General features: G+C 27.7%; 6 protein-coding genes across 15 annotated transcripts; 4 read left to right on the plus strand and 2 right to left on the minus strand.

Moving 5' to 3' along the window:
* The first annotated feature begins 14,927 nt into the window (after nucleotides 1–14,927).
* Nucleotides 14,928–33,814, plus strand: LOC112684374 (protein obstructor-E-like). Its single transcript, XM_025555876.1, has 7 exons — nucleotides 14,928–15,074; nucleotides 25,645–25,722; nucleotides 25,821–25,878; nucleotides 27,001–27,137; nucleotides 27,363–27,557; nucleotides 32,563–32,755; nucleotides 33,579–33,814. Exons 1-7 carry the CDS (start codon nucleotides 15,017–15,019, stop codon nucleotides 33,616–33,618), a joined length of 759 nt encoding a protein of 252 aa, XP_025411661.1. The 5' UTR covers nucleotides 14,928–15,016; the 3' UTR covers nucleotides 33,619–33,814.
* Nucleotides 33,815–39,205: 5,391 nt separating this feature from the next.
* LOC112684357 (probable cytochrome P450 6a14) lies at nucleotides 39,206–53,468 on the plus strand. 4 transcript variants are annotated; one of them, XM_025555840.1, is made up of 7 exons: nucleotides 39,206–39,378; nucleotides 45,323–45,546; nucleotides 46,311–46,605; nucleotides 47,640–48,056; nucleotides 48,596–48,788; nucleotides 50,055–50,303; nucleotides 51,744–51,907. In XM_025555840.1, the coding sequence occupies exons 2-7, from the start codon at nucleotides 45,350–45,352 to the stop codon at nucleotides 51,905–51,907; spliced, it is 1,515 nt and encodes a 504-aa protein (XP_025411625.1). In that variant the 5' UTR covers nucleotides 39,206–39,378; nucleotides 45,323–45,349. The 4 variants fall into 4 exon arrangements, 3 of the variants coding, with proteins under 3 accessions (XP_025411625.1, XP_025411627.1, XP_025411626.1); XR_003148689.1 differs by lacking the exon at nucleotides 39,206–39,378 and adding an exon at nucleotides 53,268–53,468 and having other exon boundaries at nucleotides 45,350–45,546; nucleotides 51,744–52,022; XM_025555842.1 differs by lacking the exon at nucleotides 39,206–39,378 and adding an exon at nucleotides 53,268–53,468 and having other exon boundaries at nucleotides 45,350–45,546; nucleotides 51,744–51,919.
* An 8,587-nt stretch (nucleotides 53,469–62,055) lies between these two features.
* On the minus strand, nucleotides 62,056–85,545 carry LOC112684316 (bromodomain-containing protein 3-like). Of its 5 annotated transcripts, none has more exons than XM_025555770.1 (24): nucleotides 84,256–84,362; nucleotides 81,987–82,041; nucleotides 81,273–81,506; nucleotides 79,577–79,771; nucleotides 79,330–79,503; nucleotides 78,681–78,995; nucleotides 78,534–78,617; nucleotides 78,363–78,464; nucleotides 78,149–78,294; nucleotides 77,926–78,079; nucleotides 74,162–74,675; nucleotides 73,929–74,099; nucleotides 73,587–73,694; nucleotides 73,353–73,478; nucleotides 68,864–68,916; nucleotides 68,685–68,787; nucleotides 67,342–67,482; nucleotides 66,946–67,254; nucleotides 66,651–66,802; nucleotides 65,987–66,127; nucleotides 63,684–63,851; nucleotides 63,040–63,167; nucleotides 62,824–62,974; nucleotides 62,056–62,553 (listed from the first exon to the last, which is right to left on the minus strand). In XM_025555770.1, the coding sequence occupies exons 2-24, from the start codon at nucleotides 82,029–82,031 to the stop codon at nucleotides 62,482–62,484; spliced, it is 3,786 nt and encodes a 1,261-aa protein (XP_025411555.1). In that variant the 5' UTR covers nucleotides 82,032–82,041; nucleotides 84,256–84,362; the 3' UTR covers nucleotides 62,056–62,481. The 5 variants fall into 5 exon arrangements, with proteins under 5 accessions (XP_025411555.1, XP_025411554.1, XP_025411552.1 ...); XM_025555767.1 differs by lacking the exon at nucleotides 84,256–84,362 and adding an exon at nucleotides 84,822–85,545 and having other exon boundaries at nucleotides 62,057–62,553; nucleotides 73,587–73,697; nucleotides 73,944–74,099; XM_025555766.1 differs by lacking the exon at nucleotides 84,256–84,362 and adding an exon at nucleotides 84,822–85,545 and having other exon boundaries at nucleotides 62,057–62,553.
* Nucleotides 85,546–99,491: 13,946 nt separating this feature from the next.
* LOC112684367 (3'-5' RNA helicase YTHDC2-like) lies at nucleotides 99,492–111,346 on the plus strand. 3 transcript variants are annotated; one of them, XM_025555863.1, is made up of 23 exons: nucleotides 99,493–99,625; nucleotides 99,884–99,966; nucleotides 100,977–101,067; nucleotides 101,424–101,614; nucleotides 101,929–102,125; nucleotides 102,218–102,384; nucleotides 102,464–102,747; nucleotides 102,808–102,862; nucleotides 102,922–103,042; nucleotides 103,124–103,267; nucleotides 104,107–104,455; nucleotides 104,512–104,636; nucleotides 104,714–104,848; nucleotides 104,936–105,124; nucleotides 106,660–106,934; nucleotides 107,006–107,120; nucleotides 109,075–109,343; nucleotides 109,413–109,621; nucleotides 109,690–109,880; nucleotides 109,955–110,069; nucleotides 110,195–110,272; nucleotides 110,340–110,396; nucleotides 111,001–111,345. In XM_025555863.1, coding segments are annotated over exons 1-23 (3,525 nt in total). In that variant the 5' UTR covers nucleotides 99,493–99,623; the 3' UTR covers nucleotides 111,084–111,345. The 3 variants fall into 3 exon arrangements, with proteins under 3 accessions (XP_025411649.1, XP_025411648.1, XP_025411647.1); XM_025555862.1 differs by having other exon boundaries at nucleotides 99,493–99,730; nucleotides 111,001–111,344; XM_025555864.1 differs by lacking the exon at nucleotides 110,340–110,396 and having other exon boundaries at nucleotides 99,492–99,730; nucleotides 111,001–111,346.
* A 1,070-nt stretch (nucleotides 111,347–112,416) lies between these two features.
* On the minus strand, nucleotides 112,417–120,535 carry LOC112684364. The gene is made up of 11 exons (XM_025555857.1): nucleotides 120,333–120,535; nucleotides 120,116–120,215; nucleotides 119,847–120,002; nucleotides 116,870–117,015; nucleotides 116,485–116,643; nucleotides 116,339–116,427; nucleotides 116,044–116,198; nucleotides 115,719–115,986; nucleotides 115,034–115,272; nucleotides 114,805–114,903; nucleotides 112,417–112,708 (listed from the first exon to the last, which is right to left on the minus strand). Exons 2-11 carry the CDS (start codon nucleotides 120,203–120,205, stop codon nucleotides 112,508–112,510), a joined length of 1,602 nt encoding a protein of 533 aa, XP_025411642.1. The 5' UTR covers nucleotides 120,206–120,215; nucleotides 120,333–120,535; the 3' UTR covers nucleotides 112,417–112,507.
* A 932-nt stretch (nucleotides 120,536–121,467) lies between these two features.
* LOC112684444 (craniofacial development protein 2-like) lies at nucleotides 121,468–121,944 on the plus strand. Its single transcript, XM_025555980.1, has one exon. It carries the CDS (start codon nucleotides 121,468–121,470, stop codon nucleotides 121,942–121,944), a length of 477 nt encoding a protein of 158 aa, XP_025411765.1.
* Nucleotides 121,945–124,585: the final 2,641 nt, after the last annotated feature.

Raw genomic sequence — 124,585 nt, forward strand, 5'->3', positions numbered from 1 at the left:
TTATTAGTTATATTTTGTTTGTCAAAAAGTTACATGTTAAGATTTAAATACAGTAAGATTTAACATTATGAAATTGCAATATGTTAAGTTAGTAATTATTATTATAATTGTAGTTATTATACGACTTTTTAGTTATGGTTTTATTACGTTGTTTTTCATTATACTCTCTAAACACTTTATGTATTTTTGCACTATTTTTACCCATGTTCAATTTTATCCAAACGTATTCGATACACGTATAAACGTTTGAACAAAAATGAGTATAGAATAGAAATGATAATATTATATTAAATTTGTAAGTGTTAACGAATATTTACATAATATAATAGTAATAATCGTACGAAAATAATTCGTACACAATTTTCTTGATATAAACTATATAACTATATAACAATATAACTTATCTATATAATTAAAACGCCAGGGTATTACAATGAACCATTTTAAAAACTAATCCTACAGGCCACGTTTTATTTGAATTCCTTAAGAAAACATGTAAAATGAAGGTTTTGGTGACCCTACGTGACGACAAAAACAAGTACTGCATGACGGGCTTCAAAATCCTACGAGGCACTATATTCAAAACTGAATTTTTTGTCTTGGCGTTTAACCTGTTAATGTTAATATTTAATTAGGTAAATTGAAACGTTTCATGTTCTTTGTATGACAAACATCATATGATATCATTATTCATTAATAATCCTTACATGTTTTTTTCCGAAAAAACATATTATTGATAGTTAAATATTTAAATATATAAGTAAACATAATTTTTTAAACATTATGAAGTTGGCAAATTTAATCAGTTGCCCCACCCTTTCAAAAGTTGTAATAACGCCCCAGTATAAAGATAGTTCCAGGTATATTTCTTACTTTTCGCTATATTGTAATGTTTTCGCTGTTAATATATTTCGCGATTTTAACTGGCATCCAGAATATGTACCTCTTAGCAGAGAAGTAAAAAAACTTGTATAAATTCTAAACATAATATTGTAAAAATTGTGCTTAAATTATGAAAATAAAATATTTATGTACAAAAAATAAAATAGTCTTTTATATTTTTTTTTAAATAAACTTTCCTAATTAACAATATAATTTTTTATTGGAACAATTTTGAAAGAAAAAAAAATGGACTTTGAACCTACAATTAGGACGTTGAAAAAATGGATTCAGAACTTACAAATATATATTACTATTGTAATTTGTGATTATATTAAATAATATTTACATACACATTCTATATACCATTCCTTTTATAATTTAAAATGCTATTATTTCTATGAATCAACCTATGCCATATTTGTACTCGGTGCTCAAATCGGCGAGAGAAGTTCCTCTGAATTACACTTCTTAAGTTTTAAGAGTGCCACTATTAAATATTTTAATTGGAACGAAGAAATTTAACATCGGTTTTGCAAAACATTATTTTAAGTTAATCATACATACATTATTTTACAGTGTATGTTTAATATAAAATTTTGTCGATTTTTAACTAAATAAAAGGTTATATTACATTATTGCCATAATTTATTTAATCAATGTTTTCGTGATAATTTTTATTTATCGTTTTAATTTTAATTTTAGAAATACTAGAAACTGAAGAAAAACAAATAAAAATAGATAGTAAAAATATTGTAATTAAAAATGATAGAATATTGAATAATAGTTAATTTTTACATACATCTCTAGAGTTTTCATTCGACCTAAAAAGTTAATTTAAAAATATAAATAAATATATAATTTTTATTGATAAGTGAAAAATATCGAATATCTCTAAAAAAATGAAATTTCCATTTGACTTCAATTTGTTTTCACTAAACGAGAACACACTGGTAGTTTTCACTAATTGTATTCGTATTCATTTTATTTTTTTCATAATAAAATCTGAAAACCTGAAAGTGTTTTATAAACTCATTCTTATTCTATCCTAAAAATTGTACGATTTCAAAAATCATTATTCGCATATTTTTGTTGATAAATGATGGTCTAAATACATTTTTTGTTTTATATCATGTAATTATAGTTCAAGTGTATATAATTTTTATACTACGATTCGAGGTGCAATTATTTAATAATAAATTATTCTCTGTGTATTAAATCGACCTTCTTCGAAAATAGTTTTTAAATTTTACGATGTAGGAGTATAATATTTCTTTTAAATATGTACAACTAATACGTCAAATACAGCCAAGTATTAGTCATAAGCATTCCCACACAAGGTTCGAATTATATATCTCACCCCTCCGTTTACCCTCACCACAAATATTCTGCCCAACAAACGAAGCGACGCAGTGCGCCATTCAACTTTCATATATCACACCGAATTGCGTATTTTACTAGTTACATGCAGTTAATATTGTGGTTATTTCGAAAAAAAAATCACTCATCACTCTGTACAATTTTTTTCCTTTTTATATTAATCGTCATATTTTCAAAAGCCATTCCACCAAAAAGTGACAAATAATTGAGTCGTAGTATATGAATAATAATTTAATCTCATTGAACAATAAATCATCAATATACTTTGATTTAAAGTAATATTCTTTTAAAGCGACAGTAGATATAGTTTAATTTTATAATCCAGTGTCATAGTACAATAGTAAGGCGTCAAAATATCAAATAAAATATAGTATATGGGTGATATTTGGGTATTATGCACCGTTTGCATTGTACGAGATACGATAAATTAACTGTCAGCTCATTTATCAAATTATTGGTGTATAAATAAAATTAAGTTAGTATATTTTAATAGAAATAATCTGAATATTCAAAAGGATAACCATATATTTCTAAGGGTGTAATCGTAAAAGAATGCTCAATTAATTGCGACAATCATTGAGGTCACGGAGATAAAAATTAATTTCAAAAAGCAAAAAAATATGAATATAGATGCAATATACAGCCTTTCCAGAAAAATACGTTTATTTTATGAGGCTTTAAAATAATAAAATGTTTGTTCTGTACCTTTTCATTACACAAATAAAAATATTTTTTTATGCGATTCTGTTTTCACTATACAAAAAATAATGTATTTACATTTCGTTTGATAGCATAATTTTTAAGTTTTTTCGCCAAAGTTTTATTTGAAAAAAAAAAATAATTAGATAATAATTATACAAAGAGGATTATTATTATAAGCTTTAAAATTATTATGTATTTATTGTAACTGAGAATTCAATAAGAAGTATATTTGAAATAAAATTAAAATTGAGATAAATTTTAACGATAATGCTTCTTATGGGTATAAATAATTGATTCAAGTCGTTTATATTCAACAATAATGAGTACCTCACTATTTATGTAGGTACCACTAATAGCCTTAAATATTAATTGATTTTTTCGAGATCATTCAAGGAGAATAATAATCAAATATAATAAGATTAAAGAATTTTTTCGTCAGTGACATAGTATAACCATTTATCGGTATTTTAATTAGGTATAAAAATATAATCCATCAATACCGACCACGAGAACCATCATTGGAAAATGTAAAGATAATATCTCTCCGTTGTGGATATCGTGTAATCCTTCTACAGCCTTTCAAACATTATTTATATTACTCATCATCAATTTATAACGTACTAGGTATGTCACTTTTCATATTAATTTGCTGATATACGCTGCTGTCACGATTCAAAAATTAATAATGTTAGAATCAAGTCGAACAACGGAAAAAAGTTAAAAACTCAATAACGCCTAAAAATCTATTAAAATTCATGTAATCCATAAACATCAATACATTCTGGTTTTTATTTTGTTAATTTATTTTATTTTTATATTTTTATTTATTATCTTATTTGTATACGCATGTTTTTTTCCGTTCTTCCACACGCTTAATTTATTTATGTTTTTGTTGCTTGAAAAAATTTTTCATTTTTTTTTCTTCCGTTTGTATTAACCTGTTAGCTATTGTACGATACGACTACGTCTATATGGAAAGATTTATATTGAATATCTGACAACCATCCAAGAACATTCCATTTTAAATAAGTTTCACGCATAGTGTGGCTTTCATATTATTTAATTAGAAGTAATCACCAAGTTATACTGGTTTGAATTAAATTATAGTTTAAAAATACATCAGTGGCTATACAATAATAATATTAATTTTTTTTTTTTTCAAGTTTTAGCCCCCACATGGTTTCTCGTCGTAACCTTGTAAGTCGAACATAGCAAAAATACTGTTTTCGACGCATTAGATTTTATGAATAATCGACTGAAACACTTCCGAGGTAATTATCACATACGCTTCATTATTCGATCAATGTTGAGAACATTAAATAATTAATGAACAACTGCACAACGCACAGGATCAACACAATTAGGAAGTATTCGAATAGACAGTAATAATATTATAATATTACCATCAACGTTATTATATGATACTTGAATCAATTTAAACTTTATTAATAACCAATACGGCGTTCGCTTTCAGACCTAACAAATTATTAATTATCATCCCGGTTGCGCTTTCGAACAATCGCGATGTCTCGTCTTCGCGCGTCATCATTGAAGTCGTTATTTATACTTTTCACACGTCAATTGCTCTCTTCTACTTTCCGTCCGGTATTATTGTTTACGCGCAGTGGTCTAACGAAATAATGACAGTTTATTGTAAAAAAATTTAAAAGAAAAAATTACTCCAACACGCTATGCACTGCGTATTATACGTAAGAACAGTACATATTAGACGCGTGCAGCATGCATATATTTATACGTACATGACCTTCGATGAACGCACTTAGCAAAGTGTGATCAATAATAATTGTTCAGTGAAAGTGAAGATCCTTGGTGTACACTACTTACAACAGTTATAAGGTAAATACCCATTTCTAGAATTATAATAATAATAGTAATTTATACATACAAACAGCGTTGATCCGTATTGCAGCTATATATACGTGTATCATATTGGTATATATTCCGGCATTTATCGAGTTTCTCATTGTAATATTATCGATCTATACAGTTCAAAAATCTTCGAAAATCACGAGTCATCTCTCATTCCGTCTCGTAGTGATGGACATGTAACGCCGCCGTGTATTAGTATTATAATATGTATGATGCATATATACCTATATACACTTCTGTTGGTTGATACGCTGTAGTAATATAATGTCGCGCTTTCTCGACACCTTTTGAATAATGTACAACCGCTTAATAAATCATCGCGTGGAGTCCAATTAAAATATATGTTACATTTGGCATAACTTCCCGGTAACACTCGTATACAGTATATACGCAGCAGCACTTAGCCGACAAACATCATACATGGTAACCGACACTGAAAATAAAAATTCGAATAACCTTAATCGTCAATACAGGCATTTACATCGTTATTATACAATTTTTTTATATTTCTAATAATTCCACAATAACCTCGGGATCGAGTAATAATTTTACATTGAAACGCACTCTTCGCAGATTTAACAAACTAGACTGTCGCGCGCGCGCGCAATCTCTCAAATTTAATCGTATTTATATATTATTCGTATAATATGACTCGATTGCAGTGCGTAATGGAATAACGAATAGCTTCGGTGAGTGGCACACGCTACGGGCGCAAATAATTCCCAAGGATCGCAATTTGAATAAGTAACTCGGTGTACCCGATTGAATGGATAACGCGTGTTTGATGCCTCTCTACTCCGTGTCTGTGAACGCATCTTCAAATAAAACACATTATTACGACTATTATGACTATTGTGTCATTTCCACGATTTAAAGAGGTAAACATCTAACCAACAGATGCCCTGCCGGCAGCAGTTTAATACACTAATCGATTTTACGACTGCCACGTGATTCCTGTACTGCTGCGGTTACATGTTAGGTACAATATAATAATAGTATAATTATTGTTATGTCCTACTGTGTAACTGTACACGCGCCGCGCTACTGCGGTTATTACCGAATGAAACGATTCCGGATAACACGCACCGCGTAAGCTGCAGCCATAATTATCGCACTTGGTGCTATCAAAAATTACAAAACATCTCGTAGCGACGATGAGTAAAATGCACGTACAAGATCTTGCCATCAGGCGAGAAGAAAATAAATAAAAACGTTGCACAAAAAAAATGTAGGACGGATCCATCCGATACACCTACAATGCGACCCACGTAACACCTATACACCGCGAACAACTGTGTAACGCAACGGTTACGGTGCTTTTGTTGACGATTTGTCATTTTTTTAAATATTTTACGTTCCTTTTGAATCCGACTCTTATGGTTATTTCCAACGATCGCAGTAACGATTTTATTGAGTTCTAACTCGTAATCACTAACCGAGCTACACTCGATGCAGAACTCCTACAACAACAATACGTCGTAGCTTGCAAAAGTACAGTATTGTTCAGCTCTTGTTGTTCGCTTTCCGCAGAACGTACGACACGTCTCATCAGCTTCTCAAACTCATAGTATTGCGCATTATTCGATTGTGACGACGATGATTGTGTAACGTATTTTTAAACGGTACATAATTATTAATCTTACCCAGAGATTTATTGGCTGTACGCTCCGAAAGTTGAATATAATTATCTTCATTTCGCCCAACGCCACAACAGATACGCGCGCGTCGACCGAAAACATTTAAACCGAAAGTATCAATAAATATCTACACTTTAATCGATAATTTGTTGTTATTTCTATGCAAACGAAATAGTACCTATACTATATTCACTGCGATCTCCAAGGTATGTGAAATTCACATAGAAAACAACCCACCAATTAACGACGGTTGAACATTGTATATCCGTGTTAAATTCCGTAATACTAATGATTAAAACACAATGTATGTTTTCAATGCAGTTCTTTATTCATTTTTAAAAAATAAATATAAAACAATCTAATAATAATTAAGCGGTCATGTTTCCAATGATGTTAGCTTTAACTGGTTTCAGTTGTTTTTCGTCGTTTGAACACTTATGATGTGTTTTAAATGAAAAATCGTTCATCATTTTTTATCCGTATTTGTTTATAATTAATTTTTTTAATATCTTTATCATTATTTTACTAATATTATTGTGTCAACTTCATAGTTCGGACATCATTTATCTCGTCAAAACCGACAATTAATTTACTAAAAACTCTGCAAATTGCAAACATCACAAAATTACGGTAAAAAAAAAAATTAAAAAATAATGCAAAGTAAGAGCTACGGTATCCCGCAAGGTCAGAAAAAATATCACAACGCGGTAATTTGATCGATTTCAGAAAAATAAAACGGCAGCTTGGAAGCGACAAAATACTGCAAAGTATTTCACCATAATCATCCGAAACAAATGTAAAACGCTTATGAAAGTGAGATTAAAATGGTGGATTGGGACTGAATTAGGTAATTCATAAATATTGAAGTTAATAAATAATTAAATTAAAACTTAATAACTGAACATCAAGTAAAAAATGCGTTTGATAAAGACATACAAGCGTCTTTAGAAAAACAAACGATCCCATGGTATTTTACTCAGCTTATGCTTCAGTTTAAGTGTATTATCATGGACAAATTTTAATTTTATACCTCAAGCTATTAATCCGTAAACCCCACATTCGAAAAAGTTTAGCTTTTGTTTCAGGCAATCATTGAATTTCTTATGAAGCTTTTCTCGGATTTCCATCTTCGAGTAGCCTAAAACAAGTTCCAGGATCTTTTGATTTTTCCTACTCACACTTTTGTGGTATTTGACTATTTTATCACAATGAAATTAACCCACATATGCAGTGTCCAGTGAGAGATTTGGAATCGATCGTACTCGAAGATACTGTTTTTGCCGTCCAACTTTGGACCACCGACGACCACGATTCTAACGTCACCACCAGTTGGAATCGAGTTTAAAATATATTTTTTTATCATTTTTATTTTTGTTTTTATTTTCTCCAAAATATAATCTTTCATTTAATAAATAGGATTATTTGCAACAGTGTTATTTTGAATTTATGATCTATACAAACCATGATTTTCATTAATAAAGTCACTGCTAGGTAGACACATTTAAATGACGTTTGGTTTAAACTGTAGTTTACAAAATGCTTAAACATCAGTACTTTTTACTACACATAAAATGTCTTAATAGAGCATCAGTCAATATACATTAATTGTACATTAATTATACATACACCCATTAAATAATTGAATATTACACTAATCCATCTTAAATATTTATAGAAATTATAATACAAATATGATCGGAACTTTTAAAATCGTTCAGCCAAACTTCTTCCTATATAATATTCAATATATCGAATATTGTCTGTGCACAGACAATGATCGAAATGCGTGCAGCTCGACGCCTATCGAAAAGCCGTCAAACGTTGTACTTGTAGTCGTGATGCGCGTATCCGCCACCACAGGACAGATTATAAGTGGTGCTGCAATTATGCCTAGGTAATCCATCTATTATTTGTGTGTGTGTGTGTGTGTGTGTGTGTGTGTGTGTGTGTGTGTGTGAGTGTGTGTAGTGAAAGTATTCCGCAAAACGTCGTTCGTTCAATTAGATGAACTGCTTGTGAACAGTGTACAATAAAAGACATATGAAAACAACCAAATGAAAAGAAGGGGTGAAAAGCCCCACGACTAAGGTGCATTTTATTGGTATTTTAACATTTAAATTTAACGTTAAAAATGAGTTTTCTATTAGGTATTTATATACTAAAATGTTGTATGAGTCTGTGATTATTTTATTTAATTTAAGAAATTTAATACAAATAGTCATACAAATATAATAATACAAATTTTTCTGATAAATTATCGACTTTCTAGGTCATGATTGCAATTTTTAACTCCATTTATTCATATTTATAGTGTATTAAGATATATTGCCTGTCATTTACATGATAAAATTATAATCAATACTTAACCAAAATTAATTTTTAGTTATGGGTTGCAATTTGACATTAAAAATTATTATTATTATTTTTTATTAATGATATTTTGCAGTAATCAAATTCGTTAAAAGTGATAGATAAAGATATGGTAGAAACATCTGGTACAACACGTATAATATAAAAGTGTCAGAATTTCCCGTTAAACCCTTTTTACATTTATACAAATACTGTGGTATTATACCTATGCAGCTATCACTAATATATTATGTGCATGCTCTACCGCTGTCGTGCACTACGACACGATATCAAAACTTAAGTTGTACTCGAGGCGATTCGACGGAAATTTATTATAATAATATTATGATAAATATGATATTCATACGTTCAGATACATGCCGTACACACACATACACACATGTACGGATAGAAAGAAATATATTGTGTACAAGTGTATTAGTATACATTATGTGTAAACATGCCGAGCACTTACATACGAAATGTAATACGGCCGATTTCCCGTACACTGGGCGGACGAACTCACGGAATCATGTCGAACGAATTGACGGAAAGACGATGCAATATAATACTGGTAAGTATATAATATTATAATATATGTATTATTTATGTATATGTATTCGATTGTTTCGCGCGGAGGAGGCAAACGTCGTTCGACGTTTTATAAGTTCACTTGGCGATAGCAAAAGAAATAATAAGAGAATAGCAAATTACACATGTTATGAAATACTTTTGTTTATCTTTGCTTATCATATTCGTTTTTTATTTTATTCTTTTTTTATTATCACCTAATGAGTTATCGATAAAAAAAAATCCAATCCATTTACGCATCCCGTATCTCTTGCCTCGTCACATTTTCAGCCAATAAAGTTATATTTGCCACCGAATGAATGTTTTTCAATTTAACATCATTTAAATAAATCTTATTTATAAGACCGGTACATATATATATATATAACTTTATAAATTGATAGAAGAATAAAATTGACGGTATTTTTTTTATCTATCTTCTTATCTGGTCATATTGATTCGTTTTAAACTCACTTGGATTAGCTATTATTTTAAATTTATTTAATTCAATTATTTCAAGATTTCATGTAGGTCTACATATTTAATATTCTAGTTTGACTTGTGTGGTAATAATATTAAAAAAAAAAAAATGACAACTTTTTTCAAATGTACGGGTACAAGTAATATTACAAGTAATTTATTTTATATAGCTATTACATATTACATAATTCGTAAGATTGGTACGTTTCAATAATATCGAAATGACAAAATGTTTAATTTGATCAGATATTTATTTTTTTCAAAGCAATATTTTTTATAACAGTTATTAATTTTTAACCAAAAACCATAGAAATCATATGATAAATATTTAGCAAATATTCGTTAGTCTTTCAATTGACCAATAACCTATTCGTACTTGAACAAAGTAACATCATTGCATTGGTTAGTTATAGTGACGTAAATGATCTTAGAAAGTATTAATGTAATGATATTTTATCATAGAATAATTACTTTTCTGATTATTTTAAAGAAAATTAGAATGAAACCATATTTTTTTTTGCTATCTACTGAATGTTATGGTTAAAATTCATTGGCCGAAAAAATATCAAATGCATCAAAATTAATAATTTTTTTTAAACTTTCAATATCTCACAAAGTAATGTAACTAACACTATTTTGAATACGTCTAGTGCACATTATTCATAATAATTATGAATAAAATATTTATTTTAATTCAAATGAAAAACAAAATATTGCATTATGATGAAATCTAAAAATAAAGTTTAATTTTATGAATTTTATAATTGTCCGTTTCATTGAAAGATACTTTTTCTTTTTATTAATATACAACTAGCAAAAAAATAAAAAAAATTGACTTGTGTTATTACAGTTCGATCAAGAAACATACAAGCCATACAATGAATATAATTCGTGTTTATCGCATGTTTACTTTTTCAAACAACGGAAATGTAATTCACAGTTTCACGTAGCCATCAAACATCGTATACACATCTAATAAATACTAGTAGAATCGTAGACAGTAGTTTTTGACATTTATGTATAATTTATTTTTTAGGTATATGCCATTTTATGTATAACTCTCGAGATAGGACCGCATCGAAGTACCTATGTACATTTATTTATGACGCAATATTTCCTTGTCAGGATACATTGTAAAATTACGTCAATTCACAAGTTTTATGTATAGAAATCAATTTTAATACATAATTTTACGAGTATAAAACGTGCTGTATTTGTAGTCGATGAACTACTATCTATGCTGTAAAGGTTATGTGTTGAATATGCGATAATGACGACAACCATATAATTTAAAGTTCAATTCATTTTCATAGAAATAAATAAAAACGCATTACTGTTTAGTCGAATTTTTACGGCTACAAAATATTGTTTGAACGCGGACGTTGAATATTAATTACGATAATAGCTGTATGTGCTATGGAAAATTAGAAGCAAAAAAAATTATAAGAAAACTGTATACTGAATTAAATCAATCAGAAATATAATTTAAATAGTATAAAATAAATATAGTAAATGATAAATTATGTGAAAACAATACATGATTTTTTCCAAAAATATTTTTGTGTCATTTTAAAATTATTAATTAGAAAAAATAATCACTCTATATAATTAAGTCAATATTCATTACTCCAAACTAAAAAATTATTTAATTTAAAATGATTAATGATTAATAAAAACTATATAGTTTATTGTTTATATAATAATAACCAATAAGTACCAAATATGCTACACATACTTTAAACCTAGCCGTTTAAACTTGAAACTTGCTAATATGAATAATAAGTTCTAAATACTCGTTAAAATCTTCTATTTCCAATAACATTTTTATTAAAACTCTAATGAAAATAACACACTATTTATTTTTTTTCGTAAACCATTAATCTTTATTTTAACACTTATTTTGATTTTCTCACCTCAAACCAATATTGAATTATTATTTTAAAAATGTAAAAAAATGACAAATTTTCAACTTCTTATGAACCTCTTATGAAAATAATTTTGATTTTTTATAATAAATATTATTTATAAAAAAACTTGTATAATCAAATTTTAAAAACTAAAATTTTTTTTTAAGATTGTTGAAATTCCACCAATAAAATATAAATCAATACATGAGCTACTCTTCATGAAATTATGTATAATAACCTCTTTCAAATGTAAAATTTGTGTAGAGGCTATGCGAAATTTATACAGTATACCTATCCGAATTTAAAATGTTATTTTTAAATAAATGATGTGTAGACCTTTGCCTATCATTATATATATGTATATATACGATAAATTCACATAAATAACGTATACAGTGTAGGTTTGCTTAAAAATAAAATAAAAATAAAATGAAGTAGAAAAAATAGGTTTTTAAGAAAATCTGAAAATGGTAAACTACATTTTTACAAATCAGACTCAATATTGTCGCCTTTATGTTAGTTTGTTCTTTTGTAGAAATTTAGCTGATATGTAATATATTAAAGCAGTAATATTTATTATAATAAAATCAATTTTTCATGTACAGTAGAACAACTTTGAGTTTTGAATTATTCAGCCATAGTGTTTATTTGTTATGTGGTTATGTAACTTAGTACATACTCTTAACACATATTATGTTTGTTGGTATTTTGAAATCACGTTAAACTTTGGAAATGCATTATTTCTCTAAAATTGGTGATCATATTGACAGTTGATATTTTATTAATATAAATTCGTTTGACTAAATGCAATGAGTAGTGAATTACGACATGATTTTTCAGCAAGTCGCCAAAACGTCCAAAACTATATCAGAAAAAAAAAATGAGTACAAGACGAATGGTAATGACAAGAGAACCAAAATAAAATAATCTTTAAAAAAAAAGAACCTAGTAATACGAACAAATTGCATGTATACATCGTGTGACGATTAATTAACACGTATCGATGACGGCATATACCAACTACACACGACATTGCCGTTTAAGATTAATAATTTAACGCGCGCACACGTCTCTGGACCGGAGCAGAAGAAGAGATCAGTCGACAATGACCTCGTGTCGAAACTTCCGAAGTGCGGCAGCAACTGGTTAGGAATTATAATCTCCCAATCACATTTTTGAAACAAAAAAAAATAAACACATTCGTTTTAAATAACGTATTGCATGCAACCTGTACACACGTTCTATAATTCCGCGATTGATTATATAAAATATAACTGGTATTTACAATGTGGTTTTTTACATTTTTACATTGTCGGTTGGTCTATGTGTTTTAAAATGCAACTACTTCGATTTTAATGTGTACAGCGAGTATTTTTCTACAGATTTCACGAGCAAATATTGATTATAAAACCAGTATCGTTTAATTAAATTTAATAAAACATATATACATATGCAGATTATTGCTCTTTTAAAATGTACAACTTGGCAGAAACTCCAATGATACTCCGTTTCTTATCCAATGAACTTTAAACAATATTAGTTCAACAGTCACTATTCGTGGAGTAAAATTCTTAGTGAAATATCCTGCTATACAGTTGATATGAAGTAAGAAAATGTATAACATTTAAAAATATACAAGTGAAAACACGTATTGGAGTAATCCGTTTAGCGCGTACATCAAACGTTTACGTAAAACATGAAAATGGTCTGAACAAGTTTTAAACTATCACCCTGTACATTATACTAATATTATGTATACTATAGTATTATGTTATGTGCCGCCGCGTCGTATAGCCGTGTCTACAGCCAACAAACGTGTGGTTGTCGTCGACCTTGCCTTGACGACAACGGGTCGTCGTCGACATCTTCCCGCAAACGACTGAATAACCGATACGATAGAAACCGATGTAAACGAAGCGGAAAAGATTACACTAAAACCGACGGAGAAAAAAACTGAAAAATCAAAAATCTCTGCCTCCAACGCAACGATAATAATTTTCGTACAATTGCTATAGAAAAAGATGGCTCTCCGATCCTCCTATGTCAGTGATGGCCAAACTTTTTTTACCTCGAGCCATAAAAAACAACTTTTTTTTACCATGGGCCATAAAAAAATGAATTTTCAATTTTTTTTTACGTAAATGCAAAATATTACAGTTATACAAATAAGTGCTGTAATATAGAAGACTTTCGCGGGCCAGATATTAAATTATGGCGGGCCGGAGTTGGCCCGCGGGCCGTAGTTTGGCCACCACTGTCCTATGTAAAAGTAATTTGCTTAGTATTTAGCCAAATTCAAGAGCATTTAAATATATGAACATATACCTTTAATTTAAATTATCGCGTCTTAAATCACTGAATAAGTTATCTGTTACTTGTGAATAGTAATATGTCTTCGACCCATATGTAATTAAATATTATTTTATTATTATCTCTACCTATACGTATTACTAATATTATTTTATTTTATTCAATGTGTACTGATGTTATAATGCATATTTGGTTATCTTATGCGTATGATTTAATGATTGAGGTGTAATAACTTTGTGTTGAGAGCTAAATGAAAAAAATAAAGCTATACATCTACGTGGATGCGCGATTCGCACGTGGATATCTAGAAGTAAGGAGTAACAAAATGAGTTGAAAATCACTCACCCGAACTACGGGGCAACAGAAAACCGACGTATTCCAAAAACCCACGCGCGTACCAGGGCGAATAATGATTATTCGAAACAAATGTTCAATAATATTCCGAGTATTTAACAAAATAAATGATCGATGCATTCGATTTGAACTGGTTTGGAAGGTTTTCGTATTTGAACCAAGGTAAGCATTCTACGTTTGGCATTAAACGTCTTGCACGACCGCTACGGATGACACTAGTATATGTACGCGTTGCAATATTAAATATTACTACCGCTAAACAATAACTACTACTGCTATTATTATTATTATTATTATTATGTTAGGCGGCGGCTGGATGGAAGAATGTTGTTCGGAACATCTCGCGTTATGCAACTTTCGATGTGTATAATGTTATGTTATGCGGCCGTAGCTGGTGGTATGGATCCCCCTCTCCTCTTGTTTCGCCACCTCGTCCGCGTCGCAGCTACGCGCGGCAACGTGGGCCCCAGACGATCGCAATAATAATCCCGAGGAGCGCAGCCGCAGTGCGTTTTTGTCGCCCGAACCGATATTTCGAATCACTCTGCGGCAGTTATTATGTTTCGCGTAATCGTCGCCATCACGGCGATTGCGGCCACTTCGGTCACATGTGCAGGTCAGTGGAAAAACATATATATTTTATTTACACGAAGTGTACGCCGCGAAACGGCTCCGTCGGAGATCGGCTTATTTTTTTTTTTTCGTTTTATACAATCTTTCTTTGTTCGCAAGGTTCGATAAAACTTATACGGCGGACCCGAAGTCTTCGCCAACGCCACCCCATTCCTGACTGGTCCGACCGTACGCGTTTAATATGTAGGGTGTTTCAGAAATAACACAGGATTTAAATTCTTTTTAAAAACATAACAATTATATCATTAACTATTGGAGAAAGATTGAGGTGGGTAGCTTTGACCACGCAACGAGATTAGTCCGTCCGGGAACTTCTCACGCAGCCGAGGGATTATTTCTCTTGAAGTTTAAAAAGTTGCGCCGTCTTATTGTAACCATACAAGAATACCTACTGAGCTCAGTAATTTTCTTTGACCTTATTTGGATCAAATGAACATCAAAAAATTGATTTCAAATTGTCACACTTCAAGAGAAACAATCATTCTGGTTGTTGAGAAGTTCCTAGACAAAAAAATCTGAAAAAGTCGAAATATCTTGGAACTTAAGCAAGAAATTCTTCGTATCCTCAAAGAACTTGATGGGGCAATGTGTGACAAGTGATGGTTAATTTTATTGAAAGAATGATCGCTTGTAGGGCTAGTAGGAAGGGTCATATGCCCGATATTATTTTTTACTATTGAACCTTACCTTCTCCTTAAGAGAATGACATATATTTTATTTTTTTTTTTAAATTAATTAATTTAATTCATAGCAGATTTAAATCCTTCGTTATTTTTGAGACACCCTATATAACACACGGCTATTGCTCACGCGCTCTCCGCAACTTGTACAGATAATAATACCGTAACGCACTCTTCCTCGTTCCTCGACTTACACGCACGTTCACGTTTCGTGCAGTTACATAGCCTACCATCGTTGCCTGTGCTGCAACAGTTAATCGACGACCGTTATGGGATCCGACCGTTACGCGTACATAGATAATATGCTCCCGATGATGTCATGACGACACGCTTTGGCGTCCTCTAAAAAAAGTTTTTTTTTTTCTTCCCCCTTCGGATTCTGTTTCGTATTTTTGCGATCTACTCACAACCACCGCTTATTGATCCGATTGTGCATTTGCAATAATTTGTTGTCCACACAGCGCCGCCGCCAACATTGTGCTCACCGTGAACTCGCGTTTTTCGATTAATAAAACTTTCACATCCAGCACGTTACATTGGGTTCATCTGCCGTGCACATCCATCAATTCTCGATCGCGGTGTTTGCATCCCGTCCGGGTGGCGCGCGCACTTGCACGTGGACTTAAATATTTTTATTTTATTCTATATGCAAATAACACGTTCGGACGTTGTTCGAACGAATGTTTGCAGCAGCAGCTACGCACTGACAGTAATCATCGCAATATTGTTTGACATTTCACAAAGAATCCGCGTACGATTATTCTCTACAGCCTCATATTATGATCACTGAGCATCAGATATATAAATATAAACATATGATGGTAGTTTCTTAATATTGCGTAGGAAGTTTATAATAGCACATTACATTTGAAATTGGACTTCTGAAACATCATGAACCGCATGATTAACACTTGGTGGTGTTTCGTGGGAGTCGCAAACAATACAAACTATCCATTATAGTTAACTGTGGTAATTTACTTCTTTCATATTATAAATTGCACTAGACACAGGCTAATATTTGTATTCATAAAAGTACTGAGGTTAATAACTTCATGATAAAACACGAGCTAACATTGTTTGGGTTCAAATTCCTTTCCCCACAAAAACAAAACGAATTACGAACTGTACCTGCAGTTGTTACAACATTTGTTGGCCTTTTTTCTATAAGTACATTAATTTCAAAAATAACATTCGTTATTTATCTAAAATATGGTTAACTATTTAAATAATAAGAAAAACAAAGACATATCAAATACTAAGAATAATACTTTTTTTTTAAATTAATTTCTAAATAAAATAAAACACGTTTTAACTGAATAGTCATAAGATATTGCTCGATAAAATGTTAAAATAGGAGCACTATCTCTGATATCACTAAATATTGTGAAACCTATGAAAATTATACCAACAAAATATTTCAAATACCTACACTAGATATCTTTGTAAGGAAATTGCTCAATATAGTAGAAGATTCATTTCCAATAAAATTAGATAAAATTAAATTTTATTATTGGTTTCATATTTATTTAAAAAAAATCAACGACTTGACTATTAAGTACTTTGAAATAATCAATAAAATTTATATTTTCTTATTTTAAAATAAAAGTGAATGGTTTCAACTTTAAATTGGAAATCAATAATAATATAATAATTAATTAAAATAAATATTATATAGGAACCTTGAAAATTGCAATATTTTGCAAAACATTGCTTTTAATTTATTCTAGAGTTTCTTTTGTACATGAAAGAATTTAAAAAATATTTTATACTTTAATTTGATATTTTTAATTTTTTTTTTTAACGATATTTTTTATATCAAGTATTTATTTTTTTATTTTTACGAGCATTCTTTAATAATATTATTTTATAATTAATAAACTTTGCTTGGAATTGAATAATTGAAATGAATCTTCAGAATTGATTGTCGTACTGTTAATTTATAATTTGTTATTTAATTGTATTTTAATGATCGAAAATTATTTAAAAATTATTGATTTTAATATTATTTCAAATTTTCAAAAATGAATTTTGTGGTCCAATTAGATTTTTAAACTTCATAGATACATTTAATAATTGTATTGTAATAAATGCATTTTTAGGACATTTAAGTCTCTGCTTTAATGTTAACTTGTATCCATGACTTTCGATCGCGAATTTAAATTTAAATGTAAATATTTTATTTTTAATAATATTTATTTAATTTAAAAATAAAAAGTACATAATAAAACGAATTTCAGTTTTATTATAAATCAACCTATCACTGTTATAAACATTAAAATTCAAAATTATGCAATGTACAATATTTTTCAATACAGACATTTTTTTTACAACAAAGAACATTTATAACAATGACATATATCACGAGATGTCAGTTATAAAATTATTTATGTGTTTGAGGTCGAATAATATAAAGGGCATATTGTAAGAAAAAAAATCCTATCGATAAAAAAGGAGCATTTTTTATCAAACAGCTAAATAAGCCCTTACATGGAAGTAAGAACACAATAATAATATAAACCAAGGTAGATGAAATTGAAGTACTGACTCGGGATTTGAAGAGAAATTTAAAGAAAACAATTTCACCGGATCAATATTATTTTATTATTCAACTTAAAAAAGCTCCAGGCATGGAATATATACAGTTATAATTAGACGAACGTGATTCTTCTCATTCGCAAGGACATTTTAGTATAGGATAATTCATATCATCCAAGGACGATGTCCTACGAGATAATCATCAAAAGACACTGGTTGTTTTTCCAAAAACACGACTAAATTGCTGTACTTGCTTTACTCGTATTGTATAATATATCGCGATTATGCTGCTATACTTATAAAATAAAATAAAAACCTTAACCTTTGACTTTTAAAATCGGTTATAATATTAAAAATATATTTTAACTTTTATACAACCACACGGATGATATACAGTACGTTTCGACTAAATTATAATCGTAAACATAACAACTATTCCGAATACATTATAAGTACATAATAGTACTTTCATTATAGAATGTTACAAATTTTTCCGCGACATCTCTCCGAATACACGCTGTCGCCATAAATCGCATCGCATTATTATCCGTTTTGGAATGAATGAACCGTGTAGTAATCATTAAGGCTTGTCAGCTACACGATAAGAAAAACGAAAGACATTATATACTGATCAGATTAAACAACTATAATTGAGTGTTATTTAGTGCATACGTACGTTCTTAATTACAAAAAAGTAAATGCTTCGTTCAGACGCACGTCTTATATCGAGTATTCGTTCAGCAATCGCACTCTACTTGTACATACGATCAGGAACGTATTCTAAGAGAGGTTATTGCGTAGGGAAACACATTTACATTCCTTGATAGACTTGACAAAAATATATAAACACACCGATTGAACGTAAGCTTAATATTTTTTAAACCAGTTTGAAAAAATTATTTCACCAATTTTATGTTTTATCCAAAACGTATAATTGAATCCGCAGTAAATCATTTACAAATTATATTAGTATAGAAACTATTAGCTTATTGACTTTTAGTTTTTCTAGAGCTTTTAGATAACGCATTAAACAACTTTTAAACAATAAAAACAAAACATTTCATGACGCGTATCTCTAATGCGACCTCGTTAAGTATAACGATTTAGTTGCTCAAGCGCTCGAACAATCGTAAAACACTTGAAATGCGAGATGTCCCTGCTTGATAGGAAAGTGGTTTTTTTTTTTCACGTAACCTTTGAAGAAGTATACTATATTTTTTTCCACGGCTAATGCTATCGTTAAAACGAAATATTATCGTCGGCCGGGGCGGAAGAGCAATCATTTGCGGTCGAGGTGTGAAAAAAAAAAGCCCGAATCGTAAAACGTTCAGGACTTTTCTATCCCTCGAATCGCCCGTCAAAACGAAACGAAAAGAAACTCGAATTCCGTACCGCGCTGTCCGTTCCGGAACTCGTCCATAGAGCTCGTCGTCGCAAGCGCAAACGACCACGAGAATGCATTGCGCACCACGTACGTACCGTGTGCAGGTAGATGCGTGTCGACGCTAAACCGCGGCGGACCCATCTCTGAGCAGACGCCGTCACCCAACGCGCGTGATCACCTCGGGCTCGACCCGATCAACCTCCGACACCGGAGCTCGTGCCGTCGTCGTCTCCCCGCGCGCGGCATCGCACAAACGACACATCGCCTTGCGATTACGCGCGTTACGCAACGGTTTGCCCAATCAGCTGATGCGGTACACAACGGTACGCGCGCGCACGTACGGTTGTGCCGCGCGATCAAAAAAAAAAAAAAACCCGAACGAAACGATAACGCGAAAAACGAGTGTCGCGCGACAACGTCGTCGAGAGCGTTCGGAAGAAAACGTCTGAAGACCACCCCGCAACTACACCGTTGAGTGCCGCGTCAAGCTATGTAGCCGCCCCGGGGAAAATTAAAATATGCCGCCCTTAAGAAAATTACAATTCAAAATTATGTACACCGCACTATTAATTACGGTCAGTAGCGTATTAACGGGTATAATAAAAGTGTACTATGCTAGAGCAATACATTCATAAATTACAAATATCTGTATCATGTATATTTTAAATAGCACGTTATTACTTATTTTCAAGTTTTATAATCATTAATTATGCCTTATACATATAAATTTAAAAAAGTACCAAATGTGACAAAATATAATCATTCGTTACTTTTTATACTACTTTTCTTTTATATTAATTTTTTCCTTGATTTGATGGTCGCAAGCTGGTGGATAATTTCTGACCAATCAGTCTGTTTTAAAAGATCATCTTCTATGTTTAATATTGAAAGCGATGACATACAGTCATACAAGAAAAATTATAATTACATATTTTCTATTTTATGTTGATCCTCAAAAATTTGCCGTCCCATCAAACATCATAACATTTTCCACCCCGAGGAAATTGCCCGCCCTTGCCCCCCCGTTAAACACGGCTCTGACACCGTTACGGTCGCACAGCGGAACAGCAGACGAGCGTCGAGCGACCCGTTCCCGTGGACGTGCGAGTGCGCGCGTCGTTGTTTTCGTCCGATCCGAAGCACGGAGTCCGCGGCCGACACGTTTTTTATTTCGTCCGCGCAAATTATACGCCAGTAAATAATAACTGCGCGTGCACGCGATCCCACGGTGTTCGCGCGTGCACTCCGTAAAACGTCAAAACCATCGGAGAATCGACCGCAGCGATGTGCCGGTCGATCTCGCGGCGCACGTTTCCCACGCGGGTCCGATCCTAACCGCGGCGGTTATTGGAACTCGCACGGCCCTTCGACTCGTCGCGTGCAGTTCGCGTACCCGCCATCATCGGTCTCCGAATCGTCCGTGAACGTTTTTTTTTTGCCATTCGACAATGATGTAACGCGATGGTTCACAAGCCAATCACGAATGATACGGCCGACGCGGTTGTGCCGTTCGTACGCGAATCGTACGGCACGCGAGGTGAACGCGCACCACTGCGCTTGTTCGTGTAAGGTCCGACGGTTTGCGAATATTCGTCGAAACATTCAATCCACTGCCTTTACGTGTTTTTCCTTTTTCCTGTACGTCAGCAAAAATATTTATATTAATGTTTCCCCACTTGTCACTCGGACACACTACTCAGCCATCCATAACACAAGAGCATAAAATTAAGTTAAAAAATGTTCTCACCCTGCTCGAAATACTGACATGTGTTATTGCGTTACATCGATATTCTCTGTGCGTGGATCGAGCTTGCGGTCACAGCGAAGATAGATAACAACGGCCATTATTTTCAAACAATATATTTCAAAGCAACTAGGAAAATATTAAAATACGGAGCGAGTCTTAAATATCTATGTAGGAAAGTGAATGATCGGAATACACAATCGAAAACCGGTCAGCCCATCCTGGAGAACATCTTTATCTACATTGCGAACATTTACTCTAGCTCTATTATACTCACCATAGTATACGCCATAGTATATTTAAATATATATATATATATAAATATACACTCAAATTCTTTATGATAATTGTCTCAAGTGTAATGATATTCAAACCAAAACAATGGCATCCAATTCTGTATAATATCTCACCATCTTACGTCCACCGTAAAATATCTGAAAATGAACAAAATAACCGACGGTTATCATTCGAAATCGAAACTGTTCAAACTGAAATCTAAAAATTCCACGTTTAACTGACGTAAATAATCTAATGTACTATGATATGTAGAATAGTATTATGATATGGCTAAACAATTGGCACAATGAAGGTCGAAATTTCAGAACCCCAATCCAAATAGCTAAGAAGTCACAAAATCACTCCAATATTTCAATACATGTACATTAACTAAAGCACAAAGATCGAGTCATGCTAAACCTAATTGATAATAGACATCAGATGCAGCTTAAATTGAAAACGAAACACAATTCAGTTTACGGTCATCCTTCAAATTTGAAAACATTTAGGGAGTGCCCCAATTGTGCCTTCAAAAGAATAATACTAAAAGTTTACAATGCTATGAAGCAGATTAATGGTTAAAGAAACTTGACGTGTAATTATAAATAAAAATCATACCATCACGACAGTAGATCCCGTTTCTAATTCGTTCATTAAATATAATTGTAAACTAACACATTACATTTTTTATTGATCCCATTTTAAATCACTGATGGTATAATGTTTGTCTATTTTAAATCATACATGATATTAACAATACATTTTTATTTATTATACAAAAGTCAGTAAAAAGTTAAAATTTCTTTGTGTTAGGTAATTAATTAATTAGTAAGTTTTGAACAACTTCAGTATTGCACATTTTAAAAGCTTAACCTCCAAAGGTTTTCTGTTTCTAAACTTACATGAACGAATTTGACATATTATTTTTCTTAAATTTAATTAATATTATACGATAATTATATTATATTATATTTAGGTTTCATCCGCTACAAGTACAGCTATACATATTTCATTATTTCAACCAGTATCCCTCGGCACTATAGTACCTCATCAAACGTATTTTTTACATTCCATTGTTAAACATTGATTTTGAATTGGTACATTTTATTAAATATAATTATTTTATTAAAGATAAACTAAGATTAGTAGAATACTTATAAAATATAGGTATTATACACATTTTTCACACAACTAAGATAACACACAATACTACTTATGTCCTAATATCATTAATTTAATCGTAAAAGTATTATGTGAAATACATATCTACAATATTACAATTACAATTACACCTACAAATTCTACAATAATCGTCACATTAAGGACATAAAAAATAATACTATGCAGTAACAAAATAATAAACGTACCATGGTAATGTAAAAAATTTTAATTAAATTTAGCAATTTTTGTACACTTGAATTTATACAAAAGAAACCCAACGGATGAACTGATAAAAAAACAAAAACTAACAAATTACATCTGAAAGTAAAATAATAAAGACAAGAGGTTTTTGGCAAAAATGCCTAAGTTTTATGTACACCATAAGATCAAATATGACACATTTATGTATTGTTGTCAAATTATTTAAGTTGTTGGTTTCAAATGTCAACATGACAAGAGCAACGGACGTTAAATTAAACACTAAAGATTATTTAATTATTTATTATTATTTAATCATCAAATCTAATAAAAATTTAGCATTATAATGTGATGATTTATAACCAAGAAAGTATTTATTTTTTTCTTTGTGTACCAACAATAACGAACTCACGTATATAATAATGATATTACTTCATGCGTAAAATAGAATAAGAGGACTTAAAATGTTTCTGCCAAAACGAAAAGGTTCAATTTTCATTTCTACCAATTCTATCAATATTAATCAAATCAATTCTATTTCTACATATCTATATAAATTTGAGTTTGAGAACCATTTAGTTACCCAGGAGCCACCACGAGAAGACGGTTCTTATTGCCCCCTGAAAAATAGTTTGACTCAATTTTCAGATAAAAGTTAAAAATTTTGAATTTGAATTAAATTTAGTTGGTTATAATTTATATTTACGTAGTCAAATATTTTTAACAGTTCATTAGATTACTTATTTTTTTTTTTTTTTTTTTAATTTATCTTTGAAGATAACTTATTATTTCGAATAATTGTTGCATTTTTTTTTAAAAAATGCCATTCTTGAAATTTTTTTTATTTTTGTATTCGTTTATTGCACTAGTTCTATAAATTTTTTATCGTTTTCTCTATTACATCTAACGTGGTTTTGCATACCTAAATTACAACTGTTAATTTGAATGTATACATTATTTTGAACATAAAATAAAAAATTTGAAAAATTAGATCGATTTATATTTATTTATAATGAGTAGATTATTTATAATTCTATAAAGTATGAAATCAATTATACTTTCAATTCCGAATTATTTTTCCTGAATCCTGAGATACGTCTATGATTTATAGCACTGCAGATAGACAGAGGTTCCCACACACCATCTCGATAATATAAGTATAAATAGATTTGACGGAAACGATGACCGCCCGAATAAAAACGTCACCGCGAAAGTTCAAACGTGTATTTGGCAATTTACTAAAAAAACACGGGTTCACAATGTAAATATTATAAACGTGTATAAATGTACAATCCGAAAAGTGCAAGTTACGAGTCTTACGAACGTCGGTATCAAGATGCGCGCTATGCGACCACGCAAAGAAAACAGTAATAATTCCGATATCCACGCATACCACCCATGATAATATAATATATTGGTTGATTATTTTCTCGACCGATTTTGTTCCGCATTCTTGCTGAATAATACGATAGCCCACTGTTATATAATGTTATAATATTCCGGACGTAGCAGTTCCTACGTATTATTGCGGTGTTCATATTATCAGCACAAGGTGTTCAAAACAAGTGCGGGTTTTCGTTCACGTCATAAATACACGGTCTCGCAGTCCATACAGTTAACGCCAAGCACTGCGTGTGTACAAATGACATCACGTGTACGATTAATAATTGTCTGCGTAAGAATGATCGTGCACTTGCTGGTTGTATAATTCGTTACGGTCACCGCCGTCCGACATTCCATCGTCTCGCGTATCCGTAGATACGTACATACATGTTATGCTAATAGATAGTATCGCATGACGTCCCGTAGACCGCGCGTGGGCGAATATTGACAGTTCGCACCCCATCCACCCTTCCATCTAGCCGGCACGCGAAATAGTCGTAAACGCGCGGCGGGCGACGACGAGAAAAATATAACGTGATATTAAACGTTGTAACAGGATAGTAGAATGAAAAATTGCACCCGGCTGAACCGCGCGTTTTGTGGTGTCGGACGATTAACAATCGCAGACGCATCATAATTAAGGATGGCAACGATACATCGATGTATGGTAACGTTTTACATCGATACAACGTTACCGGTATATCGTATCGATATTATAGCGTCTAACGATATTTTAATGTGATTAGTATTCAGGAAATCACCAATAAATATTATTATATACTATTATAAATTATTTGGAATGTTATATATAAATATTAATACCTATATTAACAATGTAAATAAAATTATTTTCATTATAATTTTCTAGGCGTGTACTGCAATATATAACAATTGCAATTTAAATTTATTAATATTGTTCTGGTTTTATTAAATATTTTATAATTTTATTAGATATACATGCTTTGATTAATCAATTTATTTGTCATTATTCTTGTAGTAAGTATCGATTACAAGTTACGGCTTATGGTTATAAATTGTATTCTAATAAATAGTATAACCTATTACCTATGTCCTACGTGCAAGTCTATAAACCTTTTTTAATATTGGAAAAATGTTCCGATGTATATCGATGGTTAATGATTTTTTGCCATCCCTAATCTTAATAGTGTTTTGATAACTGTATTGTTTGCAGGCGGCGTGACGCACCGGACGACGGTCAGGAGGCAGCGGCAGTTCTTGGCCGACGGATACGATCGGGAGGCGGCCACTAGTACGTAGGCATCGCGCTTACACGCATCTATTGAAATAATAATGATAATAATTTTTATAGTCTCGAGACATTTTTTAACTAATCTTTTACGTGTTCAGGTAGTAGCGTTTGTCCGGAAAGGAATGGACGGTACCCATTAGGCAACCAATGCGACAAGTGAGTTTGGACGCCTCGTCGGGTGAAAATCAAAACATAAATACTAACATGCCTACGCAATACTATAAAAATAATGAAAAGTGACCGAGTCTGAAATTGTATGTAGTACGACACAACAACTAGTGTAATAAATAGCGAAATGATAGGTGTGCTTTGTATAATTTGATATAAATTGATTGTATTAATTGATAAGTTTTTATTGGAATGTTATTTTTCGAGTTTATTAACGGTTATTCAAATAATTGTGAAAAACTGACTTAGAATCACGAAAAAAACAATATTTCTGAAAATGATAATTTTTTTCGTGCCATTTACAGGCAGTTGAAATTCTTAATTTCTGATCCCAATGCTTGAAAATGTTACTCTAAAGTCTTCATAAGTTAGTTTTATTTCAGTGTAAACATTTCGAAAATACACAACTTTTTTAGAGCATTATAATGTTCAAATCTTGAAAAAAACTCGAACCAAATTCTCAAATATCAGCATCAATATTATAGTTAAAAATGCATAAGACATAAATAGCCTATGATGTTTGATTTGACTTAAATAGTACAGTACAATTAAGTACATATTTTAGCCACTAGAACGTGGTTTATATATATATACAAAGTCATCAGCGTATATACACAATATAAACAAAAAATAACCAGTGATCCAATGTTATTATTGTTTTTGCGCCATAATGCGTTTGATTTAATCATATGGTGTCGAAATTCCATGTTGCGAGTGCTAATCATCACGTGAACCATAAACATATAAACCATTATACAAACAGCAATCGGTAGAATGAATACAATTCCCTCGTGGTTGTATGTGTGTAAACACGTTCGTGTTGATTATACGAATTACGAAATAACCAATAAGAGGATGTTATACATTTTATTCATAAATATTGTATATTTTAATTTAACGAAATCTGATCGATTTTTCACAATAGCAATTTTCAAGTAATGTAGTATAATAAATCAATTAAACTACGTAAGTGCGCCATTACGTCTAAACGTAACTAATACATTACATTTGTTCCATGACCCATTCGCTTATTTTTTACTTCACGCGTTTTTTTCAAATATAACGTAAACTCTATAACATGTAATTTATATACATGTATTATATTATCAGATATTTACAATGCGAAAACGGCGTACCAGCAGAAAAATTATGCCCAGACGGGCTATTCTTCAACTCAAAGTCATCGATATTTTCTTACCCGTGTCAATATCCTCCAGAAGTGGATTGCGAGGGAAGAACCCAACTACGTGAGTTATAAAAATTAGAATTTGTGTTGTATGAGATTTCTGCGGAAACGCATTGGTTCAAGTGTTCAAGTTCGTCTGTACATTATTGTAACACCTCGAGACTCGTGTAAATATGAAAATAACTATATGCATACTTGTATTATAATAATTTTTACAACCGTCTTTAGTATTTTAAATATTATAATTACGAATTGCCACTACTGATCCTTTGTTTAATCCTTACAGAACCACCACAGCCTACTAGTGACTGTCCGAGACAGTTCGGTTATTTTCGGCTCGGTGATGAGACCAAATGCGGCCAGTTCCTGAACTGCGTGAACGGCATTGGATACAAATTCGACTGCCCAGAAGGATTGGCGTTCAACGAGCTAACGTTTAGGTGCGATTGGGCCGACCAAGTAGACACGTGCGACGCGGAAGGTAAACATCCACATATGAAAACGCAACAATATATCTCTTGTTTATTATTATATTACTTGGACTACAACGGTCGTTAGTTTTTTTTTTTTTTTTATTATTATTAATAGATATAATGGTTAGTCGTTAAGATTGTATCGACACTCATGGTTTGTCTTATGAGAAAATGACTTCGTTACTATAAATTTCTGGAAGTTATAAAAATGTTGGACGAAAATCAACTGCAATGCCACATCCCTCTGAACGACTAATATAATATAATATAATAATAATATATAATCATGTCTAAATATGTAACGGGTAGAAATGAATCCATAATTATAGCTATTAAAATAATGCGATTATTAAAAACACTTGTCCATTGCATAGACGTTCATGTGATATTCGCAAAAGATCAAATAAAAACTACCATACGGTGCAATGCGTTTCACTACGATTCGGGTTGATAAAAATCCGATTCATGTGGGTGCTCGTTATTTTTGAAGTCTTAAAATTCGAGAAGTGCCACCTGGAAATATTTTTCTATGGTTCTAAAAATAAGATCTACACAACTTGAGCTTTATATAATATGATTAAAAAGGCGCGTTCTAAGCTTAAATTTATAGTTTTTTAGATAGTATCGTATGTTTTAGATTTTTCTAAAAAATTATAAGAAACTTTTTTGTAGAATTTGTTATTTACTAAAATAAGTACATAGTTCTTATATATTTTTTGTACAGTCAATATTTTTTTGTAAAAACTAAAAAAACTATATGAAAGTAACATTTTGTGAAAAAGGCTTATTTTTATGTTTTTTAAATTATCTCTCTAAATATTAAAGGTACGAAAAAATCGTAAATTACTAAAATTGATCCAATTTATTTTTACTAAAATATATGTAATTATACATTTTTACGTTTAACTAACTAACTTTGATTTAATTGAGAAAACATATAAAAATAATTAATTTTTCTCAAAAACAAATTTAATAATATTAAAAACTTATACTTATAGTTTTATTACCGGGATAAGTTCATTTATTTAAGTTAGTCAATATTCTATGAATGGTTTTATTTTGATTTTAATATGATAATAAAAATAAAAATAATATGCCTAGAAGTAAATGCTACTAAGTTTATTTTTAGATTAAAAAAACTTTTTACTATCGGCAATGTAATTGCGTTCATGATAGATATCATGTAGTGATATTTATAATAGTTTCGTTCTAACCTATCAACGATCAGTACGTTAATATTTGTTTTTTATATTATTATAAATATTATATAAGTTTTAAATCATTATTATTTATATTAAAGTATTTATAATGCCATCATCTCGACAAGAAATTTATCTCGTTGGGCATCATAAGCACCAAATAACAGGCAGTAAACTAGCATCAAATGGAGATTGTTTACGGGTTTTGTTTTATAACATGCAAATTGTTGGTTTTAACTTAACCACTAGTGCATATTTAGTCATTGAAGAGTGTAATATTTTTTTGGAAAAAAACTCGGATTCCAACACAAGAGTTCCATAAATGTAAGTTAAAATATTAGAAAGACTAGAATTTAATAGAAACTGTTCAAGCTTTTGGTTTTGACACAACAGCGTCAAACACTAGCAGATTGAAAGGAGCTTGTACTATACTAGAGCAGAAGTTAGAAAGAGATGTATTATATTTTGGATGTCGACATCACATGTTCGAAATTATACTGGTAGAAGTTTTTACAAAATGTAAATTTACCGTATCTGGACCAGACATTCCATTATTCAAGATTTCAGGCAAGTTGGTCCAAAATAAATATTCAAAATTCTATTCCGGGCATAAATAGTACGAAAATACAAGAGGTCTTTAAAGATAATTTTGATGACATTTTAATATCACTAAAAACGGTCATTTCAAAAAAAAACTACCCTGTAAAAATTACCGCGAGCTTTTGAATTTGTCAATCATTTATTTTGGTGATATGCCTCTAGGTGGAAAATATTTTAGGAAACCTGGAGCATATCACATGGCAAGGTGGATGGCAAAAGCTATATACACTTTAAAATTATATCTATTTCGAACAGAATTTAAATTATCAAAATTAGAAGAAAAGTCGTTATTTCAAATTACGTCATTTATTATAATATGTTATGTTATATATTAGATTTATGCTGTTGAGGTCATATCTGACCCATTAAACGACATCAAGTTTCTAAGAAAATTAAAAAAATACGAAGAAATAGACAAAAATGTATCTGAAGTAGACATTAGTAAAATTATTAACAACCTTTACTATTTAACCGATGAGTGTGCTGCATTTGCATTATTTAATGAAAGTATATATGTTAATACAAATTAATGATGGCAAAAAATATAAATGAGCAAATCAATATCAATGAGTCTGAAGTTCACACGAAAAAATTTAACTTAAATATTAGATATAATAACAACTTTTTTGAGCAAACCAAACAAAGAAATTTTAATACATTATGTCGAAAATCAACAAATATATATCAGCGTTTTAAAATTGAAAACTTTTTACACATTCATCCGTCTTAATAGTTAAACACAAGTGCTTACCAAAAAGAAAAAACTATCATTGAACAACTAAGAATTGTCAACGAATCAGCTGAAAGAGGCGTAAAACTTGTAGAAGGTTATAATAACAGTATTATGAGAAACGAAATTCAAAAACAATTTTTATTAAAAGTGAGTTATTTAAACATTGTAAAAATATTTTGTACTTCAAAATAAACCAAAGTTTTGCTTATACTATTTCAGGCGATCAAGAACTATACCGGTTAGGTTATATAGGATCTAGGTATCCTGAAATAACAAAAAGTGCTTTGTCCTCTCCTATGAATATTTAAATACAAGAAAAAAAAGTATTTTTATCACATTTGTTTTTAAGAAAAATTAATTATTTTTATATGTTTTTATTTATTCAATTAAATCAAAATTAGTTAGTTAAACGTAAAAATGTATTTTTATATGTATTTTAGTAAAAACAAATTGGTTCAATTTTAGTAATTTACGATTTTTTTGTATCTTTAATATTTAGAGAGATAATTTAAAAAATATAAAAACAAGCATTTTTCACAAAATGTTACTTTCATATAGTTTTTTTAGTTTTTATAAAAAAATTATTGACTTTAAGAAAAATATGTAAGAAATATTTATTTTAGTAAATAACAAATTCTACAAAAAAGTTTCTTATAACTTTTTAGAATAAACCAAAACTTGTGCGATAATAACTAAAAAACTATGAATTTTCACATTTTTTTTTTAACTTTGAGCTTAGAACGCGCCTTGTTAATCATTTTTTATAAAGCTCAAATTGTGTAGATCTTATGTTTAGAACCATAGAAAAATATTTCCAGGCGGCACTTTTCAAATTTTAAAGAAAAAAATCGTTCATATATAAATAACAGGCAATACTCGATTGAAGTAATTAATTTTTCAATGAGAATCTATTATCAAGTGCACTTATTGGCAGAGCCATGGAGAGAGAAACCCGAGCCCGGAGGGTATATCTTTAAGGTATATTTTAATTTTTTCATTAAATTCTTATCATTAATTGTGTTTAATTTTTAATAATTTTTAGTCCCTAATTTTTGGGCCCTCTCAAAAATTCCTAGCCCGGGGGGATCTTTCCTTACCCCCCTCCTTAAAGTTAGGTCTGCCTATTGTTAAACTTCAATGATATGCACACCAAGTAAATGGACATTACTGATTTGCGTGCACAATTTTCCTCACCGTGTAAATATGTAAAACAGTGAAACTAATCGGGAGTTTTTAATTACTTTAATAGAGTAAAAACCGATTAACAATACAGAATACATTAAATGTATTCTGTATTGTTAATCGGTATTTACTTAATTACTTTTTAAATTTTAAAAAGTTATTAAGTAAATACTCAAATAGATTTTTTTTCAAGTATTTAAGATACTACTCAAATACTTTAATTGTATTGTATTTCAAATACTACTCAAATACTTTAAAAAAATCTTTGGAATACTTTTCAAATAATTATTTAAAAAAATTTTTGGAGTAATTAGGCCATGGTAAACTAACATTTTGCAGAGAAATAGTCGAAAGAGATGCATTATGCAGTTCTGAATCACTTTCATCATCAGTATTATGGCTAGAATTACTCATATTAAAACTTAAAGTAATTGTGGTAGCGAGTAGGTTATAAACACAACTATACAAGTCTTTAAATTATTAAATAAAAATGGTGTAGGTTTGCAGCAATATAGTGATTTGTGAGAAAATCTATGTTATTCTCGTAATCTCATATAACTAGGCAGATATCGTATCTGATATTAACAGTTACCTATCTAATAATATAAAAGGAAATTTTATTATTGAATATCTATTTTTAGAAACCTGATATTCACAAACCTTCGGGCTTTGATTATAGTTGGCAATATTTTTCCAATCAAATATTTTTAATAAAAATAAAATGTTCTAAAAAAAACAAAGTATTCAATACAAATAAGTGTTCAATAGAAAAAAAAAGTATTTAAAATACCATTGAAAATACTTCGTTCTGAAAGTATTTAAAAAATTATTCAATACTTAAAAAAATATTTGAATACAAGTTCATTCAAGTACTTTTACTCAAATACTTTACAGTACTGCCTTCAATTTCCATTTCAATCACAACTTAAGATATCTTTTTCTGATAGATCACTTGTAGTATATCGTATTCCTATCAAAAAATGGTGGAGATGATAAGAAATTATGATAATGTTAATAATAATCTATTAAATTTCAAACTTAAAGTCGAAATCCAATATTACATAAAAAAAAAACGATATCTACGGCATATCTATAATCATCACAAGTATCTATCATTCCGATTCTATACATACTTTTTAAAATATAGTACAATTATAAACTGGGAAAATAACCATTTCAACCAATAAATACGTTTTAAAAATACACAAAGTTATTTTTCTTTATTAATATAAGTAAATTCTTATACAAAATAAAATGCAAAATAAATACTTAAGACTAATACGATTGCGTTTCTTACAGCATTTTTAGGGTTTAGGTGTCCTCCTGAAGATATCAATTCGTTGGATGGTCACAAACTCTATCCTAATGCTGTGGATTGCCAAAAATTTTATCTATGTGTTAGTGGTAGACCTAGGCTATACAACTGTGGAACTGGATTAGGATTCAACGAACTCATCGGTGCTTGTGACATCAGAGAAAATGTAACATCATGGTAAATATAAACTTTATTTTTACGGGAGAGTATTTTAAATTTAAATTATTCAAAAGAAATTCAAATTTCTTCTAACCTTTTTAGGAAATGTGCGAAATCATATTAATAAGATTATGATTCATGAACCGTATTACTACTTAATCGAATATAATAAATTCTTAATGTTTCTTGATGTAAGGTATTCATTACATAAGTAATATATAGTATTGAATTTTCAGTAGGCGTGAATTTAATTTGTATATTCCCAAATTATACGAATCATCAAACATCGGACTTCTCGTTTCGAAAAAAAAATATTTCTATAATATGAAATCGATCTTATTTTTAAAATTATATAATATATATTTGATATTTAAGTCTTTTTTTTAGAGGAATAAAATTCGAACCCTGCAGGTCATTATGAATAATTTTTTATACATATATTACTAGCTAAACCGCATTTATAACTGGTACCGACATATAAATACATAACACAAATAAACATATAACATAAAAATACATTTTATACCTAGATTATGGCATTTATTTATATTGAAAGATTCATATTTTGCCAATCCGTGAAATAGTTGCGTCTCTGCAGGTTCATCCCAGGCAGTGAGCATTTTTTTTTTTTTTTTTTGTTTTTGCAGTTATTTTATCTATATAACAATATTTGATAGAGATTTGTGTATTATTCATAAATCATATGAACAAATTACCAATTCTCAAATGAGATACTAACACTATATCTGGGATGTATAGTATATATTAATAATAACTCATATTAAATAGTATTTTTCAAATTCAGTGAAAAATTACAACTTGATTGCTTTTATTATTTTAGTTACTCAAGGACACCGGACAATTTCCTCCGACTTGGTTAATGAACGGTATTATAAAAGTGTGTATCGGCTACTATCAGTATTAATGGAAGTTACCTTTTATATTTCGACGTGTACACTGTATTATGGAACAAACGTGCACTTGGTATGGCCACCAAGAATGTGTAATAATCTGTAATGTTATTTATTCTTGATTACCATTTGTTTTACTTTTGTAATTACATTTTTATTATAAATATACGTGCCTATAATTATTCGTCAAAATATAAATTATTTTTAGTTTATTATTTCTTTAGAATATAATATAGAAAAAAATATTTAAATACGAAATATATTATAGTACTACATTTTTGTTATTATTTAATGTGTTTAATGTACTTAATGTATATTATGTTTAGTTACTAAATGTTTCTTATTATAAAATTAAAGGTAATTTTTTTTTTTTTTGACGATGAACTATAATGAAATAAATGAAAAATAAATAAATAAATGTTGTTCAACCCAAGAGCTATGAAGCGTGAGTTAAGTTTTATTAGGATATATGTTCACGTTATACTTTCATTATACTCAAATTATACGAATTAATTATTATTTACGAAATAATATACTTTAAATACATATAATTTATAATATTATTGTTTTTATTATCAATTTTGGTTAAAATAAGTAATAATAATTGACCAACAATGTAACTTTTATAGTTAACACACTGCAATGTTATAATAATGAAATAACTTAAGTACAAAATATAAAATAAAAATAACCTTGAAATATTTTTGAAATATATATTTATAAGCTTCAAAAATAAAAAACAAGTAGTCGAAAACTTTAAATGTGAATCAACAAAATATACATAAGTTATAAACCACAAACCAAATTATAACTGTAGAAAAATTATTATGAAAACAAAAATAGAAAAAAGGTGACGTGGAGACACGAGGGAATTGTTAGAAAATATTTCGAACAACTTTTAAAATGGTTGTAATCATAGTTTAACATCTTTGTTATTAATTTATTCAAGTTTTCATTGTATAAAAAAATATTGCAATTCATGAATTTAGTTGCGAATATAGATTCAAAAGTAATGTTGATAAAAAATATGCATTAATGTCAAATGTATAGTATAACAATATTTGTTGGATAAAATACATTTAAGAGTATCCTCAAGTGCCTTGTAATTCCCAACACAACGTCCAGGATACTGAAGTCAATAAAAATATAATGGTATAACAACAAAAACTTAATTGTGAAAAAAAATCCAAGTTCAAAAAAATCTCCCAAAAAAGTTAGTCTATTAAAGTAATGGTATCTGCATTGTAGCCAAGTGAGTTTATGCCTGTTTTTATGTCTGTTTTTATATACATGGCATTTTATTTAATATAATATAATTATAAAATTAAATTTACGCTCATGCTTGTTAGGGCCAAAATATATTTTCCTACAGAATCACACACATGTATATTTTAATAGATATAATATATTAAATAAAAAGAGGACACATTTTTTTCAAATATTTTGACTTTTAGAGTTGTAAAATAGTTCATCACTGATCTTTTGGAACAATTGTGCGCAAAATGAGGATCGTCAATAATTTAAAACCAAATGAAAAATTTTTACTCTACATATATTTCTTACATTACATAAACATTTTTTATACCGTAGATAAACATATAATCTTAATGCTGCACGATGCCACACTGACAACAGTCGTTAAATGAAAACCTACGTATAAGATTTCATGAAAACTCTTGTGATGAATTTTAAATTTCTGTAAAATACGAGTATCTTAAATTAACGATGTTTTGTTTACACAGTTATAAAAATGGGGAATACTATATAAACTTGTGTAATGTTGATAGGAAATCGCCGTCGGTCGCTTCATCGAAGTATAAATATATTTGGATTTCATGGATGGGAAAAATTTGCGCATCTATGATTTGATGCCCACACTACGATATATTAATTATATTTAAATGTACACAGTGGCGTGGTGAAAATAATTTTTTAAAGCCTGTGCCTCAACATAAATAGGCGGGATGCACTAATATAAAGCCATAAAAATAATAAGAGAATGACTTGTCATAATAGAGAGTTAAATATTTACAAATAACACACCGTTAGGAAGGTAGAGGACTTGAAAATTGTACTTATATATAAAATTCCATTCGAAAATATAACTAATACAGGATAAATTAAACTAATTGGGAGAGACATACTAATGCATGTGTATTAATAAATATCAATACTAGAAAGAAAGAAAATGTAAATGAAGTACAACTACAGTCAAACTCAGTTCATGATTTTTTTAATAAAAATATAAAAATCTAACTCAATAACGGTAAGTATTAATACTTCTTTATCTAATCACATTTACTTGTACTTGATATATCCTAAATGCAAAAACTTACAAGTTTAAAAAAGTTTTATGTAGGTAGATATTCAAAAAAGTTGAACAATTGGGTAAAATATAATTTTGTTTTTCTAGTAACTGATAATTCAAATTGATTAGATAAGAGTATGACAGATGAGAAAAATTAATTGAACATTGACTTGAAAAATCATTTAGTGACACCTCTTATCCTAGAAGGTACCATTTAAAATATTTACATTTTTGGCACAATTAAAAAATATTGTGATTTTTCTAGTAAATAATAATTCAAATTAATTTGTTTAGAGTATGATATATGATAAAAGTGAGTTGAACATGAACTTAAAAAGTATTTTAGTGACTTCTATTAATCCAGAAGGTATAGACATTTGAAATTTCAAACCATTACAAAAAAATCATACCTACATATTTCGGATTTTTAAAACTTGTCATTGTAAACGTATTACAGTCCTTATTTTACACTCAGAATCTAAAATTACATTAAAATTTTTTTATTGTAAGCTATTTTAATTGCATAAGCTATACCTACAACATTTTATTTAAATAGATAATATATTAAATATAAATTATGGTTTATTTTAATAAAACTTTTTGTTATTTATCGATAATGCTATAATTATTAACTACAGTTTTTTTTATTCAATGTTATGTTTATAGGATGTTGATTGGTGGAACTAAAAAATAGCCACATTTATTGAATGTTTTTATTAATAATAAGTATTTCCATACTCATGAAAAAAGTCATTCATTATCATAGTAATCAAATAAATTAAAAAAAAAATATTTTTACAGTAAAATATATTATTATTTAAAATGATTTAAGATTGAATTAGTGATCTCGATTTGTTACGTGTATTAATAGACATGGGTACACATAGTTCGTTTCTTAATTATTAAAATGTATTAACACCCGTCTATTTAATTAACCAGAAACCAGAAATTTTAATATGACAGTGAAATATATTCCTGTATATATATTATACAGTGAATACGTTATCGATTAGAGACAATACCATAGACTAAGATTAATAAGAAATCATAACGTTTTTAACAATTATTATTAGCAAATATTAAAATTAAAATAATTATGTATTATTACTTTTTAGTTTTATGTGTATATATATAATATACATATAATCATTCCGGTTTTTAGACCAAGGTTAAACAATTTGGATTCATGTTTCGACGCTTCTATATAGGATTGTCGCAATCATCTTTAAAATTGCTGTAAGCTTATTAAAACAAATTAACCCATTCTTATTCTTGTAAAATATAAAAAACACTTGATGACATTTTATAGAAGCACGTGTTTTTCTCATAGGAATATATCTATTGCTATTTATAATATGAAATATTATAACACTACAAGTTAGTTACCTAGTTTATTTTTTTTTCAAACTTCAACTTTCTTTCACTTGGTTTTTTCCTTACAAAAAACTGAATGTGAAAAAACTGCCTTAAAAAATCTTAACATTATACTATAATATTTTACAAATAAATGTGATTTTTGTTATTAAAATTGTTTTATTCATTTTCGAGTTTATAATAAATTATACGTATGATACAATATATATATATGCAATACGATGCTGCATATTAATTATTACATATTTATTTGATATATTTCAATATTATAATACTACTATACAGGCGCAGATCCAAGTAGAGCAAATAGGACGCACGTCCCCTTCAAAAACCCTAAAAATAGGTTTATGTTATGTATAATATAATATATTGGGTTTTTGATTATTTTTCGAAATTCATTACATTTACTAACTGGAGTATTAATTTTAAAATAAAATAATATAATTTCATATTTATTGTGTAGTGTGTTACTGCACCCCCTCAGTAAAACATTTCTGGATCCACCTCTGCTACCATAATAAGATTTGTATATTATTTTTTAAGTGTTCCTATATAATATACGATTTACACATTTTTTACCAAATAATTCGTAATGCATCAATAATGTTTAGAATTTCAGGTGTATACATTTTTATGTTAATAGTTTCATAATTATATAATAGTTTATAATAGTCGAAATATACTTACCTAACAATTAGGAAATATTTATTCATGATGGTGAACTCTTAAACTAATAACTTAATTCATACATTTGAAAAAAAAAATGTTATGATCACGAACAATTTTAATTGTATTATGAAACTATGTTGTAATTGTATCAAATTTCTCGGCCGGTGGTTCAACACACATTTTATTGCGGCTCCGTTTTACAAATCTTTAAATTAAAAATATAACATAAAACGATATAGTAAGATTGGTGAATGTTATTGTTTATTTAAAAAATGTAATTTTAGGTATAAATTTCATATATATATTTGTTACATTTTAGTCGAAGTAAAAGGTGATTTTTCACAAGCCTTTACTATAAACAGTAAACATGTAAATAAGCCAATCATTCTTGTTCCATTCTTTCACTGTTTATTTAATTAAGCACTTATATTTGGAAAACATAAAATGTTTTCAAAAAATCATTAGCAACTTGAACACAGTTTATGTGATTAATATTTCTGAGTAGCCGGTCATGTACAATACCACACTGGAGTGCGTTATCATAGATATTAATAGGTGAACGGCCACTTAGATTCTTAGTCGACTAGGCCGCTGGTGTTTAAATGATTAACCTAAATGACCAAATAGGACGTAATTGGCCAATGATTGACGTGACAACGGGGCTTCGTTTCACAACAAATCGAACGATGTTTCGAATCTTGTATGTAGTCTGCAAAAATATAAACCGCTTTATAAGACATTCGCACCTCAAAGAAAAATGAACATAATAAATTCTTACCTATCGGTTATCACAGACGTGATTAATGTATTTTTTTTTTTTTTTAAATGTCGGTTTTTTTGACGAAATGCTTATTAACAGATTCTCGGCGGGGGGATTGGCCAGGTGCTATTGCGCCAACGAACACTTTGCTTGGTAACGGATCGCTCTGCAGATACGTTCGAAAAACGGAGACGGTGCATACGAATTTCGATGATGGTTAAACGGCTGTAAGTGTACACAACGTTATGACGCGAGACGGTGAATATGTCTCGAAAATGAAAATAAATAGAGCACCACCGCAATGTTGCGTCCACGTGTTCGGCTGCGGCGCGACTGAGGCGAAGGACGACCGATAACCGAATTTCACACATTTTGTACAACAATAATTTATACTCACCTCGACCTGTTTTTGGTCACCGACCAGCGACCAGCCTCAATAACCGAGTTCGTTACGATCGTATTCCATCGTCGCGATGCACTGCGATGGTGTGACTCGCACGCATTAAACTGCACAACGACAATCGATCTCCGACGGTCGACACATCGCGTGTCGCGCACAACTTTGTCCGTCCCCAACGATCCCGTCGACCAGTGTTCCGTGTTTCGCACCATCGTATCGGTAAGTTATTGTAAAATACTAATATTCATTGTCGAGTGTGCGTGATTAAAAATTCTAAAACCGTTAATTAATTATTTTAAATATATGGTATGCGAAAACGACCTATGTATAAATACGAGTGTTTATATTATCGTGTAAAAACGTTAAATATCCATAGATCTAGGTCCTATAAAAATTAAGACATGATATTTATAATCCATGTGGATATTGGGCGAAGGATGATCATTTACGTTTTCCTTTAAATACCATACTTTGGCCACGTGCTCCCGTGAACAATTGATTCGTCACTTGAAATTAAAATCTATTGTTTTCCATTCTCTTGTTATAAACTAACAAAAGAAATTTTGCAAAGTTATTTCAAAATAGTTTAATCGCGTTAAATGTTTCTTTAACCTTATAATCTATGCGATATTACATCGTAAAAAAGAATAACACTCTAAATACAAATTAACGAATCAAAAATATTTACAATTAAAATCCCACGGTTTGATTCTGAAAAGTTATAATTATAAATGTAAATACTTAAGACTCCTCGTCGGACCATTAGATAATTAGTTGATTAATTATACCGCGAACAACGGCAACTGAGTACCAAAAGTTGTATAAACGGTGAAAATTGAATTGTTGATAAAACGGTTCATCGTGGTAATTTTTTTAAGACATTTTCTGATTCGTGTACTCAATATCCAATTAAATAGAAAAAAAAATTTTTTTTGTTCGTCATATTTTTGAGTTAAGTTACAGGTAAACATTAGGTTTACATTAAGCACAAATGAGTGATTAAATGATAATAACTATTGAAGAGGCCACCCTCATAAAGATGGTACTTCGGCGTGTGAATAATTAAACAATGAATATACTTATTTTTGCTAAATAAATAGGAGTTACTCATGACGGGGTTCAAAAAATTCAAATTAGTTGAAAAACCCCGATCTCAGTTAAAGCGCATTAAATAGTTAAAAAAAATCGATATAGGGTAAAAATAATATTACGAACTACGTAGGTACATCAATGCCCGAATACTAGTATGTAGTTTTAAAGTTTTTCGGAAAGAAAGTTTTTTTATACCTACGTACAATGGATTAAAATTCATAACAAACGGTATGTTTATGTTATTATAAAACAATATAAGTTTAATATATTTAATACCTAATTTTTGCGGATTAAAGTTTAAACGAGTCCGTCTTTTATCCGATTACGAGAAAAATATAATTTAATATGAATAATACTTAAACTATCATAATATAGTATAATATAGTAACTATACCATAACAACACAGAAGCTACATGGCAGTTAAATGCATTCAAAATATATCTATAGGTTAAATAAAAAACTGAAATGACATGAAATAATATGCGCTAATAACACCAAAATATTAACTATAGGCCAAATATGCCAATACATCCAAAACATACAAAAACATGCACTATTAAACTTTTAATTTGTACTACCTTTGTAATGAAATGGATTTGTATCTCACTTAACATGTTCTCCTATGTAGCAAAAAATACATGCAAATGGTGACGGTGCTAGAGTTTGCGAGGCCCTGGGCAAAATAAATCTTATAATTTATATTAATAAAATATTTGAAATTCAGTTATATCAGAATCACGGGGCCTTAATTATAATTTAAGACGCGAGGCCCTGGGTAACTGCCCCTATTGCCCACCCCCTCGCGCCTTCTCTGCATGCAAATGCATGAACTTACAAGCCCTGTTTATAACTATACGATTACACGTGTACGGACCACAGTAATTACGCTCGATTAGCACTCGTTTGACGATACGACTGTTACAGATAGAACATTGTTATAATTAAAAACCGGATATAATTGCATTAAAAATATCTTAATATTGCTCTAAAAAGATACCAAAATTGCAATGAAGATGTATCAAAATTGCAGTATAAATATGTTATAGTTGCAATGAAATACATTAAAATTACATAGTAAAATCATATCAAATATATAATCATTAATTACTTACTTTAAATAATATTTATATAATATTTACAAAATATATAATTTTTCTGAATAAAAATTTATAATTATATACATCTCTAAATTGTGTTCTTGAAAATTGTATTCTCTGTTACTTAAAATATGTTTATATAATGAAAAAGTACGTTCAACGTCGACACTTGCTATCGATGCATACTTAAAATAGTTTAAGAATTGGATGCTATATCTAAATAAACATTTTGATTTCCTGTTATAATCTCAGGGTAACTTTTAATAGTTTAATATCCTTCATTTTTTTCTAAGACATATTTTAATTTATCTTTAACTGTTTTTCCATTAGGACCGGGAATATTTATGGAAATATTTATAATAAATATTTTTATTTAGTTAGTATTTGTTTAGTATTTACTTATTTATTTATTTAGTATTTATACTAAGTATGTTTAAACTATTAAGTAATTGACTAATTGATTCTTCTAAGCTAGTGAATTTCGTGGATAACCCAGATAAATATAATTTTAAAAATCCTAAACTACATTTAACTACATGTAAAAATTTACGTCGTAGTTATATTTTTTTTGTAAAATCACTTAGGAAATAATAATTTGTATATTTTATCACATGAAGTATACAAAAATTACAATGATTGCAAAAAATTTAAAAATCGTTAAAAATTGCAAAAAATTGCATTATTAAATTAAATAGGAAGACTGTAATTAATCTGATCCGTATACATACATATTTTAATCAGATTTTATTTACTGGGTATCAATAAAAAGTTGCAATATCAATTAAATCTGGTCTCTAGTTATAATACATTGTGCGTTATAATCGTTTGTTTTGTCGCCTTTCAATTGTTTCATACCCGGGTTGGATATAGGTATCTAGTGGTCCCTTGGCGGAAAGTATTGTGGACGGTAATATACGATTGCGTACGATTGTCCCTTTTAGTAAAACGATTGCGTACGATTTCTCTACCTAGGCCTTAAAAACATTACGATTGTGTACGAAAATGAGTGCAACGTTGCCAACATGTACTATTAAATTAAATTAAATTAAAAATAATAATAATATAATTTAAAAAAATCATTATTATACTATTATAATCGATTAAAAACAATATAAGATATTTAAGTATAAAAAGTACAATAAAAATTAGATGGAATAGCTTTGGATATATTTTTTTGTATAGTGGATATTTTTATATTGATTTCAGCATGCATTTATTTCAATGCCTGAAGCACAAAGTATATTGGTGGATGTGCGTTATAGAATTGAACGTTAAAAGTTCTGTAGAAACTTTCTGGACCATTTGTTGTTCTAACATTAAAATACGTAAAAATTACAGAATTAATAATGATCTAAATATTTTATGTCACTTTATTTTTATGTATCAGAACATAATAAACTTTAAAGTTATATTGTACAAGAATACTTCCAAATTTTTCTTATAATTTATAAAACTATGGTACCTTTTATTTATTGATGATTCTTCAACCCATATATTAGTTGGAAATGTACAATTTGGTTGTATATAATTGTTATATAAAATATATAAATTATATTGTTTATATTGTATATATTGTTTATAAAAATTGTATAAAATATAAGCAATCGTTTCCTAAAATAAGTTATATTACAAATTTTTACGATTTTGAACAACGGCAACATTGCACTATGTATTGGTAGGTAGAATGTACGCAATCGTAATATTGAAAAAGGTCCATACAGAATCGTATCATACGCAATTGTAACGCACCCATTGTGGAGGTCCCTTATACATAAACAAAAAAATATATTTTTTACTCATTAAATAACATTTACTATCTATCATATTTAGTAGTAAATAAATACTTAATTAATAATAATAAATAATCATAAAAACCATCAAATCGGAATATAAGTCACGTCATCAAACGAAAAAGTGTTCACCGAAAAATAAAAAAATAACAGCAAATGTGTGTAAATGTATCTGAGTTGATAATAAATATTTCACGTCAAAACAATTCACCATTTGAGTACATACACATATTATAAATATGTATATTATTATATTATACATATTATAAAAATTATTACCAAATTTCTATCTTAAAATAAGGGTTCTCATAAAATGGATTAACCATACAACGTACTCTTATCTCTCGATAATCATTTTTTAACGATATCCATTGCAATGTTCGAATCTGTTTATATTATTACCACAGATTTGTCAATATACTATTAGAACGCAAATATTAAATATATTATCCATCCCAAAACTGATACAATTGCATTCATATAACAGCTCATTTTCAAGTATTAATTCGATGATGGTAAACTAGGGCTCTGCGGTTATTTTATATAATCGATAATTTTAATAGATTATTTTCCATATATTACAAATAATCGATATAACTGCAATTCGATTGTTTTCGATTATTCGATTAATCGATTATATAATCGAATAATCGAGATGGTACGATTATTTTCGATTAATGAAAAAAAATTATTAATTGACTTAAATAATAATTGAAAAACATAATAATCGAAAATTAATTATAATTAAGATTATACTTTATATATTATGTCATTAAAAATATTTTATGAATATAACATAAATATAAAATGTTTTCATTGTAGTTGTAGTCATGGTATTGTTATTGAAGTATTTATATTCATAACTTAAAATCCCTTTTACCATTACTAAAATAATATAAATATAAACGAGTTTAGTGTTTATTTTTAAAATTTGATAGAACTGTTATTGATACAAAATTATATTTATGAATAAGTTATTCAAGTTAAATAAGTTATTCCTTTCACAAGTGTTGAATTTGAATTTGTTACAAAAAGCATTATCAATTAATATAATTTTCATTCAATTATACCAATCACTATTATCTCAAATTTTAAATCTTGGTATTCACAAGTGAAAACTGTAATAGTTTTAATAACTTGTAAAACAAGTATTCGAAGATGTACATATTTAATATTCAGTAGTCACCCCTGAAAATCGTTGTTAGAAAAAAAATAGTTTTTATATGCTTCGTAAAAAACGTGCATAGCATACAAGTGTACTTAACTGTTATAATAAGTAGTAACTGTAAAATAGGCCTGAGCCTAATGCATTTGATTATAGTTCGTTTCCGTACGATATAAATATAACGAATAACCCAATAACCCATATAAATTTGACGTGTTAAAAATAAGAAACCCTACATACCTTCATTATTTTAATTTAAGAATACTCTGTTGAACAATTCAAAACCACAGTTAACTAAAAATCACCACATTTAACAAAATTTCTTGGATGAAAAACCAATAAACATAAATTAAAATATAAGACAATAATTTTCATTATACGAATAAACTAAATTAACTGTATAAATATTTTTTATCAACACTATCATGCTCTACAATTACATTATTATTAGATACATACATACTCGTATTGCGATGAACATTAATACCATTATACGTTACATAATATTATAAAAAGTAATAACTAATAACAAATAAAAATTAAAATAGTAATTTGCGAATTAATCGACGTAATGATACATAATTAATAAATATAATCGATTAAAAAATGTATTCCCAACGTATTATTAGAATATACTACTTCGAAAGTTTAAAATATACCAAGGTTATCCACTATGAAAAATGATTATAATATTTATAAATCGTGATTACGTATATATTTCGTACTTTTAGTTACAAAATATCTATTTATTTGAATACACAAATCTCATAATCCAATCCATAAGAAAACGATATCAACAATGATTTTTATGTTGTATAATAATTGCACATACATGAAAAAATGTATAGGGATCTATAAATGTGTATTGGTAAAATCTGTTAATCTATGAAATTGCTTATTGTATCTTATGCCATTTATCGGTGTTACAAACAAATTCACTCATTATACATACTTAATCATATGTTGTATAATAATCAAATCATGGCTAAAAGTCAAAAAATACTAACGTTTGTTTCAGATTTCAACGTGACATTATCACAATAGAATGTTTCCAGCAGTTGTAATAATCGTCACGTGCTGCACGGCAATTGTGTTGTTCCTTTATAAGTATACGACTTACTCGTACAAGTACTGGAAGAAAAAATCAGTGATATCCGCCACGCCCGTCCCGTTCTTCGGTAACATCAAAGATCATGTGATGTTAAAAATGACCCAGGGCGAGTGCTTGAAAAACATTTACAAGTAAATATCATATAATATTATTTATTGTTATATATATTCTTGTACAAAAAATCGCGTGGTAATTATGAGCATGCTCCTATACTCTCTAGGATAAATGGACATATAGGTGCTCAAACTGGGGTAGCCATTTCTGGATTTTCTTGGAAAAAATATATATTTAACCTAACATATAACCAGATTTGTGCCAAATTTATTCAAATTAAATATGTATTAAAATTAAAAATTATTTCTGAAAATGTTATTTTTCGATCAATCGCCGCGCGGTAAATAATTTACAATTATTGTAATTGCGATCAATAATTTGCGATAAATTGTTAATGACCAATTGTCATGTATCCATTTCAAGCGTATACATTTATAATTAAAATGCAAAATGTATGTATTATTCTAATACTACAACTAAAATAATATTCTTCAATACAGGCTATGCTAATAGAATGATTGCAAATCATTCCATTATTACATTTATATAACTATATTCTATTTGTATCATGTTTTTTAATTTTTTAAGTAAATACCTATTATTTTATTATTATTAATAATTATTATATAAATCTTCGAGCTATAATAGTTACCATGAATTAACTATGTATATATAGATCTTGCTAGTCCTTATTATAATTATAATTTTTTACTTCATTTTTATGATATTAATTTTATTTTATACTGTTTATCTACTTATAAATATTTATGTTTTGTTGACCTAACTTGTTACACGAAATATATATATATATATATTTACATGATTACCAAATATTTTCCAGTGACTTTCCTAATGAAAAATTCGTGGGCATATACCAACTGCAGAAGCCAACCTTGTTGCTTCGAGATCCAGAAATCATTCGACAGTTTCTAGTGAAAAGCTTTACACACTTTACCGACAGAGGTTTCTTGTATGACGGACATAGGGAACCATTAACCAAGCACCTAGTCAATTTAGAAGGTGACACGTGGAAGATGCTCCGACAGAAGCTTACGCCCACGTTTAGCTCCGGTAAAATCAAAAATATGCTGGGACTACTGCAAGGCTGTGGGGTACAACTTATTAATTACATGGAGGTAAATAAAATTATTTCATTCAAATAATATCAGAAGTTTTTGATTATTTTTTTTTTTTTTTTTGAAATCGAAAATAGTGAACAAATTAACCCAAAGAAATATATGAGTGATAAACTCCATGTAAATAAAAACACCTAAAACACCTTCAAATTTGTTATTTTACATTCAAATGCATATAAAATTTCAGTATTTCAATATTTATATTAGTACTTTTTATAGTAGTTTTTCTTAAAAAAAAAAATTTAATACGTAAATTACATTTTCTAAATATCCCTTTAATTAATGGTTCCGAAAACCCGAAAATTCCAAAATAATTTTACCAGTTTAACTCTTTGGTTTCTTTAAAAGTTACTCTTATGATTATTAGGTATCTCATTATTGACATAAATATATCAATATTTTTATAATAAACCGTGGTTGCCAATATTATTTTGCTTTATGAATTTTCGTTTATAAGGGGCAAAATAGGCAATTTAAGAGCAACCTTGAAAGCAAATAATATTAACTCTACACTTCCGCCGTACGCAAAGGTATAATAGGAAAAATAGTCACCCTGGAAGTCATTTTTAATATGCTGACTTTAAGTTTATCAATTGCCCTCTTTTTACTTCGTAAATACGAAACTGATCAGTGATTACAATATTATTTACTTGAACTAAACAAAAGGATGTTCATACCTTGACATTTGAGTTGTTGATATATCTACAGATTTATATTGTACATGTTTCTAATAATCTGATAATATAACGATAAATATATCCGTTGATTTTGTGCACGTTTATTTTCGGTTAAAGGTTCCATTGGTTTTCATTTCTTCATCTCTGAATTATAGAATTATGATGACACTTAATGTTCAAATAATTAAAAAATAATCAAAAACAACCTCTTACGAAAATAATCATCGGTTAAACTCGATGGAGATTTTATTCACGCGGTGCTTTTGACCGAAATATTAAATACAAAAAAAAACGACTAAGCGACTTATTGAATAACGCACAGAACAACTGTGGGTGTAAATATCTGGATACATTTAGGCAGCCATCGAGTCCGGAAAGTCGGAATTCGAAATGCGTGACTTGACGGCCAAATTCACGACGGATGTGATCGGCACGTGTGCGTTCGGTATCGAGTGCAACTCGTTGAGGGACACGCAGTCCGAGTTCAGACGGATGGGATGCGCGGTACTCAACTCGTCCGCGTCGTCGGCGCTGTCCAAAATCGTCCGGGTGTTCTTCCCGAAATTGTTCAAGGCGTTGAAACTGCGCACGTTCCCGTTTGAAGTGCAACAATTCTTCTTGGGCGTCGTCAAGCAGACCATCGACTTCCGGAAGACCAATCGAGTGCTCCGGAACGACTTCATACAGCTGTTGCTCGAGATCAAGGACCAGAAGCAGCCGAAAAACGCCGACGACACTGCCGTCGAACTGACCGAGGAACTGATCGCCGCTCAGGTAAGTCGTGTACAAAGAGTTTCCGAAATATCAGTATCGAGATGCGTGAATGATCGCCAACAGTATTATCCGTCAGAACTTGTGGGAGCGGAAAGACGACAAACATATTATAGTTCCTCGAGGAAAAATCACCAGATAAAAATATAAACTTTAATCGGTACAATTTGATTTTCAGTTTTGACCATTTGTATGTAGATGAACTTCTCATACTTCATAAAAAAAAGAAATCTCGTATAGTTTTCCATACGATGTACAATATACCGCGGGTTGGTCCCCTTGGTCAGCGCTCGAATCGGATGAAAACGCTGAGTAGCCCAATTATTTACAATTGTCAGCTACCCCTACGTGGTGAAGGGTGTGACTCCCCCCCCCCCTTTGAGAGTAAAACAATGTTACGAACGTTCATCGTTTTGCGTAATAACGTCTCGCTATAATTTTCCAATTCGAGCGCATTATCTCAAAACAACTGGTGTACGTCGTTTGAAACGGTAGACTGTGGCGAAAGTGCATTGGTGCCCATACTATACAGCATTATCTAGGTGTTCGTGTTCTTCTTGGCCGGTTTTGAAACCTCGTCAACGACGCTGAGTTTTTGCCTACACGAGATGGCAGTCAACCAGGAAATCCAGAGCCGGGTGTACAACGAGATCAACGAGACGGCCGACAAGTACGGGCTGCCGCTATCCTACGAAGCCATTTCGTCAATGGACTATTTGGAACAGTGTCTCAAAGGCAAGTATAGTGTTAGCACGTAGCCGCCGCAGTGTCGCGTACTTTCGAATTACGCGTTTTCAACAACTTCGTCTAAAACAGACAACATAATAATATCGATTTGCACAAAACCGTTACAGCATTACGTTCGTCCGATATCGTTTACCGGTAGAGACATTTCTCAACATTTGCAGTTGATGTATACAAGTAGGCAGATTTATTATCATGTATAATTACGCCCCACTTACGTAACCGATGGTGAACACTCGTACTCTATAAGGTTAATCCAAAATTAGGACGACAAATGATCAACACGTGCAACCCGTCATACTGTAGTTTCAGTTACCATACCAACTACACATTATATAGGTTAGATTAGAATGTAGATACGTCGTTTATGTGCGATTTACTTCATGTTGTGCGTATAAGCAAGCGCAGTAGCATTTTTATGCAATAGATGTACGTGCTTATTTATAGTTTGAAATGATAATGTTGTACGCCGATTTCGATTATTCTCGGTTTACACAAAGCACATCGAATAAAACTATGCAATTAATAATTACAAATTTTTTTAACAACATATATACATAAGTTACACCGATTCGGTTTAGCTTTAATTTTGATCTATAGAAAATACATTCGATAATTGCATCGGTCGTGTGCTGCAGAAGTCCTTATCGAACTCTTATCGAACTTTCTATTTGCGCCTATGCCGGCAAGTCTCAGAAAACTGAACTGAAATATACTGTGTAGCGTATTTTTAATTTTTACACACCTACATGCTCATACAATAGATGTCGACCGAAACACGTGAGTCGTTTAATCAAGACCCTTTAACATCTTCGGTCGGGTAAGATAATTTCGTAGACACTACACCGATCTGTATGCCACCAGATTGTCCACCCGCTATACCCCTAACGCAATAATCGCCCTTAACGCGCATACACATTGCGCGGAAAACATTACAATTGTTATTAATATTTTATTATGTTATCATAACAGTTACAGCGGTTCCCAAACTTTTTTCGTTCAAACCTCAGCAGTATGCTAAAAAAAAAAAAATATTTACTCAACAAATTTAAACGATCCAACACGAGTGACAATTTTCGCTCGAAAACTTTTACTGTTCAACCGTTCAAACGATCCAGTTTGTGCGACAAAACGGTCTCGCGATAAATATCAGTAATTTTCACTCCCCGCGCAGTTTGTGAACCGCTGCAGTGCAAGAGCTTTAGCGTGACTCTATCCGTTTTTATCGGTTTGCCCGCCCCGGAAAACACACCGCAGAAACGATGAGAAAGTATCCGCCGGTGCAAGCGCTGTCCCGGGTGTGCACCAAACCGTACCGGATGCCTGGCATGGATGTGGACGTGGACGTGGGCACGGCCGTACTGATACCGGTATACGCGATACACCACGATCCGCGGTACTACGCGGAACCGGACACGTTTGACCCCGAACGGTTCGCCAGGGACGGCAGCGCGAGGCCCGCTGGTACCTACCTGCCGTTCGGCGATGGCCCGCGCATTTGCATTGGTACGTACATGTAGTCACACGCGGGAGGGAGAGGGTGGATTGATATGATCGCAGGGTATTCGTGTGGGCCGCTTCGTTTGTAGTTTTTAAATACAGTTTTTGTGTGAATTAACGTTTTTCTCAAAAGAGAAAAGCGTGCCTTGTGGGCCACGTCGATTTTCCCGGGACGAAGAATATCATGAATCCACTCCCACTTATCCGACCCATATTTAAATAACATATATATATATATATATATATATATATATGAAGGGTACAGGAGAAAAACGGTAGTAGTCCATTTCTGTGAATTTTTCAAGAGAGCAAAAACAACCACATAGACTACAATCATTCTTCCATGAGCATATATAGACTTACTTCTAGGGGGAGGGGGGGCAACTCAAATTTTTTTTTAATTCAGGCTCAAAATTTACAAGTAAATATTTGATAGTATTTAAATCTGATGAATCCTTAATAATTGTCGTTTTTTTTTTTTTTTTAATCTAATGCCGGATCTACTTCGAATCGACTTTAGTGTAGTTATTTCTTAACACCTATCTGTGTTTTGAAAGTTACGCTTATGTTTTATTTGATTTGACCAAAAAGCCAATTCAGTATTCGCAGCCACGCATAATTTTATTTCGTTATAAAATGATCCACATTAAAAAAATTTGAAATGTGTATTTCACATATAATCGATTCCTTAAATACGAATTAAGAGGTGACGATCGTCTCTTCGCCCCCTCCCCCCCTAAAATACGCCACTGCATTTTTCACTAGTATACCTAATCTTTTTCCGTAAATATTAGCGAAATGAGATTTTTTTTACGGAATCAATTTCAACAATCAATACTACTTCCGATTTGTCAAGCCATAAATACATAACCGAAAAAAAAGAACTACTATATTTTTTATTCTGTACCCTTCATATATATATATATATATATATATATATCACAGGCGTGCACAGACTTTAAGTTTGGGACGTGCCAGGGAAAAATGAACTAATTAGGTAAATGGGGTGAGGCAATTCTTCCATTTTTCTTTTATCACCTTTCAATAACAGATAATACAAAATAATAATTCTATACACAGTCTTTAGATTAATCTTTACAGTATTTTAATTAAATTCATAATTATATATTAATTAATTAAATATGCACTCAAAAAAAGTGTAGGTAATCACTTTGTTGATAATTTTCTTAGGTACATCATTCTTGTTAGTAAAACTTTTACAACAGAATAAAATTAACAGAGAAAAACAATAACAATATAAATTTTATTATCGTTATATCGTATGTTATTATACACATCACATTTAAGTTAGCAGTAGTAACTATAGAATACAATTTTCGGGTAGTGCCCAAGCACATTCGGAACACCCTGTACGCCTATGATCTATATCCAAATCTTCGGATTTGCCTAGTGGAACTCATTCATTTTGACCATTATTCTCAACAGGAATGCGTTTTGCCATGGTCGAGATGAAATTGGCGCTGGCACAATTCCTTCACAGCTACTCGGTGTCATTGAGCGACAAATCCTGTGCGCGTATCGAATTCGAACCGGCATCGTTTTTGTCGTGTCCCAAAGGCGGTATATGGCTGAACGTCGCTAAAAGATGAACCATCCTGCACGTGAGCTAAACTTAAGAGCTCACAAACGGTGGCGTGACAAACTTTATGCACTAATGAGGCACAATAATTTTTATTGTCGAACCAATCATCGATTACAATAAAAGTTAACTGTTTTTGAAGAAAATATATTTATTAATTTATACGTTTCTTTTAACATATCTGATGATCAAGTCTAAATTGTGCTAATATCATTTTAAAATAAATTTCGAAATTCCTTTCATAGCTCAAAAACATAATAATTTCCAAGACCCGAAATACCCACCACTTTTTTAATTTAAGACACGTGCAACAAATAATGTCCCCATCACGCCACTATCATCAAACATTCGTGTCTAGTTTGTATAACAAACAACTAAAATATAGAACTGTTTCTCTACCTGGGGGGGGGGGGTCGTATCCATAAGAAATAATTTAACGCTGATGTAGAAAAACAAAATTTTAACTATATTAAAAATAAACAATACATACTCATTATTAGGGCTGGGATTTCGATGCACTTTGCATTTTTTTTTTCTGTACGATGCTTGTTTTGTTAGATTGTTTTAGGTATTTTAAATTAGAATAAAAAAATTTATTTTGCATTTTTTTCGCATTTTTTGACAATTTTCGATTTTAAGGTCATTTTTCTCATTTTTTAGGAAATTTTAGGTTTTTTTTAAATAATTTTTGGAGTTTTTGAATTTAAAACTATAGATTGTAAATTCTTTCTACCGACGGATTAGTATTATATAGGGTATGCAATGTAAAAGTTATTGTTGATAAAAGTTTTACAATACAACATAATATGTTATATATATATGATATATTATATCAAGAGACAAACATATAAATAGAGTACAATGAAGAGAACAAATTGAAGAACAAGAAAAAAATATATATATCAACAAAAACTTATTGGGTAACAACAGGAAACACACTCTCGTGATTTAGTGTAATAACAACAAATTAATTTTTTATTTATTAATATATGAGGTAAAATAAAATATTCATGTACATGTAATATAATTTTTTAATTTTAAAAAGATATTTTAAATACATTTTAAAGGCATATTTTGAGTTTTTTAAGCCATTTTTGTATTTTTTTAAGATCATTTTTTGAGATTTTTAAGGACATTAAAATCCTAGCCCTACTCATACTACATAATAAAAAAACGAATATGTTAGTTAGAGTATACACTATAAAATTATTTTCATTCAACTAGGAATTAAAAAACTCGTATTTTTGTTTCATCAATGGTTAACGATATAATATATTTTGTAATTGGTAAAAAAGATAAAAGCTTAAATTAGTTTTTATTATAAGGAGGGGGCTTGAGATGACTGATTTTATTTTTTATTTATTTTGGAGGTCGCGATTTTAATATGGTTGAAAAACGCTGGTACAGAGCATACCTATTGCGTCACGTGCGGTTTATGCATATATGGAAAATGACCTCAGCGACCACGTACTATAGCTGATTTCATACGACCATAACATTAGTATAAGCAGCTGATTTACTATAATTGTTTAATGTATTCCATCAATTTAAAAAATAATGCACTTTATTATGTAAATTATGTTACTATTATATAATAATTATAATTGCTTTTCAGTAAATACCTAATTTTATTCTTTATTTATTGTTTCTTATTTATATAAAATAAAAACATATTATTTTTATAACATCATAATTAATTTTATTGTGAAATTGTAAATTTGACACTAAGTACAAAATCATCCCCAAATGATAAATTGTCAGTACATCCTTGCAGTACCCTTACTATTACACAAATGGTATAATACTAGTTATGGGTTACTGCTTTTTATTTTTTCTCTCTTTTCCTAGTTCCTTCCCCTAACATCAACGTCAACGCATCATGACCGAACATTGATATCACCAAATTCTATACAGTCCAGACATATTAGGAAAAATATTGGAACTAATTCCTCAAAAGCTGAATTTTGGTACACAATCAATCTATAGTTTACTGATTGACATACTATAAGTCCCCAGACATGCCCCTAGTGCATAGCTCTTCATCCCTTAAAAAGGGGGTGCGTACCCTCTTTTCAATTTTACACTGTAACTTGTTTAATTTTGGACTTACAGCTAAAAAGTACAAAACAAAAATTAAAGGCCGTAAAATTGTCAATATAAGTATGTCATTTTGTATACTTAAATGATCATGGAATAGCGGTAAGTAAATTTTTTTTGAAAATAATTGAATTTTTTGAAATTTTTTTTTTTGTTTTTTTAAGCTTTAGCCAAAATTACTATTCATACGTCAAAATGAATTATTCGAAAAATTAAAGTCCTAATAATTTTACACAAGATTCCAATTTTTATATTTTTTTATATGTAATACCGTAGTCTCAAAAATGTTTGATATTTGTAGCAGTGAGCCATAGTTATTTGCGATACTAGAATATTTAACATTTTTGTAAAATAATATAGTCTAATAAGTTCAGCGTACGTTACCATTGAACATTACATTAGTCCTTAATACTAAACTATGAGCATAATTATTTATCCCTTATAAAAGGGCTGAGCATTTTGCTGGTTCGCACATTTTCGTACAGGTATAACTGATAACTGTCAGCAAAAATTCTAGTGCTGGAGGTTTTTTGGTGAAATTCGGTCTTATTGTATTTCCATATGTTTCCCACCCCCAATCTATTGGGTTTAATATATTGCCACGACAAAGTTGCACTTGCAAGTAAGCTCGAAAAATTTGTTGTTTTATAGAATTAATTGTTGGCGGAAGTCGACTTAATTGTACTTGTTTTTTGTTTGAAGCAACGGTTCTGTTGAAGACATATTATCTATACTGGTTCAACGATGTAATGAATTTTGGTGCATTAAATAGTTTCAAAAGAAATTCTTGTCCAACACTGAAAATATCATCAGCTGAAGATGACTCATTATTGAAAATAAATAATGAATCTTGAAGTTCTGAATATTTCTGAAATGTTTTGACGTATTTCAGTTTTCCTTGTTGAAATATTGATGACGCGGTATCGCATCCACTTATTGCGTGAATAAACATAAAATGCGGAATCATATTTTGAAATTGTTCTTTTAGAGTCTGTATCGAGTAAAACTTGGTCTTCATTTTTCCTCTTCCAGGTTTTAGAAACACGATTTGATCACTCTGTGAAATACTCTGTGTCAGTTTTCAAAAATTGATTAGGTGGAGGAAAATATTCAAGATTATATGGTACTGATCTGATACCTTCACGTATCGTAGTAGTATATGTTTCTACAATTCTTAATCGTTCTTCTTTCGTATCCCTTTTTTAGAATCATACCACGCATTCATCAATTATTTATACTCTGTGTTTTTGAAACTAACTACCGATTTTTTTCCACGAGCTGAAGTTATAAGTATGTCATCACCGTACTTCTCTTTTCATTTATTTCTTAAAGTTTTTCCTTCTCATAGCCCTTCCATCTTATCAAATAACATCTTCATACTAAATTGGCATTCATTTTCGTTTTCAATAAAATTGCACAAATTGGAAAAAGCATTTTCCAACCGTTCGTCATGCGGTCGCCTCCTTTTTCTATTTTCGATAGATGGGAATTGATTGTAAAATTTTCGTTCACATGCCTTATGGTATTTTGCCTCTTTAGCAACTAAACAAATAACACTATTTATCCGCCTAAGTGAAGTACTTAGCCCAATCGTCACCTCTTTTATTCACTACATCCTAAATTGATTGTTTGAAATAGAGTATAGAGACATTAACGACAATACCACGACGGTCTTTATTTAATTTAATTTCTAATTCTTTTGAACATGGATGATAACAAAATAAACAATTTTCTTTAAATTTACATAAATATTTAGAACTATAGTTATTCTATAGTTTCTATGAATACGATACCGAAATGATTCTGATAATGGAATTTGATAAAATCCTGACACAAAATCAATTACACTAAATAATTGACATTGTCTTAATTGAACTAATATTTTTGTTATGTTAGGTAATGGATGAAATTCATTTAAAGTGACTTCATTTAATGCTTTAAAATCTATAACTACTCTAAATTTTGGTTTACCACTTGCGTCTGATTTTTTCTTCACTAATAATAAAGGTTGCATTCCACTGACTCATATATTGTTCTATAATATCATCATCTACCATTTTCCGAATTTGTGAATTTATTTTATCTTGTTGCCAATAGGGTAATCTTCATGGTCGTTATAAATTGGTGTTTGATTATCTTTTAATTTAATATCATACTCCGGGACATTTGTAAAAGTTATGTGGTCTCCAGCTAAGTGAAATATTTCGGAATATTGTTCATAAATTTCAATTATTGATTGTTTTTCTTCTTTATTCATGTGTTCGGTACGTATTCAATTTTTTATTTTATTTATTCTACTTATTTTATTCGAATTATATTCAGCATTATTATTATTCATTTTTAACATTTTATTTAATTTAAATAATTTTATATTTAAATCTTCTTCAGATATATTTAGTAAAACTCTCATATTTAGGTACTTAAATCAAAATTGCATCTTTTGAAACTATCTATCTATCTAACTATCTATTTAATTTTTCGTTCAATTTGTTTTAAGTCCTTTATTATTCAATTATTGATAATAATTGACAAATAAATAAAAATTATTGACAACTTTGAAATTATGGTAGGCTAATAAAAAAAAATAGAAATAATTCCCATTTCCGTCGGTGAGTAGAAGTTTTGTAGTGGTCCTACCCAAAAACAATATCCTAGCTACGTCCCTGAATAACTGATAAGTAGGTATAGTCAAAATAATAATATTTAGATTTAAGATTTAGTTACTTTATTATTATAATCAAAAAATCATCTTGATATCTAATACATAAATTGTCCATTTTTAGATAACTCGTTTGTCGTCCTGTTTCTATAATGAACATCCTTTTTTTAGTGTTCACACATTTATATTTTAAAAAAATTTGAAATCTAACCTATGATTTCTATCAAATCTTCAGTAGCTATTTTTTTTTCAAATTCAAATCCTATACGTTTATAGTTATTAATAAAACAATAGTAATTAATGTAACTTATAATATTGTGACATCTTAACTATCTAAATTAATTTCAACTTCTGTAAACTTTTATTAAGAATATAACAAACTGACGAGGTACCTATAAGTTAATAAAAATAAAAAATGCTCTGAAATTTTGTTAAAGGATACCAATTGAAATTCTTGATATTGACCAGTTGTATTTTCCTTAATATTCTAATTCTTACATATACAATCAGATATTTCTATGTTATTATTCTTTACTCTTTAGTTTGTCTATTATAATTTTTATAATAGATCCGAGGTTCAGGAAAATATTACTATTTTTTTATATAATTACTTACATAGAACTGGCTATATTAAAAGTAAAGTACTTAAAGTATTATATTGGGAAAAATAACTTTTCATTGCTATGATGATTTCGCTTATTTACCATAAAATTAAACGCTGTTAATTGAATTCAAATCATCCAAATTGATCCAAGTCATCTATAAACTGAACGAAACAATTACAAAATTATTTCAAAATGTCCAATTATTTCGTTCGGCTTATAGGTGACTTGGATCAACTCGGATGACTTGAATTCAATTAACAGCAGCGTTTAACAATGCAGAATTGTATATAATTTTGTAGTTTTTCGGTCAAAAATATTATCAATGTCCTGATTTATCTGAGGAAACCAATGATAAAATCAATTGAAGACTATTCAAAACGTACATCGGTATTCAAATCCAATTTAATTTTACCACTAGCTCAATCGTATAAAAAAAAAAATATTTTTTAATAAGAACTACTAAAAACGTTAAGCCGTTAAGCGAGAAAAAAGCCATCAAAGTGGGCTCTAAGTTGCGGTCCAATGCCAATCTATTTGCTACTGGCATTGGTATATTAGTGTTCTGAAGTTAAGCATGCGGTCCAGAATGCGGAAAAATATATGAAAAAGAATGTATGTGAAAGCCACAAAAATTAAAAAATTAAATCAACATTTTAAAATCGTTATTGTTCATATACGAAGAACTAAAACGTCAAACTAATATCCTATTAGAGAAAGAATTAAGAAATACTACGGAAAATGAACACGTAATAAATAAACTTGGTGAAGAATTAAGGCGCCTCAATATTGAAATTGACGATTTAAAATCGAAATTAAAAATTTCAACACCGGGACCAAAGTAATATATAAATATTGAACGAATATTAAGAGGACGTCTCATAGAAACGTGTTGACATACAACGTTCGAGAGATACCGCTGTCGTGGCATGCCGAAACCACGCCTATTGTCTACGCTACAGGTCCGCACGTCCTAATCGCGGGAGAGGCACATTATTTAATCACAAACGACCGTTTAGAACATTTCGCATAAAACTAATGCGTGAATTGTCGCTCAACGCTGGACACTGGACTTGAATAATTCACATTAACGAAAAACTGCGATAAGATAAAATCAATTATACCGTTCAAAAGACTATAAATATCAGATACAATGTGCTCCTTTCCAGACATTCCAAATTTAAAACTATACCGTTAAAAAAAACTAATCGTATAGTACGCTAACGTATAATCTTAATTTATTGTCTAATATAAGTCTCTGGTTGGTGACGTATAAATTAATGAGTACCAAAATTTAGCTATCGCAGTATTTATTAGACTATATTATTTTACAAGTGTTAAATATTCTAGTATGGCAAATAACTATAGTATATAACTATATTGTAGCTTATCGCTACAAATATCAAACTTTTTTGAGATTACGGTAAGATATATAAAAAAAAATAAAAAACAGAATCTTATGTAAAACTATCAGGTCTTCGTTTTTTTTTAATAGATTATTTCGACGTACGAATAGTAGTTTTGGCTCAAACTTAAAAAAAACAAAAAAAATTCAAAACAATGTTTTTTTCAAAACAATTTTACTTACCGCTATTCCATGATCATTTAAGTACACAAAATATGACATATTTATATAAACAATTTTACGGCCTTTAATTTTTGTTTTGTACTTTTTAGCTGCAAGTCCAAAATTAAAAAAGTTATAATGTAAAATTGAAAAAAGGGACGCACCCTCTTTTTAAGGGATGGAGAGCTATGTACAAGAGGCATGTCTGGAGACTTTTAGTATGTCAATCAGTAAGCTATGGACTGATTGTGCACCAAAATTCAGCTTTCGAGGAATTAGTTCCAATCTTTGTAGGATTTTTGTCTAATTTGACTGAAATAATAGGGTGTCTCAAAAAGAATGCAGGATTTAAAACAGCTATAAATAAAATTAATTTCTTTAAAAAAAATAATAAAAATATATCATTCTCTTTAGAAGTTAAGGTTTAACAGTGAAAAACAATATTGGGCATATGACACTCCCTGCTAGCCCTACAGGCGATTATTATTTCCATACAATTTACCGTCACTCGATCGCACATTGCCCCATCAAGTTCGTTGAGGACGCGAAGAATTTCATACTTGAGTTCTAAGACATTTCACACTTTGTTCTGATAAACTCGTGGCTTAGTGTATCCCCATCAATCACACGGCGTCAAGTCGCAAGATCGAAATGGGTTGCTTTGATTTCCACGCTATGAAAGGAACTTCTTGCGCACCAGAGTGATTGTTTCTCTTGAAGCGTGACAAATTGAAACCCAACATTTTTTATGTTCATTTGGTCCAAACAAGACCAAAGAAAATTATTGAGTTCAGTAGGTATTCTTATATGGTTACAGCAAGACGGCGAAACTTGTTACACTTCAAGAGAAACAATCGTTCTGCTCCGTGAGAAGTTGCCGGACAGACAAATCTTGTTGCGTTGCCAAAGCTACTTCCAATGTTTATCATATTTAGTTGAGTTTATTATCTAATATTATTTATCTATTATAATTTTTTATAAATTTAGAAACTATTAACAATTATACTTCAGCAATATCCAACTTGGGCACGGCCACCCACTTGATGTATTTTTACATTTAAGACAGTCGTTTTATTCAAGGAAGCGCTAAGAGATTCTCATTAGATAAATTGTTTTTTGATAAAACCAATTATTATATACCCTCTAATTTGAAAAAAAAAGTGGTGTTAGTAATTAAGGGTTTTCCCTCAACCAATAGACCAGATTTTTATTAACAAAAAATCATTAACCTTCAGATATTCACAAATAACATAGGTAAGTATTTTTTTAGAAATTTTTTTGTAATAGAAAATTTAAAATTATATTCTAAGTAGATATTTACATTTTTAATTAAAAATTTTATTTATTTTTCAAAGATACAGGTATACTGCGATGAGATTTTTGAAAATCTGGAGTGCATTGAATGAAATAAGGTCGGGATAAAACTACAACACGTCTAAATAATATTTAATATGATTCATTATAACTTATTTACGGGTAGTAAATTGAGATATCATAAGTAATTAAAGTAATTAAATGAATCTTAAATTTTACCAGTTATTTACTACACAAATTTTTTTTGCAAACCAAAACGTGTATGGCTTGCTTAAGACAAGAAATAAATATAGAATTTTATAGTTAAAAATAATAGCTAACCTTGAGATACAATATTCCAAGCAGGTTTTCATTAACATTTGAAATTTAAATTATAGCATGTTATTAATTATTTTTAAGCACATTGATGACTCCATAGTTATTATTAAAATAATATAAGAAAAAAATGATTCACTTGTATCAGTTAAATTTAATCTTTGAGAGGCGAACACAATGACAAGTAAATTACAATGTGCAATATAGCAACAAGCACAATGTATATAATTTTCAAGATATTTCAATTTTAATATTAGTTCACCAAGAAAAGTAAAACACTTACAAAAAATTAGCATTTGGCGAATTTTGTGAATATTCTTGTCTATTTAACATTTTTACAAATATTGAAATGTTAAATGTAATTATATAGTTGCATATAATTAATATACAGAAATTTAAATTTTCAAAAATTTGTTTTTCAATAGTACACAATTACTATTATTTATTTATTATCATACTGCAATAACCTAAGAAAAAAGTTGTAATAAATAGTTATGTCCAAAGATTCAAATGTTGTTACATAGTAAATAAAAAAATACTAAATACAAAATGTATAACAAATAAAAAAAAAAATGTTCATAGTATTATATACACTAATATAAAAAGGAAAGAACTGTTGGATTTTATCAACTGGTTAAAGCATGTATTGTAGGAGCATGTCTTAAACTTTCAAGTGAGGACCCATCCAGGAACTAGTAAAACTAAATGCAGCTTAACCATAGTGCCAAAAGACTGTAATTATACCTAGACCACATCATGCCCCTAATAAATAATCAATAAATACCTTTGATAACATATGTTTAATGCTAAAAAGTAACATATGACTAAAATTGTGGACAATATTATCAACCACAAAATTATGCAGAATGTAAAACACCTGTATTATATAATTATTTTCATATATCATAACAAATTATAATTAAGTTTCAAATTATTATTAATATACTAAAAAATAAAAATAAAAATTGGCCAATTTGTATACACTAACAAAAGTTCAATTATGACCACTTGATATTTCTTGAAAATAATAAATACATTATTACAATAATTAAAAAAAAGATAAAAACAATCAGTGTTATAGATTATTTTGTTATTTAAACTATGTTTAACCACCTTAACACACAAAACTTTGCATAATTATAATATATTAAAACTAAATTATCTTTTATACGTTTATATATGCATATATAAATATAATGTGTACAAATACATAATTATTTTTATTTTATTATAAATTATGCAAAAGTAATATTTTGTGAACTAAATATAAGATAATACTGAATTCTAAAATGCTAAAGGGTAAAAGAAATATTAATGAAATAATAAAAATATAATTAGTTGATAATAAAATATTTTTCAAATTGTAATATTTTAATTTTATAATTATTACTATTTATTATTTTCTTTAACATACAACTATTTTAATTTTTTTACAAGGTTTTGTACAAAATTGTTGTTGATATATGTACAATTTGATTAGGTACTTTAAATATTATCTTATGTACATGAACGAAAAAATATAAATATAGTAATTTGGTAGCAAAATTATTAATCAATAGATCACTGCATTCAAAATACTTGTATCAAAACAAAAATAATAATATTATAATATGCAAAAATGTATCCCTAGTTTATAGTCTTAAATATTATTCTCAACACTAAATAGAAATTTTTTGAGCGTTTCGAACAAATAATAAAAGTCAAGTCAATTTAGACTATATACTTGCAAAGTCCATAATTTTTACTACATATTGGTTTGAACATAGAGAAAAAAAAATTACCAAATTGTTAAAGTCTAGAAAACAAAAATTGATTAGAGTAAAAAATCATCTACATTTCTTAACAAAAAAAAAATAAAAATTGACATTATTTCAATAATGAAATTCATTTTTACAATGAATTATTTACATGGAAGGCACACATTTTGCTTTATTTACACAAATATACATACTCTAAATACATAGGATGAACGGACAGAAGAATCTGAAGATTATTTTATTTTTTTTTGGCATAATTGGTCATCACATTCATTATGGAGCCAATGTTTGTTCGAATGCTGCCATCAGATCACTCTGGCGATTCATATCAATCTGGTTCACCATCTAAATTACAAAAATCCAGTTTCATTTATAATATTATGAAATTCAACTGAGAAATTATATATATATATCATGAATTAAGTGGTTATTATTGAAATTTATATTATTAATATTAATAAATTAATTTACAAATGTTAACAATATAGATCAATTATTTTTAATAAATAATATAGTAAATTATAATCTAACTAATTATTTCTTTAAACCACATAAACAATAAGATAATAATTTATGAAACTGGCAATTTATGATTTAAAATAAAATAAAGTTTACCGCTTCTCTGCGCCTTCTTTCTTGTTCTCGTAATCTTTGCCTTTCACGTCCCTCAGCAGCACGGTCTTGACTGGGACTTGAACTGTCATCTGTATTACTAGATGCTTTAACTTCATCTAAACGAGATGACTGTTGCTCAGCAACAATTTTTCTAAACATTACAGTAAATGGAGTTCAAGAATATTCTTAAATCATAAAAAAAATAACTTCATTTACCTAGCTTTTTCAAGGGCTTCTTCTTCTTCTTTTTCTCTTCTCTTTTCATTTTCAATACGGATTCTTTCTTTTTCTGCTTGTTCTTTTTGATGACGCCTTAATTCTTGTTGTTCAATCAAAGCACGTTGCTAATAAAATTATAATTAAAATATTTAGCTATCTAAAAATTACAGCATTAAATAGTAGAAACTGTTAGGAATTAATAAAGATTTGTTCTCAACAGTTAATTTCAAGCTCACACAAGTATCAAATTATCAATAGAACAAGATCTAATATAATGTACCAATTTATATAATAGTATTTTCATATTTTTTGATTTACAGAATAATTCAGATTTTATCATATCTTATTTGATGATATATGATTATATATATATATAGCATACAACAGATTTTTTGTCAATAAATCATTATAAATATTACTATGAAGCAAAATTAAAGTTTTTATTTTATATATTATTTTATTAGGAAAAAATTAAAATTCACTATTATCAATGTATAATGAAGAATATATGTAAGTAACATAGAAAAATAAAAATAATACAAGGATGATCAATATTATACCTAATAATAGCAAAGAAAAAACCAATATAATAAAACCGTCCTAAAGATACAAACTACTATTACTAAGAATGATTTACATATTTTTTTAGCATTTTCCTTTGCTTGCTTTTTAAATTGTTGAAAAGAATCAGCTGTGGATGGTTTTACTGAAGCTCCAGGTGCTGCAGAATTATTTGCATCTGTAGCAGCTTGTTGAGCTAATGAACTCCAAACACTTGTAGCAGCATTAACAACTCTTTGATCTGACAACTATTATATAAAAAAAAAAAAAAACTATATATTTAAACTCTTATAAATTAAATTTAAATACAGTTATACATAAAAATTATTTCAAATAATATAGGCTAAATAAAAAGCTAATTACTAAATAAAGACAATAGTATGTTATACTAATATATCTAATAATTATTTGAACCATATTAATAATTTAATAAATTATTAATATGGCTCAGCCAATACTATACATATTATATACTATTATTTTGAGCAGCCAATCACAATAATTGACTAACTTTTACTATTTTTTTATTTTATGAAATCCTAATAATTTTAACTTCGGTGAATGTTTAAATAATTACTAGAGATAGGATGTTGATGAATGTTCCATTTTTTTCTTTTGACCATATACAATGCTACCATAGCTAAAAATTTGTTCCAAGCTCATGTGATTCAGAATATACTAATTTTCCTTAATATTTTTTGATATTTTAGCTTTAAATGTAATTTTTTTTTTTGTTGTTTAACATTATTTATCATATTTTTATATCATTTTATCATATTATAAGTCATTTTTGATATTTTACTATTTCATGCAAATTTTTTTTCAAAAAATATATTTTAAAAAAAATTTAATAAAATAACTTTATTACTATTATTGAGTGTTTATGTTGAGATAAGATTTATAAGCATACTGATACAGATTTACTGTTCACTTTTAATATTTTCAGTGATTTTCATTGAGAGGTTATGCCAATCAACAAACAATAAATACCAAATAAAATATTTTAAATTATACTATTAATGTCTTTCTTATATAAATTTTTAATAACTGTAAACTAAACTAAAAATTAGAGTATTTTATTCATTTTTTATTTCATTACAACATTTAGATAATTTTCTGTATTTTTTTAGGCATTATAGAATATATTTTTTGGTCATTTTTAGTTCATCAACATCTTATTTTTAATAATTATATAAAACTTATTAATGAGTGATAAATTTATACAAAAAGAAAAAAAATTAAAAAACTACCAAAATATCTATAAATATATATCAATATATTCATAGTTACATAAATCTTAAAAAGCATAACATGCAATGCAGAAACTAAATTAACAAGCAACCTAACAAAATAATACATTTTAATTGATAATTTATTATTAAAAATACCACTTTAAAAAAATTAATAGCTAAACAAAAATCAAATATTTAAAAATAAATAATTAATACTTTACATCAAATACTGTATTTTTTTAAATTAATGTATTAATTAAAATTATATAACATGGATAATGCAAATGAGAACAAAAAAAAATTTAAGAGTGGAAAAAATGCAAAATGCAAAATTTGTTTAAAATTTATAATATATTCAGAGGTATATATATATATGTTTCTTACATATAGACCTGTGGAAAATTGACGCTCTAAATCAGAGTTTCCCAAACTCAAATTAATATTTTTTTCCCTTCGTGACCCACCAAAATATTATACATTTATCATTGTATAAAAAAGGCAAAATAAAACACATTTAAATGTCCACATAGCATTTTATAATAAAATTGAAGCGTTAATTTGTTATTATTATACTGTATAGATATATAGATACAACAAATGCCATACTATAAGGGTTTTTCATAAAGTCTAGTTGATAATCTAAATAATTATTATTTATATTGTAAATAATAGTTATTTGTATAATTGAATTTATTTTTACTAAAAAGTTCAAATTATCAAATGAAATAATAAATAAAAAATTTAATGTGAGAAATTTATTAAATTCTGCAACCCGGTAATATATTTTCATGACCCACTATTCGGGAAACGCTGCTCTAAATAACTAAAATAATATACCGCACTAATTGAATTATCATTTAATTTTTTACTATAAAAAATATATTAATTAGATAATTAACAAATTTTATTTAAATATTAAAACATAATTTCTAAAGGTTTAAACTATTTTTATTAATAATTAGTAATAAAATAAATTCTTCAAATTTACTGTTATAGACAAGTGCTTATAGTGCCTGCATATAAATACGCCACTAAATATATTAATAACAATTATTAAATGCATGCTTAATCACTACTGCAAAATGATTTCTACCGCAACATTTACGTATGCAAAAATAGTATGTTCATGTAGCTTAAATTGTGATAATTACATCTGCTGCATCATAAGAAGGCCCAATATTAGGATCCCATGGGACAGGAAAAGAGTGTAGATGGTGGTGGTGGTGCCGTATTGGTCCCATAAATGATGCTGGAACCTGAGGGGAGGAATCTAAATTGAACTGTGGAAATACCTGAACCCCAAAAGTGTTAAAGTTAATATTGTTAAGTTTTCATATATATTTAAGATATTTATGGTGAATTTTTACTGTCAATGAATAATTTTGAACTATTTATTAAACCAACACCTCCATTTCATAAAATAGCATAAAAATACATAAAGTAAAACGTGCTAATAAATTAAATACATTTAAATAAATAAATAATTTAAATTGCATTTGTGATTGTGAATTATGCATATATTTTCTTATCAGTAAAGAATCATAATATCTTAATTACATAAGTGCTACATATGGAATAGATACAAAATATTATGTAATCTTAAATTGTTAAGTTATATTAACAATATCAAGTATAATAAACAATTTTAATGTTTTTAGCGGACATTAATAATTTAAGCATGTTCATATAAAATATAAAAATGTAAAAAATATTAGTGTTTAATTAATGAGGTAAAATAACTTATATAATGTACACATTCATTAAGTGCATAAGTGATGTTATTTTTATTAATACATTATTAATCTTGAAATTTACCTGATTTGTATTTTGAATAACGGGTGTGATTGGAGATGGTCGAGGCTTGCTATCTATTGGTGGTTGGACCATTAATGGTGGCCCAGCTGAATGATGAACAGCAGCAACAGAATTCATGACTGGGGCAATATCAACATGCTGAACTGCAAGTCCTGAAAGAAAATAATTAAGTATTGCTGGTGAAAAAAATTGTATTTAATATTTTCTAGCCAAGAATAAATACAAATAACCGTATAAATTTAATAAATAAATTATAATTAAAAAAAAAAAAAAAAAATCAATCAATAAAATTTACCATCATTAACAAGAACATTATGTATGTTAGATGTAGGTACAACTGTATGTGCTGCCTGTTTGTCAGGGACACGTAATGAATTATTATTAGTAGGCTGACTACTAGGAGGTGTAAGAGGATCAAACACTGATGTCATTGTCGAGAGTACTGCATTATCATTATGCATGTTCCCTAAAGACACTGAATGTTGTGAGGTACTACTGCTCACTGGAAGTCCCGGTTCAGTTTTAACTTCTACCTTAGTTGGCTGTAATAAAACTCCATTAGAAGTAATATCTTGTGCCATTGATGAATTATTTGAATCTCCATCTAAAACATTAGGGTTAACTAAAATACCTTTAAAAATATATTTCAGTTACGAAAAAATGTAGAAAAACAATGTATAAAAATCATTACTGGATATATTTCCATTTGTTGTAGGAAGACTTGGAACAGTAGAAACAACTGGTGTGGGTTTAGATGTGATAGGAGGATTTGTTTTGGTGTTATTCAGAACCATTGGATTTGTTACTACTGGTGGTTTTTTTGGTGGAACATCTAAAAAACAAAACAAATTAAAAATTGATTTAAAAAAAAAAAAATTAAATTAATTTAAAATCAACTAATATATCATAAGGCTGAATTAATAATTAAAAGTAAAAGCAGCATTCAAAACAAAATTACTCATGCAAGATATTAAGCATAATATATTATTTCCACAATATCAGTTCCTACCTAGTGATTAAAAATATAATCAAATTAGAAGTCAATTAAGTAATTTAAAATTTAACTAAATGCTAATTATAAACAAGTAGAAAGTATATTACCTGGAAGTATATCAAATATATTACTAACAATTGAATAGTCATAAAGTTATTTTAAAACATAATTCAAAAATATTAATTAATTAATAAGCTAATATTTCCCAACCTATAATAGTATATCAATTATTGTATTTTTATGGCTAAAAAATATTATAAAATTTACATACACTTTGTAAGTACACTACAAAAGTTACCGAAGACATGCATTAAAAAATATTTAAAAGCAATAGGAATAGATATTAAAAATATTAAAATTCAGAACTCTTTAAATTTCTCTTCAAAAGATGATAATATATTATTGTTTTTGATTAGAAACTCTACCATTGAGTATTTTAAAATACAGTAAAACCTTGATAAGACAGAATTGCTTAGGACCTTGACATTTTTCCGTGTTAATGGGGTTTCCGTCTTGATGGGGTAAGTTAATTATATATAATTTGTAACTGAACTAAAAAAATGTTCTGTAATACCGGGGTTTCCATCTTACTGAAGTTCCGTCTTATAGAGGTTTAACTGTATATAAAATATAAACCAACCAACATGAACTTGGTCTAAAAAAGTTTAATGAAAGCTAAAGGTACCCTTAATTAATGACATTAATATAAATATTTTAAAATTAAATATCATAAAATATCATGTTATATTGATTATGTATTGTGCATAATTTAGTAAGAATAAGATATCACCAAAGTATGCTAAATTATCAAATGCAATTTATAAAAAAAATTAATAAAACCGAAGGATCATTAACAAGTACAATATCCACATGCAGTATTAAAAATGAACATCTATACATTATAACAAAAACTCAACATGCAAAAAAATAATAGAAAATTACAATTATGAGGTATAATGTGCAACCATAATCAAAAATGAACAGTAGAACCTCAAAAAATAAAAAATAATTTTTTATCATATAAAAATTTAAATACTGACTCGGTTGAGCGCTAACAACAGGTTTGTTGATAGAATTGACAGGTGCTGAGGTTGGACCCGTTTGTTTCAGAGCATTTGCCGATTTTTGGCCTTCAGTTGATTTCTATAACAGACCAAAAATCGACTATTGAAGAAACAAAATTAATGGTATACAAATAAGAGAAAAGAATGATACTCACGTTTATCGACACGTCGTCGGACAAACGTTTCTTCTTTTTTTGCTTGTTCCCACCTTAAAAAATTAAAATATTTGGTATTTTTCTTGCATTTCAAAAATTATGCTATTATAATTGAATAATAAGAAATGCAAATGAATTGTCGACCAATAAAAATCTAAATTCTTAGACTTTTTAATTTCAGGTAATAGAATACATTTTTACTTTAAAAACTTATATCATATGAAATGTAATCATTCTCTTGCCTTATCACATTTTTATTTAAAAATTGAAATACAATAAATGTGTAGTCAGAAACTCAAAACACAAAAATAAATTTCACTTGAAATAACTAAAAAGAGAAATTTTGAATTCAAAGTATAAAATATTTGTCCCAGTTACAAATTTAAATATGTAGTCATAAAATATAATGTACAGTAATCCATACCAAATTAACATAGCTAAGATCAAAATTTTTTTTTAATTATAGTATCATATTAAATTAAATTAAATGATTGATAACTTTTACTAAATATAAAATATAAACTTTGCTTTTTGTAACTTTCAATAACTAATTATTAATTAAATACAATCAAATTCAAAAATTCATGCTGAAATAACATATTTATTTAAATGTAAATCGCATTCATAAATTATTAAAAATAATAATACAGATTTCATTTAAATTAAGAAATAATTGTAGGTAACATTGTCAACAAAAATAATGCAGTCATAATTTTATATATAAAAATACATAACAATGTTTTTATTATAATAATGGCTGTATAAAATCTAGCAGACTGTGTTGAGTATAAAATTCAATTAATAAATAGATTTAATTAATAAAAATTTATAAAAATAAATTGTACGACTATAACTGTTATTTGACATGTGGTCAAATTCGCATATTAAATTTTTTAAACAATATTTATAATAATAAAATAACGTTGAAATTTTATGTTAAAGCAAATAAATCACTAAAAATTGATATTTATATTGAAACTCAAGAAAAAGAAAATTACCAATACAAACAATGATGCGTTTTATAAAATATATTTATATTTACTCATAAAGTATGAACCATTGTTTGTTAAAAAAGTATGCAATAAAAGACCGAAAAAAAGTCAAATTTTAAAACAATATATAAATATTATAATTACCCAAATTAAAACTTAAAAAAATATTTATTGCCCAATTTTGTTTATCATAAAAAGATAATAAACCAGAGTGCAAATGTGAGCAAAAATTATAAACTAACAAATAAATTAAAAATATATACATTTTATTATGTTTGTTTTGTATATTATGTAAGTATACAAAATTAATATTTTACAAGTTTACATAAAGATTTTTCATGTCAATTTTTTTATACAAAATAAAAAAGTTAAAAATGTAATGTCATTTTTGAACACATTTAGGTTGCATGGTGTAAGAAGAATAAGTAATGTGTTACTTAAAATTATTAATCTAATATGGCATCATAAATAGTAAATACAATAAAAAATAATTTAAAAAAAAAGTACAAAAGAAAACATATGGACGGGCTTTCATTAAATTCAACTTACAAAATAATTGTCTTGAATAAATAATAAAATATATAAAAATTGATCTGTTTTAATGAGTTCGGGGCGAAGGCTAAGAGTGCAAACAATAAAAATTACAATCGTCATGTAAATAATTAAAACCATTGAGAATGTGCATTGTTTGCAATCAATAAAGGGAACCACTAAAAAAACTGACATGGTACTTAAAATATGAATAAAAAGTATTTCACCATTATTAACTTAAAAACAAATGCTCACATGTTCTGCACTCTAGCCTAATCCCTGAAATATTTTTATTTAAAATAGATCTCCAGAAATCTAGCCTTCCGGTTTTTTCAACCCCTTATCGGTTATTGCATCACCTACAAGAGACAAACAAAAATTGTTGATTTTGAGAATTTAGTCTACTTAAAATTTTTTTAACACATCACTAAGGTTCATTTTCAGAACCATCACCAAATATATGTACATACATATATACATACATACATACATACATATACACACACACACACACACACACACATACATACATACATACATACATACATACATACATACATATATACAAACATACACTACACTGTACAAAAAAAGAACAATTATTTACTAAATGACAATTAATACTTTAATGATTAACACAACGTATTCGAGCAATGAACGATTATTTAAACGAGTGACATAAAATTTACATAAGTAAGAATTTATCATATTTCATTCTTAATACAAAAGCATACATTTTTACCCAGAATACAGACAAAAGCAAAATTTAAAAAATTATGTATACTACTAACATGATACCAGGCTGTACTAAAAATCCAGTTTTTTTTTTTAATAGAATTAAGACAGAATAGTAAGAAACACATTAAGTAATAAAAACCATTTTGAAAGAGATTTTATATCCACACAATTTTACAATGCATTTTCTTTAATTTAGGAATTAGACATAGACTATACAATAGAAAAATATTAAATTTAAAATATTTTAAATCCAGCTTTCAATTTAAATTGAGCTTTAAAGAAAAATATATATTTATTTGTTATAAAAGAAAAAATTACAGTACATAAAAATGATATAAAAAGCAAAACTGGTGGATATAAAATCTCCATATTGAATAATAATAATAATAATATAATGTATATAAAATTTATATATATATATATCTCAATTGTATCATAAAAATAATTATTAGATAAATAAAATATCACGAGATAATAATTAATAATTAATTTCTGATTTAATAAAAAAAAACTTCCAAATAATTGTTTTTAATTCTTAATTTATAATGGACAGATATATCACAAAATGTGGTTTATTTAATTCTTGATTTAGTTAGAACTCAACGCATCATTTAAAAAAAATTTATTGATGCAAAGATATATATTTATTGTTGATAAGTTTATCATTTGAAAATTAAATAAACAAAGATAAAAAAAAAAGGATTTATTTATGCATATTTTTGAGAATTGATTAAGCAGTGGTCGTCTCTCGATGTTTTATTTTAATAGCTGAATATAATAAAAGAAATTATTAATGATTTGATGTATACTTTAAATAAAACTACTAAATTACTACAACAGTTAACAGAAAAAGTGCAGAATTTTAGAAATTTTAATTATATAAATCAAATAATAGTTTTATATTTGAATTAAAAAAAAAAAATTGAATAAAAACAATTTCAACACAAAAAAAATGTATTAGGAGATACAAAGTTAAGATAGATGTAATAAAATAACAGCTTTCAGGGAAAAAAAATATTGTTAAAAATTATGAGATAATATACTTATTATCTTCACAAATATCTAAAAAAATTAATGTTTTACAAAATATATAAATACATAATTTAGAAAAAAAATATTCTAAAATATTTCTTATCACATAAGATATGAAAGAACTATGATTAAATAATATGTCAAGAACGACTGATATTTAATATACGCTGAATATAAATAATCCATAATATTGATAAGTCACAAAAATAAGCATTTCAAATTTCATTGATATCATCAATTTAAAACTAATTGTTAATGATAAAATATCCAGAATAAAGCATAAGGAAATGATAATTTGATGTTTATAAGTTGTATAGACTTTATTTCCTTATATTTTATAAAATAACTAAATCACTGCAACACAATATTTAAATTTAAAACCAGATATTTCAAATATAAATCTATAAATTATCATAAAAAGAAAACATAATAAAAATATAGTGTAGCCTTAGATCTAACCAAATTTAGAGTACAAATATTTTTTAATTAATTATTATTTTGAGTGATTGATATTAATATTCATTGATTGGTATATTTATAAACAAAAAATTACAAATTATTCATCATTAAATGATAAACCTAGAAAACCAAATTTAGTACAGTAATAAAATAACGAAGATTTACATTTGATTTAACAATATATGAGAAAACAATAACTAATTAAGTATAATATAACTATAAATCTACCAAAAATTAAAATTAATACATAAAAATCAACAAAAAAGTTAAAATTAAATTCATATACATTGAAGAAGTATATATTTGTGTTAAAGTAAAACTTTAATTAAATTTAAGTGTATTAATATGGAAAATGCCGTAAGAACCAAATATAATGTCACATAAATAAAATAAGAAAATTATAAATATACCATCATTATATTCATGAACTTCTATAAAAATTAAAATGAGTCACATTTAAGACAAATTCTAATATCATATATCAAATGTTCATATAATAAAAATATGATAATAAGATTTGTTATCAAGACAAATCACTTAACTGTGTTCAATACTAAAAGCTATCAAATACTGAAGTAAATTTAAGCAAAGGAGTATAGCATCACTCTAGATATTAACCAACCCTATAATCAACATTCTGACTTAAACATATATTTAAAATTATATTAAATCTTTCACTCGCAAATGTTCATCACTTAATTTAAAATTCTTATATATTTAAATTTAAATGCACTTACCATGTTCAGAATCGCTTGAATCACTAGAAGATGTGGAATAGCTGGAAGAACTTGAATCAGAATCTGAACTACTAGAACTAGATGCAGATAACCGTGATGGACCACTAATTTCTGTAGCTTTAGCATCTGTGAACATAAAATTGTTTCAAAATACTGATCTAATAATATGATAGATAAAACCAATACATAAATAATTAATCTAAATTAACAAAATAGTTTAAATATTTTTATTACCTTTCTTGCCCTTTTTAGTTGATAATTGTCCACCAACATCTAATCGTTTATCTATCTCATGTTTCTTTTCTACAACTTCTTCTTTAGTTTTTCCAGAAACCTTTTTATGTGTAAATTGAAAGTATATATAGCTAATATACTATGTATAATACAATGTTTAGTTAAGACTATATTTATCACCAGAATTATAAATTATAGCATAGAAAATAATTTAATTTATCATAATTTGTACTTTAGTAGCAAATAAATAAAAATAAAAATATTCAGTGAAACAATAATGAAGGAAAATCATTTTAACAAGTAAAGACAAAAAAGAAGAACCAGGCCAAAACCCAAACTTACTGTTAATCTTACGTGGTTTTTTCCTCAAACATGAAGCCACATAAGATTCAAGTTCTCTCAATGTGGATGGTTTAAGGGTTTCAAAATCAATTTCTATTTCATCTGGATTAGAATCCCTAAGTGATGGTTCACGAGACTGGATAATATGTACTACTCGACCAAGTTTATCTCCTAAAAATAGTTATAGTTATAATTATATAAAATTAAAATACAAGAAAAATAAACATAAATACCTGGTAATTTATTTATATCTAAACTCAACTGACGTTTTTCATCATAAGACATTGGTTTTGCATTATCTTCATCTTCAGAATCAAAAGCTGGAGCACTAACTGAATTCTTCTTTTTCGGATTATTTGCTCTAGAATTTACCCTTGGACGCTTAGGTTGTGCTGTAGCTTTAGCTGGACCTCTAGTACCGGCACCTTTGCCTTTAGCTCCTTTGGTAGTTTGACCAGCAGAAACATTTGACATAGGTGGACGCACTTGTTGTGCTGCTGTTTTAACATTCATGGATGGCTCCATTGGTTGCATTTTAATATCATTAGCTATTGTTGAATTAGCCATAATATTCATTGGTGTATTATTAATAGAAACAGCTAATGGAGGTTTAGATGTAGATGTAGTCAATTTGTCATTAGAAGAATGTTTCTTCTTTTTGGAGTTATTCATATTATTTTTCTTTTGTCGTTTCTTTCTAGCACTTTCTTCGATCAACTTTTTCATTTGATCTTGTAAAGCATCCAACTAAAATAATAATGAAAAATTAATATATACTAATATTTTGTTTAACAAATTTAATATGCATATACATATGTTACGGGCAAAGTATACAATTTGAGCATTTTATACAATGCCCAGGCATTTTATACATTGTCCGGACATTATATAAAACGCCCTTCGTATATTTGGCAATATAGATAACGGATGATATGATTTAATGAAATATGATAAATCGTAAAACATAGTTAAAATAAAGTCAAATTATTATCTAAAAATTATTATCTGTAACTAATTTGTTTGTTTTTATCGTATTTTTACAATGGGGATGTCCGCTTGTCCACATATTATACACGTGTACGTGACATAATATATTATTACTATATTTACCGATTTATAAGTTTTATTATATGAAGTTGTAGGGATTATCGTAAAGTCGGCCTTTTACCTATTCTCAAAAATGAACTATTTATTAGTAACCGTGAATCGTTTGTATAGTGCAGGTTAATTCATTCAGTGCGTACCTAACTACTTATTCGAATATGGGAAAGTTTAATGAGATTTAAACAATTTTTTTTTTTTTTTTTAAAAAAGGTTCAAATACTTCATTTTTTACCAAGTTAAAATTTGATCAATTACTTTTACATAAAAATCAATTAAAAAACAATTCAAAGAAAAAGGAACCGAATGATTATAAACTTTTAAAAAAATATGACTTGTTAAAAGCTTCTGATGTTAATAAGTTAATTGTACCAGTATCTGAAAACAACAAAATGAAATATTATGTACATAATAAAGAGTTATTTGATGTTATATATAAAGTTCATTTATCAATTGAACATGGTGGATGAAACAGGATGAAACACGAGGTAAATATAAAATATAAAAATATCACCAGAGATATGATTATGCTATACTTAAATAGTTGCGAATCATGTAAAAGAAAAGGAAGCACAGTCAAGAAAGAATTGATGGTGCAATCAATTATATCTACTCAGATGAATTGATCAATAATATAAATAAATGTCATTATTCATTGATTTATCATATTTCATTAAATCATATCATCTCTTATCTATATTGCCCAATATACGAAGGGCATTTTATATACTGTCCGGACAATGTATAAAATGCCCAAATTGTATACTTTGCCCATAACATATATATTTCTACAAATAACTCAATGGTAAAAAAGTTGTATGAAATTCAGAATCTTTACAATTATCATTTTGAATAACCAAAAATTAGTTTATTATGCACAAAACATGCATAATAAACATAACCATGGAATCAAATGACGCACATGAATTAATGTTTCATCATATTTAAATATACAAACCATGCAAATATTAGAACCAACTACCTAAGACATAAATTAAATAATAACTAATAAATAATGAACCAACAAATTAAGCAAGTAACTCAAACAGCAATATTAAACAAACTTAACTGGGACTAATTATATTATCTAACAAATCATTAACGAGGAAAAAAATTAAATAGAAAATAATAGCTAAAAATAATATAGTAATATATAATAATTACAATTCATTATATTATAAATATAATAAATGATAAATAAAAATATTATTAATTAAATTAATAAATATATTTAATACATAAAAATATATTCCAATTTCACAATTTATTATTCATATAAAAATAAATTACCATGAGTAAGTTTAAAAAACATAGAAGATATATTGTTGAGCCATTCAATAATAAATCAAATGACGCACATAATTATTATCAATTATTTTTAGTTAATAAGAACATATAAAAACAATTCATTTTTAAAATCAGATTTATAATTATATCATTTTGTCAACCAAAAATTTATTCAACTTCCATAAAACATGGTTAGATAGATGAATAAATAAATAGTAAATCAAATGACGCACATGAAAATAATATCATCACTAATGTTAAATAATACATTTTATATAAAAAAAAACTAAAGAATTCAAATTCAATGTTAATATTTTTCATTTCAAAATATTGAGTATTTAATTAAAACTTAATAAGCTTACATAGATTAATATTGAGTTAAAACCTTGATCTCAAAACCAAACTAAAAATAAGTACAGAATAAATGATAAAAAGCACTCAACTTCATAACCGATATGATGTCTTTAAAAAAAGTATTCAATTTAATGTAATCATAACTACAACATAATTTAATGATTTATTTTAAGATTATTTTCTTTAAATTAGAACATACTTAAGAGATTTTCAGGAAACCATTGTTTTTTTTTAACTTCTAATAAAATAAATTATTTACAAGGTTAAACTTAAGGTCACTTAAAAATTTAAAAAATTACCTATTCGTTCAAAGTTCCACTTCAAAAAATTGAAATATTAAAAAAATTAATAATTTAAAAACAAGAAACTCTAAAATACAAAAAAAAACTATTTTTATTATTTTTATTTAAAAAACCTCATAATAATTAACCCTAAGAAACATAATATAAAACCTATAATAGAATGATGGAACTTATCAAATTAATATCATTCATCATCAAAGATGTAATACAATAAACTAACTGTATTAATACTAGGGGATTAATTTAACAATATAAATACTAGGATTAGATCACCTTAAAACAATTTAACCGATTGTACAACATTATATCTTCAAAACTTCATAGGTGGATTTAATACTTAATATATTAATAAATATAATTAAATATATATAAAAAAACCTTACGAAAGTGTTACTTTTGTGGGAACAGTAGAAGTTAAAAATTCTCATTACTCTATACAAAAAGTCTACACATATTATTTTCATGAATAAATCTTTTTTTTCTTTTGTTAAATAAAATACCAAATTGTCTCATATTTAATATATAAAATATAAATAAAAAAAATAAAATTTGTTCTGGCATTATATTAGTAGTATTAACTAAGAAAAATCATTCTGTATTTACAAAATTATAAATTCAAATTCAAACTTAGAAACAAATTCATACTTAAAAGTTATGTAACAAAATTAGATGAACTTAATAGGAAACAACCTTATACCAACTGAAAATTCTATAATTTTGTCTTAATAGTTTTTCAAAAAATATATTCTATGAGACTTCTAAATTACTTGGAATAATAAATACTTATATAGTTGTTAAATCAACTAATTTTCAGAGCCACTTAAAATATTAAACAATTAAGAATATCATGTTCTTGAATATAATATTTATAAAACTAATTCAAGTCAATTTTATGAACTATTTAGAGGTAGTAAAAGAACCTATATATGTATGGTTAATATATTATTACTTACTTTTTCTTGGAATTCTTGAATTTTTCTAGAATTTTCTAGATCTTCAGAATCATCTGAATCACTAAATGAACCAGAACTTCCTTCAGAACTGCTTTCATCTTCAGGTTCCATCTTTAACTCTACTGCAGGTGGGTCTGGTGGTACTTTTGACATTCTTTTAAAATAAATCCAATTTTAATCAAACCATAATATTTTATAATATTAGTATATTAATAAGATATACCTAGCTTCAAATACAGCTTGAAGTTTTTTTGCCATAGCAACTACATCATGATCTTTAGGATTATACTTATAACAGTTGGAAAATATTAAATTGACATCAGCAGCAAATTCTTTAGAGTTTTTATATTCTCTATTGTCTAATTTGGTCTAAAAACATGAAATAAATTAATAATAAAGTAAAATTAATATTTACCTGAATGATTTTAAGTTATTACCTTAACTGTTCCCAAATCCATAGGCTTCTTAATAATATCATGATAATCATGCAAGCCCAACCAAGCAGCATCAACTGGCTTGTAGAACGGCCATGCATAAGCCTAAAACCAGATTAGATATCAATCAGGTATTCTTTAAAATTCCCTTTGTAACAAGCCTTATGGTATTACCGCATGTTTTTTGGTAAACAATTCTTTAAGCACTTCAGTACAACCCTTCAATGCCTCAGTCAATTTTTCTTTGGTTTTTCCGTCCTAAGATAATTAATAATACGATTTTAGTTTAAATTTTCAGAATTTCAAGAATAAAGATATTACTGATATTGAGCCAGATCCAGGTGGTAAAACTGTATTTTGAGAGTAGAGAATTCCTTCATCAGGAACTCTAGGCTTTTTTATTTGTCGACCAGATTCTCTACGAATTGATGTTTGTAAAGGCTGTACAGGGGTAGATGTTGCCATAGGGCCAGGATACACAGTTGAGGAGGCAGTGTCTATAGAATTTATGGGACTAGGATCTGCTTTTCTTTTGACTCCTTTTTTAAGTTTACCACCAGCTAATAGTGAATTAGATGCTCCAATTGGTGTATTCGCTGGTTGTGCTACATAATCACCCGTTGTTGGAGCTAAAATCTTAAAATAAAAGTTTAAAAAAAAATTTACTAACACCATTATAGCTTAATAATTTAGTTTTATTAACTATATCATGTAGTTAAATTTGCTAATTTCATACATATCCGTAGTAAAATTTTATTTCTAACTGTTCTATTATACATAGGATAGCATTATTACTAGTAAAAGTACTTAAATTAATTATATTAGTACTGTACAAATATTTATTATTTAGTATTATATATCAAAGTAAATGATAATAATATAAAAAAATTACTTAATCCATATCAATTCATTTTTTTATTCTAAGTAAATTATTTATTTTAATGGTTAAATTGTTATTAAGTTAACTTACTTGAGGTGGTAGAGAATTATGTTGGGAATGAGGAGTGGTACCCATAGCAGTTGAACCTGGAGCCACAGCTATTGGCTGGTTTTGACTGGGAGGAGGCTTCTGAATGATTGAATGGTTTTTCACAGCCGGTTTATGTTGGGGTAATACAGTTTCTTCTTTTACCATTTGACCCATCTATAAAAAATTTATTTTCATTTATATACGATTTTTTGAACTTATTAAATAAATAGGCTAAACAAATCTTTACCTTAGCAAGAAACAATTTTTCTAATGTTTGGGCCATGACTACTACATCTTCACCAGGTTTATTGTAAGCGTAACAATTGGAAAACATTGCACTAAAATCTTGTATACATTCATCAGCACACCAATAGTAATTATTTTCTAAACGCTTTTTTATAGTACCCAAGTCCATGGGCGTTTTGATTACTTTATGGTAGTCCTAAAATAATAAATATTAAAATTATAGATATTTAACCAAAATATACATTGTGTTGATATCTAATAAATAGTTCATATATAAATAAATAAATAAATAGCTAGGATTATTATTATATTTGTCAAATCTAATAATGAATTTTTGGCAATGGCCCGTAAAAGTAAAAAAAAAATAAAAAATGATTAAGCTAAAATCGGCCATACATTAAAAATATAATACTCCAAAGCTAAGCATTTAATTTAATTCTGCATATAAACTATTTATTTCAAAATTATTTTACTAATTTTTATTTTATATTTTATTATTATTTTTTTTTATTTTATTAAAAATAAATAAGTTTTTTTTGTATATCAAACATATTTTTGATACAATAAAAAATTTAAATGCAGACACCACAATCCTAATACTCAAACTATGAATGTACGAGTTTAGATAGAGCTAGTCACATAGAAAAAAGAAACTGTATAACTAAAATAATTCTAATTATTTGTTGTATTACAATATTTATATAATTTTTTTAAATTTATACCTGATGATTAAATTGTTAAGTAATAAATAAAATAAATCAATATTGAAATTTTTAAAAAATAAGAGGTAGAGAAACTTTAATTTTCTAATTATATACTTAGAACAATGGAAATCCATCTATTCAATTTTTCTCATTGTAAACTGAAATTTAATATAATTTCAAACAGTACTAATAATAATTAACTTTTGATTAATGTAATTTTAATTAAATGTTACAATACAAGTTGTTAATAGTAACATTTATAAGTAACAAATAAATTATTAAAATCTTATTAAACTGATCAATACAATCAAAAAATGTCACTAAATTACATAACTTTGATACATAAAAATAATCACTGTTTTATTTATAATAACTTCAATTTTAATCTTTTAACATCATGGAAGTTAAAATGTACACATAAGTTCAGGAGGATATCAACAATTTCTATAAATCTATAATATAGTTTACGTATTGTTTAATAAATTAATATAATTTATCATTTTTAACCTATGTACAATTTACTACTTACATGTCTATTTTTTTACTTTGGATATATAACAAATTTGAAATAATGAGCATGGTAAATCATCAACACACATAATCAAGATTCTAGTATACTAAAAATAACTTCTATTTAATAATGTCTATTGGTTTTACTATATTAAAATGTAATACATTTAAATAAGTAAATCATTCTCCTAATAAAGTAACTACAAAAAAAATCTAATATTTTTATTTTTATAGTTATTTGTTAACATTAGATGATTAGAGTAATGGCAAAGTATACCCTAAACAATTTAGTTATATTACCCAACTTACCTTATCTCTATAAACTACTAGTTCAAATTTTAATGATATGTATTAAAAATGTATACTAATGATAAAATGCTGTGTTTACTTTTAACAACTTAATAAATATTTTTTCAAACCTAATGAATCACCAATGAACAAAAAATTATCCTATATATTAATAATATAACTAATAATAATTACAGGTAAATTGAGGTTGATGGCATCGACTGGCTGATGAAATGGCCATGCATGATGATGTTTCCAAATAGCCTTCATGACTGTTTTTTGAAGAAAATGAAGTTTGTTTGTGAGTCGACCTGGTCGATTTGGAGGAGGTACAACTGGTGGTTGAACAATTCCATTCACCGGCTCAATATATGGCTCAATTCGTGGTGGCGGAATATCTCCACCATCAGGCTTGGAATTTGCAGAATCCTATTATTCAAAAAAAATGTAGATTAAAATAAATAATACTCTTCCAAATACAATATACATGTTTCATGTAACATAAATTATATTCGTTAAATAAATTATTATGAATTATATTTAAATATAGAAACCTTACAGTGACAAGTAGACATTGGCAACGAAGGCAGAATTTTAAGAGAATATCCAATATCAAAAGATACAATGAAAATTATTAAGCAATGTAATAAGAATATATTTTAATAATTCAAAGAAATTAATAAATTTAAAAAACGAATAAAAATAAAAAAAAATAAGACAAAGTTTTTAAAAATGTATATACTTAACATTTAACTATAATGCATTACTAACAAGTAACTTTTATATATTAAAATGTATGCTCAAATTAATATTAAATAAGGTCTAAACATTTATTATACAATATTTACCATTATATTGTGTTATTTTTTCATTCATGAATCAGTAATAAAATAAAATAAATATACTCACTGGCGGCACACCACTATTTTGAGTTGAAACTGGCACCTGCTGCATATTGAACCCACTAAAATAAAAAATGATCAATTTAATTAATAGTTCGTAGAAATTATAACTAGTGTAATAAAATATAACATAAATTCAAAATAATATAACAGTTAGATTAAAATAATATACATATTTAATTTATCCGTACTTTTGAATAGTACCAAATAATTTATATCCAACAAAAAAATACATATAAACTATAAATTATTTAGTGTAAGAAACCAAGATAAATACATTTAATTTTGAGTTTCTTAATATAAGTTGTTATATATATACAATATGAAAGAAGTATTTAATGCATTTTCAAATCATGTTAATATATATTATACCAATATAATTATACACATATAAACATTTTAATTACTATAATTTTAAGTATAAAATTTATTTTGCAAAGGTCATTAGAATATTAATGTGACAAACTCTATTCAATAAAAGTATTTGTATAAGATTCAATTAATTGTTTTTTTAATAGGTATATTAGTTGGCTACATTGTAACAATCAAGTCACCTAAGATCCAACTCTGAACTGTTATCAAAATTTTATATTATAATTTATAAATGTATAGAATATTTAATATTCATTCAAATGTTTATTATATCTACAACTTTTACGAAGATATTTATTACAATATAAATCAGTATTTCCCAACTCTTTAACCCACAGAATCTTTGCACAAACCTAGACATTTTTGCAGAAACCCTTTTTAATAAATAAGATTAATAAATGCTAGATATTGAATATCTAGGGTGACAACCATAACAATTATTATACAACAAATATTTTATAAGATACAGTGACATCCCAAAGAGAAAAAGAGTATCTAACATTCATAATTCAAATCTCTGATCAAATCGAAAATGTTATTCATTCCCAAATTTCTAATGGAACCTTAGGGTTAAGCAAAACACTAATATAAATAATTGTAAATAATAATGCTAATAAAACATTATAATTTCTACTGAATATTTAAGGTAATTCATTGAGGGTAATAAAAACTAATAAAAAAATTCAGGAAAACAAGTACTAATTAACATCAACTATATAAAGAAAAAACAATAACATAAAACATGTATCTTCTTATTCATAAGTTGAGTTACCACCATTATTGCGAACACCTATTACATTATTCTTTTGGTCAATTAAAAATAATACTGAAGCAATTATTTTATTATTAAAACTATCAACCTACCAAGTGTTTAAGAATATAATTAATTCTTATTTTTGATAATAGTATTTTTGTAAAATTAAAATCCAAAAGTAAGAGATTATTTTTATCATTGTATATTACATGTTTAAAATTCAAAAGTATTATAACTGGAAATTATATGTAAGTGTTATATTACCTAGAACTTATAAATACTATAGAATAATGCAGAAATTGTTTAAATACTACATCATACGGAACTCTTAAAATAGTTAAAACTTTTATAGCATCTAAATTTAATTTTAATTTAAACCCAATATCAAATTTTAATTAAAAATATTCAATTGGATAATGCAAGAAAAAAAGATTTATACATATTTTAATATGTATTATCTCTAGTATTAAATTAAATCAGAGATAACTTGAATAAAATTAACTATATCAACTTAACTATTAAACAATTTATATTAATGCAAAAAGCTAATTATTTTATGTCTAATAAGCAAATAGAAAATGTCTGTATGCAGGCCACACTAATATAAGAATATCATAAATGGTAAATATATGTGTCAAAAACTACCTATGGTACCTAACAAATAAAAAAAATAAATATTTTACTTAACAACACCAAGTGGTGGACAGGTATTATAAAATAAGCACATTATGAAATCAATGAATATATTTTACATATATTTTGATAAAAAAATACCTAAATAAACCCAAAATATTTCAAGAACTATAGCAAAGAAAATATCAGATACTAGATAGGTTATAACGTACAATGCACTGATGATGAGATATATATTACCATTATATACAATGTACAATGTATTGTACCATGTACAATGAAACCTTATGGATTAGGTAGCATCAAAGGTATGCGAACACAGCCCACGAGGGTATAATAGAGGTAATTGGCTAACAACCTGCCTAAGTTCACATTGTAGTGCTATATCAATTACAAGACAACGGTTTTTAGTGTGTTTAGATTTATACAAAACCAAAAACCAAAATAACGGGCAAATGGAAAAGACGGACATAAGCCAGCATACATGGGCGGACAAGAATTTCGAGAGGGCTGCTACCTGTTTGATGTAGCAAACACAGAAGCGACGACAACGTTGATGATTCTACGGCTGCTCGATGGTGACGCTGATGCTGCTTCTACTACGGCTAGAACCGCGGTGGCGGCGATTCAAAGCCGTCCACTGATGCGGCTAGGCGCGGGCATTGGCACGCGCGCCAAACTTGGACGGAAACAACGGGACGCAGAGGAAGAAGTCGTTCCTCTGTGCGCAATGAACACAGTTTTAACCGTTGAGACATGAACACAAGACGTTTGAATCAATATACGCGAACGCGTGTGTATGCGTATGTTTAAGTGCACGCGCGTGTTTGCTGTAGGTACGCCGCCAATACCGTTAGCGTTTTTGGCGCTCAATGATCAACATGGCGCGAGTCGTCCCCGAACGGGGGGAACCCGGGGACATTTGTAAATAAAAACACACATTGCCGAACGATGCTGTGCACAAAGCGCGCGACGGCAATCAAGAGTCAAGATATCACGACGGTCATAACCGTACTCATGTCGCCTGGACGCCCGTGCGCGCGCGCGCGCGCGCGTATATAGCAGCTAACGGAAAACACGTACCTGTCGACTGTGGTTGAAACATACATAAACGGTACGCTTGGCTCTAATAACGTGAACAGCAACTGTGACTACGAGACGTAGTAGCGTTGCGCGCTGCGACCAACGTATTCCCAAAGTCCAGGGAACCCGACGGCGCATCCATTATTATTATTATTATTATGACTACTAAACAACCGCGACAACTACTACGGCGGCGGCGGCGGCTGCAGTGGCGGTAACGCGCCGCGTACTTATAGGTCGCACGACGACGGCGGCAGCGTATGTGCCGCGATTTCGGTAGCACACGCGCGCACGGCGAAAACACCTATTCCCACGAACTCGGCACTACGCGGTCATTTTTCGAGTGCCCACAGCGATTCCGGCGCATCGGCGATGAATTAGTTTCCGTACCAAAAACAGAGAAACTCGCATAAACGTCCATTAATGCCCGAAAACTATCGACTGGCGGACGGGACGGGGTGGTGTATTAGGATGCAACGTCCCCATTGGCCGAGCCGGGTCACGTGATGCACATCATTACGATTCCCATCGATTTTCCGAGCTAAATCTCTTCGATTCAACCGATCTTGATTGCGTCAGGACGCGCGCGACGTCTCTTAGACCGGACCCGACGCGATTTCCTGTGGCCAAATTGTGTCCATGTTTTTTGATGGCAACCGTTCGGCTGCGATGGGAACACGAAGACCGAAAAAATTATGGGGAGAAAGGGCACACCGACGCTGTTATTGGAACGCGCGTGCCCGTGCGTGCGAGGCAACGGACCGTAATTCATGGAGGAAATGTTCCGCGTATACAGTGTCTCCTTGTTTTGACGCGTCCAGTGCCGACAACGGCGCGGCACCGGAATTTAACGTATTTCTCCTATCATCATCGTCACCGTCACCGCCGTCATCAATGCTAATTGTCAGCACGCCGGTCTTACAACACATTAATACTTTATACCACCAGGCTATTGCTATTAGATGCTAACGAAATCCAGTTTTGCTTGTCGTTACCTGTTTACGCGCGAAATCCAAGTTTGGTTGTTTCATATCTACAGACATTATAACCTCATTTTTTCTCATTGAATATCAATAAATTATTATTATTATTATTGTTATTATATAACCTCACGAGCACGATTTAAGATATACATAGGTATATCTTTAATCGTGCTCACGAATGACGCAGGTTATCTTTCTAACGCTACATAGAACACAATGACGTTTTGAAATCACTTACTTTTGGTCAATTTCACTTATATAAGTTATTTCTAGATTATATTAGGGTTACATATCGTACCATACGTTTTGTATTACTACATCATATCCCGTTTTCCCATTATTTCCTTTACTGTTAACGAATTACTACTCAATAATATCTCTACATTGGTATTTTTATTGTTTTAGTCATTTTATTGGGTACATTAATTCATTATAAAATTATTGTTGTATATAAGTATTTCATTAGGACTTAAAAACTAAATATTTCTCTTATTTTATTATATTTGATGAAAAAAAAAAATTTAGAAAGGTGCGTTTTGTATTTTTTTTTTTTTTTTAATGGTTACCCTAGAATCTAGGATCAAGATTATGTATTATATTATTCGATAAAATGTATAATGATAATCTGTCAAAATATACATTTATATTTTTCATTAAGATATAAAATTCCTTATTCAGAAATGTATATACCGAATGGTAAACATGAAAAAGAAGAGATAGTGGTTGCATAATTCAATTAACTTTTGAAGTTAAATAAATACTTTACCATAAGGTCTAAATCTGTTATATCCTAGCCTTCTTAGATTCACATGTTGATGTTTAAAAAAAAAAAACTACACTGAATCCATCAATGTCGTAGTCACTAAAGTTTTAATCTTAAACCTTAGAATAATTTTTGTCAGAGGAAAAATGTTGACACACGGTAATTTTTTTTTAACTCCATACTACAAATTTTTACTACATAAAAAAAGATATTAAGATACCTGATACTTCAGTTTTAAATTGTTCGAAAATTTTTTATTTTAATTTATTAATTAATAAAATTATTGATCTCAACAATTTTCTCAAATAAAACCTCGAGTAACAAACAAAATATTTTAGTAGTTCATAGGTAGCTAAGACTAAAAATAATATTATATGTATAGCATCGCTATTATAGAAAAGCGTCATTCTAAACAACACTATTCATTTCCAACACCAGTTGAATATAGTTCAAGAATTGTCGAATAGAATAATTCACCTACAATTTGTGGGTACCTACTTATATAAAAACGAACAATGTTATAGTTTGTGAAATTGTGTTGTAGTGTTTTTTAATCAGGTTAGATATTCTTCTAATTTCTAATTAAAATAACTATCCATACTAAGATTTTTTTCTAGATTTTACTAACATAATTTGTACATAGGATGTACACAATGTTTTTAGTAAAACAATTAAAAACCCGAATAAAATTATATTTAGTTTTTACTGAATACAAGTAGTAAAAGCTAACTTTACTTATTTAGTGATAGGATTTTTACGGTAACATAAATATAGTGGCGGAACTAGGGTGAAAAATTCCACTAATACCCTTAAGATGGAGATTCATCCTTGGGCGTAACATTTTAATGGGTGTAATTTTTGTAGTATATAGGGAATATATTATTAGCTACTAATTTGTACCTATTTTCGCCTCTGATGATAGCATACTTATGATAGTATCTTATAATAGAATTTAGGTGCCTAAACGTTTTAAATAGTAATTATTAATTGGGCAGTATTTTAATTTTTAGTTAGTTGGATTAATTCACTTATTACTTGAATACTAAATCCCCACGTTATTACCCACCACCTTTAAAAATATGGTCTAGTCATGACCATATTTGAATCTTGAGTTCTGCGTCGCTGCCTTACAATTTTTATTCATACAGGGAATTTTTGAAATGATTAAGGAAACTACTTTCAACGTACTGTTTAGAACGGTCAGATGAAGATTCTTTTAACAATTTTTTTCAACTTCAACAATTGGGTTTTATCTAATTATATTTAGAACATTATCTTAAATCAAAAAATTAATACTTGTAAGAGATTTCTAGCAAATTTTTCATGTGAATCGATATGTGTCATCGATTATGGGTTTGTCACACGTTTTTAATGCCTGAGTTATCAGAATAAAATAATGTAGTGTGCCAATCGGTTTGTACGAAAATTCTGCAAGATAAACGATGGTGACGTTTATTTGTTGCTAATTAAAATTAATCCAATTAACTATAAATTGTAATACTGCTCATTTAATAATTACTACCTAAAACGTTTAAGCGCCTAAATGCTATCATAAATGCTAAAATATGTTAAACATTTTTGAGAGAGGGTGAACTCTTAACCTCTTAAATTATGTCTTTCGGCGGGGTAGGTTGTAAATTATGAATTGGATGGCTATCGACCAAACAATTCAAAATTTTGTTTGACGCTATTGTTGTAAGGTGCATTTCTTCTTTGCTCGGGTTGTATGCAATATAATATAGAATTAGATTTATATTAATAAGCGTTCTATGACTAGGTACGTCTGTTGTCATAAACATTTTTCAAATTAAAAATGTATTATAATAATGAGACATTTACATTAAAAAACAAGCAGTTTAAAGGTTTGGCCTATTATTGAATATAAAACATTGATTATTGGAAGAATGACTGAAGATCAGTGGCATATCCAAATTGCATGTTAAAAACCAATATATTAAAAATTAAAAAATTGATTTACATTTAATGACCATTTACTACTATGGGTAACCAAAAGAAATATGAACATACTATAAGATATATATAACATGCATATTATGTGAAATTAAAATGGCGGCGCTACACCTATGAATCAACTATTCAACTACAATCTATTTTAATTTCTTACTGCGATATTCGATGATTTTACTATACCTTTGTTTTAAATTTACAAAATGAGAAAAACCACATGTAAATCGAGCCAATAGTTCATTGATGTAACTTGGGAGGGACTAAGTCTCCCAACTTTAATTTTAGCTCCTCTGTCATAAATCTTAGTCCCACCAATAGTGCCTACATTTTTAAGTTAAAATTATACCTTTATTTTTTATTAACAACATATTGAACATTTTTTTTTTTTTTTTTAATTATCATGCCGTAATGTATTTATAAAGTAAAAATAAATATAAAAATATTCGTGAATCAGAAAAATTAATGTATAGATTTGATTTTTGTAACAGTTATGTATTAAATAATGTTAATGACTAACAAATATTAAGTGTAGTGATCGTTGTGCAGGACACTATGATCGGTACCACATTAATTATTTAACCACGTAGTATGTTTGATATTATCTTGAGACGTAATGGTGAGAGAGATAGGTAATTTGAATAATTAAACACTTGTATGTTAACACTTATAAAACTTACTTTTTTCATTAATTTACCACAGTAAAAATAACAAACAGTTTAAACAAAAAAAATAAAAAACCGTTTATTCTGAATCAAGAATTATGTCCTCGCGGCGATGTAGCTGTAACAATATCCACGACGAGTAATAATTTATTAAAAAGGGAAAATGACCAGTCTAACACTGTCTATCAGAACTACCTATCTACTTCTAATTAATGTCAAATGCTCAACCCGTATCTATGCAAGCTCCAATAACGTAAAAGTGGCGTAGTTCCAATATTATTCCCCTCCTATGTCGACTTAGCACCATTATGCTAAGAGGTGAAAACCACTTGTTGTTTTCTCCATTGCTCCGGATTTCTTGCACGTAGGCATATTTATTAATATTATTACTAAATTATATTGATTATTAAATTATGCTTGGCCTTGGGCTTACTACATCCCTCCCCTCTAAGCTGAAAGTCTCTGACTTTCCCCAAAACAAAAAACAACAAAAAAATAAAATAAAATAAATGATAAAATAAGATAACTAATTAAAATAATGCCTAGCTAACCCCTTATGGTTAAGTAAAAAGTTTTAATTTGGGATACATAAATGAGGTTTCCTCACTCTCTTCCTTTGGAGTTAATGCTAGATCTTCCAAATTTGGTACTGTGGCTTCCATGGACTATTCTTTTATGTTGACTTGAGTCCATTTATCTTCCATGTGAACTGAATATGTTGGAGGTTTTGTATTGGCATCTTTGGTTGTTTTCTGTTTGGTATACCAAATAATACAAATAATATTTATTATGATAACCAATAATAACGCTATTCTTCCACTTACGAAATATATATATATATATATTTTCATTTCAATTTTCGCATATTGATCCTTTTGTTGTATTTGTTCCGTGATTTGATCTTGTGTGTACGTTATGTCATTGAAATCGTACATTTGGCTGATTCTTATATGATGTGACTATATTGTTTTAACATAACGACTTCGTGTGGTATCTTCTGGTAAATTCTTGATTATCGAAGTAGGGATGAAATCGGAATATTGCGTTTTGTCTGCTAGTCGCCCTGGAATCAAGACGTCTTGGTTTGAATATCCACGATATGTTTCGTTTAATGCAATGACTCCTGCTCCTTCGAGAATATATGTTTTTGACTGTTTTTTCTTCATCACATGTGACAAATAGTGAATCGTTATTTGTTACATATAACCATTCATTGTTGTACTTCAACTTATGGAAAACTGTTGTAACTATCTCAATATGTCGTATGTCGCAACTATTTGGCACTTCCCTCGGCTCTTGCATCAGGAGTATCTCGCACATAGGTCTCATATTTCTAGAATGTAATGGGTGAGTTTCGGGACATATCAAAAATTCGTGAACAGATTTACAAATACTTAGATTAAAATTATCATAAGTTCAATACAATTCCTTTGATTTAGTAACAACTAAGAAATCATGCTTTGGTCTAATGTTCAAACATTTTTTTCTTATTTCCGGCTACACATGCTGGAAGTGGTATTAATTTATATAAACTTAATTCATGTTGATAAACTAATGGAATATTTAAAATAAACACAATGTTATCATTATTAAAATATACTGTCAAATCTGATTATTTTATTAAATCATAAACATTACTTTGCTCTACTTCTAGTGGCATATTGGTCCCACTTGGTAGAGTTAGTTTAATGCTTTTAAATTGTTCTAATAATTCTTTCGTACTTATCAAACTGGGATGTAATTTGTCCCGATCTCCACTTTGCAGAATCTCGACCAACGTATTAACTTTCATAAATTGAATTAACATTAAATTATTTGGTTAAAAATTGTAAATTACCTACTTATTACAATTCTGAGAAAACTTATATTTGTTAAATCCATTAGTTCACTCACGGGTGCGTTTAGATTTATATTTTTTTAATTCCTTTTCGGTGTGTTGTATACTTAATACCCGAAGATTCTCTCCCAAAATATTCATTTGATCTACCTTCCCGTCTTTTAATTTATTAATCGAAAAATCAAATTTTTTCATGCAATCCCAATTGCAAAACCCATAGAGAACTTGCGCAGCTTGTTTCGCAACTTTCCATGCACCCCGTTTGATTTTATGTTCTACTGAGTTTTATAATAAGTCCCTACATTTATATAATACTTTTTGTATAATTAGAGAGTATTGTAACAACGATTAACAGCTAGGTAAAGGTTTATCATTTTTTTCTATCTCTAAATACATCTGTTTAACTGTTTTCAGACGATCTTCAATAGTAGTCCATTGTTCTAATATAGTATAATTGCATAATTTAACGATCGAGAAAAATGACAAGGTCCCAGATATTATTAATGATTTTAACTGGACCTAAGTTCTCATAATATAATCCTGATTTGGATTGTATTGCATTGTTGATAAAATATGATTGAGGCACCACCATAGGTGCAATTAGAGTAAAAAAATTAGGGGCTTCAACCCCTCACATAAATTGTTCAATCACTGCCTTTCAGAAGCTTTTTTTCCACCTTTTGTCTTCTATAAAAAATGTGCTTATTGGAAGGCAAGTAAAATTTAAAAATAAATAATAAAACAATAGTAAGTATAGATAACAGATTTAATATAATTTTTTACATTTTATATTCTTATTTTTCTATTTTTTTTTTTTAGCAAATGTAATTAAAATAATTTTGGTATCAACAATAATATCTCTCTCAATATTAATTATTGCAAATTTCGAAAACCGTTCCTGTGACATAGTAGACCTAAGATAATTATTTATTCTTCTTATTGCAGAAAATGACCGTTCGCAAGTAGCCAAACTGACCAGAAGAGTGATAGCCAATTAAATCATTTTAAAAATATTTGGAAACGTATCTTTAGATATTTTTTCTTTAATGGTTAAATAGTTAGGAACTCCTTTTATCATATTTTTCAAAACATAATTATATTCTGTGGTGTGCTATAATAAGCACGGTCTAGACTCTAGAAATAATAGACATATTATTTAAGACCATAATTATAATATTTTTACTAAAAAAAGAATAACAAAAATGTATTTTATTCGTTTTTTCAGTAGTTATCACATATTTTTTTTATTTATCAATATAATAATATAAAGTTCTGTATGGTTTTTGGGGGGCTTTGCCCCCCCCCTAATTACGCCTATGAGCATCACCATGTGCCATCCAAGAACTAGGTGGATAAGCCTGTAATGTAAATAATATAAAGAAAACCATAATCGTATGAGATATATAAAATATTATATATATGCACATATATATATATATATATATATATATGACAAATGTTTTTATTTATTCAATTGAAATTAGGCTAACAATGTTTCACCAAATGTTCGTACCTATAGTACCTTACAATAAAATCAAATATACATTTTGTGAATTTTACATTCGTGCATGGATAGTGCGCGTATGTGATTTTATGTTTCCTTTTACAAATTAGCTCGTGCGTTTCCACGAAATTTAACAATCTCCCTTGTTTATTATATTGTTTTATTACCGTCTCAAAAAATTATGTTGCCACTCTGACGGACAAACTACTGATATCTCTCAATTCTTCTGCATTCACTTGTCAGGTAAAGTTCGGAGATGTTAATTCTCGAAAAATAATGGTTGCTTGGCCTACTGGAGTTCTGTTTACAAAAAAAAACTTATCTATATTTTCTATATCTACAAATTATTACTACTAATTTATTATTATTTTTTTTCTCTTTTTTTTTTTTTTTATAATTCCGTTTCATAAAATAATTTAACATTATTAATATGAATACGATACACTTTTCGACCTTTATTAACTGTAATGTTTTCATTATCATGTAATTCTAACACTTCATATAGACCCGTCTAATTTCTACATAATGTATTTCGTTTATTATGTCCTCTAATTAAGACTTTGTCCCCTACATTTATTTTTATTTCATGTAAATTTTTATCCTGATACTTTTTATTATTTTTTTCTTTTTCATATGACTTGTAATTAATTCATCAATCATAAATTGTTTCCTCCGATATGTTAATTATGCTACCGATAATTTTATTGTCTATTACTGGGCTTAAACTATTCGTAATTAATACATTTTCATTTAATGCGTGTTTTTTAATAGTCACTATATTTAAATTAATTATTTCATCACTTTTGACCTGAAATATACGGCTTCATCCGAATTGGTTTCCATACCTAAATATCGGCATCCGAATTGGTTCCCGAGTAGTAATAACCAGAATTCAATACTTAACTAATATTTGCTATACATTTTTACCACAATAATATTAAATAAATAATAAAAACAATAATAAAATGTTAAAATTATATAATTCAATAAGCATACATCATCAAAACATTAAAAAAATATAACTTAACTTATTTTCATGTTATAAACAAGCATACCTACATCAAAATAAGCATAAACAAATTTCAAAAAAATGAAATTATCATAATAAAAGAAAAAACAATTTGTAACCATTTCTACTAAAAGTAGACAGTCCTAAGTCTGTATAAAATGGGAAGGAAAATTGAAATTACTCCGTAAAAAATTGAAAAAATTGGGAACCAATTCGGATATACTCTCCGTAAGAAATCGGAAACCAATTCGGATTTAGCGAAGTATACAATTACTACGCGCAGGTATTATAATAGGTTCGACTTTGCTCTCCTCGATCGGTTCAGGAATAATTAAGACCTCCTTATCCCAATCCATTATCGTTTTATTATTTTTTAAAAATTCTTCTCCTAAAATACCTGCTTCGGGTAATGGAAAATCGTCTTTTACAATATCAAATTTAATGTTGAATGCTTGATTTTTAATAAAAACTTCTACTGTCGTCGTGCCTTACGTTAATATTTTTGTTTCACTTATACCTTTGATAAATCGTTTTTCGTTTTCGTTTACCATACCTACGTCTTTTAACGTAGGCATTTTAATAACATTCATATCTGCTCCGCTATCAATTAAAAATTTGTTTTCACACAAAAAATTATTTGCTTTACAATTTATCGCATTCTATAACTTGTACTCACTGAACTCCCTGAGCTACCTGAGGGATCCCCTCAATTTTATTTTTACTTTAAGTTTCCTACATTCCGAAATGTCATGATTTTTTAATTTACAATACTTGCAAAATTTTACATGTCCCGTATATTCTTTTTTAATATCGGGCTTCTTTTTAATATATTGCTCAGGCGTCCTACACTCATTCGCATAATGTCCCATTTTATCACATCGATAACATTTAATGGCGCTTTTATCAAAATTATTTTTACTAACGAATTTATTATTACTTCCTTTAAAATCATTTTTAAAATAGTTTCGATTATTTCTATTATTATTCGTTACATTATCCGATTTACGAAACGTATATTCGTGTTCCATTGCTATTAAAATAACTTCCTCAATACTTGTTATATTACGAGCTAATAAAATTATCTGAATAGATTGTTCTATCTTAATATCAGTGGCGGACGCAGGGAGGGGTTTTGGGGATTCAGCCCCCCCCCCCCCCCGGAATGAATGGATGATTAATTTTAAACGTAGTTATCCTATCTTATGTACCTTAAAAAAAATTAATTGTTCAAAATACGATTAAAATATGCTAGAAAAAAAAATGTTTTGTTAATAATTTGTAATTTTCCAAAAGTTCTACAAGGTATTGGTACTTTAAACTCAAATGTTTGAAATTCCATGATGGCAATACTTCGTAAAAATAATGCGTGTTTGTAAGTCGCTTGTTATTAGTAAATAAAAATAAGTAAATATACGTAGAGCTAGCTAGCCAGCTCCACACTCGCAAGGTCGCCTCGTCGAGACTCTTGTTGAATTAAAGCGAGGCGAGGCAGTGCACGAATGCATACTCCACACTCTTGTGTAGTCTCGTGACTCACTTAGTTGTTTCTTGCGGTTGTACAAAATGGACATGGTTGAAATAACAGCTGCGGCTGTATTGAGTGCATACAATTATTATAATTTTTTACATTCAAGCCACTCAAAAAAAAAATTAAACAACCCTATAAGAGGAGATGAACAACAACAATACACAGAAACAGAACAAAGTAAGGTATTTTTGATATAAAGTAGAGCACTTTAGTAGCTATGTATGCTAGTATGCTTATAGTTCCTTAATATAAAGTATTAATGGTTTAATAAGAAAAATGTTGAAGAAAATTACACTTTGTAATAATCCTTATTTTCTCACATTTTTCTTTTAAGCAAAGCATGGAAAATGTATTGGTAGAATTATTATATGAACCTTTAGGTGAGTTTGAAAATTTTACTCGAATTTTTTTGCGCAAAACGTTTTGATTTCTACATAACCTAAATGAAGGCGAGAATTTATTGTTAATGAAATACTAAAATTTACATGCGCTGTTTCACACAAATAAATTATTAAAATGTAAAGAAAATTAATTTATTTTAATATATTTTTAAAATGTTATCATATAATTGTATAAAACTTGAAACATATATAAACAAAAAATAATTGGTAATAACTAAAAAGCAATTCAAACGAATTCAATAATTATGTTGATTTGGTTTCAAACAAAGGCTAGGTTAATAATAATAATAGCAATAAAAATGTTATAATTATTAATGTGACAGATGGGCTTCCATATTTTCCCATAAGATCAGTGGCGTAACTGGGAAAAAATTTAGGGAAGGTAATATAATATATTATTACCAAAACTCTGACACCCCTCCCCCTCACCAGTTAAAACAAATTTTTATTGTATGTATTTTATACAGTATATCTAATTGTTTGATTTTACATAAGTCTTTTAACTCATTTTGTGGTTTAGATTAATATAAATTGTAGGTAGCAGGTTAGGTACTAGGTACATATATTGTTAAATAATACCCATAAAACTTCATTAATAAAAGGTGCTATTAGTACTGTTGGATTATCTGGGGGGGGGGGGGAAATTATACCTTAATCTCTCAAAAAATTGTCAGGAGGGCACTCCCCCCTTGCCCCCCTCCACAATTATGCAACTACATAAAATATTTATGTCATTTTTGATATTTTAAAATGAAATACGCGAGTTTATTTCTAAAGACTGTTGTGAAATACGTAATCTATGTTTGTTTTTTATAGTATTAAGCCGTTTTCGAAATTACAGGATACACTTGCTGTAGTCTTAACCAAAACGTAAAAAGTTCTTTTTCGTCGAATTCAGTTTCAAGAGTTTTAAATGAAATAAATATTTCATGGCTCCCAGGTTGAGAAGCACTGCAATAGGACAACCAGAATTTTTACTAGCATCTTATATACTAAGAAACGTGTTGAGTATTAATCTACCATTAAGTAAATTTCTGAAAACAAAGAATACATATTTTTCTAAAAAAAATTAGCAATTTTATAATGTTATAAAAAATAAATAAAAGGTATGAATTAATAATTATATTATTCTATTATTATAAATACAAATGATGAGTTATTTACAACCATGTTTTATAAATTAATGTTCTCTTTCTCTATACCTTCTTAGCAAATCATTTATGAATTTTGTACATTTTTTTTCTTCTGTGGGCAGGGATTCGAAATCCAACTATCCCTCCCCCCCCCTAAAATACGCCACACCACACGCAATAATAACTGATTATATGGAAAACCAAGTAAAATTAAAGTGTTCAGGAATTCTATTGAGTAATTAACGGCGTTGTCTGCATTTACTACATAATTTATACCTAATAATATATTAACTATATGAGTATGAACCAGAGGCGTATTTAGGCTTACTTCTAGGGGGGGGGGGCTCAAATTATTTTTTTAATTCATGCTCAAAATGTACAAGTCAAATTTTGGTAATATTTAAATTGAGCGAATCCTTAATATTTGTGGTTTTTTTTTTAATCTTATGTCGGATCCACTAAGAATTGACTTTTGTGTAGTTTTTTTTAATACCTGTCTGTGTTTTGAAAGTTACGCTTGTGTTTTATTTGATTTTTCATTAAGTATGGACCCGACAAAAAGCCCAATTCAATAATCAGAGCCACGCGTAATTTGATTTCGTTATAAAATGATCCAAATTAAAAAAAAAAATTGTAATGTGTACCTCACATACTCGTATAATCTATTCCTTAAATACTGATTCAGTGGGGGCAATTGTTCCCTTCGGCCCTTCGCCTAAAATACGGCCCTGGTATGAACTCATCAAGTAAATAAAAAATTTTATCGAAAAAAAATTTAATTTTTTTGGAAATCCTCTTTCACCACCTTACCCCTACGAATTTATAAAAAAATGTTAAGGTTTGAATTTCAAAAAATCTTTTCTGGTGCTCACCTATGTTGTATAAGGAACCAATGCGTAAAATTTCAAGTCTTTAGACTTAGCAGTTTAGGCTGTGAGTTGATAGTATCAACTTGATTCATCAGTTTATCCTTTTATATACAGGCATATAAGATATATAAGATAAGATGATTCAAAATTTAAATGTGATGAATACGAATATAATATTTCTCGTACAGCTTACAAGCAAAAAACTTACAATTTACAGGTTAATTGCCTGAAAATTATTACCGAATATCATAAATGAATGCGTTTTTTAGATCATTTTTTAAACAATTAAATGAGCGATTTTTATCTTACAGGTTTATAATTAAAAATTATAACTTTATTTTAACATCATCTAATTTTATATTTGACGAAGAAAAAAATGAAACAGCAAGTTAAAATTTATCAAGATAGTTTAGATAGGTTAGTTCAGTGTGTTAATAGCATAGACCTTATACTATAACCTAATCATATACCTCATACCTAACTATAAGGTCTATGGTTAATAGTTATATATAAAATTAAAATGTGATAACAAAAATGTACAGGAATTCAAGATTCATCAAACATTGCTATGGCGTCTAACTCGATACTATCGACACTCTTCAAAAATGTAATGTATTAATATTTCCTTCTATTTTCAAATTTCTACAAATTTTATCAATTCTTCCAATGGCATTTACTAGCTGTGAATAATATTTTTCAACATTAAAAATAATAAAAACATATTTGCAAAACATCGCGTATGAAATTAGACTGAATGGTTTGACAGTGATGAATATACACACTTATATAATAGCACACTTTGATGATGACCTAAATAAATTAACAACCAAAATAAGAAAACTATTCCCGTGAATTTTGGCAAAGTTGACTGAGAATAAATATTTGGCCCATTGTAAATCCTGATCCAGAGCCTTCTTGATAGTCACCAATGATTTTTTATGACTTTTAAACTTGATAAGATACCTAAATCTTAAAACAGCAAGACAATTCACCTACCTTCTTCAGATTTACTCTAAAAACATCTTGAACCTTCAAATAGGTACTTATCGATTTAAAAAAATGTCATCTCCCTACTTAAGGGCACGAGATTTTTAATACGATTTGGCAAACAAAGATCATAAAAATATTTGTTAACCAATAAAAAAAATAAAAAACAATGGGGTTTCCATTTTTCTATGAAACTAAAAACTTAAATTTTCAAACTTACTAAGATTCTACTTTTTATAGTTTTATATACAAATAATCTGATACCGATTTACAGTGGGATAAAGTGATATAATCAATATCAATGTCTATTATTTTAAATTATTAATTAAATATTGGGTACCTTAAAACTAACACATTATTACATAATTTATGTAATAGTACTAAAGAAATTTAATGAATAATAATTATGTTATAAAATAGAAAGCCAAAGGGTAGTGATGAAGATATGTTTGAAATTTGACAGTTCTACATTCCATTAGATTAATTGTTTTCATAATTTAACAATACTGTGGACAAGGCCGTACCTATAAGGATTTTGGGGGTTCAACCCCCCTAGAATTGTTTTCGTATTATATTATGTCGTAGTAAAATAACTATTTCATTTTAGTATAATCAATAAACATTGTGCGTTTACGTCAAATAATAATATTCTTATGTTTTTGTAGCGTATTTGGAATAATTATAAACATTATAGCTAGGTACTCGGACAATCAATATTACTTCATACACTTTCGTTGCCTCGTTCGTATACGAATGATAGCTATGGTTAAACCCCTTCAAAATTAATTTCTAGTTACTGTGAAAAATAATTATCATAATACTATAACTATTTAAAATATAAATCTGTAATCACTTATTTTTTATAAAGTTTAAATTTAGCGCCACAAATGTTATAAGTGTTGCCAAAGTTATTTAATCTCTTACGGTTCCTCTATCATTTTGTCGTGACACAAATATGTAATGTGACCAGACAATGAGTTTTCCCACACTGAATTTTATAATACTTTTTGCGGTTTCCAGGTTCAATGTTTTCTGATTTAGTTTTAAAACGTTTGTTTAAAAAAAAAAAAGTATAATTTTAGTTTATTTTTATGAAAAATACATTAAGACATAATAGTGTTATACATTAACTAATTGATACTACTCATTTTTAATAAAATGTAATTGATTCATTTTAGTTTTAGATATGTGTTAAACTAGTTATTTATCTATATCCACTGACATAATTTATAATAGCCGACATCTTAGTTAATTCTCAAAATCATGTAGGTTTTCAATAATATCTGTTGAGTTCTTTCCAGTTTTATTGACTTTATTTTAAAATATATGTGTATTGTTTCATTTATAATAATTATCAATGAAATATCATATTTGAAGTGTTTATACCAAAATATCACATGACATTTTAATACTTTCAGGTCCCCTTTTGGAAAGTTATCACAAGACTGCAGAGAATCCTTGTCACACGAGTTACACAAGTTCATATCTTCTGACTTACTGGGTAAATTGAAATTATTACGAAGTAAACATTTCCTCCCATATATTCATATATTATAATCAGTGTCTTTCCTTTTTGATATAATTGATAATAACAATAAAAAAATTATAATACCTAGTTTACAATAACTATGTATATAAATATAAAATATTCTATTATTGTTGAGTAATAATAAGTAGTTATTAACCACCTAAGTATACTAGCAACATCTTAGAGGATTGTTTATACAATTAAAATGTTAATGCTTACTTATTACTGATTTATATATATATATATTGGTGTATCGTAATAATACAGTTTATTAATAAACAGGCTTTTTTTCCTATTCAGTTAATCTTATATATACTGCATAGCTTATACAATAAAAAACATTTATCACAGTTTACCTAATTATATAGTTATGGTAAATATATTTTTTATTCATTTTACTTTTTTAGGGTATTCAGCCTTATTTTTAAAAATAGTTTTAAAATACAAAATAGATTTTTATGTTTATGTTTATATCTTAATATTTATGAATGGTTATCATTTTAATATTTAATGTTTTTTTTTTTTTTTTTTTTTGTACAAATTATTGATATTTATTATCTTTTATTTTATTATAAACTATGACAAATTTAGTTTTTTTTTAGTTAATTATACCTTATCTATTTCATTAAATTATTTAATATTAAGTTTAATTGATAAGTAAGAATTAACTGTTTATGATATTTATTTTATTGAATTATCTTTATACAAACAATTTAATCCAAATTATTATATTTTTACCTTTATAAACCAACTATTCAATTAAACAGTATACTATTATACTACTGAATTATATAATATAAAAAAATGAATTCTTAAATAATGGAATCTATTTTTGATGTGCATTTTAATTACATTATTTTATAATTTCTACAACAAAGTCATAATTAAATATTTACATAAACTGTAAATTGTTATACTTGTCCAATATATTTATAATAAATGATTATATATAATTGAATTAAATTTTTATTGCATTGTTTTAGCGTATACTTTTCCATCATCATTAACTTCAGAAGAGCGCAAATACTTACATTTAAAAAGTGCAGAACTTGGATTAAAAACTAAAAGTCATGGGTGAGTAAATATTCGATTGTAAAATATAACAGGTAAAAAAAATTAGTTAATTTTATAAGTTCTTAATTAAATAAAGAATAAAGAATATATTTAATTTTATCTTTTTTTTTTTTTTCTTAAACTTATGAGTAAAACGCTTCAAAGTGTTATTATATTGTTAAGTTTAAATTTTATTATTAGTACTGTATAATATTTATGAAACTAAAGTAAGTTTATTTAAGCATATTATTTTAAGTAAAATGATGATCTGAAAGTTCAATACTACTTGACCATTTATTCATTTGAACTAAAGTTTTAATTATTTTGTTACTATTTATGTTAATGTGTGTCATAATAATTTTTTTATTTTTAAATAGAAAACCTGGTGAAAATAGATCAATAACTATTTATATGGATAAAAAAAAAGTAAATAATAATTCATCTAGTATAGAAGTATCCTTAACTTCAAATGAGTTGATGACAAAAATTTGTGATAATGTTCCTATTACTAAACAAATGTATGATGAATTACTTCCTAATCCTATGAAGCCATTTCGGCGAATGGCAGGTAAATTCCAAGAGCATCTAAATAAAAATGTTTTATTTGTCTCATATGAGTAACATTACAAAATCTTATAGTGGACTAAAAATTTAGAAATTTAATTTAATTTAAAAAATGTTTATCCATAAATAAAATTAAAGCTATATATTTTGTTTCATTAGCATGATAACATTCAATCATAACATTTTTTATTTATTGAGTAAGGTTTTGCTATGTTACACGTTATTAATTAATATGACAAATATGTTATTCAAACTTTATTTCATTTACTTTAATGTATACATTTTTTTTCTTTTTATATATATTTTTTTTTTGTATAGTGGCCAATTGTAAAAGGAATCTTCCACTCATGTGTGATAAACCAATGTCTGTACCTCGTTTTGCTGTTGATGAAGATTTATTGGTAATGAGGAAGTCTTTACCTATATGGGCAAACAAAGGACAAATAACCCACGCAATTGAAAATAATCCTGTGATAATTATCACAGCTGAGACTGGATCTGGGAAAACTACTCAAGTATAAATGTTTTTTTGTTTATTAATATATTTAATTTTTGAGAATTTAAAGAATAGATAAAATAATTAATTATATATTATTGAAATTTTTAGATTCCTCAATTTATTATTGATGATAGTGCTGCCAAAAACAAACCTTGCCGGGTCATTTGTTGTCAACCAAGAAGAATTGCTGCTATTTCAATGGCTGACAGAGTATCTAATGAACGTGGAGAAAGTATTGGAATGAGTACTGGATATCAAGTTAGACTTGAAAGCTGGTAATACTATGATTTATTCTTAAAAGTTTTTATTATATCTTTATTGTTGTAATTCATAAAATACTCTTTTTTAATTTAGTGTAAGCCATGATACAACAATTATATACTGTACAACTGGTGTTTTAACCAGAACTCTTATGGATCGACATCAAAAAGACAATGAACCTAACAAAGGAATGCTAATGAATGTTTCCCATGTAATAGTAGATGAAGTTCATGAACGTGATAAACATGTAGACTTCCTTCTTATAGCATTGCGTATGATTTTACCAAAATATAAACATTTGAAACTTATCTTAATGTCAGCTACAGCAGATATACATTTATTCTCATCTTACTTTGATAACTGTCCAGTATTAAAAGGTAATAATAGAACTATTTATGTATTGAAATAATGCTTTTTTTTTTTTTTTTTTTTTTTAGTGGAAGGAAAAATTTTTCCTGTTCAAGATTATTTTCTAGAGGATATTTTGGATATGTTAGTACATTATAACTTAATTTTAGTTTTTTTAGTTAATAGCACTATTTTTATTATAGTATTAAATACGAGTCACCATCTATGGCAAGAATAAAGAATAAAACAAAAATTGGTTATTGGGATAATAATTTTGTAGAAAAAACGGTCGAGGCTGTTCAAAATATGAATATTACAGAACGGGTACTAAATAGATTCATTTTTCTTTTATATTTAAAAGAAAATAATATTTTTAATAATTCTTGGTACATTTTTTCTTGTAAGGTTACTACTTTAAGACCTGACCAAGAATGGTTGAAGTCAGAATTAGATGATTGTATGCACCAAATTTGGTTTAATGCTGAAATAGAGCAAATTGATAGAATGATTTATTATATTATGTCTGAAGAAATTCCTGTGGATTATCAAGTAATTTTATTCATAAATCATCATTAATTCTCTATTATTTTATTTTTGTACCTATAAGTTAATTAACCAAACAATTTTATTTTAATTTATTAAATAAGGTAATTCTATATCATCAAAATGATATTGTATTGTTTATACACTACTAATCTTTTTATTGGCTTAATTCATTAATTATGGATAACATTGACTTTAATCTACATTATTTGACAAATCTTAGTTTTTTCTAGTATTGTTTATTAAAATCTTATGTATACTGAAACTTAATCATTCAAGTAACATTAGTTATTCTACCTTTTAAATTTTTACCATTTACTATTCGTAGTAATTATTGAATTACTTATGATTTGGTTATATTTTTAAGTATAAATGTATATATATATGTGTGTGTTCTTATTTATTCTAAAGATTTATGAAACTATTCAAAATTCAAATTAATACTTATATCACATCCTCTAGAAATCTATAAAAACTATAAAGTATATTTTAAAAATAAAAGTTATAAATGTCCAAGGCATACATCTGCTTAATCTAGTTATTTATATATTTTTCTATTAAATATTAAAATATCTAAATTTTTAAATCTAAATCTTATTCTAATTATTGTTGATTCCATTGTTCTTTGTAATTTAATTTATCACACTTAAATTATATTTATTTTTATCAAATAAATTATTTAAATAATTGTTAGCACCATAAATTCAAAATACATTAGATTCTTTTTTTGAATTTAGTATTAACTTTATTGATTTAACTTAAATACATATACCATACTTACTAAACAATGTATATGTTTTGACTTTTGAAAAATAGACTAATTGATTTTCAATGTTTTTATTTAGCATTCAGATACTGGTGTAACTTTATTAATGCTTGTAGCAGTTCATGGATTAAATGACTATGTTACTACATTATTAAATATGGGTGCTAATCCAAATATACGTACCAGAGTATTTAATTTGGATGCAGCTACTTGGGCTACAGAATTTAAACATTTCGATACAAGAGATTTAATTATTAATAGTAAAGGTGTTCTTACACCCACTGATACTCAGAATAATGAAATTTCAGATGTAATAGAAATCAAAGAAAGACTAGAATTGTATAAGAAAAGCTTACCTCCTAATATTATAATTGATGCATATTTAATTACTTATCTTATTAAACATATACTTTTAAAAAAAAAATCTGGTAATTAAAAACCATCTATAATTTTAAACAAAAATTCAAAATATGTTCTGTTTTAGGTTCTATATTGGTATTTTTGCCTGGATTTGAAGACATGTCGATGGTAAATAAAGTTATTGTTGAAGAACTTATTAGTAAAGATAATTTAAAAATAACAATTTATATGTTACATTCAATGATGCAGGTAGTTTTATATAATATATGGTTGTTTCAATAATAAATGTTAAAATATATTTTTTTGTCTTAAAATAATATTCTTAGACATCGGACCAACGTAGGGTATTTCAACCAGCACCTAAAGGTCATCAAAAAGTTATACTTGCTACTAACATTGTTGAAACTAGTGTTACAATAAACGATGTTGTTTATGTTATTGATTCTGGAAGAGTTAAGCAGGTATGTTTTAATTTTTTATTCGTGTATAAAACAAATTTATTAGTACATATTTAAAGTAACAATTACTTCAAAACGTATTTTTTTTAGAAAGGGTATAATGCCTTCAATGGTATTAGCTGTATGAATGTAAATTGGATATCCCAAAGTTGTGCAAGACAAAGAGCTGGTCGTGCTGGGAGACTTTGCCCTGGTGAATGTTATCGTATTTATACCAGAGAACAACATAATCACATGGCGAATCACGATGTACCTGAAATTTTGAGAATGCCTCTACAAGTAATTAACTATACAAAATATTCAATCAATATATTTTATAGAATAAATCGGTAGTTAATATTTTACTACTGTTAATTAATAAATATAAGAACACAATGTTCATATAAAATTAATATATTAATACATTTAAATGTTTAATATTCAACCATATTTCCAACTAATTCAACAATCTTAATTGTTATTCTTAAAAAACTATCCAGAATCAAATATTGATTACTGTAGCACTTGTATTATTAAAACCCTGATTGGTGTATCCAAACACTGCCTTGAAATGTCATTAGTATGGAAGAAAATAAATATAAACCATGGGAGTTTAATAATTTTACCATAAGTTCAAAGTAATCTGTTTATACACTATAAAAACAATAAAAAAATACATAAAAACTAATAACATAGAAATTTTTATCCCAAAAAAAAATTATTTATTTTATAATATTCAACATTTAATGTATTGATAATTTTAGTTAAATATTTATAAATATTACGCAGAATTTATGTTCATAATATGTATGCTTATTCATTCATTCTTAGCTTTAAGGTTCCAGTTATCTGACATATCATATATACAAACTAAATTAGTTAGGGTAGTTGATTGATTATCTTCTATAATTATGTGCTAGATTAACAATTTTCATATTAAATTAAAAAGTAATAGTCAGTTTATAGTAAGTAAAAATATCATATTACTGTTAATGGGATATAGCTCAAAAGAAAGTAATATACTGTCAGTAATCTACAGATGTCATTAAAATTATGAAATTAGTCTGTCCCGAAACTTCTCACGCAGCAGAAGGAGTATTTCCCTTGAAGTGTAACAAATTGCGCCATCTTGTTGTAACCATACAAGAATACCTACTGAGCTCAGTTTTTTTGGCCTTATTTGGATAAAATGAACATAAAAACGTTTGGTTTTGACTTGTCACGCTTCAAGAGAAACAATCACTCTGATGCGCAAGAAGTTCCTTTCATAGCGTGGAGATCAAAGCAACCCATTTCAATCTTGCAACTTGACGCTGTGTGATTTTTTCTTATGGGGATACACTAAGTCATGAGTTTACCAAAACAAGGTTTGAAATGACTTGGAACTTAAGAAGGAAATTTGTTGTGTCAACGAACTTGATGGGGAAATGTGCGATCAAGTGATGGCAAATTTTATTAAAAGAATAATCGTCTGTAGGGCTATTAGGGAGAGTCATATGCCCAATATTGTTTATTACTGTTAAACTTTAACTTTTCCTGAAAAGAATGATATATTTGCTATATTTTTTCAAAGAAATTAATTTATAGCAGATTTAAATCCTGCGTTCTTTTTGAACCGCCCTATATATGTAAAATATATGTTTTATTATTGTTTTGTTAAATAAATAAATATTATATTCTTGTTATATAGTATAAATATTAAAATGAAAATATTTTTGAATTACTTACTATTACCAGTTTTAATATGTATAATATCTAAATTATTTACTTTACTAGTAATTTATGGTTATTAATGGTTTTTTTTTTTTTTTTTGTAATCTAAAATCTTGTTATAGGAACTTTGTATGTTAGCAAAAGTAATTTCAAATAATATGAGAGTATTAGACTTTTTGGCATTAGCTATTCAACCACCACCAACATTGTCAGTTACTTCTGCACTTGAATACTTAAAAACAATTGAAGCAATGGATGTTAATGAAGATTTGACAGATCTTGGATTTTTCATGTTAGATTTATCTATTGAGCCTCATTATGCTAAGACATTAGTATTTGCTATCTTTTTGAAATGTTTAGATCCTGTATTAACTATAATTAGCTGTTTAGCTAATAGGTAATATATTTTTTTTTATTATTAATAAGGTTTTATAAATTTTATTCAATTTTTCACTTATTAATTTATAGAGAACCTTTCAATCTGACTCTCAATGTAAATATGAAGACTTCATTAGGATCTATTCGTAAGAAATTAGCTGGAGATTCATTGAGTGATCATATAGTCCTTTTGCGCTTGTATCAGGTAAGATATTTATTAATAAAATATATTTTAATTGTATTTTAATTCTTTGCTTATGGTTTATTTAATTGTTCATGTTTATAATTAATAATGCTACATTTCCATTTGTATTTATTTGGTATAATTATTTTAACAAATCTTAACATTTAACATTTAATTAATGTTTGAAATGTTATATTTTTATTCTTTTTTTATTCTTTTGATGTAATTTAACTTCAGAGAAGTAGTAAATCTGTACATATATTTATTTATTTCATCCATCAATTGAATCTAACAAAATATTTTAATTTGCAAATAACCATTAATAAAATATTTTATAGCAAACCACTTTCACTCTCGATACTAGTTTCATTATGCTTTTTATTATATTAAATGATTTATTTAAGGCAATGATCATTGTATAAACATAAATATCTCACACTAAATCATATACGAGGTGTGATCAAAAAATACGCGGACTGCGTTAATAATATTTATATCAGTTAAAATGACGAAATTCCGATAATGTCATTCGATAAAGTAACTTCTAACGAGGATTTGAGCGTTGGTTCGATAACAATATTTATATTTATTTTATGTTATTTTTACAAAAACATGCTTCAGTTGTGTGGCGAATTCCGTAAAGGGAGGAATAGAAGAACAACGTGTGCGCGTAAAATTTTGTTTTAAATTAGGAAAAAGTTCGAGTGAAACTTTTGAACTTTTGCAGCAAGCTTTTGGAGATGATGTTCTGAGTGTTCTTGAGTGGTTTAAACGGATTAAAGGAGATAGAACATCCGTCAAGGATAACGAACGACCCGGTAGACCATCGACCAGTAAAACAAATGAAACTGTTGCTCGTGTTCGAGAAATCATTCGAAATAATCGTCGATTAACTATTAGAGAAGTTATAGAAGACGTCGGTATATCTTATGATTCGTGTCAAGAAATATTAACAAAAGAATTGGGAATGAGCCGAATCGCAACCAAATTTTTTCCTCGCCTCTTAACCGATGAACAAAAACAAAACCGAAAGACCATTAAACCACTCAAAACATGTTGTCCGAGACAGAACATCATCTCCAAAAGCTTGCTACAAAAGTTCAAAAGTTTCACTCAAACTTTTTCCTAATTTCAAACAAAATTTTACGCGCACACGTTGTTCTTCTATTCCTTCCTTTACGGAATTCGCCACACGACTGAAATATGTTTTTGTAAAATAACATAAAATAAATATAAATATTGTTATCGATTTCAAACCAACGCTCAAATCCTCGTTAGAAGTTACTTTATCGAATGCCATTATCGGAATTTTGTTATCTTAACTGATATAAATATTATTAACGAAGTCCGGGCATTTTTTGATCATACCTCGTACGTGCCTACGGGGTGGCAGGTTGGACACCGGCTTCCCCAGCGACGTTCTTGGCCTCTTGGCTTATAATGGTGAAACCACGAATAAATAGGATCTATATCCGTGGCTGAAACAGTAACAGTAGGTAATTTTTTAGGTAGAAGGTGAATTTAAATTTTATTATTTGAAATATTTTAATAAATTACTTGTTTAAACAAACTGATAAATAACTGTTTATTGTGTAATAACTGTAATAAGATGTGTATAGAAGGTTGATAAAATATTTATAAAAAATAAATAAGTAGCAAATTAGTTAATAGGCCTTATTTATTATTAGTTCATAGTTGTAATAGTATAGGAAACCAATTTTAAGATCAAGAAAATCTTTAATTTGACGGGGTAAAAAAATTCCAGGTGCTATATAATTTTCATACAATAAAAATAAGTCACAAATATAGATATAGATTATAGATCGCTGTAGTAAGTAAAAAATTTAAATTTTATAACTGGCCTCCCCAGCCATGGAGGTCTGGACACGCTTATGCACAAAATAAAACACACTGTATTTATTGATGTTTCTAGTCATTTAAGTTATTTAATATATTTCTTTATCTATTATTTTAGGCTTTCAATGAAGGAAATATGGTTGATAGCGATTTATTTAATCTAGTTTCCCAATCAATTATGGGATTAATTACACAAACAAGAACTCAATTATTAGGTCAGTTAAGAGCTCTAGAATTAATTCAAATCCGTGCTGGTCCTAATGATATAAGAGAAGTAAATATAAATTCAAATAATTGGGCTACTGTAAAAGCTTGTTTGTTAGCTGGATTGTACCCAAATTTGGCCAAACTAGATAAATCTAATACAAGACCTATTTTGAAAACAAAGTATATAAATAGTCATTTAGATATAGCATTTTGTTAGTGACTCATAATTCAATACTTTAATTTTATTAGGACAGAAAAAAGTGTAATTTATCATGGATCAAGTGTCTTACGTGAAAATTATGTCAAAGACTTACCATCTGAATGGATAATATTTGAAGAAATGAGTTCTTTTAATACTAAAAAGTTTATAAAAAATTGCACAGTTGTATCTCCTATGTCAGTTGCTCTTTTTTCAAATGCCATGAGATTACCTCAAGATTCAGTTAGTAAAGTTAATGGTAATTATTTAATAATAAATAAATGGTCTAACCTATAGTATCTTAAAGCTAATGGTAATTTATTATAGATGATAGTGATTGTGATAGTAATGAAGAAAATGATACATTAGTTGAAGAAAATTTAGGAATACTAAACTTGGATGGTTGGACTAGTTTTGTTGGAAGTTCTGATGATATTTCAAAAATATTAAACATGCGATTATGTCTTACTTTAGCTTATCGAGAATTTCTTAAAAACAAAATGATATCACACCATAGTGTAATTAATTTTAAATATTTTATTATTTGATGTGAATTATAATTTATATTATTTTGATATTTAAATTTTTACAGTCCTATAGTAGTGTTGTTCAGTCAGTAGTTAAAATATTGGCAGCAGAAGACCATGCAGTGGGCTTGGAAGCTCCAGATGATGTTGGTAAACGTCCAAAAGAAAATAGTAATAAAGGTTAATTATTTGCCATAGTATTTATTAATTATTATTATTATATATATTTATATTTATTTATTATAATTATTATGTATTAATAATATTATATTATTATTATTAATTATATTTTATTTGTTTCCAAGGTCGCCATAATAAAAATAGTGATAATTCTTCGTTTTCTTTTCGTAAATATTCGTATGGCCAACATTCTCAAAATAAGAGTAAGTGCTCAATAATTATTTATTTTCTGTAAATAATTATTTTCTAAACTATTTATTACATTAACAGATTACACAGATAACAGTTCGACTTTTAGGATGAATAGAAACAGTTATAATATGCCTAGTAAGAACAACTTGTATAATTATATAATATTAACAAAACACCATTTACAAAATTATTTTTTGAATCTTAGCTACTTGATAATTTTTTTTTTTTATATGCTTATAAAAATGTGTTTTTAGTTTTATTTTTATAAATCAAAAAGCTAAGTAACTTCAATATTTTAGAAAATATTAGTTTTTTATCACAAAGTAAAGTGTCTAGTTAATGTTATGAAGTGTCTTAATATTTACCACTGAGCAAACTTTATACATTGTATTGCCTTTGATACGTTATTTAAATTCTTTAAAACTAATTTTTTTTTTTTTTTAATTAAAATATCAAACATAGAACAAAATGTTACATTATCTTTGTATTTGAGGTGAACTATTTATCAAATAAAAAAAAAAAAAATTGGTTAATTTTATATTGAGAAATTATAATTTCTGTCTAAATTTCGATCTTATATATTTTCTTCATAAAATTTGACAAAATAACTATGTTAAAATATATTCCTAGAAAATAAAAACATGATTGTAAATCCAATACATGTATTTATGGATTTATTCAAAATAAAAATAATTTAAAATAAATAAATAAATTTAAATAGCATTTTTTTTTATTTCAGATAGAGGTACGAGTAATAGATATCAAAATAGTTATTCAGCTCCAAGTACATCTCAAATGAACAATAATTACAAATGGCAATAACAGCATTAAATTTAAATTAGTATAACAGTATTATAACCAAGGCAGACTTTATTTTTAATTTTCCGTTTTTTATTAATTGTTATAAAATATTTTGTTATCTAGTTTCTTATTTACAACCAAATGTATATTTTAAATGTATTGTTTTTAATTTAATATTTATTACTTAAGTAAAAAAAATATTCCAGGGGTTTAACGAATTTATACTGGAATAGCATTTCTTTATAAAGTTTCTCTAGTTTTTATTTTAATTTTTATAATTCAGTGTTTTTTTTTTTTATTATTATTATATATTTACAATTTTAATATAGTGTGGTTAAATTTTATCTAGTTATTTGTCTGTTTTCAAGACTTGATATTTATTAATTTATGAAAATACATTTTATAACTCGCCATGAGAAATGTAAAAATTGTTTTTGTTAACAATTATTTTAACTAGGTAATATGTGATATTTTTAATGTAATTATTTTTAAATTATTCCTATTGTGTTAATAATTAATAACTTATGAGCTGATAGTTTTAAAGATAAATATTTTCCAAGTACTGAAGGATTTAAATTTGCCTTGTTACTAAATAGTGGGGTTAAATGGGGTTTTCGGTAAAATTTTTTATTTTGTGATATGTAAAGTATTCATTTTTAATAATGTTAATATCTTAAATGTGAAATGTATTACCAAAGCAAGGTTTGTTTAGTAAATAAAATATAATATTCTGTTGAAAACCATGTATTATATTTTTGTCTTCCATATTCCACAATTTAAATGTTTTATTTAAAATTATATATCTATAAAATATCAATAATAATTAACAATATTTATAATAATTGAATAATAAGAATGTTATTAATAATTATTCAGCCACAAAAAATTTTTTTCGCTCATCCATCAAATAGTTTGCTTATTCAAACATTGTAAATTCTAAATAAATTGCAACATTTTAACGATTATATATTTATATTATGTAACTTACAATATTATTCTATAAATAGGTTAAAATTAACCTCATGTTTGTCCACCATGAATAATGTTAATTTTTGCTTTCCCCTTTCATTATAAGTAACTCATATTCCAAAGAAAGGCCTTGTTAGCTTATATAAATATCATATTTAAATTTCCCATAAGAAGATAAGAAGTACTTAAGTCCTAAAAAAAGATTAAGTATGGCTCAAAACTAATATGAAAAATAAAATTTATTAACATATGTGTACAAGAATTATAATTAATGTATATAATTTATAAATTTCTGTGTTATCTATTACAATACTATATTTTAAAATTAATGTAATTATTCGTTTATTATAAGTATTTAAAAAATGTTTAGTATAAATTTAAAATAAAATTTATACATAAAATATAATTGATTAGTTTTTAACTGTGAGAAATAGGTAGAACAAAGTATAATTCACTAATTAAAATTTGAAATTTAATTAAAATGGTGAATGTGGAATTGTGCTCATTTCTTGAGCTTGTTTTTTTATTTTAATAAATTTTTGCTTTATGTTCTCAATTGATTTTCTAGATATACATACACGTTTGATTTCATCTTCTTTAATTTGATTTACAGAACCAATTTTTCCATCTATTTTATCTGGTTGATTTTTAAGAGTAGCATTTGTTGTCTTATCAACCTGAACATTAAAAACATGTTAATTAATTTTATGAATAGTAAACATGCATAAAAATATGACATATATCAATAAATACATATACATATCAAAAGCTAGGATTTTTTTTGAAAATAATTTGAAGTTCAAAAGTATACCATAGTAAGATGATTATTGTAAACAGAATACTAAATTGGAAAATGTTATGGCATTTTGTTCAGAATTTAATAATTGTATTCCTTATTTTTGTGATAATATAAACCCATAGATATATACCAATAAGTAAGATATTTAGAATGCATGTTTTACCTTAGTAATCAACTACATGTTAAATTTTATTTGGTAGATGGGTAAAAAGGTTTCTGTTAAAAATATGAAATTATTTTTACTAGTTATATCAGAAATATTAGTTATCAATGAAATTATTGAAGTAACAAAAGTTTACAAAAATAAAATCTCATTAATATATAAAAAAATAAATAAAAACAAATAGTTTATATAAAAAATAAATAAATGTTCTAATCTGGATTATTATTAAATTTATAAAGTACGACTGGTTTCGAATTAAAAATTCAAAATCAGGTATAAAAATTAAATCGTGTCTTTGATTATTGACTTTGTATATACCTGATGATGAATATTTAATTTGAAACCGGTTATATTTTATAAATATAATACTCCAATCTAAACATTTATACATTTATTTGTTTATTAACTTTTATACATAAACTATTTGTTTATTTATTTATACATATTAATTTACTTTTTTTATATTGATTGTATATTAATTTACAAGTTATAACTATTTAATAAATTTTGATTTTAATTTAATTTTTTTATTATTTTATAAAAGTCTCATTATTGACATCGGTTCAAAGATATTTGATTTTCTTGTAGGTAATAAGTGAGATTAGAGATAAATTATATAATTATGAAACCCTCAAAAGAAAATTAATATCCAAATTCTGAATACAAAAATTAATTTAATTGAACCAGAAAAATGAATTAACAAATCATAAGTCAATATATTATGCTTGGATTTTTCTTTAATTTAAGAATTCTTAAAATTAAAGAAATACCATTGTAAAACAGAATTTTATCATGTATACACTTAAAATCATATCCAATACAATTTGAAATTTGCAGTTTAGTATTACTGGAATATAGAATGCTTAAAATTAGGTAAATTTAGAAGAAACATTTTCAAAGAATATTTTTCAGAATATTTCAGAATGATAACTAGTTAATACCAACTGTAATACAGAATGTGAATTTTCTAAATTTAATTTAATTAAAGAGAGCTTAGGAAGTATTATAATCCAAAAATGGTTAAACCAGCAGGAAAATTATAATTTCCTAAAAATAGCTCAAAAAAAAAAAATTTTTTAAAAATTATATCATCTATAATAAATGGTGATTTAAATAAACATTCAGTGAAAATTTAAAGTCTACAATTTTTATTTTTACAACTGTTTAAAATCTATAAGCACCAAATTTTGGCATTTTTTTTTTTACAATAATTCGTTAGATTCTGTAACTATTCAGAAAACGGTTGAGAAATTCATAAAATGATTCCTCATAGTATCATTAAGGTAAGATTTCCTAACAGATATTTAATATGATAGTGATGATCAAAGCAATTATTCTTGAATCAAGTACACATATATGGTATAATACATTATATACTATTACATTCTTTGTTTAAAAATGACCCTTATCAATATTTATTATTTTTATGACAACTATTTTAGTTTTATAAATTAAATTTACTTTTTAATTTTTTTTAACTACAAAAAATATTAATTTATACAAATGTTATAAGTAGGTATACAACTAAATAATAGGAAAGAATATTTTGAAATTATATTATATACAATAAAGTAACAGAAATTCATATAAAATTAACTTGCGAATAAAATATAAAATTTAATAACTATTAATAAATTGTGTTAAATAAATAATAATATTACAATTTAAGTATTTAAAGAGTCCAGAAATATTTTGAGCCCTAGGACCTCATGTAACCTTAAGGTGGCACTGCATCTACTTACTATGAGATAAGATAATATTCTAAAATATATTTTTTAAATAATTTATAATTCAACATTTATAATATTTACCAAAGATTTATCATGGTCATTACTATGGTGTAATGTAACATTCTTAGTCCAATTTGATTCATTGAATGAGGATGAATGTTCATTTTCTTCAACAATTATCTGTAGAATTTGAAACATATTAAATTTATTATAAATATTAGCAGAAAATATAATAATTTACAAAATCATTTTCAAGTAATTTGTAAAAGATAACATTTTTTTAAAAGAGAAAATTAACTAAATTGTTTACCTCAACTTCATTTTGATTTGACAGTGTAGCAGTATATATATCTTTAATGTCATCTAAAGATAATTCCTGGTAAGTATATGGTTTATTACTACAATGTAATATAGTTGATTGACTTGATTTTTTGTAATATTCTAATTTAATTGACTTTGGACTTTCAACTAAATCTGTTTTTAGGACAATTGGAGGAATTTTTTCATAAACAGATCGTACTCTTGGATCAATATTATCAAAACTTTTTTTCTAAATAATAATAAAATGACTTTGATAAATAATCTAACAAATACTCATGAAAATCAAAAAAATGTATCGTTATTATAACAAAACATTTGATCAAATTAAAGTAATTTGCTACATCAAAGGTTCTTAGACTTTTGAAATATAAGCCTTGTTGATCCCTGTCAAAAAATGTTTCCAAATTATGGACTTCATTACTACATTACATTTTCTTTCAATATTTTACACTTATAAATTGCATGTAAATCATGTATATATCCATTGATAACTTATGGACCCCAAGGAATTAATCACAAATTCATACCCCCCCAAGATATTGCAGATCAAGTTAAGAACCGTTGTTCTATACAATAAAATAATATTGATTGTAATTTTTATAATATAAAAAAAAAAGTGACTCATGATAAAATATATAACAAATATAAATATATTGGTACAAATATAAACTTACTAGTGAATATTTCTACATCTAATTTATGATTTTCAATTTCTAAATTCTCAATCACATTATTTTGTTGTTGTAAAAGTATTTTATAACATTGCATCATTTCTGACATTTCTACAACAGATTTTTGTACTTCAAGTATATTGTCATCAATAGTTTGTTCATCATTTATCTGTTCACACCAACTTATATGATCCTTTAAAGAACTTTTAATGATAGTAAGCAACTTAACGAGGTCTATATTTCCATAATTTCCTATTATTTCGTCTTTATCCTAATAATGTCAAAATATATATCATTTATAAACACAACATAAATTCTTAAGACTTACATTATAAGTTATATTTATCAAATTGGCATTGCAATTTTTTGGAGTTTTGGAAATTATATCAGCTAATTTTGCACACTTCATAGCAATTAAATTATTTTGATTAAATTTATCATATAAATAGATATATTTTTTTTTTAGTTCAGCAACTTCGTTTTCTTTAGATAAACAAATTATAATCAATTAATTAATCAGTAATAACTAATATTTTTTCAATTATTTTACCATAAGAAAATATGAACATAGGATTTAAATATATGATACTTATAAGATAATATTTATAAAATCATTTATGTACCTGTTGCTTCAGAGTGCTCAATATTTAGTAATTCTAATTTCAAATCTTTAATACGTTGTTTACTATCTAGAATAATTTCTTTATATTTCCTAAAATTGTTCATACAATATAAAATAAATAATTATTTATAAATTATTATTACTTACAAAGATAATTCGGCCATATTTTTTAGATTGTAATCAATTCTAGACACTATTTCATTTGCTTCATTAAAATTACTTTTTGATATTCCATCAAACATTGATATTTTTTTATCAATATATTCATCATCAACATATGTTGGTGCATTTAAAACATCAATGCCTAAAAAATAATGATTATAAAATAAAAACTAATATTTGATTATTAGAGAATACCTATTCAAAATATCAAACAATCAAACTAATTAGGTATGAATATGTAGTGTCACAGAATATATATAATATATATAGCATACATTTTGTGATAGTAATTTTACTTAAGAATATAAAATTTTTTCCTTCATTGAAATAGATTTACTAAAATTTTAGATAGATACAATGTATTTACCTTTTTTTCTTTAGCTCGCAATACTTGATAAACAAGCAAAACTGATACATAAAAAATATAAATACTGGTCCACCAGGATTTGCTAATAATGAAGAATTTACTTTTGCGACAACATTTGAAGACTTTTCATATACAAATTCTTTTAGTCCCTATACAACAATAATATATAATTATATAATAAATAATACAATAAAAAAATTATGATTTCTATTTAAATTTAACTAATCATATATAAATATAATGATAATCTGTATTTTTTATCTATAAAAACAAAAACTCATAGAAATTTTACTAATTATCATTAAAAATAAATCCAAATTTTCTATATTTATTCCATACAAATAATTCTGACAAATTATTGGGAAAAAAAATCTCTTTATTTAGAATAAAAAAATAATCAACATTTATTTGATTTTAATGGGTAGGGTGGATCAGTGACGGATTTAAGAGGAACCTGTTTTTACCCATTATCCAAACACAGGTTAATAATCTAAATCAATTTTAGTTGTAAACTAAATTTTATGAGTAATTTTGGACCTAAATTTATAGTTCTAAATTCAATTATATTATGATACATATATATAGTCAAGAATTTAAATATAAATTCTAAAGGAAGATAAGAGAGTTGTCTCAGGGTTCCTAAATTAAATACTACTAATAATCAAAACTGTTACTAATACAAATATATGTAATATTCAATGATTTAAGTAAAAAGTTAAAAATGATAAATGATAAAAATTGTTAAAATTAAAATAAAAATATATACATATAAGATAGAAAGCTATTATTATTTAATCATCTAACGAAACATACATTTTTTTTTTCCATTTATATTTAATATCTATCTTAAAGAAATCATAATTATTATTATTAAGGTAGTATATTTCAGGATTATATTGAAGTTTTTTAAAAAACTCATTTAATCAACAAAAACATGATTTATATGATTTTAAAAAACCTAAAAAAAAATATATTATGACAGCAATTTTACATACACATGCATTGACATTTATATAAAATCAGAAACTATAAAAGATTTTTTTGTTAAACAGCATTTAGGTACATACAATAGTGTTAATAATTCAAATTTACTAAAATACATGTTTTTTTCATATAGAAATATTTTGATTTTATATATAGGCACTTAAATTACTCTAATGTACCATATATCTACTAGGTACTCTTATTCTAATACTAATATGTACTAATAATAATAATAAGGGGTCTTACTTTTTTAAGTGAATACAAACATGCGTGAATAAATAAATGCTAAAATACATGAACACATATCAGAGTTGTAATTATGTGAATATAGGCATTTGTTAATTACATGAACAATTGTAATTGGTGGGAAAATGTATATTAATTACTATTTATATGATTATAAAGAAATACGATTAACTTAAAATTAAGTTGTTTTTTGATTAAAAATGTTAATATGCTGACTTTTTTGTTCCAAAAGAGTAAATTATTAGTTTAATAATATTTAATGTAATTAAAGTTATGTAGCAAATAAATTATTTTGTTTATTACTAATTTTGTATATTTATTATAAATTGTTACCTATCACATTAATTATTTATTTATATATTGTCAAAAATATTATCTTATGTTGCTCTATATATTTATTAGGTTTTCTAAAATAAAACATTAATCGTTATTATTATATAATCTAGTTATACTTTATGTTACTGATTATTAAAATAATCTAATCTATATCTGTGATACAAGTAAAACCAATTTTTTTTTTTACGAATGAAAAAATAAAAATCTAAGTAAGTTAAATCACAAATACATGTGAATAATATTATAAGTTCACAGAAAATTTTAAGCAACTGGTCTAGGAATCCCAGATTTATTTTTAAAAAAAAACAAGGCATTTTAAATCATACCTATACTTGTAATTTACATTGGTGTTAAATTGTGGAGGGGAGAATTGTTAGCAATTAACATATTAAAAAATGAAAAATGTAATGATGGTTAAACAAATTCTTTGTAAACATTTGGTAGCTTAGATTACTTTTGGCCTCAATGTAACATTTAATATTATTCAGTTACTAAATATACTATAAAATAAAGTTAAACAAAATATTTATTACTTGAAACAAATATAAATTATATAAATTATAATTACAATTAAAAACAAATATTTAGATGACTTTCCTATGGTAAATTTATTTATTACAAAATATATTAAGGTGATTAATAATAAAAAAAAACATAAAAGATTATTCTAATTTGTTTTTCAGATTTTTTTTTATAATCAAATATTTTTAACTATAATTTGATTTAAATATTATAGTTTATCAATAATTTAAAATTTAAAAAACTAAATGACATGAAAAAATTTAATTTTTAAAATAAGGTACATATGAGACGGATTATCTAAAATACGGGACAAAATTATTATTTTTAAACTTGTGTCAGGACACCAGGACATTTCATTCAAATATGAGACGTATTGGATCCCTATACTGGTCTAAATTGAATCTTAATTTCACGTGAATATAACACTTTAAATAAGGAACACTAATAATAATGCAAACTATTATAATAATATAAGTTTTCTATAATATATAAATATATATTGTTTTAATCATTTTGCCCCTCCCCTCAAAAGAAAATAATAGATCTCCCACTGGGTAAGATTAAGATATAATGATATAGTAGCAATATTTTGAGTATAGATCACCTTTAATTGAATTTAGAAAAAAAATATAAGAGAGGACTAAAGTACTTGGCACTTAGTCAAATTATAAAAAGAAAATGTCATGTATTTTTTATTTCAGGACTTTATTTAATTTACAATGATCATAAGAGATATTATATAATAATTTCTACACAAACAAAATCACCCTATGATTTGATATTAATACTTGAACTGATAAATCAAATAAGTTATTTTTTTGTGGTTTAAATTTTTCACAATTTATATATGTTAATATTAATAAATATATTATTTCAGGAAATAACAACTTACATTAATTATGAGTGTGGCAGCGTTACGAAATTCAGCAGCATCTTTAAAAGATGATATTGGCCAGGGTAGAGTTTTTAAGCAATTTGGATCTGTTAGTGGAAGTAAATGATATAATACTTGTTCCATTCCTTCTTTATTTGGTTTGTTAAAAATTTTCTAAAATGACACATAGTTTATTAACAAAGATGTTTCAAATATTTGAAAATAAGAAAAAAAACTGCTAAATATTTTTGTTAATTAGATGAAGAATATTAAACATAATTACTCACATTTGTAAGATGTTTATTTAATGTTGGAGGAATAGCTTTTTGATTCAGCATAAATATACCTCGAATATGATGATTAATTCTCGCCTCCATTATGTTACATCTAATTACCAAACATTATTAAGTAACAATATAAATATTAATTTATATTGTTATTGCAATATAAATTATATTTAATTGGTTTTGCACTGGATACAAATTGTTATACGTAAATACTTACTAAATGTAGAAAAAGATGAAAAATATATAGAACCAATAAAATACTACATACAAATTATAATATGAATGTGTGGTATATGAAAACTTAAGAGCTATGGATAAAAGATATTAGAAGGTCAATTCTAGTCTACAAACACCGTTAAAATTGATAAGCGTTGAAAAGTCCCGCCATTTAACCCTTTCATTGCTACTGTCGAGTTGGGGGCAGTTGTCCGAAAAATGATAAGGACTGGAATCGAAAGACAACGGCATAAAATGTGTTGCCAACATAAAATTTCTAAAAATTATAATATAAAACTATTTATTTGTTTAAGAAGTTATACTGTTGCGTTTAAATGATAATTATTATATTTTTCGATAATAATTACATTCAATTTAAACTATACTACGGTTCACATTTTATGACCAACCAATCCATGAGTATTTAGCATAGACATAAAGACACAGATATATTATATTATAGTGCATATTTTAGTGCCTAATTTAATATCTGAAATTTCCTATTTGAAGATGCAATTAATTTCAATTAATTTATTTAAATTTAAATAATGTTAAGGATTTTTTTTTTTTTTTTACACGCGTTTTAGTACCTATTTATTTATATGCTAATTTTTAATTATTGTGTTAATTAGTTACATATAAAATAAACAGGTATCAATTATATGAAATAATTTATAATAATATATTTAAATAATACATTTTAAAATACTTATTTTTTTTTTGTACACACGTAAAACTAATACGTAATATTATATACTATTTACATACTAGCACATAGATAATTATAAAATGTATGAAAAAACATATATATTTGAAGAAAGGTTTATATACAATAAAATATTAAGCTAGATATTTATAAAATGGCGTAGAGATAGTGGCGCTCCCATCGCCCAGTGTACCCTCAGTACACTGCAGTAGCCGTACCCTGACCTTAAGTGGTTGGGGCAGTCTGGTCCTCCAGGTTGGGGGTTGAGCGCAGGGCTAACAACCCTGCCTTGTAAAAATGCTTTGTTCAGGATCCTAAGAACAAGCCTCGGACTAGATTTAATGGAAAAAGACATGGAAACGGAAACACGGAACTTACTTTTGGAACTTGGAACGTACGAACTCTTTACAAACCCGGTGCTGCACAAAGTATGATTAAAGAAGTAGAGAAATATGGTCTAGGAATAGTAGCTCTGCAGGAAATAAGATGGAAGGAAGCAGGAAGTATAGACATGGGCAATATGACAATCCTTTTCGGGGGGTGTGATGAAAGAGGACAATATGGAGTTTGTTTTGCGGTACGTAAGAACATAGTACCAACGATAAAAGATTTTAGAATAATTAACCCAAGACTGGCGTTACTAAAAATAGAGACTAAATGGTTCGATATCGTATTCATTAACGTACATGCACCCATGGAGGACAAATCACAACAAGAAAAAGAAGATTTTTATACTGAGATAGAACAACTACTAGAAGGGATTAGTAATAGCAAAATAAAAATTATACTAGGAGACATGAACGCCAAAATAGGGAAAGAGAGATCATATAGATCATATAGACCAACTATTGGTACCCACAGTTTACACGACATGACAATGGCACAAAACTTGTGGATATGGCCATAGGGAAAGGTCTTAAAGTCAAGAGTACAATGTTCCCGCATAAGAACATACATAAAGGGACGTGGGTGTCACCTGATGGTAGGCACGTAAACCAAATAGATCATATATTAATAATTGAGAGATTTGCCAATAACATAACGGACGTAAGAACATACAAAGGAGCTGACTGCGACTCAGACCATTTCCTAGTGGCTAGAAACCTTAGGGTTAAGCTAAAAACAATGAGTAGGAATATGAAATCGGAAATTGTCAGGTATGATGTAGAGAAACTCAGGGATAGTAGGAAAGCTAGAGAATTTCAAGAGAACATACAGAAAATGGCGCAAGAATTAAACTCAAACCCCGAAACAGTAGATGAGCAATGGAAAATAATTAAACACACCCTTGGAAATGTGTCGGAGAAAGTTTTAGGGAAAGCCCATAGAACGAAGAAACCCTGGTTTAATGCTATCTGCCAAGAAGCCCTGGAAAGAAGGAAAATAGCAAGAGAAAGATGGCTAAATGATACTAACAATCAGGAGGAAGAAAGAATCTTTAGAGTTAAAAGGAAAGAAGTACTTAACATTTTGAGGTGTGAAAAGAGAAAGTATGTTCAAAATTTAATGAGGGAGGCAGAACAGGATTATAGGTCACACAATACACGGCAGTTATATCACAAGGTAAATAGTTTTAAAGGCGGATATAGAAGACAAGAAAAATTTCTGAAAAAGGACGATGGAAGCCTAGTGACGAATCAGGAAAAAATAATGGAGAAATGGGCAGAGTACTTCGAAAAGCTACTCAATTGTGAATCACCAGTTGATAAATTTATATATGGACACAACGAACCCAATGATGATCCCTGCCCACCCCATCAAAGGAAGAAATCGAACAACAGATCAAAAGGCTCAAAAATCACAAGTCACCCGGGGAAGATGACCTTCAAGGGGAAATTTTAAAGCATGCGGACAGCTCCATGATAGAAAGTATATACTTGTTGATAAAAGAAGTGTGGGAGACGGAAATTTTACCGAAAGACTGGGGAGTAGCATACATATGCCCAATACACAAAAAAGGCGACAAGCAAGTCTGTAGTAACTATAGAGGAATAGCTTTGCTAGATACAACATATAAGGTATCACCATATTGCATCCTGGATAGAATCAAACCTTTGGCCGAATAAGTGATGGGAGACTATCAATGTCGATTCAGGCAAAATAGGTCAACGACAGATCAGGCAGTTATTCCAGAAAAGCTGGGAATATAATAAGGAACTCCATGTTATCTTCGTTGATTTTCAAAAGGCGTATGACAGTATAGATAGAACTAGCATAACCGAAATTCTGAAACATTTTCATTTCCCAAGGAAAATAGTACAATTAGTGGAAGCTAGTATAAGACAAACTAAAGTCAAAGTCAAAGTAGGAAACGCGACATCGAGGATGGTGGAGGTAAGAACCGGACTTAGACAGGGGGATACCTTGTCGCCAGTACTCTTTAATTTAGTATTAGAGAAGGTGGTCCGAGAAATAAATATTGGAAGAGATGAAGGAGTAAGAATGGATAGAACTTGCTTCAGTCTGCTCGCCTATGCAGACGATATAGTCTTGCTAGAAGAAGACGAACAAAAAGTGGTAGGTTTATGCGGCAGGTTAATAGAATCGGCAAAGAAGATAGGGCTACATCTCAACATAGAGAAAACGCAGTACATGAAAGTTAGTAGGGAACTAGATAACCTTCAGGAAACCGAAAACATAACAGTTGGCCAGTACGAGTTCAAAAGAGTAGAAGATTTTAAATACCTGGGCATGATTGTAACGCAGAAGAATGAATGTCAAATTGAAATTCAACAAAAAATAAAAATGGGAAATAAATGCTTCTATGTACTAGGCAAACTACTAAGCTCGAAAGTCATGTCAAAAGAGGTTAAAACTCAACTGTATTTGACAATCATACGACCAATAGTCATGTATGGTTCACAATGTTGGACGTTACGAAAGACTGAGGAGGAAAGATTAGCAGTTTTTGAGAGGAAGGTACTTCGTAAAATATATGGACCTATATATGATCAAGAGCTTCAAGGATGGAGAAAAAGACATAATCAAGAACTGACGGAGCTGTTCAATAGACCAAATATTATAAACGAGATCAAACGGAGTAAGTTGGAATGGGCAGGACACGCAGTTAGGAAGCAAGATTCAATGGTTCAAAGGGTACTTCAACAAAACCCAAAGAGAAAAAGACCACTGGGTAGACCAAGGCTACGCTGGGAAGATGGAATTAAAAAAGATTTCCTAAGTGCTGGCGGAGCGGAATGTGATCACAGGGACTGGAAAGAAGTAGCGGAGAATAGAGAAGAATGGGAAAAGATTTGTTCTATGGCAAGATGGTCTCAAAGGCCTTAATGAAAAAAAAAAAAAAAAAAAAAGATATTTATAAACATACAAGATATATTACATAGATTTATAACAATGGATATTAAGAAGAATTGCGAGAACAAAAAAGCATTACCCTTCTCTAATTACATTGATTTTCTAAAATAATACATGTCAAAGTTTTAACCCGAAAACATATCCATGATTTAATGTTATACATAATTATATGTTACCAAAGTTTAAAATTTGGTCCATTTTTGTAGAAAATAAATATAAATAAAATAAAAAGT

Source organism: Sipha flava, unplaced genomic scaffold (assembly GCF_003268045.1).
Source record: "Sipha flava isolate LNK unplaced genomic scaffold, YSA_version1 249_pilon_pilon, whole genome shotgun sequence".
Lineage (NCBI taxonomy): Eukaryota > Metazoa > Arthropoda > Insecta > Hemiptera > Aphididae > Sipha > Sipha flava.

Excerpts from the sequence above, each read along its gene's own strand:
- LOC112684374 (XM_025555876.1), top strand. The coding sequence starts at position 15,017 with ATGTTTCGCGTAATCGTCGCCATCACGGCGATTGCGGCCACTTCGGTC. Across the intron at positions 27,138-27,362 it reads CGAGGGAAGAACCCAACTAC|AACCACCACAGCCTACTAGT; the intron begins GTGAGTTATAAA and ends TAATCCTTACAG. Across the intron at positions 32,756-33,578 it reads AGAGAAAATGTAACATCATG|TTACTCAAGGACACCGGACA; the intron begins GTAAATATAAAC and ends TTATTATTTTAG.
- LOC112684357 (XM_025555840.1), top strand. The coding sequence starts at position 45,350 with ATGTTTCCAGCAGTTGTAATAATCGTCACGTGCTGCACGGCAATTGTG. Across the intron at positions 45,547-46,310 it reads TGCTTGAAAAACATTTACAA|TGACTTTCCTAATGAAAAAT; the intron begins GTAAATATCATA and ends AATATTTTCCAG. Across the intron at positions 48,057-48,595 it reads AGGAACTGATCGCCGCTCAG|GTGTTCGTGTTCTTCTTGGC; the intron begins GTAAGTCGTGTA and ends AGCATTATCTAG.
- LOC112684316 (XM_025555766.1), bottom strand. The coding sequence starts at position 84,847 with ATGTATGTTTCAACCACAGTCGACAG. Across the intron at positions 78,996-79,329 it reads ATAATTCTCTACCACCTCAA|ATTTTAGCTCCAACAACGGG; the intron begins GTAAGTTAACTT and ends TTTTATTTTAAG. Across the intron at positions 66,803-66,945 it reads TAATGTTCTTGTTAATGATG|GACTTGCAGTTCAGCATGTT; the intron begins GTAAATTTTATT and ends ATTTTCTTTCAG.
- LOC112684367 (XM_025555863.1), top strand. Across the intron at positions 104,456-104,511 it reads ACTTTTAAAAAAAAAATCTG|GTTCTATATTGGTATTTTTG; the intron begins GTAATTAAAAAC and ends GTTCTGTTTTAG. Across the intron at positions 110,070-110,194 it reads AAAAGAAAATAGTAATAAAG|GTCGCCATAATAAAAATAGT; the intron begins GTTAATTATTTG and ends TTTGTTTCCAAG.
- LOC112684364 (XM_025555857.1), bottom strand. The coding sequence starts at position 120,205 with ATGGAGGCGAGAATTAATCATCATATTCGAGGTATATTTATGCTGAAT. Across the intron at positions 115,987-116,043 it reads TGATAAATATAACTTATAAT|GATAAAGACGAAATAATAGG; the intron begins GTAAGTCTTAAG and ends TGACATTATTAG. Across the intron at positions 114,904-115,033 it reads CAAATCAAAATGAAGTTGAG|ATAATTGTTGAAGAAAATGA; the intron begins GTAAACAATTTA and ends CAAATTCTACAG.
- LOC112684444 (XM_025555980.1), top strand. The coding sequence starts at position 121,468 with ATGATTAAAGAAGTAGAGAAATATGGTCTAGGAATAGTAGCTCTGCAG.